The following is a 135,102-nucleotide window of genomic DNA, read 5'->3' as shown; positions in this document are numbered from 1 at the left end:
TATATATTTGACTGCATATAGTGAGAAGAACTATATTTGTAATGCTCTTATTCTTCAGATACTTTTAATGAAAGCAAATTTGGATAATTTATTTCTTTCTCCTTGTCAACTAAACCTTCCTTTTGTGTACAGGTACTGAGACGCCTGGCACAAAACCGTGAGGCTGCCCGTAAAAGTCGTTTGCGGAAAAAGGTATTATTGAGTTATATTATGCTGAATCCCTTATGAAGCTTAACTTCTGGTTGCAACTTTTTTTTCTTATTACATATTGGAGAATCAATATGATCATTGTGACATTAACGTTGTACTCTTCATCTTGTTTCTTAGGCCTATGTTCAGCAATTAGAAAATAGTAAACTGAAACTGATTCAGATGGAGCAAGAACTAGACCGAGCGAGACAACAGGTGATGAAGTTTTCCTTGGAATTTTGGTTTTATGCAGATCTGGCTCAGTACTTCATATCGTCTTTACATTTAAGAGAAAGATATCTAATAAATGAATGAATGTCGTTTCAACAGGGTCTATGTGTAAGTGGTGGATTAGATTCTAGTCTGCTAGGTTATTCTGGATCTCCAAACTCAGGTTTGTAGGTTTATATAATGTAATGTTTCATATCGATGGAAACATTTGTGCTCTTGTATCGGAGCCTATTGTAGCCAGCGTTTTTTGTTATGTTTGCTTGCTGCGGGTGCTCTTTCTAAGATTAACTATTCAGATGATTCCTTGAACTGCAAAATAGCATTAATGAAACAATAACATGTAAGCGACATTGCTAATATATAGCCATCTATGTTGATTAACATTAATTACAAGATCATGTATAAGCTGTTGGTGTGCTACAACACAAACTAACGAAATTACAGGATTAATATGTTTTCTTTTTAAAATTTAAAAGATGTGCATTATCCTGCTTTAAAAAATGATGTTTCTACAAATAAAAGAAGTACCTACCTACTTGTCCCCCGCCCCTGGCAGTGCAAATGCAGTTATTTAAACTACATTATACTGTCAGACTTTCACGTTTTATTGGGTTTTTCTTTTATGTTTTAATTAACTTCCGGAAGTATTTGCTAGACTTTTGTTCTTAATGCATTTATTTGCAGAGGCTTGTTATTATTCAGAACTTTCACCATGTTGTGTCTCATATCCTATTTGATTTATCATAGTTTTGTACTTGTTTTTTAAAAAATAATTCTTCCGAGTTTCCATTAGATCTCAGCCCCTCCCTTATTGAACCTGCAGCCATTACTGCATTTGAGATGGCATATGGACACTGGGTGGAAGAACAAACTCGACGAATAAATGACTTGAGGAATGCTTTGCATTCTCAGGTTGGTGATATTGAATTAGGCATTCATGTTGAGAGTTGCAGGAATCACTATATTGATCTTTTCCACATTAAAGCAACTGCGGCAAAGGCTGATGTCTGCTACATTATATCCGGTGTGTGGAAGACACCAGCTGAACGTCTTTTCCTTTGGATTGGAGGTTTTCGTCCTTCAGAGATTCTAAGGGTAATCCTTAATTTATCTTAACCCACCATGCTCTTAATATACATAAATTTATGTTTAGATAACAGAAGAAAAGATTCTCCTAAGAAGAATCCATAATAAAGATGCTTAAAGTTGTGCATGAATCTGAGTAAACTAAACATTTACCATGCTTGCTTTCTATCAGAAACCCATGTGCATTCGCTTATACGTCTCATCTACATTAGCTTAGAGACTGGAGTGTACTGAGTCGATTCTCCCAGTGGAATCTGAAGGAGCACCTTTTCTGTATTCTTTAATGTTGTATCTATATTTAGCAATCTCTTACACCAGTAAAACTATTTCGAAATAATAGTCCGGGGTCTCTACGTGTCTATACTAATATAAGTTTTAACAGAACCATACATCTATGAATTCAACTTAGTACCACCACTATCACTGCAATTGCTGCTAACATTCGTGTACTATTATCACATAGCAGAAGTTATTTGGGTGTAGGTTTGCTTGGATAATTCAGTTTATTCTTGTGTTAATCTGAGCTATGTGGGTAGAAGATTGATTTTCACTCATAATCTGGAGCAAGTCTGGAAATCAAATTCATACAATTTGACAGAAAATTATCAAAGCTAGTATCATTGATGTCAATTAATATCAAGTGCTCGGTGTCGTTGTGAGTTGGAATTACATCATTCCTTGAATTTATGTATACGCCGTTTGTTTCTTGTTGATTGTACAGTTCAGTCACCCCCTGATGGTGCTTCCCCGGTATCCTTTCTCCAGTCAAGTAAATTGAGAATTAGGGTGTGTTTGGTTGGTGGGTTTTGCCCATAGGAATGGGTATGAAAGTGATTGTTGTTGTTTGGTTAATAGGTTTTTAGAACACTACAATGGGTTTCGAATACCCCATCAATTGAAAAACACATACCCAAATACAATAAGGGTTTCATTCCCTTATTCATTCTTAACCACTACTATTAGTAACCATTCCCATTCCACCCTACTACCAAACATGTTAAATACTTTCACCAAAACCCATTACCATTACCAAGTATTTGATACCCATTCCGATTCCGATTCCTATGTGCGAACCAAACACACCCTTAGTTTGTTATTCCCAAAAAAAAAGAGTAGGAATTGAATTGAAAGTAGAATGTTTTTCTATTTAGTTCAGCTTCTTTTCTCTAGAGAACTTGGATGAACAGGATCTTACTATTACCAATGGTAATCTACAATCAAAACAATTGCATAATCGAGATTTACATTCACCTGCAGGTTCTCATGCCACATCTTGAGCTCTTGACAGAAGAACAACATCAGAGTGTTTCTACCCTCGCTCAATCTTGTCAGCAGGCAGAAGATGCTCTAACGCAAGGAATGCTTAAGCTTCACCATTTTCTGGCAGATACTGTTTCAGCAGGCCAACTAGGTGAAGAAAATTACCTCCAACAGATGCATTCTGCAATAGAAAAGTTGGAACATTTAATACGGTTTGTAAACCAGGTAATAAACTTATTGCGATTGATTTTTGCTTTTCTGATCAACATTCCAGCATCTAATGATAGTTCAGTACTACAAACTAAACATAAACTTCAATTTTTTGTTTCCAAAACAGGCGGATAACCTTAGGGAATTAACCCTAAACCAGATGTCTCACTTCTTAACAACCCGCCAAGCAGCAAGGGGCCTTCTCGCCTTGGGGGAGTACCTTCAACGACTGCGCACTCTGAGCTCACTTTGGGCAAACCATCCTCGTGAGGCTGCTTAACAATGTGAACCTCAAGAGTCTCCCCACCTTTCAAACTCAATCAGCTTTACCAGCCTCCCGTGCAAGTCTGGTATGGATATGGATACGGAGCGCAAATCTCAACTGCTGTCAACTTGGAGGCCACTTGCCATGATTGCCGATTTGTGAATATGTTGATCTGTTGTGTCATGGAAGTTTGCAGTTGCAGTTTCCTTTCATATACATATATTTCTTTGCCGGTAGGCGTAGTCTTGAACAATATATATGAGATATAAAAAAAAAATGCAGTGGTGAAGTTTGGTATTGATAGTGTCAACTGTATATTGCAGCATCTATACTAATGTTAGGGCTATTTTTGGATGCTTTGGGGTTGAACAGTTGCTCAGTTTAAAGAAAAGAACAAAAAAATGGTAGGCAAAAACAACACTGTATTGCAAATTTTATACTGTGTTTATAGTAACATTAGTATTCTGAATGTTTTCTATTTATATATATTTTTTGACAGGTCTATAATTTTAAATGTACTCTGGACTTCTGGGGACCGAAGGAATATGAACATATGATAACAATTGCAATCGAAAAACATTAATAGATTGGTGTTTTCATTTCATGGTTTTTCCCTGTTAATCCACTTGATATTGAATACAGAAGCTATAACTTTGAATTTGCATTTTCTGCTTCTGTTCAGACAATCTTATTGCACTTCACAACTGCATCAATGGTGTCGAAGCAAAACCTGGATTTGGATTTTCGTCATCTAAACACTCACAGCTTTGAGATGCCATAGTCCAGTGCATCGACTAGGAAATCTGTGAATGAAATACGTGTGAGTCGGAGAAAATGTAGATTGAACCATGGTAAAGCATGAGGGAGTAATACAGAAGTTGTTCCACTACTACATAAGTCGGGAGAATACCTGCATCGTCTTTGGTGAAGCACATCGGAGGCTTTATTCTGAAAACGTTTCCATGTAGACCACCTTTTCCAACTAGAACCCCGAGCTCTACACTCAAAATGAAGTCCAGTGAGCAATTTTGATAAAAAACAACACAACAAAATCTACTCATCCTGTTCCGTTTTCTAGTAGTTATGTAACAGATTACCTCTGAGCTTCTCAAACACAACTCCAGTTTCCGCCTTGGCAGGTGTCTTCAGTTTCCTGTCGCTCACTAGCTCAATTCCCACCATCAACCCCCTGCCTCTCACATCTCCAATTACTGACCGATCAACACGTCAGAAACACACAGTAGTTAACCAGTATACAATCAAATATAGATATTATGCATGCAGATAGAATGATATTCCATATCAGAAGAATGGGAAGGAGGCAATTGGAAAATTACTGTCATGTTTTTGTTGTAAATCTCGCAGGCGTCCAATCAAATGAGAGCCAACTTCAGCACAATGCTTTTGACGTTCCTCCTTGTCAATAACTTTAAGCACTGCATGTCCACCTGCAGAGCATACGGGGTTGCCACCGAAAGTATTAAACTGTATCTTTTGAGCCATCACACTGGCTATTTCTGGTGTGGTCACAACCGCCCCAAGAGGTAAGCCATTGCCGATTCCCTGAACAGTATAGCATCTAAAGTAAGACATTTCTGCAAACAATGTGCAAGACACCCTATGTGATGCACATATAGTGGCACCGGGGCTTGCTACTGGTCTCAAACATTTAAAGCATGTGCAAAAAGATTAAACATGTGATCCATCACAAACACCTTTGCCATGGTGACAATGTCAGGAACAACGCCTTGTGTCTGGAAACCCCAATAGTGGCTACCAGTACGACCAAAACCAGTTTGTACTTCATCAGCTATGCACACACCTCCAGCCTTGCGAACAATATCATAAACCAGCTTCAAGTATCCGGGTGCTAATTCAACTGCTCCCCCGACTCCCTGAAGTTGACCAAGCAGAATGATTTGCACTATTACGAGTGTTGAATGATTCAAAATAAAATACCACTTTCAAGCATTACAAGCACACAAAGAGCACACACCTGAATGGTTTCAGCAATAAAACCTGCGACTTTTCCTGAAGTGCCATGATCAATATGTTCTTGTACATCATCAGCATAACACTGAGCATCAGCTCCAAACACTCCACGATATGGATTGGGGTTCAGAACATGATGGATTTCACCCTGCAAATTATTGCAGAAATGGTAATACAAAGCTAGTTAATTCAATCAAAACTACAAGCTATTGGGTGCACCAGACAAATTTAATAATGTATCAACTCAAAGGTTATAAACATTTATGCTGAAAGGTATAAAATGACACTCTTTATAAGCCAGATTTAAAGACCAACCTGCGGAATAGGATACTTCCATGTGTTGAGAGCATTCAGTCCAATTGTGCTAGAACTTCCACCATGATATGCATTTCTTAAGGCAATCATACCCAGGTTACCACTATATAAGCGTGCCATCAACGTTGCCAATTCATTCGCTTCAGTCCCTGAATTTACAAAATATACAACCTGTAGTTTCAACAGAAACTATTATTCAGAAATTCGTTCCGAGTCATCGCGGTGCAGAAACATACTATTAGCACAATTATTCACATTCCTAAATCACATTGCACTCAATAGATAGCTGCAAAACAAAAGGAACAATAGATTATGATTCAACCTTTAGGTTTCCAGGCATTTTAGCTGCTAATGCCTCAGCATAATCAGCTATTGCATGGTGCAGATATATGGTAGTAGCATGTTGAAGAAGCTTGTTTTGTTCTGTGATGGCATCTAAGATGTCTGGATGGCAGTGACCACAGGACACAGTAACTATTCCAGCAAAAGCATCTAGATACCGCTTTCCATTCTCATCAAACAAATATTGCATCTTCCCTTCAACAATGTTGAGCTGCCCAAATACGCAAACCAAAACAATTTAAATAAATAAATAAATAAAAATTGATACTGGAGTTTGTAACATTCACATAGTATAGATCCACAGAAGCACATGGCTGAAAATAAAATCTCTCTGCATTCACCGAGAACTGCAAACAAAATGTGCGTGTATAGCGCGACCTATTGGCCTTCTTAGTTTGAAACGTTCAACAATAGACAATCTAGGTTGGTTTACCATATAAAAGTTCACAAATTACACCAGTAGAGATAAATCGCAATCGCACTAGGAAGACCACATGCTAGGAAGATCATATGCTTAAAACCGCTATTGACCATCTAGGTTGGTTTACCGTATAGAAGTTCACAAATTAAGATAAATCTCAATCGCACTAGGAAGATCATATGCTTGAAACAGCTATTGACAATCTAGGTTGGTTTACAGTATAAAAGTTCACAAATTACACCAGTAGAGATAAATGCGTGTATATACATATATAGGCATACATGAAATGAAATGAAAAGGTAAAGAGGAAAGGGATATACATACGGGCTTCTGGTAGTAGTAAAAGAGAGAGGGCCCCAAGTACTTGTTCCTCTTCTCCAGAACCTCATCGGCCAAGGGTCCGTTGTACGGCCTCGGCTGGTAGTCAAACGGCGGCAGCTCCGGCGGAGACGTCGCGAAACCGCGCGGAGCCCCAATCCAGCCGCATTTTGGCCGGAGCGATCTCAGGAGGGTTTTGCTCAACAGTTTCCTCTGTAACGCCATCGCTTACGCTTAGCCGCCGATCACGATTCACAAACACGTAGGAATTTGGTCATACATATAGTCAGAGTGTAGAGCCTATCGGCTGAGGTGGATGTGAGTTAGCTTTACACTACACAACACTGAAAGATTCCCTTTTACAATGATACGGTATCTTTTTTTTTTTTTTGAAAACAATGATACGGTATCTTTACTAACCTTTTATGAAATATCACGCCATTAAATAAACATTTTTTTTTTTAATGAAAACCAACATTTCTACAACTTGTAATCCCAATAATAAGATATTTTATCATGTGGTCTAATAAAAGTGTATACTTAAATTTTTATTTATTTTTATATATATATAATCAGATTTTTCAATTTCGATGGATTATATCTTAGATCTTATAAATTCACTTTATACTCATGATAAGGTAACTTCAAGCCCAACACTTGGGTATATTATATTCTGAAACACGGGGTATATCTACTATACTATATATATATACTAATAAGAGCCCAAGAGAGTTAGGTCTATAATTGGTAGAAAAAATGGCGGTCACAGATTTTAATCAAATGAATGGCTCAGATTGATTAAAAGATTGATCAGATTTAAATTTTACACTAAATTTCCTAAAATACCCACACACTGTTACTAATTCCGTTAAAATTTTAAGAATTGCCGTTAGTTCACCGTTAACTTACTCATTGATTTCAATAAAAAAAAAAAAAAAAAAAAGGTCTTAGGTTCGAACCTCATCCCAATCAAAGTTGGCATAATTAGTACTCTATTTTACTCTTATTAAAGTATATAAATAATAATTTAGTAGTTACAACAAAAAATAATACATATGCATTTCTTTAATTTAGAATTATGTGTCCACAATGCCTTTATTCAAAAAAAAAATTATTCATTATCAATAAATTAAATAAGAGAAATAATTTTATTAGTTATATTGTCTTTATTTTTCTTCAATATAAAAATTCTTTATATTCAAATTTATTAATTGATTATATTCGTTACATTGTTCTTACAATGTCTTTATTCAGTGAAAAAAAATTATTAATTATCAATAAATTAATTAAAAGAAATATTTTCATTAGTTAAATTGTCTTTATTTTTCTCAAATGTAAAAATTTTTACATTCAAATTCATCAATTGATTATATTCACTACATTATCTATTATGTTTTTTGTGCACTATTTTTCTAATTAAATATCAAAGTTATAATACAAAATAATGCTATATATTTATTTACCAAGTATTTTATTAATACCATGAAAAAATTAAAAAAAATATAATTAATAAAGCCAACCATATTAACTACTTTGAGAGATTTTGTGACAAAGAGAGTATTCAAATCACACAACAAATTGAAGTGAGAACTACCTCGCAATGTCCTTGTTTGACAATCAGCAGTTAGCGGATTATACTAGCGGATTTGACCAGCGAATTTATTTAATTATTAACATTGGGTAGAAAAAAATGACCGCCAAATTATTAAATCAAATGAATGGTTCATATTGTTCAGGTTATAATTTTTTTCTTTTAAGATTTTCTAATTTATCCTTAATTATATGATTATCCATTTAACTTTTTCGTTAATTCACCGTTAGTCTAATTCTAATATTAAAGTCTAATATAGAATTATAACTACACCATTAATCTAATTCTAATATTAAAGTATTAATAGAACTTAACCACAAATCTTAATGTCGAAATCTCTTCAAACAATATTAGTATATATTTAATATTTTATGCCCTAATTTTTATGTGTTCTCCCTTATGTCCCGTATTTGGTTTTAACTATACCTATACAATTATTTTATTGACAATTATAATCAATCTTGATTATATTATCTTGCATTTGTAAACTGAGAATTACCCGAACTTAACCCGCACGGACTTAGCTCAATGGTTTAGTGGGTAGTATTTGGGAGAAGAGACCAACGTTTGAACCTCGGCGGCGGCAGTGCGAGAATTATGTCCAAAGTGGGCAGATTCCTTGTGCGTATCAGCATTTGGCCCTGTCTACTGAACCATTGAGTCACCGTGATTTACAACTTCCCACGACAATGCTCTGTCGGGCCGGAGTGTGGGGGGCCCTTGGGGTTGAGGACTCAACCTTTGGGAGAAGAATTACCTATTTAAATACGCAAATTCAACCTTCAATTATCTATGCATGAACAATTTCAATATAATCCTGCCTTAATATACTTTAAAGTACTTATTTAAAAAAAAAAAACATTGGGCATTATCCCAATCGCGCAATGCGCGTAAAAAACTAGTTAGATCTAGAATGGTAAATTATATTCTGAAACACTAATAAATATTTATTTTTAATATACTGAATATTATTTTAATATATTGAATGTTCAATTTTAGATTGTATATGAATTTCTTAAACTAGCACACTAAATTCTCACCACTCACAGAAAATAATCTTTCATGTTGTTTCATGTAAACCTCATATTCTAGATCACCATTATAAAATAAAAATAAAAATAAAAATAAAACAGTTTTTATATCTATTTGTTGCAAGTCAATATTAAAATGTGCAACTAAAGTCACAATGACTAGAAGTGAATATTTCTTTGATATAGGGAAAAAAGTCTCATTGTACTCAATGTATTTTTTTTATAGTAAATCTCTTTGCAACAAATCGAGCTCTGTATCTCTCAATATTGCATAATGAGTTTCTTCTAGCCTTAAAGACCAATTTACCGTCAATGGCATTGATCTCATTAGACAACTCTATAAGATCTCAAACCCCATTGTTTTTCATGAAATTCATTTCGGCCCTGTTTGGTAAAAAATTGACCTATAGGTCAATTTTGGCTTATTTAACCACTATTAATTGTTTGATTTAGTTAAAATATCAATATAAATGTTTGGTTAATTAGCTTTTTGCAACTCCAAAAGGCTAAAATTCAAAAAGCTACTTCAAACAACTTTTTCAATTAGCTTTTTGAGAAAAGAAATTATATCAAACAACTATCAGCTAACAGCCTAACAGCTAATTTACCAAACACTTTTCTACAATCAGCTAATGTTATCAACTATTTTTATACCCTCTAATTAACACAATCAGCTAACACTTAACAGCTATCAGCTAACATCCATTTTATCAAACAGGGCCTTCATCTTTCATAACTTCAAACCATAAGTCATATTGTACACAATTCGTGAGTTGATGAAACATTTTAAGAGTATATTTTCCATCAGCCAGTAATATATGTTTTTTCTTCAAAATTGAGATAAAAATATGTAGAGAAATATTTTATTGTAAATGAAATGGAACATTAATCTCAAAATGGTATGGGATTTTTTGTTTGGAATTCCACACAAATATTTCCCTTATCCAAATTGAGCAGATTTAGTGCTTGTTTCTATAAAATTCAAAATATTATAATTCGAATAAACATTACAACAAAATCCTAAGAACAATAATGGAATTCAGCATGCGATTCCCAATAAAATAGTCATCTATCTCTATATATATAAAAGCAAAATGACATAGCTAAAAAACTTCCCACCCAAACCCAACGACACCGTTTCTAGCAAAGCCGAATATTTAATGCTTTTGCGTAAAATGCCGTGTAAAACAGGTCGGTTACCAAGGCATTTCAAAAAAAAAAATATATTGAAATAAATCTGAAAAATCCAAGCGTTGCATACTTTAATTCCAAATTTGAAGTGATTGAAACCTAATAGAAGACATCATTTATGAAAGGTCTTATTGTTTCAAAAAGTGATTGTTCCAAAGCTTGCCTCTTCATTGTTCTATAAAACTCCTGAATAAATTCAACCTCTATATAAAGAGATCGAATCAAGTAAACCTGCGAAGAAGCAGAGTTCTCTGTAGAAAGAAATTTGCCGTTTCAATATTTTCTGTGAAGCAAATCAATCCACTGCACACCAAAAGAACAATAAGGGTTTGATTAGATGTTAGAGGATGCGAAATGAGAATTAGTAAAGAATGCTTATTGCATGATGATGAGGTAAATACAATCTTTAATTTTTTTTTCTATCCACTAAAACTGTTTTATAATCTGATGACACATTCCACATTGAAGAATGAAGATCATGCCGATGCTTTAAATACAATTGTACGTACACATATAATACAAATTGCAGGATAGAGCATCAAATTGTAGATTAAAGCTTCCATTTTTCCCTTAGTAATATTATCTGCTATGGTAATACTATTAGCCTTCCATTTAAAGCTTATATGACCTATTATCTATTAGGAGTTATAAAGTAGCTAATTATCTGCTCCTATATGAAAGGCTGCTTTATAAGTAATATTCTGCATTTTTAAGTGTTTTTAAAACTCATTGATTCTGACAAAATATTTTTAAAATGATTTTCAATTATCTACACTGCAAAAGTAGGTGATTGCAGGAATATTGTTTTGGTGCATTTTATTGCTTTTTAAGTGTTTTGCATGAAAATATAGAGTTTAATTTTTAACCCAACAAAAAGAATAAACATGTCAACACATTCTAACCACATGAAGTACATTATTTTTTTCTTGCAAAATATACATATCATTATATTTTGAAGGAAATGTCCTTATCTTCCATTTTTTTGAAAAAAGAAAAGTGAAAAAGATTTTAGTATAAACAACATACACAGACAAAAGTAGGTCATATTTAGCAGGCTCAAATAGCTCAAATATCACAATTTCTACTTTTGTTCATAGGCTCAATAAAAATTTGAATAGTCAAATAGAAGCTAATACAATAGTTTTCAGTTGAAGCAAATATAGTGGTGGAAAATATTAAATGAATTACCTTAAATTCATTTGAATTTTCTCATCTGAATTCCTTCATGGTGTTGAAAATTAGATAGTTTGCCTATCAACGGGTGATATTAAGTTGTGCAGCCGCTACAATGTGACACAAATCCATATCAATCAAGATTTTTCAGAATTATATTCCATGAATTCAGAGAGTAGTATAAAAAATACAAAGCATGTAGCTAGAGTCTTATACTTTAGTGTCCTACTGATGATAGCATACACATTTCTATGTTTAGCGTTGTCTCCATGACAAGTATGAGCTATGGCAGTGCACTTGAGGATTTTAGCTCAAGGGCAAATGAATATTATGACCATTTCAGGTATATACCAAAGGAGAGAAGTAAGCTTTCTGGATTGCAGCAAAATATGACATCTTAGAGAGGAAATAACATTGTCTCCATGACAAGTATTACTTTTTTTTTTTTTTTGAAAGAAACTAGGGTATTACTTTATTAGTCTAAAACTGAAAAGTGGCTGGAACTGATTTGTAATATACGTAGTCATGATTAGTTGACTATTGGACTTGGTTCTGTTTAATTGTTCTGTTTTATTTTTGGCTTGGGTATTGCTATTTTGAAACACTGAAGGTTGTAAAACTATTTAAAACAGGTTTTCATGGTGAAAGACATTGATGTCTATTAGGCACAACCTCATTGATGCCTTACATTCTTCAATGATAATGGGCATATTGGCTTATTTCTATATAGGACTACAGATTTAACTAACTCATTACAAAATGCTTTACATCCATACCCTGTTTTGCATATACTGTTTTCTACTTTTTTGTAGGTAGTGGAGCACATTCCTAATGGCAAACACAGAAGATTAAGGTCTAAAGGGATGACTAGAAGATTGTCTACACCAATTTATAGGGATTGTGTAATAGGCAATGTCAAATACCTCCCAAAGTAAGTGTGAAAAATGTAATATGAAGACATAGTTGAGTGATACCTTTTCTACAAGAATGGTACTCTTCAGAATCTCTTAGATTTCAAGTGTTACATACTGTCTTCAACCATTGATGTAAAACTGCACACAACCTTAATACATTACATACTGAAAGATGTTCGGAATATGATTGTTTATCTTAACATTATTTGAAACAAAGTGATCTTAAATATTAAAATATGGACTTTTGCTAACTACCTAACGCAAATTGAGTAGTGATAAACAAAAAATTTGTTGACTTTGATCCATTAACTTTTATGTCTAAAAAAGATAAAAAAAAATCACTAAACTTTTATGTCTAAAAAAGATAAAAAAAAATCACTGCACCCATCCTCAATACCCATGGCATACTGAAGACAACATTAGAAAAATTACATCTTCAATCACTAAATTACATTTTCAATCAATATAGGGTTAAGAGGAAGCATCTGTACCCAAACAAAGGTAAATGTATCTACTATTCTGATTATCCCAACATGCACCTGACAAATATTAACACAATATTATACGTGATTGTTAAATAGAAAGTCCACTTCTAAAAAGAAATATGCAAACAACAAAATTAAAGAAAAAATTAAAAATATGCCTTTACAACTACGAATCCACCAAGGTAATGCAGATACATTAGAATACAAAATTTTTGGTCAAAATCCAGATGCATGTGATTTCCAATGAAGGATTTCATCAGATTTACACTTTAATGGGACTTAGTAGTTAAACAAACCCTTAATAGTTAGGGTTCACCGTATCTACTCGATTTGTTGAAGTAGTTACCGCTAGAATGTACAGATCGCCACGGCCTGGGGGTTGTAGGAATCAAAAATTGTATTCCATACGAACATCAGCGCTAAGATATGAACGTAAAGGCATAGCATCATCTCACGAATTTGCTAAAATTCGTGCTGAGAGTTTCTGGCCTTAGGGTTCAACCCACTCCAGAGTGAAGAAGAGACTGTCTTCACACTATGGAAATGGAAAGTGAGTATTCTCGATATGAAGCAGATGCTGAAACAATCTGAACCGTAGGTATTAGTATTAGGTTAGGGTATTTTAGAAATTTTGCCCAACAAGCAATACTAATTATATATTATTTGTGTGTTAAGGTTAATATTATGTTAGTAACATTAATATTATGTGGGTAAGATTAATATTAGTAAACTTATTTAATTGTTTGTATTTATTTATTTATATTGATTTTGTATTTATACAATATATTATATTCGTGTAGTTATAATTACGATAGTTAGGATTAGTATTATGTCTATTAATATGTTTAGTTTTATGATTATATTTATAATTATTATAATTTTGTTTTCTACTTTTACTATTTTAAAATACTAAGATATATCCTCAAATGTATTAGTAATTAATTTTAATATTTTCATCATTTCGTCCTGTGTTTCGCTAAGTGAATGCTCTGATAGGAATTTCTATAACAATGCAAATCAAACTTCTATAGTACAAAATTGATAAAAAAAAATTTTAAAAAAAAAACAGTGGACATTAACCACCACATGTTCAGATCATGAACACCATCAGATACCACTATGGTAATGTGTCAAATGTACACAAAAAGATGAGATTTATTGAAATGAAACTGCAAAGGAATAGTATATAACATAGGAACGAAGGTACTTGAAGAGTTCAAGGGTGTTTTCAATTGGTCTGGATTGAGGAGAATTGAGTTCAAACACTACATATTGAGGAGAAACGAGTGGTGATACTCAAGTTGAAAAGGAAAATTTGTCTAAGATTCGTGTGGTTTTATTAGCTATGTTGTTATGCTTTGGTACAAAAAAGGGTAATAATCTTAATTTGTCTATTTTGTAATGTTGTATTACAAAAAATTAATGTTGTTATGAGAAAAATGTGATGGTTGATTTTTTTTTTTTTTAAATTTAAATCATATTCAAAAAGTACTAAGATGTCACATTTTTTATTATATATATAAACTCTGTTCGTGCATTGCACAGGTAGAGTACTACATAGATTCACAGTATGGTTTGTTGATTACAAATATTGCCTATAAGAAAGTGTTTGATAAATTCTACAATAATTTGATAAATATTTGTTTCATTTGTTAGAGCCAATGTCTATATGCAATGTTTTTCCTAGAATTCTTCATTTAGTAATTTTTAATTCCTGTCTATGATATATCTTTGAACGACAATTATTCTATTTTTATTTTTATACCGCGCATCGCATGGGTGGAGTCAAGTACAACATCTATATCAACCACTAATGTTGTATATCATGAAGTTTTCAATAAGTTTCAATTTCTATTTTGTAATTTCAAAATTTTAATTTAATAATGTATCCAATTATTCACACAATTAGACAATAACTTGATAAATATCCATCCCGTGCATCACACGGGTACTTTACTAGTTTAAAATAATAAGGATATCTGTATGTATTGATAACCAATAACTAAACAGAGAATAATAGAAAAGTACAATAGAGATTTACAATACAATACTATCATTAGAGTCTTAACAAAAATAGCAAATAGCCAAATAAGAGTTCATTTTGCTATTTGCACCACTTGGTCAAACCTCATTTATGAGGTATAATTAATAATTTTATAATTCAAATTTAATTACAAAACACTAAATAAATTTAAAAAAAGAAAAGAAGATGTAGCGTCAACTTCTCCGTGAGAAGGCAAGGGACTGCCTTCTCACGGTAGAAGGCAGTCCAATGGGTCGCCTTCTCACCGGAGAAAGGCGACCCAGGTATCTTTCTTTCTCTCTCTCAGGCGTGCCATTATAGTTTTCTTCAAGCTCTGTAACAGGAATCTAAATTACCCCATAATCAATGACTCTTGTCTCCATTGTTCCCCCTCCCCATTCCACCTTCCCTACTCATCCTCTCTCTGCTCTCCTCTGTAATTTGTCTCTTGCCATCATTTCTCTGTCTTTTTTCTGCAGCTTTTGACCCCTCCAACCCCAGACACTACTCGATTATCTCTGCTTCCCACCGCCCTCTCTCTATATAGCTATGGATGCCTATGGCTTGCAGAGGAGAGACAGGGAGATTACCACTTCTAACCCTTCTTTCTCCTCCACTTTGCTCGACGCTATTTATCGCTCCATTGACGGCAGGGGCCAAGGGGAAGAAGAAGATTTGGTGGGTTTTCGAGATTCCATGAGGAAGAATAAGCAGAGTAACTGCTCTGTGATTAAGGGCAGCTGTAAAAATTGCGGCGGGGTTTCGGCGGGCGTGCATGATTGAGAAGTGGATGGAGCATAAGCTGGGCTAGCAGGCGGTGGTTCACCGGAAGTCCACGGCGGAGGTGGATAGGTAGACGAGGGCTTGGAACTCTAACTGAGTCACTTCTCACCGGAAAATGGCAAAGGATTTTAGTTTTCTTTTTTTTTTTTTTAAATTATAATTAATAATTTGATTTGTAAATAAAAATAAATAATAAATATTAAGGTTTGATTAATGAAGTGGTGCAAATAGCACTTTTCTATTTGCACCCCCTATAAAGCTATTACATTTACTAGTATTTTCACCATGCGATGCACGGAATAGAATTGTTGGAATATACTAAGAATATTTAAATCGATGTATAATTATTTAAGAGTTAATTTCACCAGAGGTCGCTTATAGGATTTCTATTACCATCATTAATTATCCCTAATTTACCATAATTAAATAATTTGACCAATTATAAAGAGAGATTATTAAAAAATGCACGGGACAATTTTTTAATTAAAAAATTTAAAAATTCATTAATAAAACATAAGGTTCTCATAGTTTTTTCTTAGAAACTATTTAATAAAGTATTTTTTTTAGAAATTGGTGGGCCAAACCGCCTACGGCTGTTTGCGGTGGATATATCTCAAAAAAATACACAAATTCAAAAAAACATTTGTCCAAAACGGACAACCGAGTCAAAAGTTATGCATTGCCGAACTTTTGACACTTCACAGCTTTTACCCATAATTATTGTACGAATGGGAAAGTAGAAATCAATATATTTTTATTGGGAAGAGAGATTTTTTAGGAATTGGGCGGGAAGTTAAAATTTCAGGATTTTGTTTTTATATATAGTATAGATTAGATGTGCAAAGAGAATTGTATTACACTATTTTATAATTTTAGAATAGAATTTTTACCCAGAATTATTGTACGAATGGGAAAGTAGAAATCAATATATTTTATTGGGAAGAGAGATTTTTTAGGAATTGGGCTGGAAGTTAAAATTTCAGAATTTTGTTTTTATATATAGTATAGATTAAATGGATAGTGTAAATAACAAATAGGGTGGTGCAAATAGAATTATCCTCTAATAATAATTGTAACTTAGAAAATTTACTTTTTTTGTTTCTTTCCTAATTTGAATTCAAACCTTGGATCTAGCGTATCATTACTGCCGCTCCAAATTAAGGTTGTCAATAGCTATGCTAATCCAGCTTTAAATGGAATTAAATTCAAAGTTCAGCGAAATACATGTATTATTATTCCAAAGTTTTTGGATTTATAGAGGAGAATTATTAGGGGGATTCTCAAGACAAGAAGAAAATTTATCCGGTCAACTGGGACGAAGTTTGTCAACCTAGAGAGAAAGGAGGTCTCGGTCTTAGAAAAGCCTCCCAATTTAATGAAGCCCTTCTTGCCAAACTCGCTTGGCAGTTATGTTCAAATTCTGACAAACTTTGAGTTAAGATAATGAAGGATAGGTACGTAAAGAATGGGAACGTTTTATCTTATCCAATGCCATCGAATGGCTCGTGGGCCTGGAGAAGTATTATCAAAGGAAGGTCCACAATAATAGACAATGCTAGTTGGAAGGTCGGCAATGGACACTCTATCAATTTTTGGGAGGATTGGTGGGTAGGGCCTAAGCCGCTAATTCATGATACTACCATCAACATTCCTGACAATCTGGGCAACTGGACTGTGGAAAAATTTATCCTGCATAATAGGAACTGGGACATCCCAAAGCTACAAGAGATCCTCCCAACTGAAGTCGTTGACTCCATAGGCGCAGTGCCTATCCCGAATAACACTCAAACCAAGGACTCCATGGGTTGGACTAAAGGAGAGAGAGGTATGTTTTCAGTTAAGTCTGCTTATTATTGCATTGCAAGTTTCAAAGAGAAAGATGAAGATTGGAGGTGGCTTTGGAAATTGAATTGTTGGGAGAAGATCAAAACTTTCCTATGGTTGATCCTGAAGGGAAGGCTTCTCACAAACAAAGAAAGGCAAAGAAGACACTTAGCAGAATCGGCGTTGTGTCCTTGCTGCGACAATGGCGAGGAAACTCTCCGCCATCTTCTATGGGACTGCAACACGGCCAAAGTCATCTGGAGGCTGACCACATCACCCTCCCACTTTGGTTTTCCCGTGTTTCAAACCATAGAGGAGTGGATCAAGGATAACTGCTCCAACACAACAAACTCGACCCGGACGGCAACCTTCACGCTCACCCTTTGGGCCAGATGGAAGGCCATAAATGATTGGGTCTTCAACAAAGTTAGAGTGTCACCGATGGATACTGTTTCGTGGGTGGCAGCACAACGCAGGGAATGGAGCGACCTCTCAAAGGTTCCGTATACTCTCAAAGCAAGTGCGTCTTGGGTCTATTGGTCGCCCCCTGGGCAAGGCTGGAAGAAACTTAACACAGACGGGGCATGCAAACAGAACTCTGGCATGGTCTCAGCTGGAGGGTTGGTTCGCGATGATGTAGGAAATTTGGTTTGGGGGTTTACGACAAAGATTGGTAAAACAAACAGCTTCATGGCAGAGTTGTGGGGCCTAAGGGAGGGTTTATGACTCTGTCACGAAAAGAAGATTACACGGGTGATCGTAGAAATGGATTCAAATGTGGTAATAGACCTCATGAATGGTGAAAAGGATGAAGAAAAAGACTATGGCACAGTGCTTACTGATTGCATGGATATGACGCCAAAGTTTGAAGGTATTGTTTTCACCCACGTCTTCAGGGAAGGAAATGCTTGCGCCGATTTTTTAGCAAACTTGGGACAACACCAAGATTGGGGCACCTGGGTGTTCAGTGATGCAATGGAACACTACAAGAAAAATGCACATAGACAACGGTTAATAACCGTTGTCGTAGGGGTATAATTTCTGTTGTTGAAGCCGGTGTTGTTGTAAGTCCCGCGCATAGACAACGGGTTTTTAACCGTTGTCTTTTCTAGAAACAACAACGGTTTTTTAACCGTTGTCTATTAAGTGTTGTTGAAGCCGGTGTTGTTGTAAGTCACGCAAATAGACAACGGTTAATAACCGTTGTCTTTTCTAGAAACAACAACGGTTTTTTAACCGTTGTCTATTAAGTGTTGTTGAAGCCGGTGTTGTTGTATGTCACGCACATAGACAACGGTTAATAACCGTTGTCTTTTCTAGAAACAACAACAGTTTTTTAACCGTTGTCTATTAACTGTTGTTGAAGCCGGTGTTGTTGTATGTCACGCACATAGACAACGGTTAATAACCGTTGTCTTTTTTAGAAACAACAACGGTTTTTTAACCGTTGTCTATTAAGTGTTGTTGAAGCCGGTGTTGTTGTATGTCACGCACATAGACAACGGTTAATAACTGTTGTCTTTTCTAGAAACAACAACGGTTTTTTAACCGTTGTCTATTAAGTGTTGTTGAAACCGGTGTTGTTAAAAGTCACGCACATAGACAACGGTTTTAAACCGTTGTCATTTCTTCCAAAGACAACGGTTTTTGACCCGTTGTCAATTCAATGTTGTTAAAACCGGTGTTGTTAAAAGTGATGCACATAGACAACAGTTTTTAACTGTTGTCTTTTCTTTAAAAGACAACAGTTATAAACTGTTGTCTATTGTGTGTTGTTGAAATCGCTGTTGCTAAAAGTCACGCCCATAAACTGTTGTCTATTGTAAAATAGACAACAGTTAAAAACCGTTATCTCAACGGTTTTTAACCGTTTTTAACCTGCTTAAATTTTACTCATACAAAAAAATCAATTTATCCATTCACCATGACAAAGTGTAGTTACATAATTTTGCACAAGCTAATAAGGTTCAAAATAACAAGTCTAAATACTTCCATGACCAATTCTAATTATCATCCAAGTCATAATACTACAAAAAACAATTCCACGAACCAATTCAAGTCTAAATAATCACAACGTTCTAATGATCAAATCATACATAAACACTAGGAAATAAGCACTCCAAATAAACGAAATAAGATAACATACTGTTTGTATCATTAGCTATTCACGAAATTCACCATCATCTTCCACCATGCGTCTAAGTAATGGAGGCTTCCCTTCATCGTCATCCCTTAGGAAAAGGTGTCTGCGTGTTCTCCTGAATATCAAATGAATCACATGGCCTTCAGTTCTGCATTGATATGTGAAAACATGAAATTTATGAACAAAATGAAACTAAAGAAGAAACACAACCATTCCTTTACTGAGTAAATACCTGCTCTCTTGTCTTTGACATCATTTCTTGCCTAGTTCTTTTTTTCTCATTATATTCTCTGAGGCATGATTCAACTCCTTAAAGTTCTTTGTCTTAGATTTTTTGGAGTTGGTTTTATTATCTGTATCTGAAGGTTCAGGCTTCCCAAGGTTTTCATCAAAAGATAGGGATAATAAAACCTGGTAATAACCACCTAAATTAGAGATGTAGCATTTGACAAGCTTTTCTTTTCAATGATGTAGTTCTTAACACATTTTTCTTTTTAATGGTGTCAAATTTGTCACATAAAACACACTAACCTCTATAGAATCAGGATGCAACTGGCAATCATGAGTTTTGACAAGGTTTGCAGTCATTTGAACAGCCTCCACGGTAACCTCGCCACCATGTTTCCCCTCATTTGTAAAAAGTGACTTAATAGTTCCACATCAAAGTTTTCTGTCAACAACCATGAGTATATACAATGAACAAGAAGATGTCAATGAAGGCCAACAGCCTAATACGAGTACTAAAATATTACAAAACCACCATAATGGAACTACATCTACATTGATGAACATGCATGACCAAGTTAAAAAGTTAAGTTGAATTAGGAATGAAGCAGTAAACAACTGTAGAAAATATTTGATAAATTTATTACGACTTTGTTTCCTTAAAATTAAGTTAAACAAGGATAAAACATAGAAACACTGTAATAACCCATGCCAAAAACAGGAAAACATGAATATTGTAGAATGCTCATTCACTAAAAAAAAAATTGACTAAAGAACTGTCTTTCTTAGACTTCTAGGGAAGCGTCATTGGTGCAGGTTTCATACTTCCAATTAAGTGATAAACAGAAGTATTTCGTTACTATTACAAGTTCTATGCTATGGGCATATTCAAGAATCAAATCTATCCTTAGAGTCTTGTCCCTTAATTCACCTTGAGGGATCAAATTAATATTTTAGAGCATTGCAGATAGCAAAAGAAGCTACACCTTTTTATCTGAAGTTCCATGATTAGGTCATTTAGACCACCTTTCTTCACCAAGTCATTGTGCACAAGAAGTGTTTCCTATAGAGGAAAACATTTACAAGGTCAGGATACCACACAACATGAGATGAGCATTGCAGATAGCAAAAGAAGCTACAAAAGCAAAACTGTTGCACCTGTATCTCTAAAAAAATAACAGAGAATGGGAAGGTGAATGCAATGTTTCCGAACAGAACTGCCCGACATAGGGAAATTAAAGCTTATATACTATGTAGTAATAACTTGAACAGAACAGAACTGCCCATAGTTTCATTTCTTACCTAAAATTGACTGGACAGCATCGAGGTAAGAGCCATGCTTGTTGGTGATCCTCCCGTGTTGATCGGTGAGTTCATAGCAGTTGCAGAGAAGAAATGCACTGGTAAGGGTCACAAAAGCAAAACACAACATAGTTATTGGGCCAGCAATCCACCCTAGTTGAGCTATACTCCATGCTAATGGCAGAACTCCTGACCCTATCACTGCTGTTATAATATGTGCCAAGGCAGTCCACTCATTTCTTGATTTTTCATGGGGAGAAAAAGCCATATTATTTCCCAGAATTAAACTTCTCCTATTAGAGACATTGTTAGGGTAAGTACATCTACATTTTAGGTAGATGTAGATTAAGTAAAAGATTCACCCCATAAGCATAAATAAATACAACAAATATAAATTAATTATTTATGCAGTGTACTTACCCTAACAATGTCTCCAACCTGAAGCTTCTTCCAAGGAACACTCAACCATTTCTGATCTCCATAGATGTCTACAAAAGTATTATTAATTGATATGTCATTCTGAAAACGATTCTTTTCATAATTACGGAAGAAAAAAGAAGAGATGGAGTGTGAGCATTTTTCTTGAAGCATCAAAACTGTGTGAAATAATGAATTGGAAAGTCTGGAGAATGGCAAAGAAAAAATAGAGAATAACAAGACATGCAGGAAAGCCTACAGAGATACCAGTCTTGGTTCATGATTCTTTATTTTACAACATGTTTGAGTGAGACTGACACTTAAACTTTAAATAAGTTCTGCTGGACTCTTAGGTTTCTAACAAAAAATAAAATGCAGGCAGCAAGTACTTTCATAACCTAGTCCCATGCCTCTTTTATAAGAGAAACAAGAAGCACCAAAAGCAGAAACACAACCAGAAGATTCCCCTCTGTTCAAACTCAAAGTCTTAAAAACACAACTAGAAACACAGAACCCTCTTTCAATTTATCTATAGTTTCTAGAACTCTAGAAGCAGGTGATCTGAATCCACATGCCAAGAGAAGCTTTATTGAAGATTACCCCAGCATGGTAATCAAACTAAGCTACTCAGCAGATATAGGAGCCTTGCATCGGATGAAAAACAACGTCCACCACACCAACTATACTTAGAATATACCACCAGTCCTAATAGTTTAGAATCTACGAGTTCAACCAAAAATATCACATACATTTGAGATAGAAAGGAATGAACGAAACTCACTTGTGACGCCTTTACAGTTTCAATATCTCCCTATATAAAGCAGATAAAGTCAATAGATCTGACCTGAGTTTCGGTAGCCCTAACGAAACTCACTTCCGGGGATTGGCAAAATACCATCCTCTTGACCCGATTGCTCAGTAGCCCTAACACCCAATTGCTCAGTAGCCCTAACACCTGCGCCAATGTTAGGAGAAAGAGAAAGAAATGGCCTTAGCTTCAGTAGCCCTAACACCTGTGCCAATGTTAGGAGAAAGAGATAGAACTTACCTGGCTTTAGCCTACGATTGCTGCTGACGGAGAGAGCTTCAGCCTGAGCCTGAGGCGCCAATCTGTGGATAGGTGAAGTATTTTGGCCAAATTAAAGGCCAATTTTGACTAAATCGGGCAATCCAAAACCATTACCGCCAAGTTCATATTTGGTATAAATTATAATCTTTTATCCAATTCTTTTTAATTTTGAGTTAAATTTAAATTTAATACATGAACACTTTTAGTATTAAAATATACTATTAATTAGAAGATAATAATTTATAAAATAATTTAGTTACGTTTATAAATTTTGTAGGAATATATATGTGTGTGTAATTTATACCAAATATAAACATTATGCAAATTACAAACTTTGACTAATTATAATAAAAATATAAATAATAATTAATTTGGCGCCAAAAAACAAATTAAAGTTTTGGTGGGAAATAATTTACAGACATCAATAGCGAGAGTAACAACATCTTTCGTACCAATAGCGAGAGTATACTTTTAAAATAAGTATAAAAGTAAAATTTCGTCACTAGATCATAAACCTTTAGCTAGAGTAATTTTTAACCCTCACAAAAACTATGCAAATAATACATTTAGTGAGGGGTTTTTCCACTCGTCACTAATTTTTTGTCACTAAAAAGTGTTTTTCTTGTAGTGATATACAGATAAATAGAATAAGGAATTTTGGGATTAGAGTTTAACATTTGAGTAGTACAACAAACCAGTAGCGAGCAGAGACGGAGAAGGTGACGAGTTGAGCATGGATGAGGCGGCAACGGCGGCGGACATTGGAGGCAGCGACGGCAGCGGACGTTGGAGGCGACGACGGCACGATTACGGCGATTGTAGTTTTGTTCGACTTCGACTTCGGGACGGACGGCGATAGAATTCACGAATGAATATTAAGTTTTTTGGCATAAGTGTTTTAATTTGTTTTGCAAGGAGGGAATTGAATTATTTTATTTGAGAGGGAGGGAGATTTTTTGCGAAGTGTGCAAGTCTTGAAAGTTAAAATTTAAAGAATAACATATATATCTAATATATATCTAAAGTCAAAATTATTTTGAGTTTTATTTTTTTTTTTTTTTTAAAATAACATATATATCTAATATAATAAGCAAAATGACAAAAGTTTTATTTTTATTTTATAATAAGTCTTTATTTTTTTCAAAATTAAATAAGTATATTCACGGTTTTATCGAAAACGGGTCCACCATAAACTGGGTATATAGGTACAGAACGGGGTAAGAAAATAGTCATTTTATTACCGGGGGTACTAGGCCCAAAATAGTACCAGGTATATAGGTACAAAACGAGAAGTAAGAAAATAGTAACTTTATTACCCGGGGTGCTAGGCCTAAAGTAGAACATATAAAGCCCAAAGTGCATGCCAAGGCTGTTGGGAGCGGGTCACAATAATATTAAGACCAAAAATGAATGTTTTGATAAAAGTAAAAAAAAAAAAAAAAAAAAAAAAAACTAAAAGTGAACTGTCACCTATAGGTACAGAACGCGAGATTCATAGATTTTTATACTGTTGATTCATAAATTTTATACTGTAGATTTATAAAATCTTTACTCTAGATTCATAATTTCTAAATCGTAGATTCATAATTTAAATACAGTAGATTCATAATTTGAACATAGAGTTCTGTAATTGTGAATATAGAGTTCAAACATACCGCCCTTAACCATTCCACACCATACCGCACCATTATGAACACCACACCGCACCGCACAGGGCCGTTCTATGACATGTAATTTAATGAATTGAAAATAAAACTTTAATGAATTGACATTGAAATTTTGGTGAATAATTTTATATTTAAATATGAACGAAAATATAACTATAAAATTAACTTTTGAATTGTATTATTTCTTTGTTAAATTTTTATGCATTATATTTGGACAAAAAAATTTTAATTACATTTTTATTTTTGTTCTAGATCTTCTAAACATCTATTTTCATCGCGTAACAAAAACAATGAAGGTCCAAATTATAGTTAAAAGATAAGGGGTAATACTTTAGTAAACAAGAGTTGGTGTAGCTTGGTGGGTTTAGTGTTGTTTGTTATGTTAGAAGTCATGGGTTCTATCTTTCTTGGTGGCATCCTTAACATATATTTTATACAATCATTGTCTTGGTTCTCATAGACAACAGTGTTAATCATTGTCTTGGTTCTCATAGACAACATAGAACCAAACTCGTTATATCTTAGATGTTGCACTTAAGTACATAAGTGTTGGTGTGGCTTGGTGGGTTTCATTTAGTTTGTTATGTTAGAAGTCTCAAGTTCTATAATTCCAAGAGGCATCCTTAACTTATTTTATAAAATCGTTGTCTTGGTTTTCACAGACAACACATAAGTAACCCAGTTATATACCAGATGTTGCACTTTGGTACAAAAGAGTTTGTATTGTTTAGTTGGTTAAACCTTAATTGTTATGTTTGAGGTTATAGGTTTGATTCTTGTTGTTAACATCCTTGTTTATATTTTATACAACTGTTGTCTTTTATAAAATAATGATACAACAACGGTTGTCGTTGTAGTGTTGTGTATTCAAGTGCTATTAAAGACAACACATAAATGACAACGGTTAAATAAAACCGTTGTCTTTTATAAAATAATAATGCGCAAAGACAACGGTTTTAAAAAATCGTTGTCTTTGTAGTGTTGTGTATTCTAGTGCGCTTAAAGACAACACATCAACAACAACGGTTAAATAAAACCGTTGTCTTTTTCAAAAAAAGAACGCACAAAGACAACGGTTTTAAAAAACCGTTGTCTTTCTAGTGTTGTGTATTCTAGTGCGCTTAAAGACAACACACCAACGACAACGGTTAAAAAAACCGTTGTCTTTAAAAAAAAAAAAACGCACATAGACAACGGTTTTAAAAACCGTTGTCGTTGTGGTGTTGTCTTTTCACAAAATGCACAAAGACAACACACTTATAACAACGGTTAAGTAAAAACTGTTGTCTTTGACAAAAGTGTTGCATCAAAGACAACGGTTTTGGACCAAACTGTTGTCTTTTATACAAAAGACAACACTTTTCTTAAAAACTGTTGTCTTTCTAGTGTTGTCTATGTGCATTTTTCTTGTAGTGGAAGGTCTAAAGGCTCTTCTCGCCCGCGATGCCGAGGGAGCTCTCACGCGTAGAATACGCTAGTTTCGAGGCTTAGCCTCTCTTTCATTACCAAAAAAAAAGAGAGGAGAATTCTTAGGTTTTGTTTCCAAATTTATTATTATTATTTAAAATCAAAGCTTGAATATGCTGCCATATGACAAGATTGAAGAAGGAAATTAAGTTCAAAATGTTGCTCCATCATATATTTGAAACGTAATGTCGTAGGCTATTGAATAAGGAAAAAAGTTACTTCTTAATTGAACTATTACACAAGAGAGGATTACACAATCGGATAATGGCTATGAGTTTTTATCATCATTCAAAAATTGTAATTTTTTTGTGTAATAATAAGTACTTGTTCTAATAATTGATATCAATCAATTTATAGTTTTTAATAAACTAAAACCCGTGCATGCTTGATCCTAATATATAACATTGGTGTGTACTCTATTTTGACAATTCCATTATAGAATAAGTGCACTCTATTTTGACAATTCCATTATATTTTTTTTAAACACCCAAATGTTGATACTACTTTAATATAAATATATTAATATATTATAATAATAAAAGTTAATTTTAGCGGATATCCTTTGTTTTATTATTTTTTTTTAAATTCAAAATAAATTTAGTCTCAAATTATTATTTTTGCTATTTAGTCTCACATGTACGATGGATTCCAACCAACACGTGGACCGATAAACCGTAGTCGCTTATGAGTGACGTTGAGATTCGAACCCATGACCTTTAGTCTGGCTCTGATACCAAATTAAAGCATGTGTTCCATCTCAACTAAAAACCTAAGCTGATAGTTGGATACACATTAATGGATATATGCTCACAAAACTACCATATTTTGAACACTTTTAATTTGATCATTCTGATGACTTTTCCGGTAAATCATATTTTAGGTAAGGGTATTTTTGTCTCTTCAATTTTGTTATTATTTTTCAAATCAATTAATTCTAGATGTTCATTGTCTTTGATAGCATTTCCAAATCTAGTCATAAACAGTCATTGTTGCCATTTACACACCAGACTATCATATTTTGAATACTTTTGATCATTTCGATGAATTTTTCCAGTGAAACCCTATTTTAGGAAAAATATATTTTATGATGGCATATATATATTTTTTTGTTTGCTCTATTGCTATAGTAGATGAGTCAAAGAATCATGGGCTACAATAATAGCGGTGAGACCGAAGCCAACTGAGTAGTGACATCCTAAGCTTTTCAACTGTGTTGCAAAATGATTCTCTCGTATTCGCCTATTCGGAGGTCCTCACATACTCGGTATCGCCATTGACGAAGGACGATCTAGGCTATGTTGAAGGAGATGAAGACAAGAGTCGAGTGAAAGAGATGATGCAATCCACGACTAAAGAGATGAAAAAACAAAAAAAACAACTGGAGCATAAAACAAAATAAACAAAAAAGACAGAAATGCTCTTGCCTAAAATAGTGTTTTCACCTGAAAAAAGTCATTAAAATGACTAAAGTGTCAAAAATATGATGTGTTGAGTTTTTAAATGGCAAAATCGAATGTTTGGACTAAATTTGAAATTGTCACCAAAGATAATGGACATCCATTGAAATTAACTCGTTGAAAGACATAAATACCATTGTCTAAAATAAAGTTTCACCAGAAAATTCATCAGAATGATCAAAATGTCCAAAATATGATAGTTTGATGTGTTAAATGACAAAAAGCTAAAAACAATAGTCTTAGACTAAATATGAAACAATCAAAAAAAAAAAAAAAAAAAAAGAACATCCGATGAAAATAACTCTTATAATAATAAAAGTCACATGAGATAATATAAACTTACGATATTACACATCATATTTTTGTGAAAATGATGAGTACGAAATACACAAACACCATTCTAACCATGATTTGCGTTGTAAAATAGACTATTGATATAAATATTTGTTTTTAGTGTATTACAATTTTTTTTAATGTAATATAAATTTATTTTTAACGTATTGTCTAAAATTAAACTTCTAATACATAAAAAATTAATATTTAGTCACCCTCATAATTTGCCTTATTCTGAAGTAGAGAAACCGACAAGAGTGTTTCCAAAAAAAAAAAAAAAAAAGAAGAAATCGACAGAGTTTAACAGAGACGTTATGCTGTGGAATCGTGCCCAGCGTGCATCATGGGCATGGTAACGGTGCCGTCAAGCACCATTATTTTCCTCTTTTTTTTTTTTTTTTTTTTTTTTTTTTTTTTTTTAAATTTATTTTCAGACCGCTTCGTTATAGAAACATATATTTACAGCTTTGTGTTCATAATTTCATAACTATACATTCATAATTCAATAACTGTACATTCATAATTCCATAACTGTACATTCATAATTCCGTAATTGTACATTCATAATTCAATAACTGTAAATTCATAATTTTCGAAGCTCTATGTTCATAATTGTAAGTTCATAATGTCAGAGTTCTATGTTCATAATTTCATAACTGTACATTCATAATTCCATAACTGTACATTCATAATTCCATAACTGTACATTCATAATTCCATACTATATATTCATAATTCCATACCGAACATTCATAATTTTCGAAGCTCTATGTTTATAATTGTAAGTTCATAATTCCATAAATGTACATTCATAATTCTATAACTGTACATTCATAATGTCATAACTGTATATTCATAATTTCATAACGAATATGGCGTTAACGCCGTTTCGAACAATTTTTTTTTTTTTTTTTTTTTTTTATAGTTAAAACGGCGTCGTTTTCTTTAGCGCAGCGCAAATTATGCTGTGCAACCGAATGCACCTTGCAAGGTGCATACGGTTGCAAAACGGCGCCGTTTTGGTTAAAAAAACGCGCGTCCCACTTAAAAAAGAAATCAGGTTCGATTCCCGGCAATAGCATTTTTATATATCCAGAAATTCATAACTATATAACCACAATTTCATAACTATATATCCACAATTTCATAACTATATATCCACAGTGAATGAATGAAGTAAAAATCCACAATGAATGAATGAATGAAGTAAAAAAATCCACAATGAATGAACTAAATATCCACAATATATGATTAAACTAAATATCCATAAATTCATAACTATATAACCACAATTTCATAACTATATATCCACAATTTCATAACTATATATCCACAGTGAATGAATGAAGTAAAAATCCACAATGAATGAATGAATGAAGTAAAAATTCACAATGAATGAATGAATGAAGTAAAAATCCACAATGAATGAACTAAATATCCACAATATATGATTGAACTAAATATCCACAATGAATGAACTAAATATCCATAAATTCATAACTATATAACCACAATTTCATAACTATATATCCACAATTTCATAACTATATATCCACAATAATGCTATTGCTGAGAGTCGAACCTAATTTTTTTTTTTTAAAGTGGGACGCGCGTTTTTAATCAAAACGACGTCGTTAACCGTATGCACCATGCGCATGGTACATTCGGTTGCACAGCATAACTATTGTTAGCGCCGTGCGCATAGCATAATTTGCCAGTTAAACAGGCTTTATGATCAGGGCTTTTGATTGGGCTTTTTGGAGGCATATTTAATTTCTAATAAGAATCCGGCCCAGATTTGTTCACTTCTTATATATTAATAATTCAGAATTCCCGCGCGTGAATCATACTACAAATCAGCGTATTTATCACGCGCTTCTAAATAACGCTAGCCCCCCAAATATATACCCTTTCCGCCTCGCTAGGTTCTTCCACTTTCCGGTTTCCGCCATCTCATTTTAGCCCTTTCCAATTCAAATTCGCAGCTCGCAGCCAACTAACCCCCTCTCTTCTACAACCCTTCAATCAAACCCTTCTCTCTCTATATCTACACTCAGATACAGACACACACACTTTCTCTCTCTATATCGACAATGAAGAGAGGTGCAAAGAGAAAGGGGAGCCAGAAGGACAAAGCTCCTGCGGAGGCGAAGGAGAAGAAGACCACGAAGAGGAAGCAGCAGAGCAAATCCGCGGAAGAGAAGGAAAACGAACCGGAGCCGGAGCCTAGCCAGTCGGCGGAGGAGCAGAGCCAATCTGCTGCTCAGGAGGACAATGACAAGGAAGAGCCTAGCAAGTCTTTGGCTGAGGGCGAGCCCAGCAAAAAACCTACCAAGCCTCGAGCTAAACGAGCTAGGACTTCCAAACAGGACACTGAAACCGAGTACTTCCCCGAGAAGCGCAATTTGGTATACATATTTCGTTTTCTCTACTCGCGTTTTCCTCCAGTTTCCATAGTGTAGGGTTGTTTTGAATTACATTGGGGTGATTGCTTTGGATTTGAAGTTGTATTTTTGATCTGGTGCTTTGGTGAGGACGCTTGGTTTTTCTGTACAAAGCGAGCTGTTGCAGATGTGTAATTATGTGCGAGTATAGCTGCATATTTAGTTTCTTGATATCTTTATTGGAACTGTATGGGAGGAGGTTGCTAGATACAAAATCAAATGTCTCACTTAGCCTCTAATTTAGTTTATGTGATTCCAATTATAGAGGAAAGAGAATGAATTACTGATTCAGTACTGTAAATGCATACATTTGCTCCTAGAAATGCCTTTGTGTATAAAACAAATTCCTTGTATTATGTTTTCTGAATTTGTTTTCTTATTGTCTTAAATTAAAAGTAGCTGAAGCTCTTTTTGTAATTTCTGTTTTATCTCATGGGTATTTTAAAAAATATTTTTGATTGACCAGTTACCAAAGTATTGCTTTAACTGGATGTTCTGAGAAAGGCTTTGGCTAACTGCAATTCAGCATTGTAGTGGTGGAAACAAATTGGTTCAGTTGTGGAAGAATCTCAAGTTTGCTTAAATTTTTTATTCTGTGTTTGCAGGAGGATCTATGGCAACAAGTTTTCCCTGTTGGTACTGAGGTTTGGTTCTGATAACTTTCTTATCTTCAACAGGTATTAGATTGCACAATGCTTCTTGTTTCACTCATTGTCTTTGATTCTTTGTGTTTCCCCCTTTTCAGTGGGATCAGTTGGACATGGTCTATCAGTATAAATGGAACTTCTCAAATCTGGAGGTTAGTAGATTAATGTGCAATAAATTTTTTGTTTGTCATGTTGTCTAGAAATTCATTGTTTGAATTTTCAATTGCATAGTTGACACTATATAGAGTGGATAAATGAATTGAATTTGTGTGTGCTTAATAACAGGAAGCCTTTGAAGAAGGCGGAAAGTTATATGGAAAAAAAGTCTACCTTTTTGGCTGTACAGAACGTAAGTGTCAGATGTTCCTTAATTTCATTTTTTAGATTGTAGATAGTGCACAGAATAGCTTTCCAGTCAATTGAATTTATGCTTTCTATCCGATGAACGAAAATATTCTGCAATGATATTCATGTTGTTTTCATTGAAATCCTGTTACACTGTATGCATTATTAACAACATTATTTCATCATTTGCAATAATGCATTCTGTGAGTACCATATATTGGTTTCTTGCTATCAATTATCTTATTCTAATTCCTCTTTGTTCATTGCAGCACAATTGGTCTCATACCAAGGTCAAGCAAAAGTTACATGCATACCAGTTGTGGTTGCTGTAAGTTCCTAAGCTTTTTATATTACACTTGTCAGGCTCTGAGTTGTCTTTTTGCTGGTTGTGTTTTGAACTGTTCTAAGTTTCCTACATGTGTTATGGCATAATGAATAATGCAATTTGATGTTTCTTTTTATCATTAACATCTTATCTGGAATTCTATATTCTTTGCAACTGCAAGTATCTGTCTTCAATAGTTATCTTGTTCTATTGATACCATTTTTCTAACATCCCAAGGTAGATGCTATAAAGATATTCAGCTTCGAAGCTCTGTTCATATGATTCTCTACTTTAAAGTGCATAAATATATGTTTGAAAATTGTAAAGCCAATGAATTATGTATTCCTCAATCTATTGGAATGCTGGACCACAAAAGAAGACCGTCATATATATCATAATTTACTGCATTTTAGTATTTGGGTTTTCCTCAATTCTCTTTCCACATTTCTTCTTGGACAGGTGGTTTCACCTTTTCCACCTTCAGACAAAATTGGAATAAACTCTGTACAAAGGGAAGCTGAAGAAATAGTGCCCATGAAACAGATGAAAATGGATTGGGTTCCATACATACCTTTGGAAAATAGGTATTGTCATCTTTTGTTCAATCCTATTAAAAGGATTCCTACCCAATATGTTCCTTTTTCAAAGCAAATGATTCATTTCAATTTTCTTATTCCTTCAGGGATTCTCAGGTTGAAAGACTCAAATCCCAAATTTTTATATTGGGTTGTACCCAAAGAAGGTATAGTTTCATCCTACATTCAAATTCTGTTTAGAAAGTTTATTCTGTTGGTTTCAACCATCACTATTTTTGGGTGAACCTACAATGCTTTTTATAAACTTGGGTCCATCTAAAGATTTTATTTCACCTTTGAGTTTCTTTCATTTTACTATTTTAGCGAACAATTTTTGGGATTGTTATGCTTCCATGTAGTTTATCATTTTGTAATTAGGGTGAACACTTCTACTGTTGCTTTTGCTAACATAGGTGTTTCTACCAAAATTAAAATTTGACTGCTGAAAACATGTGTTAGTTCATCTTCCCCCTTTCCTCTCCCTGCTGAAAACAAAACATGCGTAGCACAAATTTTGGCCGCCAAAGCACTCTACTTATATGATTAATGCCTCTTCATTGTTTTCATAGGGCTGGCCTAAAACATTTGAAGTTGGAGCGTGTGAAGAAGTTTGAATATTGCCTACCCTGTGAGTCACCATATATTCCCATGCTAAAGATATACTTTTTTTGCTTCTATAACTGAAGTCAGCTTTCTTAGGAAAGACACCCCACTACAAATCATAGTAGCTCTAAGTCTGCTTCATTTCATCATTCACCCATGAAATTCTAATGCCTGCACAACTTGTATTCTGCTATTTTTTTTATTACTATAAAATTTTTACACAGACCATGTATGTGCCTTCTACTGTATTGATCGTCATTGATAAAACCTAGCAACATTGTGTGTCACTTCCTAATTGGCCCGTGTTTTTTTACTACTGTCATGAAATCATGAATATGGTTTAGAATTTCTGCTGGCTAATTATAGAACAAATGCATTTGAGTCAAGTATGTATTTATGCCAATATGCCATTTCTTGAAATCATTATATCAGCAGCTGTCTATGGGCTGTTCTTTTTAGTGATCTGCTTCAATTAGAAGTTCACTGACAATTTTCAATTGTCTTTCACAGATTTCTACCAGCCTTTCAAGGAAGATGAGCTTGAACAGAGCACTATTGTGGAGATTATATTTCCAGGAGAACCCAAACCTGTAAGATTTCTTGTAATTCTGAAATAGAAGTGCTACAGATATTAGGTGACATTTTTACTATATATTTCCATTTTGTTTATACTTTATAATGGGGCTTTCTTCCAGGTTTTCTGCGAGTTTGATTGGGAATTTGATGAAGTTGATGTAAGTGGCTTAATCACTTTCCCATCCCTTCTCCCTCTATTTGTGATTGGTTCAGTCAACTGACTCTTAACAGAAGTTCCTATACATTTTCTTATTTTAATTAAGGAAATATGCCTGCATGAAAAGTATGTTTTAGGTATTCTCCAGTATAAGACTTTGATACTTGTTTATACTGTTATTACAAATATTTATCATTTGAAACTTTGAGAGGTCTCTTGACCAATGGCCATTATTTTCTAAAACTTAGGTGATGATGGAAATAATATAATACTCTACTAAGTTCCTTTTTGGCCTAGTTTGAGCTTATTGGAAAATAGGCTTTTCTGAAAAGGAGCTATTATTTGCCTGTGGAAGTCTTTTTCTTTGTTTAATAATTGGCGTAGCTTATGCTTTTTGGAGTATAAGTTGTGAGCTAACCAAGCACCAAAGATAAACCATGAAGTATCTATTACTTGAGCAGAAAAGTGCATGTATTTCTGTATGTACAAAGCATGTCCTTGCTACTGACTTTGATTGTCGATCATATAGGAATTTACAGACAAACTTATTGAAGAAGAGGAGTTGACGGAAGATCAAAAAGATGCCTTCAAGGTAAACTTATTATTTGCAATAAGCACGTAACACTATCTTGAACTATATGTATTGTATTTTCTCTTGGTAATTGATGATCTTAAATTAGTTTACTTATATATTTATGTTTCTTTTTATATCAGGACTTTATTAAGGAAAAGGTCCGTGAAGCCAAAAAAGCTAACCGTGAGGTATTTGGTTAAAGATTCCTGCAAACCCCACCCTTCTTCCATCTTGCCTTTTTCTATTTCCTAATACTTTCAGGAGAAATATCCTATCTTTTGTGTTTTGAGCACAATATCAAATTTCCATATAGGCAAGGGAAGCCCGGAAAAAGGCAATAGCAGAAATGAGCGCAGAAAAAAAGGCTGCATTTGATGATATGAGATTCTACAAGTTTTATCCTGTGACCTCACCTGATGCTCCTGATGTATCGAACGTGAAGGTCAGAATCATGATTCATATTTTTTTCCTTGTAGGTGTAATTATTCTAGGTGCATTTATGGCAGCATAAATTGGGGTCGTTAAAACATAGTTGCTCTGGGTGTAAATCACAGATTGGAACTGTAAACACCTGATAATAAGTTCGTAGCTTTGATAACCTTTTTTCCATAGAAAATAAAATGGATAACCCAAACAGAACTTAATTCCCTCAACCTTCCTCCTGACACCTTTTAACTATGAAAATCTTTATGCAGTGCTTCTAATCAATATAGCATAGATGTACTAGTTGTTTGGTTTGCTGTTTTCACCTTGAATGATTGGTTGTCTCTCTGCTATCACTCTGCAATTTGTGATCGTTCTTTTTAAAATGTGAAGTAATACCCTGGGAAATTATCATGAAAACTTAGAAACATGCTTCATTCTGACAAGTTGAATTTTGTTCTGTATCTTTTGTTGCAGTCTCTATTCATAAACAGATACTACGGGAAGGCTCACGAAATTTTGTGACATACACCTCCAAGTAGGAATTTAATGGAGGAGATAGAATACCCATTTTGTTCTAGAGTGTAAAACTGATGACTCATCAGTAGCCCAGAGCTGGCCAAGTGCAGTTCAATTGAGCATGTATTCTAAAGTCTAGCTTCTATTACAATTTCATAGCGTATGTACTCCGTAGAGAGAGAGAGAGTATGAAGATGAGAATTGAATTAAATTTTGTTTTCTTCTGGTCTCTAGATTTGATTACACAACATTGATGAATGATGATGTTCTTAAGCTTAGTTTTAGGCCGGATTCTGAAGGTGAGTAAGTTTTATTTCTCAGCATTCTGTAATACTTTGTCAGAGAATTTGTTATTATTCCTCAATCCTCCTAAGGCTAAAGCTGTTGGCAGCAATGTACTATTATTAACATTGTACTATTCTGGTGTTGCGCTGTTGTAATACACATTTTTCTTGTACTATCTATTCAGGAGTTCAATGTGTATTGTCGCAAGGTTACGACGGTAGCTACTCTCTAGGAATGTTATTTGTGGTAAATAATCCATATATGAATGTAGTTTCAATTAGTATGTGCGGTAGAAGGCCGGATTTGTGCTAGCAGGAAGGGTATGTTATTAAACATGATATGCCTATACTTCAATGCGTACATAAGCTTTGTTATAAATATTATGAATTTATTTCACAATAATATATATGATTATATAATTTAGTATTTATATTTATATTTATATTTATGGACATATAAAATAAATATTATAGACATTAATAAATGTTATTAAATATAATGTATTGTTGATACTATTATTAATGACTTAATTTGCAAAATAATATTGGGCCGGTTAGTGGCCTAAAACAATGTTAGCTCACTGTTGCCCAGTTGTTATATTGTAGCATCTGAGTCCATCTTGTGGTTCTATGTTCATAATTACTGAATTATATGTTCATAATTATAAAGTTATATATTCATAATTATTGAACTCTATATTCACAATTACAGTATTTTATGTTCATAATTTCTGAATTATATGTTAATAATTATAAAATTATATATTCATAATTTTTTACTTTATATTCACAATTATTGAATCCCTATATTCATAATTATAGAATTATATATTCATAATTATGAAGAGTTTTGGTGGACACGGTTCTATAGCATAATTTGCCACTGTAGCTGCCGAAACCAAGTTTGCAAGTTATTCTATAGATTTAGGATCAAATGTTTACAATTTACATATTAAATGTTTATAATTTGTATTCTATATAAACACACAATTTTTAACATATAAATAATTTTAAATATTGTACACACAATATTAATAATTTAAGATTTGATGACCTTGAATTATATTCACAAATTCTCTTCTATAATTATATTATGTATTTGCCTTAGAAACACAATCTATATTTTAAAAATTTCCAATTTTAATATTAAAAATACACCATTTATAAACTGTTTAAACCAGAATCTACATCCCATTATAACTAATTCAACCAAGCTTCCCGGTATTCTTCCAAACTCACAGTTGAAAAAGGGCGGGAAGGGTTTCGGATACTTCTCTCGTTTTCTTCACAATTTCATCAAAATGTCTTTTGTTCCCAAAATCTTGTGAGATTGGAATGCGAATTTAGCGATTTTAACTTCTTTTTTTTTTTTTTCCCCGAAGAAAATCCGAAGCGGATGCAGGGGATGGATGTAATAAGTAAACTGCCAGCAGAAGTGAAGGAAAGGATTTTGGAGTGCTTGTCTTTTCGAGACGCGACCAAAACTGTTGTGCTCTCAAAACACTGGAAGAATGTTTGGTTTCTGCATGAGCGGCTTGTGTTTGATCCGGAGTTCTTCGAATGCTTCTCCGCAAGGTACGAAAATGATGATGATGAGAAAGAAATGACTCAGATTAGCGCAATACACGATATTTTCTTCCAACGTGCTGGAAACGTTAAGAAATTTACTCTAGACATTGTCGGCCCATCGGATCCTGTGCCCCAACAGTATGATTTAGATCTGTGGTGTCGTTTTCTTTCGAGAAGAGGTATATAGGAACTTAAGTTGTTTATTTTGCGTTCCCATAAGCTGCCATATTATATATTCTTGTGCCGGACAATTAAGCAACTCACTCTAGGCGGTTTCAATTTCGATTTGCCGATCCCTCGCCCTGGATGTATATTTCCCAGCCTCACTTCATTAGTTTTCTGCAGTGTTCAATTCAGTGATAACGTTAAGGGAATTGGCTACACTATTCATAATCTTGAGGAGCTATCTTTCTTTAGTTGTGGCAACAAATCTTTTACCCTAGACTGCCATAACCCAAAATTTTCTGTACCATCAAAATTTGATACCTCGAATTTTATACTTGAACGGACCATCTCAACAGTGCTCTGATACCAATTTGTTGAGATTAACCAGAACAAGAAAACAATACTCTAATGGCAAAAAGGGTAAAAAAGGCAAGATTTACGTGGTTCGGCAAAGTGCCTACATCCACGTAAATCTTGCCTTTTTTACCCTTTTTGCCATTAGAGTATTATTTTCTTGTTCTGGTTAATCTCAACAAATTGGTATCAGAGCACTCTTATTCATAGTGATGGTGATAGCGGTGACACAACCCCTTAGGGATACAACCAATATATTTATAAGCATCTAATCCCTATACAATAGGTCTACCCGTTTCACTCCTACTCCTAGTATGAGACAAACTCCTATTCCTAATCCATATATGAGACAAACTCAACAAATTCCTTGTTAATTTCATCATCATGGTTGTTGTGTTGTAGCTATGTTGCTGTGATGTAACAACGGGTACAAGACTTATGCAGGATCCAAACAGTTGCATTATTAAACAGGATTTGAAGATTCTTAACATAATCACGATTGTCGGGTTAGGTGGATCTACACTTGAAATGCTTTTGTGAAAATGTTGCTTTCAAAATCTCCTACACTAAAGAAACTTCTCATTATTGTATATGCTGATGATAACTCTGAAGATGTCACTAGCCGCCTAAGGGAGTTGTTGGTTTTTCCTCGTGCATCTCTGAAAACAGAAGTTGTTTGCATTGAACGAAAGCACAATTTGTTTTTATTGAACAATGAACACGACGCCCGACTCCTTTTTACTAGTTGAAAACAAATGTTTTTTTTTTAACCTTGTAGGAATTTAGTATGATGAAGCTAGCCCCATGGGTTCAGTTTGGTTTGGATGTAAAGGATGATGGACCTTGTTGGAGTAGACTCCAAGAATGTTCTTTTTTTTTTTTTGCAAATGTTAGTTGTACTGGATTTTAAATATGCTGCTGGTGTTTCTTATGACTTCTTTTAGAACTACTCAAGCATGTATCGGACTCATATATATATATATATATATATATATATATATATATATATATATATATATATATATATATATATATATATATATATATATATATATATATATATATATTAGCCAATAATTGTGATGATTTAAACAGGAATAAAGAATATGTTTGTATAATTTTTTTTTGAAAGCTAGTGGTTCTATTACATTGTAGTATCTATTCTAATTATATGTTTGTATAATTAGTTGCAATAATAACTTGTACATTATACTTGCTATACTGTATCCTTACAAATTTATTTCGATTTTACTCTTCGTTTTTTAAGTTGTTAATGATGTTAAATGAAATAACATGTACATCATGCTTGATGTGTTGGGTTAGGTATTTCTATTGTCTTTTCTTTATTTGCTTAAAAAAAAGTTAGATTTAGTAAAACAAGTTTAAGGTTAAACTGGGAAACGTAATAGTTTCATTCTCCCCCAAAAGGTTGAGGTTGAATTCACAACCCCAAAGGCACCCCAGCCCGACTGCTGTGTTGTTGATCTCTAATTAGAAAAATCTCTGAATTGGGAGATTCAAACTTGGCTTGTGAATAGTAATTTTCAACACTCCTGTAGAAGTTGGATTCCAGTAACTAAATAAATGAACCTGTCTCAAAATTGGTGGTTGAGTAGGTAAAATATAACTTTTATACCTAAAGACATTAAGACACCACATCTTGGTTGAGCCTTTAGTTTATTTCTCATTTGTAGTTTGCAAACACTATTACGACAGGACTCAATCTCAATACACACCCTTAGGTATTGCGGGGTTTCTCGTATCCAATAATAATAATAATCCTTTATATAATAAAGCTATATGGTTTGGGAAATAATTAATGTTACAATTAATGCCACAACCTCCTTTATTATAAAAAAAAAAACACAACATTTAAAAAATAAAATAGCTATATATTATATAATCATATAAAAAATATACTTTTGAAAAATAAAATAGCTATATATTATATAATCATATAAAAAATGTGTTCAATTAGAGTTTAAATTTACACACACAAAATTTGAAATTTGCTTTCCAAATGTAATTATCTTAGTTATTATTTGTATTGTGAAAATTATAATATAGATGAAATACAATTAAGAATAAATCAATGTAATTATGTAAATTATCTCTATAAATTTATTTGAATATGCACATAATTAGAGATTATATTAACCGTGCAAAATTATAATTATAATTAGGGGAAATTGCATCTTTGGTCCCTGAGTTATACCCAAGTTCCGATTCAGTCCCTGAGTTATGACTGTATGCATATTTAGTCCCTCAGTTATGAACAAAGTGGCGTATTTGGTCCTCGGCCGTTAAAAGTGACGGAAAATTTTAAAAAAATTTAAAATTTGACGGGTAAAGTAGGAAATTCACATTTTATTCTCCTTCTTATATCAAAACCACTTTCACAACATTATTTTTCACTTCTTAACCTCTTATTTCATGATTGTTCAATTTTAAAAGCATTTCAATAACTTTAGTATGACTTGTTAGGAACCTAGCTCTCGTATAACAAACTTAAGACTTAGCACAAAAATAAAGAAACATTTGATCATTGTCTTCAGACGTGTGAAACACACTATTCTATCAATTTTCAATTTTCCTTACTAAGAAACAAATGTAATCAAATCAGAACTTTTGAGATACAAAATGATGTCAAATTTCTCAGGTTGCTTTTATGAGAAATTCACCAACTGAATAACTTGAGATTTTTAGTATGTAACATTTTTTCGTATAGTGTGTTTCTTTATTTGTGCTAAGTCTTAAGTTTGTTATACGAGAGCTAGGTTCCTAACAAGTCATACTAAAGTTATTGAAATGCTTTTAAAATTGAACAATCATGAAATAAGAGGCTAAGAAGTGGAAAATAATGTTGTGAAAGTGGTTTTGATATAAGAAGGAGAATAAAATGTGAATTTCCTACTTTACCCGTCAAATTTTAAAATTTTTAAAATTTTTCCGTCACTTTTAACGGCCGAGGACCAAATACGCCACTTTGTTCATAACTGAGGGACTAAATATGAATACAGTCATAACTCAGGGACTGAATCGGAACTTGGGTATAACTCAGGGACCAAAGATGCAATTTTCCCTTATAATTATAATTTTAATTGTAATTTTGTATTCTATAAAAATAATAAATACTTGACCAATGGAAGCTCAAAAATATTATTATATTAAATTATTTAAAATATTTTAGTTTTTCTATTTTTTATTTATATTTATAATAACATAATTTTTTTCCGTGCATCGCACGGGTGAATTACTAGTAATAATAATAATAATAATAAATTAACAACCCAAATTAAAAAAAATTTGGTCATAAGAGCAAGATGCTTGTTCCAAATAATTTATAACACTTTACAATTCAACTTGATTCTTGAAAAGCCTGAAAATCCATTAACTCAGAACAAGGTTGACACTACGGCAGCTAGCTAGCTAGGCTTATTACAAACACTATACTACATGCATACCACAAAGATGATAAACTTCATACTTATTTCTCATAGTTGTTCCATAACCGTGATTATGAATGAAGGCTTTTACTATTCTGAAGATGGTTTTAACTTCTAATAATTTGTTCCCCAGAAGTAGTCGACGGCCAGTGAAGAAAAGTAATCTTTCCATTCTCGGGAAAATAAAACCATATATTTTCAAATAGTCCCAAAAAGGAGTCGTGTGTCATGTTCTTTGTTCAATATAATTAAACATATGTTTTCAAATAGTCCCAAAAATAGTTCACTTATTATATCAATCCACTGAATTTGTGAATAAAACAACGTTAGAAATAAATATAATTAAATATACCAATACAAATCATACTAACTTCCCCCGTCATACTTCTACTCAGTTCTCTCGTTCGTCCCACTAGTAACCTTATATAATCATGGGAGATTGTATATCTTTAGGGGGCGTTTGGTTCAGGTTATATAAGATAACCAAGGGAATGTGACATTCCAAAACTCACATTCCGGTGTTTGGTTCATATTATCTCAGGGAATCTAACATTCCCAAGGAATGTCACATTCCCTCCACATAGGATTTTGAAGGGAATGTGATTCCCTTCAAAATCTTAGGTAATCTAAGATAACCTTGGTTATGTTAGTTATATATATATATATATATATATATATATATATATATATATATATATATATTTATTTATTTATTTTTATTATGTTATGTTAGTTTATAAAATAATTTTGTTCCTCAAGTTCAAGATTTTAGTTAATATTTTAAAATCATGTGATTATATATGATACCGTTATCTTATTTATTTATTTTAATTTTTAAATTTATTAAAATATATGAAAATATGTTAAGGATATTATAGTGTGTATAAAAGATAACCCTAAACCAAACATCATTATATTACATACCCCAATTTTAACCAAACACAGGAATCTAACATTCTCAGTAATCTAACATTCCCAGCAATCTAACATTCCCTAAGGTAATCTTACATTCCGTGAACCAAACGACCCCTTAATCTTCAAAACCTTAACCAGATTCCTAATTATAATAGTAGTCTAGTTATTGGTGTTTCACCATATATCAAATTCTTAATATTGACACTTCTCCCGTTTTCTTGGAATGAGAATAGAGCGATTTTAACTTTTTTTTTTTTTTTCCGTAGAAAATCCGAAGCGGATGCAGTAGATGGATCTAATAAGTGAACTGCCAGTAGAAGTGAAGGAATTGATTGTGCAGTGCTTGCCTTTTCCAGACGCGGCGAGAACTGCTGTGCTCTCAACTCACTGGAAGGATGTTTGGTTGCAACATGCGTGTCGTTTATGGGATGAGGTTGCTAGATACAAAATCAAATGTCTCACTTAGCCTCTAATTTAGTTTATGTGGTTCCAGTTATAGAGGAAAGAGAATGAATTACTGATTCAGTACTGTAAATGCATACATTTGCTCCTAGAAATGCCTTACTTTGTGTATAAAACAAATGACTTGTATTATGTTATCTGAAGCTGTTTTCTTATTGTCTTAAATTTAAAGTAGCTGATGCTCTTTTTGTAATTTATGTTTTATCTCATGGGTGTTTTTAAAAATAATTTTGATTGACCAGTTACCAAAGTATTGCTATAGTCAGATATTCTGAGAAAGGCTTTGGCTAACTGCAGTTCAGCATTGTAGTGGAAACAAATTGGTTCAGTTGTGGAAGAATCTCAAGTTTGCTTAATTTTTTTTTAATTCTGTGTTTGCAGGAGGATCTATGTAAGCAAGTTTTCCCAGTTGGTACTGAGGTTTGGTTCTGATAACTTTCTTATCTTCAACAGGTATGTAATTGCACAATGCTTCTTCTTTCACTCATTGTCTTTGGTTCTTTGTGTTTCCCCCTTTTCAGTGGGATCAGTTGGACATGGTCTATCAGTATAAATGGAACTTCTCAAATCTGGAGGTTAGTAGATTAATGTGCAATAAATTTTTTGTTTGTCATGTTGTCTAGAAATTCATTGTTTGAATTTTCAATTTATAGACAAGATAAATGAGTTGAATTTGTATGTGCTTATTAACAGGAAGCCTTTGAAGAAGGCGGAAAGTTATATGGAAAAAACGTCTACCTTTTTGGCTTTACAGAACGTAAGTGTCAGATGTTCCTTAGTTTCATTTTCTAGATTGTAGATAGTGCACAGAATAGCTTTCCAGTCAATTGAATTTATGCTTTCTATCTGATGAACGAAAATATTCTGCAATGATATTCATGTTGTTTTCATTGAAATCCTGTTACACTGTATGCATTACTAACAACATTATTTTATTGTTGGCCAACATTATTTCATCATTTGCAATAATGCATTCTGTGAGTACCATATATTGGTTTCTTGCTATCAATTATGTAATTCTAATTCCTCTTTGTTCATTGCAGCACAATTGGTCTCATACCAAGGTCAAGCAAAAGTTACATGCATACCAGTTGTGGTTGCTGTAAGTTCCTACGCTTTTTATATTACACTTGTCAGGCTCTGAGTTGTCTTTTTGCTGGTTGTGTTTTGAACTGTTCTAAGTTTCCTACGTGTGTTATGGCATAATGAATAATGCATTTGATGTTTCTTTTTATCATTAACATCTTATCTTATGTGGAATTCTATATTCTTTGCAACTGCAAGTATCTGTCTTCAATAGTTATCTTGTTCTATTGATACAATTTTTCTAACATCCCAAGGTAGATGCTATAAAGATATTCAGCTTCGAAGCTCTGTTCATATGATTCTCTACTTTAAAGTGCATAAATATATGTATGAAAATTGTAAAGCCAATGAATTATGTATTCCTCAATCTATTGGTGAATGCTGGACCACAAAAGAAGACCGTCATATATATCATAATTTACTGCATTTTAGTATTTGGGTTTTCCTCAATTCTCTTTCCACATTTCTTCTTGGATAGGTGGTTTCACCTTTTCCACCTTCAGACAAAATTGGAATAAACTCTGTACAAAGGGAAGCTGAAAAAATAGTGCCCATGAAACAGATGAAAATGGGTTGGATTCCATACTATAGGTATTGTCATCTTTTGTTCAATCCTATTAAAAGGATTCCTACCCAATATGTTCCTTTTTCAAAGCAAATGATTCTTTTCAATTTTCTTATTCCTTCAGGGATTCTCAGGTTGAAAGACTCAAATCCCAAATTTTTATATTGGGTTTTACCCAAGGAAGGTATAGTTTCATCCTACATTCAAATTCTGTTTAGAAAGTTTATTCTGTTTGTTTCAACCATCACTATTTTTGGGTGAACCTACAATGCTTTTATAAACATGGGTCCATCTAAAGATTTTATTTCACCTTTGAGTTTCTTTCATTTTAGCGAACAATTTTTGGGATTGTTATGCTTCCATGTAGTTTATCATTTTGTAATTAGGGTGAACACTTCTACTGTTGCTTTTGCTAACTTAGGTGTTTCTACCAAAAATAAATTTTGACTGCTGAAAACATGTGTTAGTTCATCTTCCCCCTTTCCTCTCCCTGCTGAAAACAAAACATGTGTAGCACAAATTTTGGCCGCCAAAGCACACTACTTATATGATTAATGCCTCTTCATTGTTTTCATAGGGCTGGCCTAGAACATTTGAAGTTGGAGCGTGACAAGAAGTTTGAATATTGCCTACCCTGTGAGTCACCATATATTCCCTTGCTAAAGATTTACTTTTTTTGCTTCTATATCTGCTATGTTGTCAGTGATGCTTTTCTTTCAAATACTCAGCTATGTACTTAGGTTGTAGACTTTTTCCTTGAGTTTACTAATGCTACATTGACTTTTAAATCAATTGGCTATACCTGTTGTAGGTTCAACCCAGGATTAAGTAATCGTTTTTGGAGTGTATTTTTTAACTGTCACTTAACGAATGTTTCCAATGTCAGATGTTAGCAACATTCCCTTGCTTTGGTTCTGGTGTACCTTATGAGATATAACTGAAGTCAGCTTTCTTAGGAAAGACACCCCAGTACAAATCATAGTAGCTCTAAGTCTGCTTCATTTCATCATTCACCCATGAAATTCTAATGCCTGCACAACTTGTATTCTGCTATTTTTTTTTATTATTAAAATTTTTTACACAGACCATGTATGTGCCTTCTACTGTATTGATCATCATCGATAAAACCTAGCAACATTGTGTGTCACTTCCTAATTGGCCCGTGTTTTTTTACTACTGTCATGAAATCATGAATATGGTTTAGAATTTTCTGCTGGCTAATTATAGAACAAATGCATTTCAGTCAAGTATGTATTTATGACAATATGCCATTTCTTGAAATCATTATATCAGCAGCTGTCTATGGGCTGTTCTTTTTAGTTATCTGCTTCAATTAGAAGTTCACTGACAATTTTCAATTGTCTTTCACAGATTTCTACCAGCCTTTCAAGGAAGATGAGCTTGAACAGAGCACTATTGTGGAGATTATATTTCCAGGAGAACCCAAACCTGTAAGATTTCTTGTAATTCTGAAATAGAAGTGCTACAGATATTAGGTGACATTTTTACTATATATTTCCATTTTGTTTATACTTTATAATGGGGCTTTCTTCCAGGTTTTCTGCGAGTTTGATTGGGAATTTAATGAAGTTGATGTAAGTGGCTTAATCACTTTCCCATCCCTTCTCCCTCTATCTGTGATTGGTTCAGTCAACTGACTCTTAACAGAAGTTCCTATACATTTTCTTATTTTAATTAAGGAAATATGCCTGCATGAAAAGTATGTTTTAGGTATTCTCCAGTATAAGACTTTGATACTTGTTTATACTGTTATTACAAATATTTATCATTTGAAACTTTGAGAGGTCTCTTGACCAATGGCCATTATTTTCTAAAACTTAGGTGATGATGGAAATAATATAATACTCTACTAAGTTCCTTTTTGGCCTAGTTTGAGCTTATTGGAAAATAGGCTTTTCTGAAAAGGAGCTATTATTTGCCTGTGGAAGTCTTTTTCTTTGTTTAATAATTGGCATAGCTTATGCTTTTTGGAGTATAAGTTGTGGGCTAACCAAGCACCAAAGATAAACCATGAAGTATCTATTACTTGAGCAGAAAAGTGCATGTATTTCTCTATGTACAAAGCATGTCCTTGCTACTGACTTTGATTGTCGATCATATAGGAATTTACAGACAAACTTATTGAAGAAGAGGAGTTGACGGAAGATCAAAAAGATGCCTTCAAGGTAAACTTATTATTTGCAATAAGCACGTAACACTATCTTGAACTATATGTATTGTATTTTCTCTTGGTAATTGATGATCTTAAATTAGTTTACATATATATGTATGTTTCTTTTTATATCAGGACTTTATTAAGGAAAAGGTCCGTGAAGCCAAAAAAGCTAACCGTGAGGTATTTGGTTAAAGATTCCTGCAAACCCCACCCTTCGTCCATCTTCCCCTTTTCTATTTCCTAATACTTTCAGGAGAAATATCCTATCTTTTGTGTTTTGAGCACAATATCAAATTTCCATATAGGCAAGGGAAGCCCGGAAAAAGGCAATAGCAGAAATGAGCGCGGAAAAAAAGGCTGCATTTGATGATATGAGATTCTACAAGTTTTATCCTGTGACCTCACCTGATGCTCCTGATGTATCAAACGTGAAGGTCAGAATCATGATTCATATTTTTTTCCTTGTAGGTGTAATTAGTCTAGGTGCATTTATGGCAGCATAAATTGGGGTCGTTAAAACATAGTTGCTCTGGGTGTAAATCACAGATTGGAACTGTAAACACCTGATAATAAGTTCCTAGCTTTGATAACCTTTTTTCCATAGAAAATAAAATGGATAACCCGAGCAGAACTTAATTCCCTCAACCTTCCTCCTGACACCTTTTTAACTATGAAAATCTTTATGCAGTGCTTCTAATCAATATAGCATATATGTACTAGTTGTTTGGTTTGCTGTCTTCACCTTGAATGATTGATTGTCTCTCTGCTATCAATTTGCAATTTATAATTGTTCTTTTTTAAAATGTGAAGTAATACCCTGGGAAATTATCATGAAAACTTAGAAACATGCTTCATTCTGACAAGTTGAATTTTGTTGTGAATCTTTTGTTGCAGTCTCCATTCATAAACAGATACTACGGGAAGGCTCACGAAATTTTGTGACATACACCTCCAAGTAGGAATTTAACGGAGGAGATAGAATACCCATTTTGTTCTAGAGTGTAAAACTGATGACTCATCAGTAGCCCAGAGCTGGCCAAGCTGCCGTTCAATTGAGCAAGCATGTATTCTAAAGTCTAGCTTCTATTACAATTTCATAGCGGATGTACTCCGTAGAGAGGGAGAGAGATAGAATATGAAGATGAGAATTGAATTAAATTTTGTTTTCTTCTGGTCTCTAGATTTGATTACACAACATTGATGAATGATGATGTTCTTAAGCTTAGTTTTAGGCTGGATTCTGAAGGTGAGTAAGTTTTATTTCTCAGCATACTGTAATACTTTGTCAGAGAATTTGTTATTATTCCTCAATCCTCCTAAGGCTAAAGCTGGTGGCAGCAATGTACTATTATTAACATTGTACTATTCTTGTGTTGCGCTGTTGTAATACACATTTTTCTTGTACTATCTATTCAGGAGTTCAATGTGTATTGTCGCAAGGTTACGACGGTAGCTACTCTATAGGAATGTTATTTGTGGTAAATAATCCATATATAAATGTAGTTTCAATTAGTATGTGCGGTAGAAGGCAGGATTTGTGCTAGCAGGAAGGGTATGTTATTAAACATGATATGCCTATTACTTCAATGCGTACATAAACTTTGTTATAAATATTATAAATTTATTACATAATAATATATATGATTATATAATTTAGTATTTATATTTATATTTATGGACATAAAATAAATATTATAGACATTAATAAATGTTATTAAATATAATGTATTGTTGATACTATTATTAATGACTTAATTTGCAAAATAATATTGGGCCGGTTAGTGGTCTAAAACAATGTTAGCTCACTGTTGCCCAATCGTTATATTGTGGAATCGAGTCCTGGTTCTATGTTTATAATAACTAGTATTTGCGCCTGTGCGATGCACGGAATGAATTTGTTGTAATATATTAAGAATATTTGGATCGATATATAATTATTTAAATTAGAACATCAAAGATTATATAGTGCAATTGAAAGTATGGTTTGGATCATTTATGTGTTTTTATGTTATTAATTGCTCAAATTAATAGCTAATATGTAGATGTACACATGCGGTGTTGTAACTTTGGAGATTTTATTTATCATTGTTCAGTACTTTTATAAATTAATCAAATGTGCTCGTTCTCTAGCAACTCAGTTATAAAAATGAATTGATATCCTAATTTATTTGTATGGAAAATATATTTTTTGTCTAGATATATAGAATTTTGCCATTTAAAAAAACATAATATCACAGATTGTATTTACATACTATTGAAACCTCTTTGTAGACAACATTATTAGTAACAACACAATCTTGTCTATCTTCGTCTAGAGCTAACACCTTTAGTCCCAAAGAATGAGTGACTCGGGTAAAAATATATAATGGTAGAATTTCAGTCAATTAGTAATCCTTTTATATTTTCAGTCAATTAGTAATATCAAATTCATTTTCAGCCAATTATTCTTTTTTTTTTTTAGTCAATTAGAATATTAGATGTATTGATATTTTTACCTAATTTCTGTTCCAGTTTTAATGGATGATGTAGAATATTTTTATTGAAATATTTTCTTTGTATTTTTAATTTACTTTTACTATTATTTAAAATATGCATTTACTATTGATGATGTAGAATATTATTATTGAAATATTTTCGTCCAATTTTTAATTTCTGTTTCATTTTTTAATTAAAATGCAATGATCTGTCAATTTATTTTTTTCATTTCAATTATGGATCATTTTTTATTTGTAGTCAATTATTAATATTCATTTCCTTTTATAATTTCAGTCAATTAGTAATATCATATTCATTTTCAGGCAATTATTCTTTTTATTCTCAGTCAATTGGTCAATTAGAATATCAGATGCAGTGATATTTTTACCTATCCGAACCATTTTTAATTGATGATGTAGAATATTTTTATTGAAATATTTCCGTTCCATTTTTAGTTTACCTTTACTGTTGTTTAAAATATGTCTTTACTATTGATGGTGTAGAATATTATTATTGAAATATTTCCTTTTCATTTTTTATTTACTTTTACTTGATGATGTAGAATATTATTATTGAAATATTTTCGTTCCATTTTTAATTTCTGTTCCATTGCTTAAAATTGTGAAAGATTTATGATATAATTGTGATTTGATTTATTCTACTATGTAATATTATTGTGAAAAATTAAAATGCAATAATCTGACAATTTTCTTTTCAATTTTAGTCAATTATGGATCATTTTTTATTTTCAGTTAATTATTAATATTCATTTCTTTTCCAATTAACCTAATTTCTGTTTCTTTTTTTTTTCATTTTTAATTTTCAGTCAATTATTAATATTCATTTATTTTCCGATTTACCTAATTTTTGTTCCATTTTTAATTGATGATGATGTAGAGAATTATTGTGAAATATTTCTGTTCGTTTTTTAATTTACCTTTACTATTTACTTTTTTTTTTACCTTTAATATTTACTATTGTTTGAGCGGGAAATCAAGTAAATAGAATTTTGTTTTTAATTATATTATAGATTATAGATTATAGATTTTCCAGCAATCCAAACACTATGGATAAAGAAAAGTCATTTCATTAAGAAAATCAAAACTAATTAAATTAAATCTAATCATGCTATATTTATTTGTAACTGTATATTAATTTCATTTTGAAATCATTGGTTCACATATTTGAATTATTTATTTTTTTCGTTAATTACTATAAACAAAAATGATACTATACTAATTAATTTATGATATTTATCAAATTATATTTTTTAAAAAATATAAGATTTACACATGTTATGAGGGGTTAAAACATATTTTAAAATTATTTTTTATTAGTAAGTATTTTTATTTTTAAAATATTTTCCAGCTGCCCACACACTCCCTTAGTCTACCATAAAAAATTGATAAAGAAAAGTCATTTCATTAAGAAAATTAAAACTAATTAAAGTACATCCTATATTTATTTGTAACTATATATTAATTTTATTTTGAAATCATTGGTTCACATATTTGAATTATTTATTTTTTCTTTAATTATTATAAACAGAAATGATATTGTACTAATTAATTTATGATGTTTATCAAATTGTATTTTTAAAAATATAGTGTTTTACCGGCAATTTATATCATGCACCAGGGCGCGCATTGCATCGTGCGTCCTGATGCAATACATAACTGTATAAAAAAATACACATAATTGTATAAAAAATACACATAATTGTATAAAAAATACACATAATGATATAAACAAATACACATAATAACGTCAACCCCCTTCCGCGCCTCCCAAAACAACGTCGTTTTGGGAGGCGCGGGACGCACAGTGCTGCGCGCGTCGTGGTGCAGGGTATAACGATTGTGTTTTACCCGTGCGTTGCACGGATTTTTTTTTTTTTATGAATTTAAAATTAAAAATAGAAAACAATGAAAATATATTATAATGTACAATATAATAATATAGTTGGATTTTTATATATTTGGTCAAGTATCTATTTTCATAACATACAAAATTTAAATTTAAATTTTCTATGTTTAATATGATCTCTAATCATGTACATATTTAAATAAATTTATTGAAAAATTCACATAATTAAGTTTATTTATTCCTAATTGTATTTCATATATATTATAATTCTAAAAATATGAATACTAACTAAGAGAATTGTACTTCGAAATCAATAAAAAAATGTAAATTCTAAATTTTGTATGAATAAATTTAAACTCTAATCGGACGCATTTCCTTATATGATTGTATAATACATTGTATATACACATAATATTTATTAATATGTATATAGAAAAATTCTATAATATAATTTCAATAATTATAATTTATATTGATAGATTTATAATTAAAAAAATTACATTTAGAAATTTAAAATGTAGCATTTAAATATTGTATGATTATTATAGTGTATAATTGTATGTAAAATTATAAATATTCATGTTTTGTTAATTTTATACTTTCATTTCTTTAATTATATTTCATATTTTATTAATTATAATTTAATGAAATTGTCACAAATATTTTTAGGGAAGAAATATTATATTTTTTAGTTTCAATAATTATATTAATTATAATTAATAAATATTGTGGCAATTACCATAATAATTTCATTAATTATATTAATTCTAATATTTGTTCTCTTTCAATATTTAAACACATTACCATAAAATTATCATAATAATTACACGAAAGAAGGAAAGAAAATTATTAGAATAATTACCATTAATATTAAAAATTAATTATATATTAATGTAAGTATAATTTATTTTATGCCAATAATATTATGCATTAAGTATATATATATAATTATTGAAAAGAGGATATAATTTTAAAAAGTAAATTATTAATTAGATTACATAATATAACTGTCCTACTAATTGATTTCATACTACTATGTATAATTAATATATTTGAATTTTTTTAAAGCTAAATACCTATTAATTAACTTAATAATTAAGATAATTTTTAGTCAATCAATATTCAATAGTACTAAATGTATTACTTCAAATTTTTATAAATAAGATATAATATTATTAAATCGAAATAATTAAAAATAATGTGTCCATATTACAAAAGATTTTATAATAGTAATTTTTATTGCCTAATAGAATTTGTCAATTGTTAAACATTGTTTATGATAATTATTGTATGACATTTAATACTAAGATTATCAGGTATAATTTTTATAATTAAGGTATAATATTATTAAACCAAAATTATTAAAAATAATGTGTCCACAATATAAAATAAATTATACTTGTCTTAAATAATTATTTATTAATATAAATTTATAATTATAAATTTGTATACGAAAAAACATAGCAACTGAAATTTCTGGTTAAAAAAAAATCTCTCCATTTTTTTGTCACCAATTTATAGATAGAGAATGTGAAAATTATAAATTAATAATATAAGTTTCATTTTCCATTTCCTTTTCTATTCAGTCAATTAGGGATTTTTATAATTTTCAGTCCATTAATAATATACGTTTCCTTCTTAAATTTGCATAATTTCACTTTCGTTTTCCAAATCCGTGTTTCATCTGTTATTCCCATACATAATATTCACGTTACTATAAATTGATTAGCAATTAATACATTTACAATACCATAATTATGCAATATTACCAATTAATACATTTTAATTAATTTACATTAAACATATGCTTACCAAATAAGATTTATTAATTATTTGACTAAAAATATAAAATATTTAATTAATTTAGTACACGAGTTTGGACGTGAAAATGATGTAGGATGATTTTACTTTATATATATATATATATATATATATATATTATTGTATTACGTTCATATGAAATAATATTACCATACATACTTGTTAATATTTTGATTTATTAAATTGGTTACGATTCATATTATGGTATGAATAATTCTTATGCAATATACAATTTGGCAATTCAATTAATATTAAGATTTCGCGCAATGAACATATTTCGTCTTGTGTACTCATTTGACCGGAAATATGAAGGTTGGTTCAATAAATCGTAAATATTACCAATTGTTTGGTTAGAAAATAATCTTTATCAAATAAAAAGTAATTAAATTGATAAATTATACTTAAAAGGTAAATATTATGGGTTATTTTCTTATATATAAACCTTTATTGAATTATTTTATTATAAGGAGCGAAAAATTTTATACATAAATTGTTTTATAATTTATTTTGATCTTGAGGTCTCACACACACACATATATATACACACTGTAAATATTACAAAATACTTGGTTATAGAATAAGCTTTATTAATTTATATATAAATTAAAAATGATTAAATTGTTAAATTATACAAATTGGAAAACTTTTAACAAAAAATTAGCAAAAATGTAACCACATCCGTAAATTTGATTCTATTTTGTAAATGATTTATAAAAATCTGTGTGATTTTATTTCGAAAATTTCAAAGAATAGTGCAGAGTAGTAGTAAATTAAGGTAAATATTACCCAAAATTCTCAAAACCAAAAACATATTTGATCTTATTGAGAAGTGAGAAATGCCTATTACATAACAATAACAAAATATAAAATTATAAGTGAAGTTGAATGTTGGAATAACTATACAATCTTTAGAGCTATTAACATATCCATCATTATTTGAATCACATTCTTTCGAAGAATATGCATATGTAGAAAAGTACCATGAATTTGTAGTGTAAAAAGAAAATGTTGTAAAACAACCATATGCATAAACTAAAAGTTTTGAAATACAAACTATTAAAATTACGATCATAGTACCAAAAAAAAAAAAAAAAAAAAACACCTCTTTATCATGGACTACACACTCTATAGAGTTTATTGTTTCAGAACCTCTTGCCTCTGGAAGATGAACAACACGGAGCACTCCAACATTGATTCTATTCCAAATGAGTGTAGGATGAAGTTGACTACCAACAATTTCGTTGTGACTTCCTGCTACAACAATTAGACAATTATATTATTTTTAAAATAAATATATAAAAAAATAAAAGAGAAATAATTTAAAAAAATAAATATAGTGTCAACTATTATATAATAATAATGCATATTACATGTAAATTTATAAATTCGTTGTAATTGCCAATGCTTAAAACATCATTGTAGTTTATCCAGTTATTGTGCGTACCTTCTACAACGTGGGCACACGTGGTGTTGGAAGTCATCAACTCTCCTTAATGCATGTAAATAGTTGCTCAGAACCATTTCAATTGTCTCTATATTTGTATCCTGCAATATTTGCAAAAGATGCAGAAAAGAAATAAGAACATAAATTAAGAATTATGCCATTGGAAAATGAAAGACGCAATACATAACTCACCCCAATACAAAAAGGAAGAGTTATAATTTTTCTAGTCACTAATCCATTGTATTTATAGGTAGAGATAGAGAATGTGAGAATTAATTTCTTTTTATATTTTCAATCAATTTGCCTAATTTCTGTTTCCCTTTTTCATTAGAATCCTTTTATATTTTCAATCAATTAATAATATCAGTTTCCTTTTTTCAATTTATATTGACTGGATTTCACAATGGTATATTGGTATTGCATAATATTACCAATTAATAGCTTTTATAACATTTTCATTTTACATTTGCTTACCAAATAAGTTTTATTAATTTGACCAATAAAATATTTCATTAATTTGACTATAAAAGTTTGAGCGGGAAAATTACATAGGAGGATTTTACTTTTATATATATATATATATATATATATATATATATATATATATATATATATATATATATATATATATATATATATATATATATAGATATAGATATAGATTACTGAACTATATGTTCATAATTATAAAGTTATATATATTCATAATTATTGAACTCTATATTCACAACAGTACTTTATGTTTATAATTATTGAATTATATGTTAATAATTATAAAATTATATATTCATAATTTTTTACTTTATATTCACAATTATTGAATCATTATATTCATAATTATAGAACTATATATTCATAATTATGAAGAGTTTTGGTGGACACAGTTCCATAGCATAATTTGCCACTGTTGCTGCTGAAACCAAGTTTGCAAGTTATTCTATAGATTCAGGTTCAAATGTTTACAATTTACATATTAAATGTTTATAATTTGTATTCTATATAAACACACAATTTTTAACATATAAATAATTTTAAATATTGTACACACAATATTAACAATTTAATATTTGATGACGTTGAATTATATTCATAAATTCTCTTCTATAATTATATTATGTATTTGCTTTAGAAACACAATCTATATTTTAAAAATTTCCAATTTCAATATTAAAAAGACACCATTTATAAATTGTTTAAACCAGAATCTACATCCCATTATAACTAATTCAACCAAGTTTCCCGGTATTCTTCCAAACTCACAGTTGAAAAAGGGCGGGAAGGGATTCTGATACTTCTCCCGTTTTCTTCCCAAATTCATCAACATGTCTTTTGTTCCCAAAATCTTGTGAGATTGGAATGCGAATCTAGCGATTTTTATTTTTTATTTTTCGAAGAAAATCCGAAGCGGATGCAGGGGATGGATGTAATAAATAAACTGCCAGCAGAAGTGAAAGAAAGGATTTTGGAGTGCTTGCCTTTTCGAGAAGCGGCCAGAACTGCTGTGCTCTCAAAACACTGGAAGAATGTTTGGTTTCTGCATGAGCGACTTGTGTTTGATCCGGAGTTCTTCGAATGTTTCTCCTCAAGGTACGAAGATGATGATGAGGAGAAAGAAATGGCTCAGATTAGCGCAATACATGATATTTCCTTCCAACGTGCTGGAAATGTTAAGAAATTTACTCTAAACATTGTCGGTCCATCGGATCCTGTGCCCCAACAGTCTGATTTAGATCTGTGGTGTCATTGTTTTTCGAGAAGAGGTATAGAGGAACTTAAGTTGTTTATTTTGCGTTCCCATAAGCTGTCATATTATATATTCTTGTGCCGGACAATTAAGCAACTCACTCTAGGCGGTTTCAATTTCGATTTGCCGATCCCTCGCCCTGGATGTATTTTTTCCAGCCTCACTTCATTAGTTTTCTGCAGTGTTCAATTTAGTGATAACGTTAAGGGAATTGGCTACACTATTCCTAATCTTGAGGAGCTGTCTTTCTTTAGTTGTCATGCGATCACTAATTTTGAGATCTGCAGTCCAAAACTTGAAAGATATATTGTTCTTGATTCTCTGTTTGAGAGGAGGCTTGATGAATCCGGATGTTTTACGTGTTATTTGGAAACAATTAAAACCCTTAGCTGGAGTCCCAATTTGCTGCCGGTGAGAATCTCTACTTTCGCATTCTCTTCCTTTATGCAAATGGATTGATTAGTAGGAAGGATTGACAGAGTTATTTCAATGCTCATATAATCTCTCTCTCTTTTCTTTTTCTTTTTTTTTTTTGAAGTGTGAAAATGCAGAAATAGCCAGAGTGACATTCCCAACTGCAATAAATTTGGAAGCGATTGATCTGTATGAGTTTAATGTTTCATGTCGAGAGCAGCTTGCCTTTGCTTTGCAGTTGCTTCAGAATTCCCCATCCTATGTGAGCGGATGATTTTTGAGACACAAAACCCCTTTGGAATACATATATTTGGCAATCATATATGATTGTTTTCTTTTCAATTATGTTGAGATTAACCAGAACAAGAAAACAATACTCTAATGGCAAAAAGGGTAAAGAAGGCAAGATTTACGTGGTTCGGTAAAGTGCCTACATCCACGGGAGTGAAACAATTGTTATATTCATAGTGATGGGATAGTGGTGACCACAACTCCTTAGGGATACAACCAATATATTTATAGGCATCTAATCTCTATACAATAGGCCCTGGTGTGGCAACAAATCTTTACCCTAGACTGCCATAACCCAAAATTCTCTGTACCATCAAACTTTGATACCTCGAATTTTATACTTGAACGGACCATCTCAACAGTGCTCTGATACCAATTTGTTGAGATTAACCAGAACAAGAAAACAATACTCTAATGACAAAAAAGGGTAAAGAAGGCAAGATTTACGTGGTTCGGCAAAGTGCCTACATCCACGTAAATCTTGCTTTCTTTACCCTTTTTGCCATTAGAGTATTGTTTTATTGTTCTGGTTAATCTCAACAAATTGGTATCAGAGCACTCTTATTCATAGTGATGGTGATAGTGATGACACAACTCCTTAGGGATACAACCAATATAATTATAGGCATATAATCCCTATACAATAGCTCTACCCGTTTCACTCCTACTCCTAGTATGAGACAAACTCCTATTCCTAATCCATATATGAGACAAACTCAACAAATTCCTTGTTAATTTCATCCTCATGGTTGTTGTGTTGTAGCTATGTTGCTGTGATGTAACAACGGGTACAAGACTTATGCACGATCCAAACAGTTGCATTATTAAACAGGATTTGAAGATTCTTAACACAATCACGATTGTCGGGTTAGGTGGATCTACACTTGAAATGCTTTTTGTGAAAATGTTGCTTTCAAAATCTCCTACACTAACGAGACTTCTCATTATTGTATTTGCTGATGATAACTCTGAAGATGTCACTAGCTGCCTAAGGGGGTTGTTGGTTTTTCCTCGTGCATCTCCGAAAACACAAGTTGTTTGCATTGAACGAAAGCACAATTTGTTTTTATTGAACAATGAACACAACGCCCGGCTCCTTTTTACTAGTTGAAAATGTTAGTATTATTATTATTTGTCACATTATCTTTATATTATATGATTGTAATTATGTGGCTTTAGAGTAGCTGAATTAGTATAGTCAATTACTCAGGGTTTGTTAGAGTTCTGTTTTAGATATACTTTGTATTCCTATTCTATTGGTTAATTGAATGAATCGACATCTCTAATATGGTATCAGAGCGGTTATCGATTCTCTCTCACCATCTCCTCCGCAAATCTACCCCCCTTACCGTACTATCTCCGGCCATGTCGTCTGGTTCTTCCGAGCGCATCGTGTCCGCCACCGGAACTCCACCGGCGGCCGGCGAAAACAAATGTTTTTTTTAACCTTGTAGGAATTTAGTATGATGAAGTTAGCCCCATGGGTTCAGTTTGGTTTGGATGTAAAGGATGATGGACCTTGTTGGAGTAGACTCCAAGAATGTTCTTCTTTTTGCAAATGTTAGTTGTACTGGATTTTAAATATGCTGCTGATGTTTCTTATGACTTCTTTTAGAACTACTCAAGCATGTATCAAACTCATATATATATATATATATATATATATATGCCAATAATTGTGATGATTTAAACAGGAATAAAGAATATGTTTGTATAATTACTTGCAATAATAACTTGTACATTATACTTGCTATATGTATCCTTACAAATTTATTTTGATTTTACTCTTCGTTTTTTAAGTTGTTAATGATGTTAAATGAAATAACATGTACATAATGCTTGATGTGTTGGTTAGGTATTTCTATTGTCTTTTCTTTATTTGCTTAAAAAAAAGTTAGATTTAGTAAAACAAGAGGAAATTTCAATTTTGGTCATATGACTATAGGGGACTTGTTAATTTTAGTTCTTGACTTTTAAAAGTGTCAATTTAGTACCTTAACTATGCAATTTTTGTCAATTTTGGTCACTCCGGCCAAATTTTGCCGAAAAATTTTAATTGTTAAAATAATGAGGATATTTTGATCAATTCACGTCTATTTTCTTCTTCCCAAGCGAGTCCACCCCTTCCTCTCTCATTTCCAGTGAATGCAACGAACTAAGATGATGGGGAAATGAGGCTTATGATATTAAAGATAGGGTTTAGAGGGAGAAAAAACGCCGAAAACGGGAGAGAAAGAGATGGACTCGCCGGAAAAGAAGAAAAGAGGCGTGAAACGACCAAAATATCCTCATTATTTTAACTATTAAAATTTTCTGACGAAATTTGGCCGGCAATTTAGTCGGAGTGACTAAAATTGACAAAAATTGCATAGTTAAAGTACTAAATTGGCACTTTTAAAAGTCAGGGATTGAAATTAACAAGACATCTATAGTCATATGACCAAAATTGAAATTTCCTCGTAAAACAAGTTTAAAGTTAAATTGGAAAACGTAATAGTTTCATTCTTCCCCAAAAGGTTGAGGTTGAATTCTCAACCCCAAAGGCACCCCAGCCCGACTGCTGTGTTGTTGATCTCTAATTAGGAAAATCTCTGAATTGAGAGATTCAAACTTGGCTTGTGAATAGTAATTTTCAACACTCCTGTAGAAGTTGGATTCCAGTAACTAAATAAATGAACCTGTCTCAAAATAGGTGGTTGAGTAGGTAAAATATAACTTTTATACCTAAAGACATTAAGACACCACATCTTGGTTGAGCCTTTAGTTTATCTCTCATTTGTAGTTTGCAATCAATATTACAATAGGACTCAATCTCAGTACACACCCTTAGGTATTGCGGGGTTTCTCGTATCCAATAATAATAATAATAATAATAATAATAATAAATTAACAACCCAAATTAAAAAAAAAAATGTGGTCATAAGAGCAAGATGCTTGTTCCAAATAATTTATAAAACTTTACAATTCAACTTGATTCTTGAAAAGCCTGAAAATCCATTAACTCAAGAACAAGGTTGACACTAAGGCAGCTAGCTAGCTAGACTTATTACAAACACTATACTTACATGCATACCACAAAGATGATAAACTTCATACTTATTTCTCACAGTTGTTCCATAACCATGATTATGAATGAAGGCTTTTACTATTCTGAAGATGGTTTTAACTTCTAATAATTTGTTCCCCAGAAGTAGTCGACGGCCAGTGAAGAAAAGTGATCTTTCAATTTCCGGGAAATAAAACTATATGTTTTCAAATAGTCCCAAAAAGGAGCTGGATGTCATGTTCATTGTTCAATATAATTAAACATATGTTTTCAAATAGTCCCAAAAATAGTTCACTTATTACATCAATCCACTGAATTTGTGAAGAAAACGGCGTTAGAATTAAATATAATTAAATATACCAATACAAATCATACTAACCTCTCCCGTCATACTGCTACTTAATTCTCTCGTCCGACTAGTAACCTTATATAATCATGGGAAGTTGTATATTTTTAATTTCCTAAACCTTAACCAGATTCCTAATCATAACAATAGTTTAGTTATTAGTGTTTCACCATATATCAAATACTTAATATTATATTGGTCACACCGCCGCTAGCCGCGCACAATCCAACCAAGTTTCCCGGTATTCCTCCGAACTCACAGTAGAAAAAGGCGGCAAGGGTTTCTTACACTTCTCCCGTTTTCTTCCTTGTGAGATTGGAATGAGAATCGAGCGATTTTAACTACTTTTTTTTCCCGAAGAAAATCCGAAGCGGATGCAGTAGATGGATCTAATAAGTGAACTGCCAGTAGAAGTGAAGGAATTGATTTTGCAGTGCTTGCCTTTTCGAGACGCGGCGAGAACTTCTGTGCTCTCAACTCACTGGAAGGATATTTGGTTGCAGCATGCGTGTCGTTTATGGGATGAGGTTGCTAGATACAAAATCAAATGTCTCACTTAGCCTCTAATTTAGTTTATGTGGTTCCAATTATAGAGGAAAGAGAATGAATTACTGATTCAGTACTGTAAATGCATACATTTGCTCCTAGAAATGCCTTACTTTGTGTATAAAACAAATGACTTGTATTATGTTATCTGAAGCTGTTTTCTTATTGTCTTAAACTAAAAGTAGCTGATGCTCTTTTTGTAATTTCTGTTTTATCTCATTGGTGTTTTTAAAAGTAATTTTGATTGACCAGTTACCAAAGTATTGCTTTAACTGGATGTTCTGAGAAAGGCTTTGGCTAACTGCAATTCAGCATTGTAGTGGTGGAAACAAATTGGTTCAGTTGTGGAAGAATCTCAAGTTTGCTTAAATTTTTTATTCTGTGTTTGCAGGAGGATCTATGGCAACAAGTTTTCCCTGTTGGTACTGAGGTTTGGTTCTGATAACTTTCTTATCTTCAACAGGTATTAGATTGCACAATGCTTCTTGTTTCACTCATTGTCTTTGATTCTTTGTGTTTCCCCCTTTTCAGTGGGATCAGTTGGACATGGTCTATCAGTATAAATGGAACTTCTCAAATCTGGAGGTTAGTAGATTAATGTGCAATAAATTTTTTGTTTGTCATGTTGTCTAGAAATTCATTGTTTGAATTTTCAATTGCATAGTTGACACTATATAGAGTGGATAAATGAATTGAATTTGTGTGTGCTTAATAACAGGAAGCCTTTGAAGAAGGCGGAAAGTTATATGGAAAAAAAGTCTACCTTTTTGGCTGTACAGAACGTAAGTGTCAGATGTTCCTTAATTTCATTTTCTAGATTGTAGATAGTGCACAGAATAGCTTTCCAGTCAATTGAATTTATGCTTTCTATCTGATGAACGAAAATATTCTGCAATGATATTCATGGTAATTTCATTGAAATCCTGTTACACTGTATGCATTATTAACAACATTATTTTATTGTTGGCCAACATTATTTCATGATTTTCATCATTTGCAATAATGCATTCTGTGAGTACCATATATTGGTTTCTTGCTATCAATTATCTTATTCTAATTCCTCTTTGTTCATTGCAGCACAATTGGTCTCATACCAAGGTCAAGCAAAAGTTTCATGCATACCAGTTGTGGTTGCTGTAAGTTCCTAAGCTTTTAATATTACACTTGTCAGGCTCTGAGTTGTCTTTTTGCTGGTTGTGTTTTGAACTGTTCTAAGTTTCCTACGTGTTTTATGGCATAATGAATAATGCGATTTGATGTTTCTTTTTATCATTAACATCTTATCTGGAATTCTATATTCTTTGCAACTGCAAGTATCTGTCTTCAATAGTTATCTTGTTCTATTGATACCATTTTTCTAACATCCCAAGGTAGATGCTATAAAGATATTCAGCTTCGAAGCTCTGTTCATATGATTCTCTACTTTAAAGTGCATAAATATATGTATGAAAATTGTAAAGCCAATGAATTATGTATTCCTCAATCTATTTGAATGCTGGACCACAAAAGTAGACCGTCATATATATCGTAATTTACTGCATTTTAGTATTTGGGTTTTCCTCAATTCTCTTTCCACATTTCTTCTTGGACAGGTGGTTTCACCTTTTCCACCTTCAGACAAAATTGAAATAAACACTGTACCATGGGAAGCTGAAGAAATAGTGCCCATGAAACAGATGAAAATGGATTGGATTCCATACTATAGGTATTGTCATCTTTTGTTCAATCCTATTAAAAGGATTCCTACCCAATATGTTCCTTTTTCAAAGCAAATGATTCTTTTCAATTTTCTTATTCCTTCAGGGATTCTCAGGTTGAAAGACTCAAATCCCAAATTTTTATATTGGGTTGTACCCAAAGAAGGTATAGTTTCATCGTACATTCAAATTCTGTTTAGAAAGTTTATTCTGTTGGTTTCAACCATCACTATTTTTGGGTGAACCTACAATGCTTTTTATAAACTTGGGTCTATCTAAAGATTTTATTTCACCTTTGAGTTTCTTTCATTTTAGCAAACAATTTTTGGGATTGTTATGCTTCCATGTAGTTTATCATTTTGTATGTAATTAGGGTGAACACTTCTACTGTTGCTTTTGCTAACTTAGGTGTTTCTACCAAAAATAAATTTTGACTGCTGAAAACATGTGTTAGTTCATCTTCCCCCTTTCCTCTCCCTGCTGAAAACAAAACATGTGTAGCACAAATTTTGGCCGCCAAAGCACACTAATATGATTAATGCCTCTTCATTGTTTTCATAGGGCTGGCCTAAAACACTTGAAGTTGGAGCATGTGAAGAAGTTAGAATATTCCCAACCCTGTGAGTCACCATATATTCCCTTGCTAAAGATTTACTTTTTTTGCTTCTATATCTGCTATGTTGTCAGTGATTCTTTTCTTTCAAATACTCAGCTATGTACTTAGGTTGTAGACTTTTTCCTTGAGTTTATTAATTCTACATTGACTTTTAAATCAATTGGCTATACCTGTTGTAGGTTCAACCCAGGATTAAGTATTCTGTTTTTGGAGTGTATTTTTTAACTGTCACTTAACGAATGTTTCCAATGCCAGATGTTAGCAACATTCCCTTGCTTTGGTTCTGGTGTGTACCTTATGAGATATAACTGAAGTCAGCTTTCTTAGGAAAGAGTCGAAAGACACCCCAGTACAAATCATAGTAGCTCTAAGTCTGCTTCATTTCATCATTCACCCATGAAATTCTAATGCCTGCACAACTTGTATTCTGCTATTTTTTTTTATTAATTTTTTTTTTTACACAGACCATGTATGTGCCTTCTACTGTATTGATCATCATTGATAAAACCTAGCAACATTGTGTGTCACTTCCTAATTGGCCCGTGTTTTTTTACTACTGTCATGAAATCATGAATATGGTTCAGAATTTTCTGCTGGCTAATTTTAGAACAAATGCATTTCAGTCAAGTATGTATTTATGCCAATATGCCATTTCTTGAAATCATTATATCAGCAGCTGTCTATGGGCTGTTCTTTTTAGTGATCTGCTTCAATTAGAAGTTCACTGACAATTTTCAATTGTCTTTCACAGATTTCTACCACCCTTTCCCGGAAGATGAGCTTGAACAGAGCACTTTTGTGGAGATTATGTTTACAGGAGAACCCATACCTGTAAGATTTCTTGTAATTCTGAAATAGAAGTGCTACAGATATTAGGTGACATTTTTACTATATATTTCCATTTTGTTTATACTTTATAGTGGGGCTTTCTTCCAGGTTTTCTGCGAGTTTGATTGGGAATTGGATGAAGTTGATGTAAGTGGCTTAATCACTTTCCCATCCCTTCCCCCTCTATCCGTGATTGGTTCAGTCAACTGCCTCTTAACAGAAGTTCCTATACATTTTCTTATTTTAATTAAGGAAATATGCCTGCATGAAAAGTATGTTTTAGGTATTCTCCAGTATAAGACTTTGATACTTGTTTATACTGTTATTACAAATATTTATCATTTGAAACTTTGAGAGGTCTCTTGACCAATGGCCATTGTTTTCTAAAACTTAGGTGATGATGGAAATAGTTTAATACTCTTCTAAGTTCTTTTTTGGCCTAGTTGGAGCTTATTGGAAAAATTGGCTTTTCTGAAAAGGAGCTCTTCTTTGCCTGTGGAAGCCTTTTTCTGTGTTTAATAATTGGCATAGTTTATGCTTTTTGGAGTATAAGTTGTGGGCTAACCAAGCACCAAAGATAAACCGTGAAGTATCTATTACTTGAGCAGAAAAGTGCATGTATTTCTGTATGTACAAACCATGTCCTTGCTACTGACTTTGATTGTCGATCATATAGGAAATTACAGACAAACTTATTGAAGAAGAGGAGTTGACGGAAGATCAAATAGATGCCTTCAAGGTAAACTTATTATTTGCAATAAGCACGTAACACTATCTTGAACTATATGTATTGTATTTTCTCTTGGTAATTGATGATCTTAAATTAGTTTACTTGTATATTTATGTTTCTTTTTATATCAGGTCTTTATTAAGGAAAAGGTCCGTGAAGCCAAAAAGGCTAACCGAGAGGTATTTGTTTAAAGATTCCTGCAAACCCCGCCTTTCTTCCATCTTCCCTTTTTCTATTTCCTAATACTTTCAGGAGAAATATTCTATCTTTTGTGTTTTAAGCACAATATCAAATTTCCATATAGGCAAGGGAAGCCCGGAAAAAGGCAATAGCAGAAATGAGCGCGGAAAAAAAGGCTGCATTTGATGATATAAGATTCTACAAGTTTTATCCTGTGACCTCACCTGATGCTCCTGATGTATCGAACATGAAGGTCAGAATCATGATTCATATTTTTTTCCTTGTAGGTGTAATTAGTCTAGGTGCATTTATGGCACAGCATAAATTGGGGTCGTTAAAACATAGTTGCTCTGGGTGTAAATCACAGATTAGAACTGTAAACACCTGATAATAAGTTCCTAGCTTTGATAACCTTTTTTCCATAGAAAATAAAATGGATAACCCGAGCAGAACTTAATTCCCTCAACCTTCCTCCTGACACCTTTTTAACTATGAAAATCTTTATGTAGTGTTTCTAATCATATAGCATAAATGTACTAGTTGTTTGGTTTGCTGTCTTCACTTTGAATGGTTGATTGTCTCTCTGCTATCAATCTGCAATTTATAATCCTTCTTTTTAAAATGTGAAGTAATACCCTGGCAAATTATCATGAAAACTTACAAACATGCTTCATTCTGACAAGTTGAATTTTGTTGTGAATCTTTTGTTGCAGTCTCCATTCATAAACAGATACTACCGGATGGCTCACGAAATTTTGTGACATTCTGATAAAGACCGTAATAAGTGGATAGTGTACACACACGAAAGAAGGAATAGGAAGAACCAAGGCATATTTCAAGGAAAATCTGCAATTATTGTTTAACATGATTGTTGCTTAAGTTCTACAATTAGACCTTGTAATAGGGTATAAATTGAGACCTTCTCCTATGCAGTAAGGCATTGAATAAGCTCTGAAATAATAGCTCTAGCAGCTGGGCAAGATATCATCTCGCAGGAGGGAACCTTATGGTCCCTTGTTTTTTTGTTTTCTCCCTTATTTGAATTCTGAAATTCTAGATTCTCTTTTTCTCTCCTTACCTTTTTGTTCTTGGCCCTTTACTCTAACACATACACCTCCAAGTAGGAATTTAATGGAGGAGATAGAATACCCATTTTGTTCTAGAGTGTAAAACTGATGACTCATCATTAGCCCAGAGCTAGCCAAGCTGCCGTTCAATTGAGCAAGCATGTATTCTAAAGTCTAGCTTCTATTACAATTTCATAGCGTATGTACTCCGTAGAGAGAGAGAGAGAGAATATGAAGATGAGAATTGAATTAAATTTTGTTTTCTTCTGGTCTCTGGATTTGATGACACAACATTGATGAATGATGATGTTCTTAAGCTTAGTTTTAGAAGGTGTGTGAAAGCCTTGGATATGTTATTCATATCTCTAGTGTATTACTCTCTAAACACTCTCCCCTCTCTCTACAAACACACAATTATGAATAAAAGAGGTTCTCTTTGAGCTATTATCATATTGTCTACTCTATGGTATTCATATACACGGGGATTAACCATATCAAGAGAATTAGAGAAATTTAAACCAAAAGTAGTATTTATTTAGACTATCACTTTAAACTAAATATTTAGATTAGCGTTATTACAAAGTTGCAAACATTTATTTTAATGACAATTATAATCAATCTCTCATATATTATCTTGAATTTATATACTTTAAATTGTCGATTTAAATAAACAAAATTCAACATTTATTTATCTCATAAGCATCTCCTATATAATATTGCATTGATATACTTTGAAATAGTTATTTAAAAATAATCATTGAGCATTATCCTATTCGCGCAAAGTGCATAAAAAAACTAGTATTAATATATAAGTATTTTTTTTGAAGGTAAACTGCGTATATTAATCAATCAAATCTGAAACAAACATAGGAGGATCGTCCTCCCATGCCATAGAGTCCGCCTGTGAATAGGCTGCTAAAGCTAACGAATGTGCTAAAAAGTTAGTCGTACGAGGAATAGAAATAACAGAGCACGAAATAAAAGAACTAACTAAGCAAGTCCCGACATGCTGAAACAACTACACCATCATAGGAGCGAAACTCCGTCGCTGTAGTAGTAAGGGCGTGACAAAGATTTGAGCAATCCGTCCGTAGGACAACCTCCGTTACACCACGATCTATGAGCCAGGAAAGGGTCTCCTTGCATGCGAATGCTTCCGCCATGAAAGGACTTTGGCAGGTTGGTAGAGGACCGTTCTTGGCTGCAACGAAACCACCGTCCGCACGCTGCAAAATGAGGCCAAAAACACCCATCCCAGATGCGGCCACATAACCCGCATCAAAGGAACACCGCAAGCGTTCCTCAGTCCGTGCAGCGCTCCCGGCTGCAACCTGCCCTGCGTCTCCCGCTGCTGCCACCGTACCATGCTGCCGCGCCGGAGGGACAACCGCCGCACGCCACGCATCAAGAGCTGCCGTGGCAATTGCATGCACGCGACGAGGGATCCCCAGCTTGAACTCCCAAACGGGCCGTATTGCGTTGCCTCCATAGGTGGTACATGATGGCTAGCATAGAAAGTGGTTGTCATCAACTTTCTGGAACAAGGCTTCAAGCCACACACCAAAACCATCTCCCACCATACACTGCACCATCAATCCAGAAATATTCCATACACATTTAAAATAATCACATAACACTAGATTATGCAAAATATTTTCAGAGCAAAGTCCACACAAAGGGCATGCTAGAGGGATCTCTACCCTCCTATTTATTAAGGTGTCCATAGTGGGGAGCACATCACTCACAGCTCTCCACAAAGAAAGTTTTCCACTTAGGGGGTACTTTTAGTTCCAAATTCTATTCCATGATGAGAAGCCATTGATTACCTTGTTTTGTATTTACAAATTCCTTTCAAATATTCAGTCACAAAATATTAATAAATTACGATTTAATGACCCTGTATGTATTTATAAATTCTCTTCTAGTCTTCTACAATTATTATTTATTGATTTAAAAACACAATTTATATTCTAAACATTCACAATTCACAATTATAATACAAAAAATAAACGTTTAGGACCAGAGTCTACATCGCAAGGTGGTCAATGGTATAATAACTCAACTAAGTTTCCATTCTCCCAAACTCAAACATCTGTGTATACAGTAGAAAAAGGTGGCTAAAGGGTTTCTTACACTTCTCCCGTTTTCTTCCCAAATTCATCAAAATGTCTTTTGTTCCCAAAATCTTGTGAGATTGGAATGAGAATCGAGCGATTTTAACTTCTTTTTTTTTTCGAAGAAAATCCGAAGTGGATGCAGTGGATGGATGTAATAAATGAACTGCCAGCAGAAGTGAAGGAAAGGATTTTGGAGTGCTTGCCTTTTCGAGACGCGGCCAGAACTGCTGTGCTCTCAACTCACTGGAAGGATGTTTGGTTGCGGCATGGGCGGAGGATGTTTGGTTGCGGCATGGGCGGCTTGTGTTTGATCGGGAGTTTTTTGAATGCTTCTCAAGGTACGAAGATGATGATGAGAAAGAAATGGCTCAGATTAGCGCAATAAATGATATTCTCTTGCTCCGTGCTGGATCCGTTAAGAAATTTACTCTACACCTTAGCGAAGAATCGGATCCTATGCCCCAGTAGTCTGATTTAGATCTGTGGTGTCGTTTTCTTTCGAGAAATAAAAATGCTCTAGAGGAACTTAAGTTGTTTATTGCACGTACCCATAAGCTGCCATCTTGTATATTCTCGTGCTGAACAATTAAGCAACTCACTCTGGGCGGTTTAGTTTTCGATTTGACGATCCCTCGCCCTGGATGTATATTTCCCAACCTCACTTCATTAGTTTTCTGCGGTGTTGAATTTAGTGATAACATTAAGGGAATTGGCTACACTATTCCTAATCTTGAGGAGCTGTCAAGGGATCTCTAATTTTGAGATCTGCAGTCCAAAACTTGAAATATATGCTGTTGCTGGTTCTCTGTTTGAGAGGAAGCTTGATGAATCCAGATGTTTTACGCGTTATTTGAATACAATTAAGACCCTTACCTTGAGCCCCGGTTTGTTGCCGCGGTGCCGGTGAGAATCTCTACTTTCGCATTTTCTTCCTTTATGCAAATGGATTGATTGTAGGAAGGATTGACAGAGTTAGTTCTTTCAATGCTCATATAATCTTTTTTTGAAGTGTAAAAATGCAGAAATAGCCAGAGTGACATTCCCAACAGCAATAAATTTGGAAGTGATTTATCTGTATGAGTTTAATGTTTCATGTCGAGAGCAGCTTGCCTTTGTTTTGCAGTTGCTTCAGAATTCCCCCATCCTATGTATGCTGAAGATTTTGGCACTCAATAGTGTAAGACACAAAACCCCTTTGGAGTTTGGACTAATTATATATTTGGCAATCATATATGATTGTTTTCTTTTCAATTCCTTATTAATTTCATCTCCTCATGGTTGTTGTGTTGTAGCTATGTTGTTGTGATATAGCAACGGGTACAAGACTTATGGAGGATCCAAACAGTTGCATTATTAAGCAGGATCTGAAGATTCTTAAAACAATCATGATTGGTGGGTTTGGTGGATCTACACTTGAAATGCTTTTTGTGAAAATGTTACTTTCAAAAACTCCTGCACTAAACATAGTTTTTATTATTGTATATGCTGATGATATCTCCGAGGATGTCTATAGACGCTTAATGGAGTTGACGCTTTTTCCTCGTGCATCTCAGAAAGTAAAATTTGCTTGCATTGAACGAAAGGACAAATTGTTTTCATTGAACAATGAAAACGGCACCCGGCTCCTCTTTCGGACTATTTGAAAACATATGTTTTTTTTTTTAACCTTGTAGGAATTTAGTATGATGAAAGCTAGCTCCATGGGTTCAGTTTAGTTTGGATGTAAAGGATGATGCACCTTGTTGGAGTAGACTCCAAGAATGTTCTTCTTTTTGCTAATGTTAATTGTACTAGATTTTACATATGCTGCTGGTGTTTCTTATTAACTTAAGTTGTTAATGATGTTAAATGAAATGACATGTACATCATGCTTGATGTGTTGGGTATTTCTATTATCTTTTCTTTATTTGCTTTAAAAAGTTAAATTTAGTTTCATGAAATGCTGTGTTGGTGATCTCTAATTAGGAAAATCTCTGAATTGAGAGATTCAAACTTTACACTGTGAAGCACTGAAGCTTGAGAATAGTAATTTTCAACACTCCTAGCAGAGAAGTTGGATTCCATTCTGGTAACTAAATAAAGAAGACACCACATCTTGGTCAAATTTATAGTTTATTTCTCATATGTAGTTTGCAAACTATTATACAGGACTCAATACACATCCTTGGGTATTGCGGGGTTTTCCTCGTATCCAATAATAATAATAATAATAATAATAATAATAATAAGGAAAAATAACACTTTTTCCCCCTGTTGTTTACATATAGCATATTTTCCCCCTGTGTTGTTTATGTAACCACTTTATCCCCTCATTTCACTTTTTTATTATTATTATTATTATTATTATTATTATTATTATTATTATTATTATTATTATTATTAGATAATGGATGGAAGGGTCCCGTTCACTACCAACAACCACATATTCTACCTTTCCTGAACAACCACATATTCTACCTTTCCTCCCAAATAGTCTAAATAAGGATGTACAACTAGAACACCTCCATAATATAGCTTTATAGTGTACACATACTCATCTTCCCCAACATCTAAGAAATAATAGCAAAATAGTAATACAATATTTAGAGTCATTAAATAATAATAATAAAAAAAAAGGATATATCACAAGTCCAGGAAACATAAACAAATACTTATTAAAAAAAAAAAAAAAAAAAAAAAAAAAAAAAAAAAAAAAAAAAAAGCAAACAAATATGGATAAGCAGCCATACAAATTGCACTATCCAAATCTCCCATTTCGAAAATTTTCAATCTTCAATTTCTTAGAATATAATCATATACAAGTGCAATGAAGATATAAGGTTTCAAGAAAAAAACTTACAGTTTGGAGTTTTATCCAATCCAAGCACCCTCCTGCTACTCATGGTTGCACTAGTTTCTTCCGATTGCTTCCGCGTATTCTTTGCTAGATTTTAGAGAATTTGGGTTCATCAATGGTAGAAGAGATTAGAGAGGTGTGGTTGTTGGAGTGAACGGGACCCTTCCATCCATTATCTAATAATAATAATAATAATAATAATAATAATAAGTGGAATGCTATTTTTATCCTCATATTTAACAGCCCTAACACTTATTTAACGGGGAGGGGGAAAAATAGCCACTTCAAAAACAATTGAAGGGGATAAAGTGATTACATAAACAACACAGGAAGAAAATATGCTATAGGTAAACAACACAGGGGAAAAAGTGTCATTTTCCCTAATAATAATAATAAATTAACAACCCAAAGTAAAAAAAAAAATGTGGTCATAAGAACAAGATGCTTGTTCCAAAATAATTTATAAAACTTTACAACTCAGTTAGCTTGATTCTTGAAAAGCCTGAAAATCCATTAACTCAGAACAAGGTTGACACTAAGGCTTATTACAAACACTATACTTACATGCATACCACAAAGATGATAAACTTCATACTTATTTCTCACAGTTGTTCCATAACCATGATTATGAATGAAGGCTTTTTACTCTTCTGAAGATGGTTTTAACTTTCCTCGGAAGTAGTCGACGGCCAGTGAAGAAAAGTGATCTTTCCATTCCCGGGGCCCAGCGAAAGGTACCAAACCGCACAGCAGTGGGAGAAACAGGAGCATTGTAGAGTAGAAGACAATTCTCCTCATCCAGTACGGAAATATAATACACATCCTGCTCTTTTCTAGCACAGTGCCTTTTTCTGGTGCAATGACAGGCCCGACGAGAATAATACACAAAGTTGAAATAAAGAAGTTTGAAAAGAAATGCAATAAGCATAAAGCCTCCCAATACAATAGCCAATGATATCCACTGCCTCCCAGTGTATCGACGCAAAGCTTTCCAGCAAGACCACACACTGCTCCTAATAATAACAGTATGAAAGTAACGGGCATTGCGTGATGTGAAGTAGCTGAACGCTGAAAAAGCAAATAAGCAACTACCAGGATCATTAGTGCACCAAATAGCATCCGAGATAGAACTTGAACTTGGCACCTCAGAGTCTGCAGTCCAGAATTGACAGATTGCATCGACTTTGGCATCCACCAAGACTTAGATTCCTAAGAAAAGATATACAACAAACAGAACACGATGGATTAGATGTCAAACATGATAACACTGGTAATATTATCTGCAATGAACTTTAGCTTTTGTCCATAGGTTCGTATCTTAAACATGCTGAGACAAAGGCAATACTGCTGGAGCCAGTAGCAGAAATTTAACATGATCATTTTCCCTTAAGAGTTAATACCATCTGAGGTCCTCCGAGTATAGTGGTTTTGCCACGTTTAGTCTTAAACTTTCAAATTGACCATCTGTGGTCCTTCGACTTTCAAATTTAACCATTTGTGGTCAAAGTTAACCATCCATGGTCCTTTAAGTTTTGAAATTTAACCAGTGGTGGTCCTGTTGAAAGGACCATGGTTGGTTAAATTTTAATAGTTGAAGGACTATGAGTGGTTAACTTGGATCACGAATGGTTAAATTTGAAAGTCGAAGGACCACATATGGTCAATTTAAAAGTTTAGGACTAAACGTGGCAAAACTACTCTACTCGAAGGACCTCAAATGGTATTAACTCTTTTCCCTTACTACCATGTTAACCTCATGTATAAAAAGTCATCATACAGGATCACACATTGCCAAAAATTTCTCTAAAATTTTCTACCTTAATCCACTTATAAGGTAATACAAACACCACCACCCCTCCCTAAAAAAGGGAAAAAATACACACACACACACACACAATTGCAAAAAGGATTTTTTTTTTTTTTTAATAAAAAAAAACTCTACTTCACCAATAGTAATATACAGAAGCTAAACAACCAACTTTTTTTTTTTTTTCTCAACTTTGAAGGGGGGACGAGTTAATTGAAGAGTTCAAAAATGCTAGAATCTAAAAAATGGAAATCATAAAATGAACAGAATCCAGAATGAAATATTCCTTACAGTGGAAGGTGTGCAGGCTGTAGTAGCTTCAGTAATTCTTTGGTGAGAATACACATATGTTCCATATCCAAGGCATCCCACCATAATGAAAAGGCCAGCAACAAGACAGTCAATACAGGTTTTGAGCAGCTCAATATGTTTTGCATCTTCTAATTGATTCTTAAACTTCTCAGCTTTGAAGGATGCCCTAGATATACCCAAAGATAATTTCCATCTCTCCAAAATATTAGCTTGGGAGTTAACAGCTAGCTGTCTTTCTTTAAGTTGCAACTTTTTGATCATAAGACCAATCTCAAATGTCTTAAGATCATTAGATCTAGCCTGCTCCACAACAGCCATTTCTAATGCGTTATGCTTGGTATTAGTAATTGCAGAGTAAGACGTGTTTGAAGAAACACAGGCTAACTGCTTTATTCTTTCTCTGTCATGAAGGGTAAGCTGATTCATTGATTCCACCAACATATTTGCATTTAGTTCATCTTGATTGCTTATTTGATGATTGGAAGTAATACTCTGCAAAGCTGGCTCCAAGTTGAACTCACTTAGATCAGGATAGGATGCAGAGTCTTCTAATCTGCACGGTGACTGCATATCCACCTCCAATATAGAAGATCCTCCAATTGTTGGTTGTTGGTGCTCTACTCCATTTTTTATAGAAGACTCACATGCAGGGTCTTCTAATCCATCCTTAAAATGCAAATTCACCTCTGAGATAGAAGTTCCTCTGTTTGCAGGTTTTTGGTGTTCTAGCCCATTCTTCATAGAAGACTCATTCACTAATCTCAGAGTCATCAATGTACTCCTAAATGATTTCTCAAAGTTCCTCACAAAAGACTCAAACCGATCCCCAAAAGCCTGTATGAATACAAGAAACACATTAGAGTACAAAATTCTAGACTAAAAATAGATGGGAATTGTGATAAAAGATCATACTGTGACCACAAGAATTAGCTGAAGGTGTTAATCTCTCACATTTGCCAAAGATTCCCGAACAGCCAAAGTGCAAATCTGAGAAGAAAAAGAACAATGGAAAAATATACATCATCAAACTGTGAGGATGCTTTGCAAAACTCATCCACTGAGGTATTTAATCGCATAACTAACAGTACTAACATGCATAGATGATTAGGTTTCATAACACAAGAATATATTCCTTGTAGTGCAGAAAGGAATTGAATACACACTGATGAATATTCATATAAGAATTATCCTAGAGAGGAGCACAGAATATACCGTAGAGAGATGATCCACTGACATATTATTTTCTATGGCTGCATCTTTCCTTTCCAATACCTAAAAGAGCATTGACAAAAATAAAATAAAAAACGAAACTTTAACCAGAGTGAAAGAGATAGAATCCTATCTAGGATGACTGTGGTGAATAGGTTGACAATTCATTTAAAGAATCAAATGGTATCAGAGTTGACCAGCAGGAATCTCACAGAAAGTTGAACTTTCAGGTCTTGAAATGGTAGTGCTAAAATGAAAAGAATAATCAAATACAATTTTCCCACAATCAATGGCAACAGGAAATCTTATACAGATTTCTAGGTGTACTAACTGTAATAACATCTCAAATATAATGTTATCGGCAAATCTGATGAAGGTCTCAAGTGTAATATCATCTTGATAAAAAGTTAAGAAATTTGCAAGTACAATAGTGGTCAAAGAACAAGACATTTATAGGTCTAGTGACATTGAACCTCCATATAATACCCAAAGACATTTCAATGAGCTCATAGGATAAAAATTACAGAATCGGCAGGCAAATCATTTAAGGGAAACAACCCAGATCAATCAAGAATCTACATTTGGATGCTAGCTTTCACTTTAAGATTAGTTCACTTTCAGCATTATAATTACTAGTTTCTCTTCATAATTCAATCACTAAATAATTTAAACACGATCGTCTCTAGCTATTTCAAGATTACATCTTTGGAACAATTTCTTTACACCTTAATTTTCATGTCTTCATTCATAACTTCCAACCATCTCAATACTCAAGATGAAATTTTTCAAAAACAAAATTTCAAACTTTTCCCTAAAAGCCGATATTTTCAATGTACGGAGTAACATAAACTACTAATCATAATTAACTACGTATACCTGAGCAAATACAGCTGCAATAGACATGCCAAGATGGAGAGCGACGGCATCAACATCGCCAGCCCTATGCCTGGCGGCCCCAGTTAGCGCTCTAGGGTTCCGGCGACCGTTCAAGACCCTAAACCCTCGTTGCTTCGAACCAGCAAACGACGTCGCACTCAAACAAGCCGAAGACGATGATGCCGTCGGCGAATGTGGGTCGGGGAGCTCCGGAGTCGCCGGCCTCCTCTTTTTCTTTATGTTCTTCCGCTTTGTGGCAGTGGCGGTGACGGAGGCCAATGGCGGCGGCGGAATTTCGGTTGTGGGATTGGAAGCGACGACGTCATTGACGGAGGCGGGTTCCTTCGGGGGATTGACGGGTTGGGTGGCGTCCATGGTTAGATTTGACGGCGAGGAAGTTGTATTTGATTTGAAAATGGAAAAGAGGGATTAGGGGTTGAGTTGATACACGCCAGAGTACCGTTAGTTGATACGTTTGCGGTTTGCCCACTCTATTTATATACACCTTTTAGATATATTATTATTATTATTGCTTGTCTTTCGTTGATTGTGAAAAAAAATAAAAATTATTTGTTCTATATTTTTGATGCAACTCAAAGAGAGATTTGAAATTTGAATTAAACATGTGTGTACTGAAACTGGATCCCTGATTATTCTTTCTAAATTTTATCTAATTGATTTGTCCATGCGGCATTATTTATTAGTTTTATATAATTAGAATTATAATGTTTATTAGTTTTATATAATTAGAATTAGAATGGGAGATCATGTGCTTGAGCCCCACTAAGGGTGTTATTGACTCTTTGTACTTTAGTACTTTGAGAAAGTAGATGCTTCAATACTTTGAGAAGTAACTATAAACAAATATTACTATGTACATTGTAACAGTAATACTAAAAAATATCTTAATTAACGTTAATTGATTATTTAATATAAATAGGGATGTTAACGAACCGAACATAAACGAACGGAGGTTGTTCATGTTCGTTTGTTAAGATTTTTGGAGTGTTCGTGTTCGTTTGTTAAGGTTTTTAAAAATCATGTTTGTGTTCGTTTGTTAAGCGTTCGTTAATGTTTGTTAACGTTCGCGAACGTGTTCGTTTACATTAACGAACATGTTCGTTAACATTAACGAACATGTTCATGAACGTGTTTGTTAACAAGCACGTTCATGATAATGTTCATTAATATTTGCGAACATGTTTGTTCACGTTCGTGAATGCTTAATAACCAAACAAATGAACATGTTCATGATCACAATTTGTTAGTGAACAAGAAATAATATATGTTCACGAAAAATAGCCAACAGGTAACCCAACTACAAAGAGAATACAAACAAATATTAAGCGAACACAAACAAGCTTGTTCATGATCTCTTAGCAAACGAGCTTACAACTGTTCAGACTTTTATCGTTTATAAATCGAGCTTTAAATTTTGTTTGTTAATATTCGTTTATCTTAATAAACGAACATAAACGAACACTAACCGAACACGAACACGAGTAGTTTATCGAAAACTCTATTCGCTAACACCCCTAAATATAATCTCATTCAATTCATTCTCACTTTCGATAACACGACAATTACAGTTAAATAATAATTAAAATTATTGTTAATTTTATTAAAACAAAATATGAAGGAAAAAATTAAAAATGGTAGCCTTATAAATTAGCTTCACTTTGGTTGTTATAGCAGCAAGGAGGAAAATGGTAAAATGGACGAATCTAAATTTGCCAATAACCCCTATAGTTTTTCATGGTTAATGGCAACCATGGTGCCAATATGGAGGCAATATAATCATATATTTGAATTATGAAATTATATATTAATCATATTTATTATCGATGAAAATGTGGAACGATATAATTTTAAATTATTGTGGCAAGTAAATGAGAGTTAGAAGTGTAATAAGGCATACTAATTAATAAAAGACTATAATAATGACATAATAGTTGAAAAATTAAAAGTAAAATTTGCTTTAAAAATATGTTTACAGTAATTTATAAATTAAAAGAAGAAATAAAAGATGCGAATAAGAAATTCATTTATATATATAAACATTAGTTAAATGCTACTGAAATTAAAATTCGAATTCAAGACTTCTCTGAATTAGCCTTCTCTCTTATGGTAGAATGCCATATCATATCATATCATATCAGTGTGGTATGCATAAAATATAAATAAAATAAAATAAAAGTCTACCATTCAATAATCCCATGGAGATTATCAGTGGTTGCCATGGCGGTCCTCTGAACATTTCCATCAATTCCTTTGACCGCCTTCCCCATACTTATCATCACTCCACCACCGCCTCCATTGTTGCTGCTCATCTGAAGAAGATGAGCCTCGCCGCCGCCATACCCAATAATCTTCGGGAAGCTTCCATTGATAAAATGGCCGCCGGGAGAAGCAGCGCCGCCGCCGACGATATTGTTATTATAATTATTATTGTTGGGAGAAGAAGTTGGCGAATGTTCATTATTGGCGTCGTTTCTGGCCATGGAGTTCTTCTCCCCCTCCGTTTCTCTGTACTTGTTGAGGTAAGCCTTCAAGGAGGCGACGTAGTTCTCGAAGCCCAACGTGGTCATCGCCCACAGCAGGTCGTCGCCGTTGATGGTCTTGCGCTTCTCCCGCTGGCACTTGTCGGAGGCCTCGCCGGTGATGAAGCTTATGAACTCCGACACGCATTCCTGGACGGTCTCTTTCGCTTCCTTGGATATCTTGGCGTTGGCGGGGAGGGCTTTCTTCATGATCCGGCTCACGTTCGCTATGGGGAGGAACCGGTCCAGCTCTTTTGAGGAACCCGTGTCCGGCGGCGAGTTGCCGGATAATGGGCTCCCGGGATGGGCGGCTCTCTTTCCGGTCATGATCTTCAAAAAGGTTTGGTTTGGTTTGGATCGGAGCTTTTGGGGTTGTGGAGATCGATCAGAACGAAGTCTGTGAGGGGAGAGATCAGATTTGGGGTTTTAATATTAATGAGAGAGAGAAAATAAAATAATATAATAATGGTTAATAGAAAAGAGTGGACAGGCGGTTTGATGGAGACACAAAGGGATATAAACTCATGAAGAGAGGCATTTCAAACTAATTAACTTTGGTCTTTGGACATGAAAAAATGTGGAATCTTGGGAGGAAAGTGGAGCATTCATTTTATATATATATATATATATATATATATATATATATATATATATTAACATCACTAAATCAAGTAAATTAATATTTTTAGAGTTAAAAATGAAAACTTGTTGTCACAAAGTGTGCGTGAACTAAATTGAAAGATGTCATGTTAGTAAAAATTAAAATCATAACGTTTATATATGAGAGTCATAGTTCATTTATTGGACTATTCCTTTCTGGATGAATGATATGTTGTATGACACACATATTTACTTACCCTTAAAAATTGCTAGCATAATAATAATATATAATAACAAGTTTTTATGCACACTTGTTTGTTAAATGTGGCTCTTGGGGTATAATTTAGTGGTGCAAATGTTAGAGTGAAGTAAGTCTCAAAAATGTTGGTAGCCATAAGGTAGGGGTTTGATTTTGATCTATCCGTAACACATAATATAATCTTATATATAATTGCTAGTGTCGTAGTAAGTTTTTAATTCATGATTCATCATCAAGACATATATAGTATTTTACCTCATACAACATTTTAGAGGCAAGTTGGTGGAGAGCTCTCAATTAAGTTTAGAGTTCGTTTAACTTTTTATAAAGATTAAACATACATTTTTATTTAATATTGTTTAACTTTTTATAAAGATTAAACCTACATTTTTATTTAAGATCATAAGTTAATTTAGACTCTTGATTATAGTCATTGTCGAAAAACTTTAATCTTGTTAGGATGGAAAGAGTGGAATATTTATTTAAGATCATAAGTTAATTTAGACTTTTGATTATAGTCGATGTCACACAAAGAGCCTCTACTGAGACTTGAACTCACAACATTCCAAATGAAAATCCAACCCGGGTACCAATAGACCATATAGTCTTGGTAATTACATAACAACATAAATATAATACGTACTACTCCATATATATTTTTCGAATGAAGGGGAAATTAAAATTTAATTTGTAGTTATTATTTAACAGTGTGCACTAGATAAATTTTGTTATTGTGTAATAATAACCTACAAAGACCCTATGCAATTAACTCGATCCAAAAGTGCTGATAAAAATCGAATCATGACATTCGGCTAGCACGATAATTATGCTTCACAAACTCTTTTAGGTCCGGGCAATATTAGTCTATATTAAACACCTACATATGATCTAGTTCAAGGAAAAGTGGGTGAACAGACAACATAATCAACAAAGAATCCAAATCCCTTTTGAAAATACTGCATGTTCACAATTGATTCTTGTAGATCAGAAAACCTTTTTCAACCCTTGTTTTTTACTACCAGCTGCTAGTACGTACTTTTCACATAATCATTGACTTTAATTTTGTTTTACCCTTTTAGGACCTTCTCCATCTTCTTGTTGTAATATAAAAAGGGTCTAAATTAAACTCTACTGAAATTAATACAATAGCATTAATTCTTATAGCCCCGAGCTACCAAGATCGACAACTACTTCATTCTTTCCATTGGTTTATTCAATATAACTTTTTTTTTTTAATGTTACCGACTCTATTACAATGGAGTATCTGTTTATAATTGTTTTTACATATGATATATAGCCTATAAGTCTATAACCGATGTTAGAGTATTAGTTTTCACTTAAATTTTCATACATTATCCCCACAAGAGAATTGAAGCAGCAACATATATTGCGACAGCACACACAGTATAACAGCAGTGTCTGATCTGGTGACAGTCAAATATTTGGTGGAGATTTGATTGTCGATTATATTCCAGATCAGAGGATCAAGTTCTTAATTTGTTGAATGTGTTAAAGAAGAAGGTATCATCGTACGGCCAAGAACATATTTCTAAAAGACATAACACTACTGTACTGGGGTTCCCATCCCATCCATAGTATAAATTCCTCAATTCCATCATGCATGTTTATTGGCCTGGTGTTCCTCATGGCAATCGTTATGCACTTATGCTGTGAAACTGACACGGTTCTATGTTCATAATTACTAAACTATATGTCCATAATTATAAGACTATATATTCATAATTCTTGAATTTCATATTTATAATTATTGAATTCTATATTCACAATTACAGAATTATATGTTCATAATTATAAAACTATATATTCATAATTTTTGAATTTCATATTCGCAATTATTGAATCTCTATATTCATAATTACAGAACTATATATTCATAATTATGTTCACAACTCTATATTCATAATTATAAAACTATATGTTCATAATTTTTGAACTATATATTCATAATTATGAACTGTTTTGAAACTGTGTCCACCTTACACTGTTCCACAGCATAATTTGCCTCCTCCTGGAGTATTATTCTATCCAATCACATCGCCTTATGGATCCAAACATCAACTACAGTAACCATATATATATGTTGTTCTTCTGCCTTTTTTTTCCTTATTTAGACAATCTTAATCATTAAGTCCTTTGAATTCAACTGCTATTTTGTTATTCTCTCTTATAGGATTAGATTCCGAAAACGTGTCGGTTTTTTCTCCACAGGATTAAATCTTAAATTTGTGATTTGAATTTCATCCAAAATATATAGTTTAATGTTAATGATTTTTTACTTTTTAATTATACTTTAGATATTTAGTTCATGAGTTAATAGGAATTTATAACCCAACCTGTGTTTGAAGAGAAAAAAAACCCCCAAAAATCAAACATTTTTGTATGACTTTGACAAATTAAAATATTACACATAATATTTTGCAATTTTGAATAGTAATTTTCTCATATATTTAATTTACTAGTGGATTTTTTAAATTAAAGTAACGATTACAATACAACATATAAATAGATCAACAATACAATAAGCAAATACGTAGTACTATATAATATAACGAGAACTAACTAACAGTAATGTGATAAAATAAAATCATAAATAATTATTTATATTCAAGTTTGAACTGTTAACCTAAGATTAGGGGCCAATTTGGTCATATAATTAATTTGATTGCACATAACTAATTTGATTAATCTCATTATAAGTTTATTAAACAATTAATGCAATACTTAAATACTTAACCAAAGTGTGCCAAATGGCAATATTTTTACAAGTTATTTTCTGCTTCTATAACGTAACTTGGCTGTAAATAGAACGGAGTAAATTAAAGCAATATGAAAAGTCTGTCTAAGTTGTCTTTTCTTTTTATTTATTTATTTATTATTATTACACTCTAACCTATCTATAGTATCTGCTCAACAAATTATGTCCACCCTTTATTAGGATGAAACTCAAACCTGTGACATTCCTTATGGAAAGTAAAAGTATATACTATCAAACCACAAGGTATTTGACCTTTCTTTCTTGTATTACTATTACTATTACTATTACTATTACTATTACTATTACTATTATTATTATTATTATTATTATTATTATTAGTTTGAACACAAATTTAAGTACGCTTTACAACTCTTACCCTGAAAACTGGTGAATGAGGTAAATGGATGGCAAGGTGTGTCTCAATTGGCTTACATGTTTCCATTTTTGGTCTTTGGCAGGGTTTGAATTTCACACTCTCAACTGTTAGCAAAACAAAATTTATGAACTTATTTTAGATTTGTTGATTAGTTGAGCGTAAATGGAGACAATTTTTTTTTAATGAATATAAACTTGCAATTCATCACTAATAAAATTTAGGAACAAGTTGGCTTTGACAACTACTAGGTGGTTTAAAGCAAAAATTGTCAGAGATAACTAAGCTAGGGTTTGACATATATGGAGGTTTGTGGTGGTCAAACCCTAATATAAATAATTAAATTAAGTAGATCCTTTGATCATGCTTGCATTGAAGAGCCATAGCTGATAATTAAATAATTTATTCATTAAAAAAAAAAATACAAAGCTGAAGAGAATGAGGCTGAAGGAAAGCATCCAAATGAAAGGGTCTCATCACCTAAAACAAGAAAGTACTTTTGGGATGACATATATTGATATATACTATTAATATGCAATTTTATTTTAATTAAAAAGTTTAATTTATATCAATAAGTATATGATTAGGGGTAGGTGTTATTTGAATCACTTGAAATTTATATGAATTTTACAACCCTGCATATATGACTAGGGGTGATCTGAGTTTTATTTGAATCAATTGAAATTTATATATATCAATTTTAAACTTTGAGTGAATTAAACCTAATTATATTATCTAAATGTTTATATGAGAAGTTAATTAGACCATTAAACTTTTAAAAGTAGCAATTAGACACATCAACTTGTGATTTTTTGCATCCAAGCCCAAAAACAATATTAATCCCTGATAAACGTTAGAAACTTTCTACATTGTACCAAATGCATGTCATTCTTTTTAAATAAAAAATAATAATTTTTAATTAAAAAAAAAAAACAACAACAAATAATCGTTGAAGGCAGTCACGATCAATTGTCATGGTTGCCTTCTTCCCTCCTCCTTTGACTCCAGATATGAAGAAGGGTCCTTCTTCTTCCCTAATTCATTTCTAGATGTGGAGACGAAGAAAGAAAAGCTTTATTTAAATTTAAAAAAAAAAAAAAAAAAAAAAGTTGAAGGCAGCTAACCATAGATACCTTGTTCTCCCCTCCTTCATTCTGTCTCCACTCTCCAGATTTGGAGACGAATAAGGGAAAGGAAGAGAAATAATTATTAAAAAAAAAAAAACATTTAAGGCAGTCATGACCGACAACGTTTAACCATGTTTGTCTTCTTCTTCTCTCCTTATTCGTATCTAAATCTGGAGACGAAAGAAGGAAAGCCATATTGGTTGAGGAATAGGCCGGCCATCAGTACAGTGCTTTTTCGGCGGGAAAATGGTAACAGTGGGCAAGGAGATGGTGATTGCGAGCACGACGACTACAACGGGCATGGCGTAAGCAGCGACAAAATGCTCATATTTTTGTTTTTTTTTTTTTAAAAAAAAAAACTTTATATACGTGGCAAACTTAGATAAGACTACGTAGTGATCTCTTCCATATGAGAGGTCATGAAATCAAGCCTCAGTAAAGGCGTTGTTGACTCTTTGTGCTTCAGTAGGTTGAGAAAGTATGTTTGAACAGATACTACAATGTAATAGAATTAGTAGCATTCTGAAAATATAAGACTATGTAGGAGGTTATTGACATTTACCAAGAATTAACTGATTCTTAAGCATAAATACATAAAAATTACGAATTAATGTGTTTAATTACTATTTTTAAAATCTCAAGTCTTGAATTATTGTCAAAGATCTTGTGGTCTAATAACACCAAATTGGTTTTTTATTTAGGAAGTTGTGAGTTCAAGTTTCACTGAAGTAAATATTGACTCTAAAAAAAACGTAATTCAGAGGTATATTTCTTTACCATTTCCTCTAAATTAAGTAATGCATGCATCATTGCTGATGTTATAGCTAGATTTGTTGACTAATATGTAGACAGTAGACAACCTACCACACCGGCACACCCACATATCGCATGCGAAGAGCCTTCGACCCAAAACCAGGAATAATTTAGCTACCCTAAATCTCCACTGCCCTTTTGACTTTAAATATTGAGCAATCTTAAATCCTCAGATTAGTTGTTTCACTCAATAAATATATCTATAATTCAACAAATGAATAATTAATTACTATATTCGACGGTAAAAATCCTGAACCACATTAAAATAATAATAATAATAATAATTTAGCTACCACATCATACATCGTCTTTATTTCTAATAATTTATTTTAACATTTTTAAGTATGGTACTCCAGCGCAGCCTCCAATAAATATTTCAAATAGTACTAGGTCCAATTTTATTTTAATCTGTTAACATTATAAAACTCCAGAATATTCCTTTGTCCCGATGATATACGACACAAGTTGTTTATTAGATTGAGTCAAAACTTTAATTTTAATAATAATAATATACTATTTAAATTTTGTTTATAATAATATACTGGTCATAACTAATTAATTAATGGTATGGTTCGTCCAAATCATGAAATCTATATATAATAAGTTGGCTACATCTTTATAAAAGTTAAAAGAAAAAAAAAATAAAGATCCATATTTTACGATTGGTGGGTCGTTGAGGAAAATATAATTAGCCTAACATACATAGTCTTGCTAGCTAGGTACCTTGATGACCTTGTTTGACTATACATATTTGTGATTATGGATTGACTTCATGTAAATATGTTGTAAAAATTAATGTTGTAAAATTCAGTTTAGGGAGTTGCTTATTAGGAACTGATGAGGTGTTAGGCACCTTTAGGTCGAATTAATTTTGAAGATAATTGTATTGTTGTTTTACCTGGCCGACTAATTAGTAGGTCAATTGTTTAATTTAATCGGTCGCTTTTATTTATTTATTGTTATAGTGATTTTGCTTAGCTTGATGTAATTTTGGACAAAACAATCTTAAATTTGGTTTAACACGGTGCACAATAACAAAATCTCTACATTAATAAACAAGCAAACATATAGATCGGAGCTGAAAAAGGAGAAACTTGAGAGTCAATTCAATTCGTCATTCGCCAATTACCACTTGAGATGTAGGACACCTAGGATGAGCGATTCCACCTTTTTGTCATTAAAAAAATGTTCACTACTACCACTAATTTTGATGTCTAGATACAATGTAGCTTACTTGGGATTGTTCTAGACAAATATTGAATATTTAATCTATTATATTTAAGCATATTTCCTAACTAGGTCAAAACAGAAAACAATAAAAAATCATTAGTGAAAATATTTATTTATCAGGTGAAAGCAAAATTAAAGGCTCATAACTCATAAGCATTTAATTAATATGAAATGCATAAATATTTTAATTAATTGTTGAAAAGTATATAGTACTTTTTGATTGTTGGGTGAGCTACTTTTTTCCAAGTTGTCGTGTATCCGATCCTTAGCATCATACCTTGCCGGCCATTTGAGCAGTCTTCTAAATCGTTTGAAATTTCTCTGCATTATTCTTTGACATCAATATAGCCTACTTTGACTTAATTAATTATAATTATTATTATTTTTTAACCAAAAAAGGAGGGGTAGACTCAAAGAACAAACAAGGATTAGGAATCAGTGATCATAACCTTTCAGTGAGTGATTTGGCACTAGTTACCTTCCACATGTATCTTTATTATTAAAATGTAGCGATGACTTGATATTAATTATATAATCATGTATAAAAATTTTGTAAAAAAACTAAAATACTAGACAGAGACATCCATGACTATTGTCAATAGTAGCTTTGGCTAACTAAGTCATGGCCGCCCTTATTTCAGACTACAAAACCAAACCTGGACTCATTTTAAGACAACTATGATTGTCTCCGATCCACTCAACATTTTATTTATTTATTTTTAATATTTTAGAAATTTATACAAGATAGTCTAATTTATCATTATGTTATCGCCTAATATGAATAAAATTACATGTGAAAATCTAGTCAATGTCACATCAATAATGAACTTTTGAATACGATTATAATTCAATTGCCATTGTTGAATTAAAAGATTTTGTTGAATTTTTTTAAATTATGAGCTCAATTGCATTATTTATCACACTTAAATGGCTAATTTAATTAATTATTTTTTTACTATAATTTATTGATGGCTAATGTGCAAATTGTAGTTCCATGTAAAATCCCTTGACCTCCATCGTGGTAAGCCTCAATACATAGTCCGTATTAATGAAGCTTCCATGGAAGGGCCCTAATTATGTAGATAAAATCAGTATACACCTTGGTCCACTTTGTAAATTTTACTTATATATTTTTAATATACTAAAAGTACATTTTTAATATATTAAATATTTATTTTTAAAAATATATTATTTATATATTGATTACATTTTTAATACATTAAAGCTTATTTTATATCTTAAACGTTACTATAACCTAAAACCTAAATTTACTACTAAGCTATCAGGAATTCCTCCCTTGGGAAACTACACTTGGAAGGAATTGTTCAAATCGATGTGGAAGGGGAAAGTGGGTCGCTAATTAATGTGAGAAATGAGAAAAGATGAGTATTTATAAGTTGGGGAATCAAAAGGGAATTTAAGAAATTTCATAGGGTTAAAATGAAAAAGCTAATCTCTTGTCAAACATTTGTTTAATTAATGTATAATCCGAAAGATTTGCTCACACATATTCTTTCACTTAGGCAAATCATATTTGACAGGTTGCCATAGCAGCTTACTTGATCATAAAGATAAAGTTTGGGAACAGTGAATCGAGATTGAATCTTATATCACAACTGAGTTATCATGATTTACATCCTTAACTTTTATATGCGCTATTAGATCGAATCGTCACCCTTAGAAATCTAAAATTATAAAAGAAATTAAATTGTTTTAGTGAGTTAAACAGCAATTCAAATATGTGCTTGTGCATTTTATTTGTCATATACCCTCGAATAATATGGAGAATTTTATTAAAAATTTGGGAGAATAACATTTTAGGAGGTTTTCATAGGAATAGAGCATATTAAATTATTATGAGCATTCTTAAAATATTTTCCAAAATCAAATCTCGCGCATTGTAACAAGTAAATCTTACCACTTCACTCATGATGTTGAGGCTATATATATATACATAGGAATGAATGATGCCAAATAAATGCTAAATAAAAATTTGGGAGTCAATATATAATTTGATAGTAATAAGTTAGGTTACTGTTTAGATTTGATATCACAAAGTGTTTTATGGATGACTTTTAAATAGAATAATATTTAGGCACGTTTGAGACATGAAAATAAAATTGAAATTCAATAAAAAAGAAATTACTATGAAGATTGATTCCAATGTTTGGTTTGTGGAAAACAAATTACTAGAAATATTGATTTTGTTGTTTGGTTGGGGTTTGAATGATAATTAATAATTTATAATATATATATATATATATATATATATATATATATATATATATATATTATACAATTAATATTTAATATTATATATATAATAATAATGTTATTATCTTAAATAAATAAATTATTATACTTTCTTTTTGAATGAGTATTTTTCACCTATAAATATAAATTTATAATTCTTTACTGGATGATCACTAGATTATGTTGTTGTTTATGAGATTGGGGTTTTCATAGTTTATTCTGACATTCTTGACCAATTGATAAATTTTATAATACTGATGATTATTTGGTTCAACTTCTAAATATACACTTTAATCTCATAATAAAAGTGTGCGAGGGAGTATATATATATAATTAATATTTAATATTATATATAAAAGTAATAATAATAATAATAATAATAATAATAATAATAATAATAATAATAATAATATTATTATTATTATTATTATTATTATTATTATTATTATTATTATCTTAAATAAATAAATTATTATACTTTCCTTTTGAATTAGTATTTTTCACCTATAAATATAAATTTATAATTCTTTACTGAATGATCACTAGATTATGTTTTTGTTTATGATATTGGAGTTTTTATAGTTTATTCTGATATTTTTGAGCAATTGATAAATTTTATAATACTGATGATTATTTGGTCAACTTCTAAATGTGAACTTTAATCTACATCTACAATCTACAATCTACAAATCTAATAAGAGCGAATAATGTTAGGCCCTTAACTGGAACAAAAAAAATTGTCGGTACTAATTGTTTTTTAAAATGAATGATTCATATTATTTCGATTTTAGTATCTTTTAATGATTTTCTTTATTTACACTCTATTATATTATTTTCTTCCCTTAAATAATCCTAAATTCCGTTAGTTTAAACTTTAGTAACGGAATATTTCGTTAACTATTTATTATTCTTAACATACTCTTGATTTATATAAGGTCTTAGATTCGAACCTCATCCCAAGTATAGTTGGCATAATTGTTAAACATATATTATGGATATGTTAAAATGTATTAAAAAAATATATAATATAAAATTTAACATAAACTTTGGTCAAATAATTAGCTCGACTAAATACATAGCATTCAAAATTGAGCATCAAATATTAGAAATCAGGAACTACTTTAAAATCATTTGATTTTCTTGAATTTTTTATTAAAAAAAAAAAACAAATTTAGGTTAAGTTTTTTTTTTAATTAATCTTCTTCAGATTATTTAGAACAAAACTTAATATTTTAATTATGCTTTTGCATTATTGGAATGATTTAGGCCATTATGGTATTAATATTTTTTGTATTTTTTTTTATAATGGTACAATTGTACATTACTTTACTAATATTATACTATTATTTTTTTATCGGACAAAATTGTTCTTACATCATTGTCAGACCTGCGCGGCCTAACTACACAGTTGTTGATCATAAATACAATTACACATTGACTCTAAAACGGTAGGATCATTTTTGAAATAATTGACAATGTTAACATCCTACTAGCTCCAATTGAACAAGTTTACACATCAAAATTTTATCAATGCATGAAAAATTTTAAAGAAATTTGTAAGTTAATTTTTACTATATCATTATATTAATATCTATTATAACCATATATTTTGAATTATTTATTATCATCCTCTATTGACAGCAATTGTAGCAATTGTTATGGACAAACTCTCAAAACAATTTGTCTCAACAAGGCATGGAAATTTAAAAAAAAAAATCATTGATTTCATTATTGTTGAAGAAAAGTATGTACGAAACTTTATTACTCTTATTAGTTAAATAAATTAGTAGCTACAACAAAAAATAACACATATGCATTTAATTAATTTAGAATTAGATGTCTATAATGCTTTATTTAAAAAAAAATTATTCATTATAAAAAAATTTAAAAGAAATATAATTTCATTAGTTATATTATCTTTATTTTCTACAATTCAAAGATTTCTTACCTTCAAATTTATTATATTCACTACATTGTTCATTGTCTTCTTTTTTACATTATCTTGTAATTAAATATCAAAGTTATAATACAAAACATGTTATATATATATATATATATATATATATATATATATATATATATATATATATATATATATATATATATATATATATATATATTTATTTATTTATTTATTTATTTATTTATTTATTTACCAAGTATTTTATACAAATATAATAAATATTAATATTTTGTTCAATACTTTCACATGATAACTTACGACACACATCTCACAACACATGAAACATGTAGGAAAAAAAACTACTTCTACTAAATATCAATAGGTGCATGTTTGTACGCTAAATAGTTCATATTACAACTAAAATCGCAGTCATATACACAGCAAGGCAAATCTAAAACTTCCTACACCATAATCTCATTGCATGATGAATCCCTCTATGCTGCGAACAATAACCTAATTGCACATGACACACTATCAATTAAAAAAAAAAGAAAAAAGACATGTACTAAAGATGAAAACAATAACAATGCTACGCAAAAAAGAATTAAGAAGAATTAGAAAAATTTAAACCAAAAGTAGTATTTATTTAGACTATCGCTTTAAGACTAAGTATTTAGACTAGCGTTATTACAAAGTTGCAAATATTTATTTTAGTGACAATTATAATCCATCTCTCATATATTATATTGCATTTATATACTTTAAATTACCGATTTAAATAAACAAATTCAACATTTATTTACCTATGCATGAACATCTCCTATATAATATTGCATTGATATACTTTGGAATACTTATTTAAAAATAATTATTGGGCATTATCTCATTCGCGCAAAGCGCATAAAAAAACTAGTCTCATAATAAAAGTGTGTGAGGGAAGTGTAAAGGTGTTGGCTGGCTGGCTGGCTACTGAGTAATAATTTCATATGTATTTTGGCTTTCTCCTTCTCATGCTGCTGCATTTTGTATTCCCTTTTCCTTAATGTCGTTCCAACAAATTATGTTTATTATGTTTGAATGGTTGTTGTGGACTTTGCCACATGTTTTGAAGTTTTTTTCTTAATAGAATGACGATGAGAACTGATTGTATTATATTTTCTGAACTTGATTACAATGAGATCAGATGATGTGAATATATAGAATAGAGAGTCACAGTGTGACAATGATAAGAAGTAGAGAGTCACAGTGTGACAAGGATAAGAAGTTCTAAACAGACTCATATACATAGAGTCCTAATACTCCCCCTCAAGCACAGTGTATACTAGTAACCTGTAGCTTGTCCCTTAAGGAAGAAAATCTAGGTCCAGGCAGAGCTTTGGTGAAGATATCAGCAAGTTGATCCTTTGTGGAGATGAAGTTGACTTGGATATCGCCCGAAGCTACTCGATCACGAACAAAATGATAATCAATCTCCACATGCTTGGTGCGCACATGAAAGATTGGATTGGCACTCATATATGTAGCTCCTAGATTATCACATCATAATTTTGGAATGGAAATACCCGGAATCTGTATCTCACGCAATAATGACATAATCCATAGAACCTCAGCACAAACATCTGCAAGAGCTTTGTATTCAGCCTCAGTGGATGACCTGGCAACAGTTCTCTGTTTCTTGCAAACCCATGATATAAGATTACTCCCCAAGAAAACAGCAAAACCACTCGTGGATTTTCGATCGTCAGGACAACCAGCCCAATCAGAATCAGAGAAAGCATGAATGTCTCTAGATGAGCACCGTCGTATGCGTAAACCATGATCAACTGTTCCCTTAACATACCTGAGTACCCGTTTGAGCTGCTCCCAGTGTGATATGGTGGGGGCATGCATATGCTGGCATAACTGATTAACTGCAAAGGATAGGTCAGGTCGTGTGACAGTGAGATATTGCAGTGCTCCAGCTAGACTCCTGTACTGTGTGGGATCATCATATAGATCTGAATTGAAGGGGACAGTTTTCGAGACAGAGATAGGTGTAGAAAGGGGTTTGCATTCAGACATTCCAGCCCGTTTTAAAATATCATTCATATACCGTTGTTGAGATAAAATAATCCCATTGTCACTCTTAACTGTTTCAATACCCAGAAAAAAATTTGGTTCACCAAGATCTCTGATTTTGAATGTAGCAGACAGTTTGGATAAGAGCTGAGACATAATACCTTGATCACTTCCCATTACAAGAATGTCATCCACGTACACCAATAGATAAACCAAAGCAGAGTCTTTAGAGTAATAGAACAGAGAGACATCTGTCTTGGATGCTTGAAAGCCAACCGATAGTAAGAACGTATGTAGTCGATTAAACCAAGCTCTGGGAGCTTGTTTTAACCCATACAGAGATCTTTTTAACAAACAAACATGATTCGGGAAGTTAGCATCAATATAACCAGGGGGTTGCTTCATATAAACTGTTTCAGCCAGATTACCATTCAGAAAAGCATTATGAACATCTAGCTGTTTGATAGACCACCCAGATGATAAAGCTAGAGATAGAAGGAGTCTTACAGTCGTAGGCTTTACCACTGGACTAAAAGTGTCGAAGAAGTCCTGACCTGGAACCTGATTAAAACCTTTCGCAACCAGCCTGGCTTTATGCCTTTCAATAGCACCATCAGCCTTTCTCTTCGTACGAAACACCCATTTACAGCCAATAATATTCATACCTGCAGTGGGTGGAACTAGAGACCATGTGTGGTTATGCAGGAGAACATTGAATTCTTGGTCCATGGCTTCACGCCACTCAGGATATTTGACAGCTTGAGAGTAACATGTGGGTTCCGTGGGATGCACTTGAGCTGCTAGAGCAAAAAGAGGAGCATCTGCGTTGCTGCGAGTGGCCATAGAGTGAGTACGGACATTGGGCCTGATGGACCGCCCACGTGGACGGCCTCGCCGGCGAGCAACAGGCTCCACAGGATCACCCGACGAGGCAGCCTGTCCAGGAACCACGGCTGGTTCGAATGAAGCAGGTAGCGGCGGTTCTGGCAGCTCATCATTGGACACGGCAGGAATAGGTGTGCTGTGACTGAGAACAGATTCCGCCCAAGGTCCAGAAAACGGAGTAGATAGATCCTGCAAAGAAGTTTTAGTAGCAAAGGGGAAAACTTCTTTATCAAATCTGACATGCCTGCATGTGTAAATCTTATTAGTATGTAAGTCCATGCATCTGTACCCCCTAAAGGACTCAGGGTAACCTAGGAAGACACATGGAGAAGACCTGTATGACATCTTATGACGATTATATGGTCGAAGATGAGGGTAGCATAAACACCCAAAGACACGAAGAAAAAGATAAGAAGGAGGGGATTTATGTAACAGGAGATGAGGACTGGAGTTATTTAATACAGAAGATGGCATTCTGTTAATTAAATAGACAGCAGTCTCAAAGGCAAAATCCCAAAATTTCAAAGGAACAGAGGCATGAGCTAGAAGAGCCAGACCAGTTTCAACAATGTGACGATGTTTTCGTTCAACACGACCATTCTGTTCATGTGTATAGGCACAAGATTGTCTATGTTGAATTCCTAATTGAACAAACAAAGAATGCAACTTTTTGTACTCAGCACCTAAATCAGACTGAATGGCCTTTATTTTGCAATTAAAGGACCGTTCAACAAGAGTACGAAATTTATCAAAGATGACATAAAGATCAGACTTTAATTTCATAGGAAAGAACCATGTATAACGGGAATAGTCATCCACAAAGATCACAAAATAACGGAAGCCAGAAGTAGATAAAGTGGGCGCAGGACTCCAAATGTCTGTGTAAATAAGATCTAGGACTTGAGAACTAGAGGAAGCAACACGGGGGAGGGGAAAACGGGCAGATTTGCCTAATTGACACGCATTGCATAAAGAATTATGACAACGAATATTATCACGAGACCCACTAACCAAACAAGAACGAAGTATATGGCTAAGAACACGGTTATGAGGATGACCTAGACGATTGTGCCAAGTGGAAGCCGAGGCACGAGCGGAAATAAACGCTGACGGAGACGAACTAGGTAATGAAAGTGTGTATAGTCCCCCCGAACTATTGCCCCGAAGAAGTATTTCCTTGGTATTGATATCTTTTACAACAAAAAATGAGGGGTGAAACTCAAAAAAGACTTTATTATCGGATGCAAACTTCTGAACAGATAATAAAGAATTAGACAAACGCGGAACGTAAAGTATATCAGACAATGTAAATGATCTAGAAGGGGTATTAAAAGAGGCATTGCCAACATGACTAATAGATAAACCCATACCGTCACCGACACGTAAAGTGTCATTACCAGTGTACTTCTCCGATGTAGAAAGAGCAGCGACGTTCGGAGTTGCATGATTTGTGGCTCCAATGTCCGGAACCCAAGTATGAGAATTTGACGAGGTTTTAGCAACTAAACCATTCTGAAACACCAAATTAGCCTGAGAACCCGGAACCCCTGAATATCGCCGAAAACAGTTGACTCCCGTGTGACCGAAACTTTTGCAGATTTGACACGGATCATTATAGCGCCAAAAACAATTGGCTCCCGTGTGACCAAAATGTTTACAAATTTGACACGGATCATCATAGCGCCAAAAACAATTGGCTCCCGTGTGACCAAAACGTTTACAAATTTGACACGGATCATCATAGCGCCAAAAACAATTGACTCCTGTGTGGCCGAAACCTTTACAGATTTGACACGGATCATCGAAGCCACGTTGCTGACCTCCACGGTAATTAATGTTGCCATCGCAGCGCTGCATCTTCTTAATTTTATGAATCACAAAACCCTAGCTAACTGATACCAGATGAGAACTGATTGTATTATATTTTCTGAACTTGATTACAATGAGATCAGATGATGTGAATATATAGAATAGAGAGTCACACTGTGACAATGATAAGAAGTAGAGAGTCACAGTGTGACAAGGATAAGAAGTTCTAAACAGACTCATATACATAGAGTCCTAATAATGACAATATCTCAAACCGTTATCAGTTCCTTTCTCCCCTGTCCCTTTCAACATTTTTACTTTCAGCCATTTTTTGTTATTGACTGTTTAACATATGGACTCATTGCTCTTTTGACTTTTGCTATTTCCTATCATAGGGACGCAAATTATGTTGTGCAACCGAATGCACCTTGCAAGGTGCATACAGTTGCAAAACGGCGCCGTTTTGGTTAAAAAAACGCGCGTCCCACTTAAAGAAGAAATCAGGTTCGATTCCCGGCAATAACATTTTTATATATCCAGAAATTCATAACTATATAACCACAATTTCATAACTATATATCCACAATGAATGAATGAAGTAAAAATCCACAATGAATGAATGAATGAAGTAAAAATCCACAATGAATGAACTAAATATCCACAATATATGATTGAACTAAATATCCACAATGAATGAACTAAATATCCATAAATTCATAACTATATAACCACAATTTCATAACTATATATCCACAATTTCATAACTATATATCCACAGTGAATGAATGAAGTAAAAATCCACAATAAATGAATGAATGAAGTAAAAATCCACAATGAATGAATGAAGTAAAAATCCACAATATATGATTGAACTAAATATCCACAATGAATGAACTAAATATCCATAAATTCATAACTATATAACCACAATTTCATAACTATATATCCACAATTTCATAACTATATATCCACAATAATGCTATTGCTGAGAGTCAAACCTGATTTTTTTTTTTAAAGTAGGACGCGCGTTTTTAATCAAAACGACGTCGTTTTGAACCGTATGCACCATGCGCATGGTACATTCGGTTGCACAGCATAACTATTGTCATAGGGAGCTACCCAACTCAAGTTGATATTAAAAGGGGTGATCAATTAATAATGATCAATTTTTCAAAAGCAAAACAATTTAAGTATCAAAATTATTGTTTTCCCTTTTAATAGTTGTCCTTTAAAAATAACTTCGCTAAAAGATGGTATTTCCCCTAAATTTAATTTTAATTGTAATTTCAAACGGTAGATGGAAAATGACGTTAAAATGGGAGAAACGGAGAGTTAAATACGTAGACGGCAGATTGTGCAACAGGAAACAGAGTGAGACAAATGACGATAATGAGTACATTAAAATTGCCGCTATTTACGGCGGCGCTTAGTTCAAATTCCGGCCGAGCACTCGCCGGAGACACAGTCTCCGGCTTCCAACCGTTATCCCTTCGATTACCTCAGCAACGTCGATTCGCGTCTCTCTCGATTCAATCCGAAAATGCTTCCTCATCGGAGCTGTCCGATCAGTCTCGCCTCACATCCACCGTTGGATCTTCTCCGGCCCTTCAGCTCGTCCTCACTCCTCGCCACATTCAAATCCTCAGTTTCATTGCCTGCACAGTACTACTCTCCCTGTCTCACGCGCGCACATTTTCCATTTGTATATAATGCCCTTATTTTTGTTCCTACTCATTCCATTTGAATTTGAGTTCTTCACAGCTGATTAAACTATCTCTGAAAGAAATACTTCAATTTATTGCCAGGATACTTAATTTTATCAAATTTCTTTTAGTATTGAACCGATTGTGCCCGAGACCCTTGAGTATCACTCAATTTTCTTAATGTTATTGTCTTTCACTTTGCAGGCAGCGATTTCTGCAACCTGGCTGTTTTGCTCTGCGATTCCAACTCTACTGGTTTGTTCTGACGATCATTTTCCTTTCTGTAATATTTTCTCATGTTGATCCAATTTGTTCAATAAATCTTTGCGAATGCTTATCTATGGGTTAAAATTTTTGTGCTTGCCAACTGAAATGCAGTAAAATTATGAAATACTTTCTTTTCTGAATTGGCTAATGCAGAATTTTATGTGTTACTGGGAGTGGAAAGAAATTCACAGTTGGGAAATAGCTGCATCTGGAACAAGCCTCTCTGAATAAGAAATTAGGTTCTCTCATCTAACTTTCAATGATGGAATTATGCTATAGAACATAAAATATATTACATATGCCTTCACCTATATCCAATGGTCTTTGTGGAAGACTTTAGCTGAATAAGAGATCATATAGAAGATTCGTGGCCATTATGAGTCTTGATAGGAGTGTTCATAAGCCTCACGGGTGGGTTTGAAAAGTGACTTGAACACAATAAATCAATGAATGTGTCAAATGCCCCGCTCCCTTCTCCTCTAACAGCTCACCCTCCCTATATATTTTCCGAGCTTAATGTTCAGATTTGGATGTTAGGCCTTTAGAAGAGCTGCATCATCGCTTGAGAAGCTAATGGATGTCATGAGAGAGGAGCTTCCTGAAACAATGGCTGCAGTGCGGTTATCTGGAATGGAGATTAGTGACCTGACAATGGAGCTCAGTGACCTTGGGTACTCATGCAGTTATGTCTTTAGCCTTGATTCCCTTGAATACATTGTTCTTACTTTAGTTGGTTTGTTTACAGTCAGGAAATAACACATGGCGTGAGACGCTCTACTCAAGCTGTCCGTGTAACAGAGGAAAGGCTGCAACAGCTTACAAACATTACACGATCAGGTTAACAGTATTTAGCTGTCATTTGAGACCACTAGCTTTTATCCTCGAAATTGTCCTGGGTGATGAATTTCGCTTCGTCTTCACTTTATTAGCAACCACGCAGGCCCCAATGCAGACAAAGATAGCAGGGCCAGCAGTGGCTAGAAAGGCGAGGGGCATAAGGGAGGGGATCGTTAAAGGTCGTGCAGTCTTGCAAATGCTTTTTACACTTTCTCGGTATTCTGGGATGGTCTTCAACTTCTTCAGTTCTCGAGCTAAGGTGCGAGGTTAATGGCAGGAGCAAGCTTGAATCTTTTCTTTGTATGCGGTTTTTGTTTTAGTTTTCAAATGAGATTGTTGTTACTTTTTAGTGAGGTACTGCCTTAGTCACTTTGGCTAGAGTATTGAATTGCAGAATTTTATGAATGCATTGGAGGTTGAAACTTGAACAAAGAGTAGCAAGGCATTTCATTCAATTTCTTTTCTCAGTACTATAAAATTGAGGAACTTTTTTCAAATGTGTGTGTATTATTTTCAGAATAGCATTTTGATTTTTAAAAAAAAAATTCAAAAAATACCCTTTAAAGCATCTCAACACATTGAGCTTATCTCAAAATTTGAGATGCCAAATAAGAGAGATGTGCAAAAATAAAAATAAATTAAAAAATCAAATTTTACATAGTGTTATTTTCTTTCATTTCCTCTCACATATCTCTCTTTCACCTAAGCTAAAATTTGAAGAAAAACACTTCAAAATGCACTACTGCTCTTAGCGGAGTGTGTGGGAGCATTATTATTTTTAAAATGATAACAAATGTGTCATCAAAGTATATAATAGTTGGTGTGGAAGCAGTATTTTATACTAACTAGAGTTTATATCTGATTTCGTCTTTCAACTATTAAGATTTTATCACTTTGGTCATCAACTTTTAAACTTGATCAATTTTATCTCCAATTATGTAATTTTTACTTAAAATAGTCTTTTGTTCAAATCAAAATAATGCTGATTAGGACCATTTTGGTTAACAATTGTATAATAATTAGAATAAAATTGAACAAATTTAAAAATTAAAGATCAAAATGATGAAATTCTAATAATCAATTGACCAAATCGTGTATTAACTCTACTCATTATTAGGCATTAATTACTTATTTTTCTCCCAATATAGGAGCACCATGCGGTCGCGAAATTTACTCCGGTGCGAAAGAGGCAACGTAGATGTAAAATAAAGTCACGTGCTCTCACATGTTTCATGTTCTCTTCCCGATCTCACTTACACTCCCGCAACCGGATACTGCTAGCTCAGGCTCACCGTTAACTCCTCAGAAGCAATGAACAATCAGAATTCAATTCTCTCTCACTAATCAATTCCGTTCTGTTCCTCAATAATGGCGCTTCACACTTCTCTCTCACTCCCTCTCTCTCTCCTCTCTCCCTCCAACGCCAAGCTCTCGGCCACCTCCGCCGCTCTCTTCACTCCACCACCTCGCGGTTTTAATCGCCGGGGACCGTTGCTCGCGGTGAGCTTTCAAAACGGAACCGTCACGACCGCCGTCGGCGATGACTTGCCGCTGGATTACTCGGATTGGCTCCCCAACCGCTACTCCACTACCAGTGATCGCAGACGAGCTGGAGTGCTCCTCCATCCGACGTCGTTTCCTGGCCCCTACGGCATTGGAGACCTTGGCCCCCAGGCTTTCCGGTTCCTCGATTGGCTTCACGATGCCGGTTGCTCTCTTTGGCAGGTTTGCACCGTTTTACCTGTATTACTGATCTGATCCATTAAATTTTGGTATAATTATGGAAATTGCACTAGCTCGGGTTTATATGCGATTAGATAGTGTTTCTGTGGTGTACATTGCTCTACCGGTCTCGTATTTTGACACTCCTGTTCTCGCATTATTGATTTGATGATCATACAAACATCGTGAACTTGCCGGGAAATGCTGAATTTTGCCGTTGGAGAGACGCTGATTTTTTCCCTATACATTTTCAGTGTACTGATTGTCATTCATTTAATTTAATCGCAATGATAATGAAATTGTTTAAATTTTTGTTCATTGAAAACGAAGAAAGTAGCAGGATCATGATTCATGTATGAGGGGTGCATGTGTGCAGGTACTTCCTCTTGTCCCTCCTGGAAGGAGAGCTAATGAAGAAGGATCACCCTATTCAGGCCAGGTGAGTTATTCACTCCAATTTTTTGTTTGTAAGCCTTTGTCCCTTTAACATAAATTGAAGTTCTTATACCATAGATGAATAGAATACAAGAAGCTGATGATTTTGGTTTTATTCAATAAGAAAATTATTTACTATGGATACAAACTTTGGAGATGTGCACTCTAATGACTGAAATTGAACTTGCTTCATTTTTCATGGTGCATTAATCTTCCCTTCTTTCTTGAAAGCTTGTAATCTTGCTTCAAAACATGTGTCATTTAATTAGATATTCACCTTTTATAAAATTTTGAAGCTCATAGTTGAACCTTAAGAAATTGAAATGTGGTCTACCAATGATTACTTTCAGGATGCAAATTGTGGCAATACCCTTTTGATTTCTCTTGAAGAACTTGTGGATGATGGCTTGCTAATGAAAGAGGAGCTTCCAGAACCTCTGTAGTGAATTTTATCAGCTGCAGCATTCTTGTGCTTATCTATTTGCTGTATATTATCATGACTTTATCTTAGGATTTTACTTGCTTTTGTTTCAGAGTCATGGATCGTGTGGACTACGCAACTGTTGCTGAAATAAAGGATCCTCTAATAGCCAAGGTAAAAGATCTTGAGAGCCTTTTCCTAGTACATGTGATTATCACTTATCACATATTGGAGAGAAGTGCTGCACAGCTTCTGGGGAGATTGAAAACCTTGACAGAAGTATATTCAGCTTAATTCTTAATACCAACTTATAGATTTTTTTATTTTTTATTTTTAATTTATTTTGGGAAGGAAAAGGAGTAGTGGGAACAAAATGTCTTGAAAAAACTCTGGAAATACTGAAATAAGTATTTTGTCAACTATCATTAGCTCCCTTTTTTTTTTCTTAAGGTTTTCTATATCGACCTTGAAATAGTTAATAACTCTCTTTAATACTCTATGATGTTCTTGCCACAGCAACTGCATTTTTTAATCTATTATTTCTTCTTTAGGCTGCAGAGAGGCTTATTTCCAGTCAAGGGAAACTCAAGTATGAGCTTGAACAATTTCGTAAGGATAGAAGTATTGCAAGTGAGATAAACATCTTCCTTATCTCCATTATTGCATAATTTGCGTTAAATTGTATTAAGAGAAATACTTGAAATACTTTATATTGAATATAAAGTCAATAGTTCAATAGATAAATATTACAATAGTGAGGGGTACTGATACTAATCTAAGGGGACACATGATATGGAAACTGGGTATTCTTGAGTCTCTAAATATTCTAAGCTAAAAGCAAACTAAAATTATAAAGCATATTTTTGTGATTTCTAAATATTTAGGAATGATCTAGCTATTTATTAAGTTATTCTGTTTTTCTTTTCTCAGGTAATACATGTTATTTTATATAACTAAATTTGTGTAAAAATCATGTCTCCTGTTTAGTACTTTGTTAAAAAAGTATACGTTCTTATTGACTAAATAACTTCATTAGGTACCTTAGTTACTTATGTGCTTGAGCCTGGTCTTATCAATTAGTGCTACTACTTCGTATTCTGTTGAAAGATTGAGTAAACCATCCACTACAATTCAACAAACTTTTTCTTGTGCTCAATAATCTATATAGTACTTTTCTCAATGCATTGCACTTGCTTCTATAATGAAATCTTCTTTATCTACTTTAATGCATTTCAGGTTGGCTTGAGGATGCAGCTTGTTTTGCTGCTATAGACAGTACTTTTAATACATTTAGTTGGTATATTTGGCCAGAACCATTAAAAAATCGTCATCTTGCTGCACTAGAAGAAATTTATCAAACTAAAAAGGATTTTGTAAGAACTCTAGAAGTCTGCATTATCCTCATTCTTCTATGCTTGTGATATCTGAAAAACTGTGAGCACTAATACTTGAACTGGTACAGATAGATATATTCATTGCTCAACAGTTCTTGTTCCAAAGGCAGTGGCAGAAATTGCGTAATTATGCACAGAAGAAGGGAATAAGTATAATGGGAGACATGCCAATCTATGTTGGTTACCACAGTGCAGACGTTTGGGCAAATACAAAACAATTTTTGCTGGTTAGTGTCTTCTTGATGAGGACTTTATCTGGATCCATTTTGCAACCTTCCATAGTGTTTGTGGTTGGTCCTTAAGCTTCTGTATTGTAACAGAACAGGAAAGGCTTTCCCCTTCTGGTTAGTGGAGTTCCCCCGGATGCCTTCAGCGAAACTGGTCAGCTATGGGGCAGGTTAATACCATTCAAGAAACCTGATTATCTGCATTTGTCCATACTGCATCTAAAGGCAAATTTCAGTTATCCAGGATTCTGGTTTTAGTATTAATGCTTTATTACTGAATGTGAAGTACTTTTAAAAAAATAGTAATAATAAATAAAAATCAAGAATGGGATTCTTTAATCAAGAATGCAATTATTGACTTTGCTTATTTTGGATGAAGCCCTCTATATAATTGGAAAGCTATGGAAAAAGATGGATTCTCATGGTGGGTACGGCGCATAAGACGAGCTCAGGATCTTTTTGATGAATTCAGGATTGATCATTTCAGAGGATTTGCAGGCTTCTGGGCTGTCCCCTCTGGTAAAATGATGTTTAGTCTAACTGAGTCTTTGTGATTACTGCTGATATTATTTCTCTGTATAAAGGAAACCTAACAGTTTGTTTCTGTGGATATATGCAGAAGCAAAAATTGCAATGGATGGCCGTTGGAAGGTTGTATCATCTCATTTCTGCTGTTTTTTCTTTGTTGGTTGTACTTTGTAGGAACCCTCTTATTTTTATCTTGACTGTAGGTGGGTCCTGGGAAACCTTTATTTGATTCCATCTCCAGAGCTGTAGGAAAGATAAGTATTATAGCTGAAGACCTGGTAAGTTCTGGGAAACTACTCTAAGATTATTTTCTCTTTAAATTTCATTCTGCACTCGCACACACATTGTTTTAACTCTCTGATGCTAAATGCAGGGAGTCATTACTGAGGATGTAGTTCAGCTTAGGAAGTCCATTGGGGCACCTGGAATGGCTGTCCTGCAATTTGGTAGCTACTTCCTGTTTAGTGCCCATAAATGTCTTCATTTGCATCCTTGAAATTCATGTGGGAATTTTTGTTTAAACTTAATTTGGATTGTGGTGTCCAGGCTTTGGAAGTGATGCTGAAAACCCTCACTTGCCTCATAACCATGAGTGCAACCAAGTAGTATATACTGGGACTCATGATAATGACACGGTAATTTGCCAATGCTCTTAATTGTTACCTTTTGCTGTACTTTGGACCATTAGGTCATGATGTAATGCCCAATTACCTCTCTAAAAGTAGAGCTAAAATCACATACATCTTACTATTACCCTGGATGATGCAGGAGCTTTACACATCTTACAATGACCGAAAACTAATATTCTTAACTGTAGCAACATTCTCTTTCTCACAATATGGCAGTCATTTTAAATTGTGAAGGATAGAAAGAGGATATTGTTTAGACTTTAGATTAAAAGAAAATATTCGAAGTTAATGAAACTAAACAGTTGTTCATATCTGTGTATTTTGGAAAGTAACAGAAGTTATTTTTAGAATGTAATTTATGATTTTGCACGCTTGTGTAGATCCAAGGCTGGTGGGATGGCCTGCCACAAGAAGAGAAATCCAATGTAAGTATGGTGTGATATTCAACTTCTGGTGAGTGGCTGTTGTACTCATGTTTGTCCTGTTATTCACAATGAAATTCAGGTACTAAAGTATCTTCCAAGCATTGATGAGCATGAAATTTCCTGGGGCCTAATCCAGGCTGCACTTGCTTCAGTGGCACAAACCACTATCATACCCATGCAAGATATCCTTGGCCTTGGAACTTCTGCTAGGATGAATATTCCTGCAACTCAGGTTAAATCTCTTTACTTTATATAAACTCGGGAAAGTGTATTAGTAGTTAATGCTTTTCCTCATCAGGTTCTCACCGAGACTTAGAGTTTCTATAGTTTCCTGGGTGAAAGGTTTTTCTTTTCTTTTCTCAATTTTGGATCTTTAATATTTCCCCCCGAATATTTTGCAACCGCATCATTCAACCTTCTTTCAGCCACAGTTCTATAATTTTAACAACTTCAATTTAATAAAGAGTGGATAATTTAGAATCAGTACACTTCCATTGGTGGAATAAATGCCCATAGAATTTAGACATTGTGAAATTTGTTAATCAGCCAATAGTTGATATAGTTTCCTTTTGTTCCTGTCTGTATTCTTTCCTTCCTGCAGTTTGGGAATTGGAGTTGGAGAATACCTCGTTCTATCAGCTTTGACAGCTTGGGCAACGAAGCAAAGAAGTTAAGAGATATGCTAGGCACTTATGGGCGGTTATAATGGCCAGTAATCGCTTGAGATATCAGAAGTGAATAACTAGCTTGGTCACAATTACTCTAGGCTGGCTCGAGCTAGATGCAGATGGCCATACAGTCAAATAAAAGAGGTTCAAAAGCTGTTGCTGTGAAGGGCTTTGGTCTCACATTTTATATTCAATAGTTCCTGAAATCGTCCGACAGCTGAGAAAGGTAAATAAAAGAGAAGCAAAAAGAATAAACAAACCTATTTCAACGGTACGGTAATATGGTTGTAGTTGTTGGTGTGTTGGTATTAGTTTATATGACATGAGAGTCCAAGCTTGTAAAATAACGGCAAGACTTTGGAGAATCGAAGATTCTGTTTATGTTTTCAAGTATATGTATATGTGGTGTTGTTGATCGATTTTGATGGTTAGGGAATTGTTAGTGCAGCACTACGAAGATGTTAACATGTGGAAAACAGGTTGCCTTCTTAATTCTTACACGCACTATTTTCAAAAATTATGTTATCACCATTACTAATACTATTTTAGTGACACCTTTCATCATCTAATCTTGTAATTGAATGAATCATTTGAAGGAGTGATGCGGTTTCATTAGGGTCCAGTGGCTCGTAAATCATAAACCACAGAAACAACACGATTTCGGAAATCAACTTAACCAATTCAAAGAAAAATAAATGAGAGCAGACCATAGTAGTGGGGATTTTAAAAAAAATAAAAATAAAATTATATAAATTATAATAAGTCTTTTCCAAAAGCAAAAAATATATGATCAAGTGTCACACATGTTCTGCTGCTGACTTCAGGTGTTATATCCATTTATCCGATATTTTGCATGCTTTTTAGCTCCAATTCTTCCATCTATTACATGGAATAGACCTCAATCCCGCCTAAGTCCTAATACTTTAGTTTTGAAAACTGAATGTTGGTATTACAGTTGCTTTCTTGCATCAATGGAGTGTTCAGATATGTGAAGTATGAATAACAATTTGGAGGGGGGTTGCCAGAAGTGTAAAAAAAAATTCATGTTGAGAGTGGGATTTGAACCCACGCCCTTTCGGACCAGAACCTTAATCTGGCGCCTTAGACCAACTCGGCCATCTCAACTGAACGTTAAAGTTACAGTTGCTTTCTTATATCAATGTAGTATTTAGATATGTGAAGTATTGAATACCAATTTGGAGGGGCGCTGCCAGAAGCTTTAAAAAATTCTTGTTGAGAGTGGGATTTGAACCCACGCCCTTTCGGACCAGAACCTTAATCTGGCGCCTTAGACCAACTCGGCCATCTCAACTTTACAATAAATGTTTGTAATGTTCATATATATTTCTTTAAGGAATATTTTTCCTAAACGATGAATTTGACTTAATTCTTTAGTGAAAATCTAGTGAATTCCTATATGGCTATATGTTGTATCACTCGTATTGATTAAAAAAAAACAATTTAACAAATTTTTAATTGATTAAACATTAATGATGATTATGAATACATTATACTCACATTCCATTCTCAATCAAAGCCTAGAAGTTTCCTCTTTAACTAGCAAAAATTGATTGATGAATACAAGCTTCCCTTCATAATTTATTTCATTTTAATGACATAAAGAGGTTGTTGATCAATGATCTACAACCATTGTCTTCGAGTTCTCCTACAGACCTACAAGACACCAAAATGACTCACAACTCCCTCCCAGTCAAAAATACTCTTGCAACAACACATTCTACAATCAGAAGTCCTTATGAACATTTACAATTACAATTAATAGTGAAGATCATAATATCAACACAATTTACTTCTATACAATTTTATTTTTTTTTATAAATACTTATGTTGTGCAAAAAACTCGAACACCAAGATCATCTCACAATTTTTATGAGCCTCCACATACCCTCAAAACAATTTTTTATAGTTGTTGTAAAACCTTGGGATAAATACCTCCAGAATCAATAACTACAGCTGTAATTCCCTTAGACAAGGCACTTTTAGCCAGATGCAAATGGCTCTCAACATATATTTCCTAACATTATTTAAAAAAAAAAAAAATTAAAAGTGCACTTCTATATTATGCTTCTTCTGTATTTTATCATCTTTCTACTCTCTGGAGAAGATCTCAACATTCAACTCTCTAGTATATAGCATAGCATTCACTACATCAGTTGTAAAAATCTTGAGGGCCAATAAGCATTATTAGACCTTCAACCATAACTTCAAAAAATTGAGGGGAAATGAATAGAAGGGAAACAGTCACATGCCTATAGGACCTACACGTTTAAGAGGTGCATTGCACATTCAAATAGTTCTTTCATCTTCTTCTGTCCTCTTGATATGGTGACTCGCTTTCTTGGTCCTTCAGAAGTCCCAGGAAAGCAAGAAAGCCAAAAAAGAAGAACCCACCTGACCAATTGCCTCCACCACCGCCACCGCCTCCACCATCACCATCATCATCACGGGGCGGAAATCCTGTCCCACCGTCATCAAGCTCTGGAGATTTTTCCTTCCCTGGAAAATGGAAATAACAAAAACAGTTCAACACTTTGAACACATCATTTTCAGCCAGAAACTCGCAATGTGCCTGTTTGATACAAAGCAGACTATTTCTTTCAATGGTAACTAATGAAAACAGAAAAGAATGACCTTGAACAGGTGCAACTGTAATGGTTGATGATTGACGAGTAACAGTTTGGGTTTGCCCTTCAGCAGCACATCTCGCATTCTGAAGTGTTCAAGAAAAGATACATATATATCAATGCAGAAATTATCTATGTGTGTGTGCCTGACCAAACCTAATGGCAGCGACCACAACACTTGATGATAATGAATGAATAAATAAATAAATAAATCAGCTCATATTTTAATACATGTTTCATCACTATTGAGTGGTTTCCAATTTTACTCTCAACCAAACCAGTTGAAAGTACCATAGAATTCTAAAAACACTACCAAGTACCAACATCACACTCCCATATAGGAATCAGGCAATATCCAAAACTTTCAGAGCATTGCACTCATTGTTAACAACTTGAAACATTTAATTATTAAAATTAAAAAAAAAAAAAAAAAAAAAAAAAAAGCCTCATTAGACGGACATATCAGAACTACATGGCTGCTAAGCGACAAGCAAAGCAATTTTCTAACACAACAACGGATTGGAAAAGGGATTTACCCGAGCAGCTGCACAAATTACGGAAGAACGTCTCCCTTGTGTAGCACATGTTATATGTCTTCTACATTCACTGATTTTTATTCTTGGGTGAAGAGGTTTTAGTCCAACTGGAACGAATGCAATGTGCTTGATTTGTTTACAGCCTTGATGCCCTGCAAGCAATTTTTTTAATGATGCCTAATTATATGAAGTATAATTTAGAAATAGTAAAAAATTTCAATGAATGCAACCAAGAGTTCTTGGAAGGATTTTGTGGATGTTGAAGTATGAAGCGTCATGCCAATAATCCTTCAATCCAGTGGCTAACTTAAGCTGCCAGTTTCCTAAACCCTAGGCCATTAGTTCAATTCCCCATTCCCTCTAATTTGTCAAAAGCAACAAGGATAAGAACAAGAAGGTCAAGAAAGCAGAAGCTAGTTTCCACTTGCCTACATGATAATCCAATGACATCTCATGTTGTCAACAACGAAGTTAGGAAAAGAAGTATGGAAAAGGTCACAACTGTAAGTTAAACAGCAAAGTATGATAATGTCAAAAAGATAGATTAAGACCATGATTAAGTGTTTCCAAGTGTTGATAGTGCACCCGCACCTTCCAATCTTGGGGACATAAATGCACAGTGCTACTTGATATCTGTTCAATTACATATACCAGTGTTCCGTAAAGCAAATCCTTCTTTGTTCAAGACTTCTTTATTTCTAACAGACAAGAAGATGATGTGTCTCTAGCATATTGTCATATTCATTTGTAGTTTACAACAAACAAATATTTTTCATCCCCTATGTAATATGGACAGAGATATAGAACCATAATTGCTAGAAGAGAATATCACTATTGACATACCTGTTGGAAATGTAGCAGGATGCCCAACAGCACTAGCAGCCAATGACATTTCTAATCAATGAGTGTAAACTTCCTGAAATTAAATAAAACTACGATGATGAGGATTAAGGAAGTCATGTAACTGTAGATAGTAATGATATTTATCAATTTAATAACTGCAAGAAACTACTATATCTCATTTAAATTACGCAAGTTATTATGTCGAAGATCTCCAATGAAATAAACTATTACTAATTAGATACTCAGAGGAGCTCTGTAAACACAATACTATATGGAGCATATCACATATGGGAGAATATGCATGTGAAAGTTGAGATATGTCATATGTTATGAATGAACATCATTAGACGAAAGCAAGTGGCAGGCTAACAGTATGCAGACAATTTACCTAGAAATTTAGGACATAGAATCAAACTCTAAACTGGGAAACAAGGCTTCAAAAATCAAAACAATGTCATTTTGGTTGCCTTGCTGCTCAAGTTGAGCATAATGGAGTCTGTTATTTTGTTTTAGGGCAAATACTCTAGCATCCAATCAGATATGTCAAAACCACCTAAAATCGCAGCAATTCCATTCTGGAATTGGCATTCTGAAATTGAAAACTACATTTCCTTACGTTTTCTCTGTTTTTATAAAAATTAACATTATCATGTATTTTCATTATTTCTATTGTGTGAGTTTCTTCTTCGCTATACTTCTAATTCCCCTTGCTGCAATCTATTGTTGTAATTTAAGTAACTTTCTCTCCTCACCACTATATGTTTCTGAAACTTCTTTTCTGAGTTTCGTGAGATCAGTTCATTACATGATTCCACCGAATCAGAGAAACTTCACACTCTTTTCCATTCGAATAAATTGCTTCCACTCCTTAATTTCTTCGACGAAAAGAAAAAAAGATAAAGCGAAACTGAATCACGGCCGCAGCAGGTGTGATGAAATCCAAGTTCTACACTAAGCCAATTTATGCGTGTAAAATCAATCTAATGCAAAAATAAAATAAAATAAAAAATAAAAAGGTTCTTAAACCGATTACTATAGCAATCATATCAATACATCGCATAATATCATAGCAGAGGAGGAAAAAGAGAAGAAAAGTAGTTACCGATGACGGAGGCCCCGATATGAGAGCAACCGGCGTATAGAGAGGAAGACACCCGAGAGAATGGCGGCGAACGGTCCCGTTCCGAAATGTGAATTCAATTATGGATAATTTCGTAAGGACATTGAACTTTATAAAATTTAACATTTAGACCTGCGCTGAGCCGCTGAGTTCTCAAAGGTCGGTTTTTATTTTTTTATTTTTTATTGGCGAATTTCACTTTATATTTGTGGCTAGTAGGCAGCCAATAGGGCAATACGACAATAACAGTATACAAATATGGGGTAATCGTACTTTTCATCCTTAATTATTAATGTATATATATTGTAGTTTGTGATTTTCAATTTGAACAGATTCAAATATTCAGTCCTTCAATTTTTTTAACTTTAAATGTGTCCTTATGATATTTTTTCAGTTAGAATCTGTTTAAGACATGAATAATCTTAAAATTACACACGTCATTTAATGTTTTTTCCGGGGACGAAGCCAGAAATTATGTTGAGGGGGGCAACGAAGTAGGGATGGTCAGTGGCGGATCCAGGAATTCTTTTCAGTGAGGCCAAAAAATTAAAATAAAAGAGAGAGTTTGAAAAAAAATGAAATACTTTAAAAAGTATAACAATAAATATTGTTGGATATAGCGAAAAATAAAACATATTAAAACTTTATAAAAATATTTATAACAAAATATGAAACATAATTAATTTGATAAAACAATTCGAATATAAAACACATTATAAATTACACATTCCATTATTAATATAAAGAAAGTTATATATACATCCCATTTTTTTTTTTGAAAGCTACTAGCTCTATTACAATGTAGTATCTGTTCATATACTTTCTCAACCTACTAAAACACAAAGAACTACATTGAAGCTTGAACTCACAACCTTCCAAATGAAAGTCCAACCTTGGTACCATTAGACCACATAGTCCTAGTATAAAGAAAGTTATATATACATCTCATTATTAATATAAAAAAGAAAGACATCACATTATTAATATAAAAGAAAGTTATATATATCATGCCAAAATTTAATTATGTTGAGCAAAGATTGAGACAATGTCTATGCAAGGAATCAAACCCAAGCCATTTTGAAACCCAAATGCATTTCCTACCACCTTGTCTACCAAAACTTTTGTTTACAAAATCTGTTTTATAATACTTATACTAATAATGTACTATATATATTATATACAAAGCTATATATAGGGTAGGGTAGGGTAGGGTAGGGGTGGGGTGGGGTGGGGTGAGGGGGGACAGGTGCCCCCCTTTGGCTCCGTCCCTGGTTCTTTCCCAAATTTATTTCCTCTCTTCTTCAATTCTTCCTTCCTTCTGTCATTTACGCACAATTTCTTCCTCCCTTCTAGCATGAAACATATATGTTAGAATAACAGAAAGTATGTATCAATTATAGTCAACAATAGTCGCGATTTTTCAAAATCAATCAATTCAGAATAAGAGAACTGGATTCGTTTTCTGAAGAATAAATCTTAACACTAAAAGATGCAATGTTTTCACCATACTCACATTCAAAAAATTCTCATAAATAAGTTGATTACAGGACATTATAATCACTTAATTTCTTCTTCTTTTTTTTGAAAACATAATTACTCAATTTCTATGAATACAATTACCCAATATTTGAAAAGAAAGATTATTAAGGATAAGATTATGAGGAGATGAGGGGATTTCCGATACCAGGGAGAAATCCCATGTTATTTGACTTTGAGGCCATCGGCACGGTTTGCAAATCCCAGTTGTTTTCATGGTAGAATAATAAACTTGACAACTGAAATAAGTTTCACAAGTGGTTGTGCCTATCAACCATATCCTACCATGATCGGCACTAGCATTGGCACTTTCTCTGAAAGTGGATAGTCATCACCTTCCATATCTGCGCCACAACGATGCGGCTGACATTGAAAGCCACCAGGTGTGGCTGCTAAATCCCACCGCTCAGACTGTTCCAACAACCTTTTCAAATTACCCAATTCAAGAATCATGCCTTTATCATTCCATATGCCACTCTCTATTAAGCCGCCCAATTCATTAACCTTCATGGGAATCTCATTCCTATTGGATAATATATCTTTGTGGATTGGAATAAGTTGAACATTCTTGAGATGGCCTTCACGGCAGCATCCAGTTCTCATTTCTCGATCCTGCGAAGTAGTTGCGTCACCACTGCCTCTGGCTCTCCTTCGCCAACCAAATAATTGTGCATAAATGGCAAAAGGGGAAGAAATTGAGAGAAAATATTAAGTGGCGTGTGCAATTCCAAAATTATCCTTGCCTTAAATGGATTATAAAGTAAAAACCACCGGAAGCACTAAATTGCCTTAACTCCCTTAAGTTAGAAAGATTGAGAGGTCAAATCTGATCAAATTGGAAATCAAGGACTACATTGCATATATATTAATAATTGAGAAACCAAAAGTGCGATTTCTCTTAAACATATTGAAAATTTATACAATGGGTAAACACACACTTTTTTAATTTTGAATGATACTAACGCACAAACGCCTCTACTGAGGCATACTTTCTCAACCTAATGAAGCACAAAGAGTCAACAACGCCTCCACTGAGGCTCAATCTTATGACCTCCCACATGGAAGAGATCGCTACATGCCATTTGAGCACAAGGTGCTTGGCACAATGGGTTGGCACAATGGGTAAACACTTTAAAAATAGTAAAATAGTCATTATTTTGAAAATGATACTTTTGACCCTTGAATTGTTTCACTTTTAAAAATTTGATCCATGTCAGTTAATTAAACAAATCCGATCCCTTAATTGTCTAAAATATTGCACTTTTACTCTTTATTTTTAAATAATTGTCAAACTCCATTAATGTATGTATTTATTTTTTGTCATTTAGAATAAACTTTTACGGTTAAAAATGGTGTTCGCATGGAGAAATAAAACTTTAACTATGGATGTTGATTCTAAATGACAAAAATAACTTCATAACAAAGTTTTCCAATGGAGTTTGGTAATTATATAATACTAGGAGACTAAAAGTGCAACATAATAGATAATTAAGTGACTAAATATGATTAAATTAGTTAACAGAGAACAAAATTTCAAAAGTGAAACAATTTAGGGACTAAAACTATTATTTTTCTATTATCATTAGTTATGAAGAATGATATAGTCAAAGAAGAAGGAGAAGACAAGATAATATAGAAATTATGTGACCTTGCTGTTAGGGAAAGTTGCAAGTTGTAAGTTGCAATTACAGGGAAATGACCTTATATAAAGACTAAAAAAATCTGACAAACTCACAAAAGATCCCAAGCTCACTTGAAGTTGAGAATACATTCTCTTATGTATAATATATCTTTCTCCCTTTTATATAATGGTCATGGCTACTTGACTAAATGTACAATACATTATAATCCGTATATAGTTTATTTCAACACCCATGATTTTTATCGTAATGATTTTCACGTTATATCTTTGTGTCATAGTTATTTGTTTATTCCCAGCAAACATTCTATAGAATTCATTTTTATCTATAGATATAGATAGAAAAAATCAATTTTCTCTATTAATGAGCTGTAACTCTAATTTTAAGAAGAATTTAATTCTATTCTCAAAAAAAAATAAAAATTAAATTTTAAAAAACATGTAATATTTGATTGTTGGTTTAATAAGTAGTATGGATTGATTGAGATATTTTAAAACTTATTTAGAATTTTAATTTAGACTTTATCGTTAGTAAATTAAAAGGTATAATTTTTGAGTGTATAATTTTGTTGAGAGTGGGATTTGAACCCACGCCCTTTTGAACCAAAATTTTAATTTGGCGCCTTAGACCAACTCGACCATCTCAACGTTGTCATAAATGTTTTGACAGCATAATATTATAACCAACAGGTCCATACAAAGGAACTAAAACATCTAAATGAGTCTTCAAGGAATATAATCAATATATTGATGGATTTGACTCTTAATTCGATATTTTGAGAAAATTCTCTATTGGATTCCTATATGTTACATCACTGGCATTAATTAAACACAATTTAAGAAAATTTTAGTTGATTAAACAATAATGATGCTTATGAAATATGAATACAAGCTTTCTTTCATTTTGACCCATTTGAATGACACAAAACCAGGCATTTTTTTTTTTTTTTTTTTTTTTTGGGATGACGAGGAAATCAATCGTAATTATCCGAGGATATGCATTAGGTAAATTCCGTCTTATAACTCTAGCCAACAAAGAGTACAAAAAGGTAAATCAATCTAAATTGCCTGGCCCATAACAAATTGACTTATTTAAAATTTTAAACTAAGAATTTTTGTTTAGAGTTGAATTTGTAACAAATCGAAGGGCAATTTTTTATCCTTCAACAACCATTGTCTTCTCCTACATGCCTTGGACATCAAAATGTAGTCGCAGCGTGCCTTACATCAGTTTTAAAAAAAGTTAAATGACAGAAAATATAGCCTATAGGACCAGTCAAAAAAATTATAAGTAATAAGAATAAAAAAACATTGAAATTTATAAAGATGTATATATACATTCAATTTAGAATATAATTTTAATAATTCTTGTAGACTTTAAAATAAAAAGTTTTATAAAAGATAATAAAAATTTATGAATGTTTTTTTATATAGACATTTATAAAGTTTCTATATGAAAATTACTAAACATTTATTAAAATCTATCATTTGAATATATACACTCTCATAAAATTTGACAATTGAATGGCAAATTATATTGCATGTAGTCGTCCATCAATGAAGGTTCGTTTTTAACTCACTAAATGTTCATTTTTTAGATAGCATATCAAATAATGAATCTTAAGTACACACAAAATAAACCTTAAAAATGAACCTTCAATAATATATATTAAAAATGAACTTTCAATATATTGAAAATGATGAACATTATATCAGTGGTCTATTTTTTTAAAATTGACCATGAAAAATGGTATAATAATTACAATGGAACCATTAAAAAAATATTTAGTTGTAGGGTAAAAAAAAAAACTATTAAGAATAAGAATGTTGGGAAATATCTTGCACCGTACCTTTAGAAAGTTATATATTAGTCTAAAAGTAATTAAATAAAATCCTAACAATAACTCAATTTTTTAAAAATAAATAAATTAATTAAATTAAGATTATAAATATACTAAATAATTAAAAAATAAATAAAAAATTTGTGGGATATGAAATTTTCAAACGTGGGTTTCCTAGATGAATAATAGGAGCCCCACGTTTCCCCGTTTTGTAGATGTTAGCTAGCTACTTCCCAATCTCTAACTCCCCCACAGATCGAATTCACTTCGATCAATTCTTACATCATATCCATAATTAATCCACAAAAACTCAGCATAATAATGGACAATTCTAAAAGAACATCCCTACTGTTCATCATCTTCTGGATCACCCTATTCTCTACTCATACCATCTTCACATGTGCAGATCAGGCCCAAAACGATCAGGCTAAAGAATCATCTCCATCTCCTCAGGAAATATTGTTCGATACATACTCGCTCTTCACAAAGGCTTCGTTACAGTACTGGGAAAATGTCAAATCCCTCTTCAACCAAGCTCAGCTCAGGTACGTATACATACATTCTCCAGATTTAATTCGAGTAATTAATTAAACTTCAATTTGTATCTATTTCTTTCTTTTCTGATCTATAGATGCATAAATCTATATAATTTGGAAGAATCTGTTGATATATATAATTCTATATATGCATGTATATATGGTAGCTTTACGAATAAGGATGATGTTAGTATCGTTAGCGGTGGAGGAAAGCAGGCGGAGATTGGAACTACAGAAAGGCTGAAAGATGCGGCGGAGAAGAGCTTTGAACAGACCAAAGAAGCCGTTGAGGGATCCGCCAAAACGGCGGCTGATGCGGTGCACGACGCCGCAGAGAAGGTAGGGATGAAGGATAAAGTGCCGCCGCCTGCACCAAAAGAGAATGTCGCCGATCATGGCGGGGAGCTGTGATCATCAGGATCGATGAGGATCTATCGGATCGGAATTGAAGATCGAAGCTAGCTAGCAGATCTGTTACGTTGAGCCCAGTATAATTAAGATTATTTTTTTAATCTTTAATTTTGCATTATTTTCGTCTGCATGTAGAACTATACACTCTATATGACCTCTTCAATGTTCAGTTTTTTTTTTTTTTTTTTGAATGAAACCTAGCTTCAATTCTCAGAGGAATTCAGTCAACCTAGCTTAAAAGCCAAGGAAATTAAACAATAATATCTTATTATCTGATCAAATTATTTTGAAAAAATACCAGTTCATTTGTACAAAATAAATACTAAAACAAGGGAACAGCTAGCTCCAATATAATCATTTCCAATTGCCATATAAGTAATGTGACCAAATTTTATAGAGAGAAATTGAAAAAAAAAATCCAATTGCACATATTTTGTATTTTTAATGCTTCAATTAAACACATTTTAAGTTTAGTTGTACAAAAATTATAAATTCAATTGTTCATTTGACATATTTTCTTTTTATTTTACATATTAGGCATTAGTTTAATCACATAATGAGCGTATTATATATATATATATATATATATATATATATATATATATATATATTAAAAGCCAAGGAAATTAAGCAATAATATCTTATTTATCTGATCAAATTATTTTTAAAAAATACTAGTTCATTCGTACAAAATAAATACTAAAACAAGGGAACAGCTAGCTCCAATATAATCATTTCCAATTGTTATATAAGTAGGGGTGATTGTGGTTTTGGTTCTGGTTCGAAACCGTTTTAGTTCTGCAAATGGCCAAATTGAAATTGGAACCTTAATATAAAGGTTACGGTTTTGGTTCTTGAATCGACAGTTTCAGTGAAATTTGCAATTGCACAGTGCACGATTCTTGTTCGAATTGAACTGTAGTCACTCTTATATAAAGTAATGTGACCGAATTTTATAGGGAGAAATTGAAAAAAAAAAAAAAAAATCAATTGCATATATTTTGTATTTTTAATGCTTCAATTAAACACATTTTAAGTTTAGTTGTACAAAAATTATAAGTTCAGTTCATTCGACACATTTTTTCATATTGGGCATTAGTTTAATCACATAATGAGTACGTGTATTATAGCTATTATAGGCACGTTTAATTGAGAATTGCATGCCCAAGAAGAAATTGTGAACCAATCAAAGATAAAATGGAACTAAAACAATTAGAGAAAAAATTGTGGTAATATTTTTATAAATAATTCAAACTTTAAAATGTTTTTTTTTTTTTTTTTTTTTTTTTTTTTTTTTTTTTTTTTTACATCCAACGGAGGGAATACCCCAAAGGGGTATATATACAAATTTTAGCTTCCATATAGAGTAAATATCTAAAATGGTCCCTCGACTATAGCTAAATTCACAAATTGGTCCTCGACTTTCAATTTCAACTAATTAAGTTCTTAACTTTGTAATTTTGACACGATTTGGTCCTCCATCTATTTGACCGTTTGTTGACCGTGATCGACGATCTCCAGAAGAACCTTCAGCTCTCGTCGGAGCACATGGAGGCCTCCAGGATGACGTTGCACTGGTTCAGAAACATGTCGTCTTCTTCGCTCTGGTACGAATTCAACTACATTAAATCCAAAGGGAGGACGAAGAAAGGCGATCGGATTTGGTAGATTGCTTTCGGCAGTGGATTCAAATGTAACAGTGCAGTCTGGAAATGCAACTAGAACCTTAAAAAACCGACGATGGACCATGAAATTACATATATATCCTCAAAAATCACAGTCAACAAACGGTCAAATAGACAGAGGACCAAATTGTGTTAAAATTACAAAGTTAAGGACTTAATTGGTTGAAATTAAAAGTCGAGGATCAATTTGTGAATTTAGCTATAGTCGAGGGACCATTTTGGGTATTTACTCTTCCATATATACTTTAAAATGTATTTAACAATACTATAGAGTACATTTTTCAATATAGTCATAGGCACTGGACTCTCGATCTGTTTGTTCTATTTGAATGATCGGGTTTCAACATTCTTGATCCTTCCTTTTTTTTTTTTTTTCTTCTTCTCTGACTAACTGGAATCATAAATGAGTTGTCTTCTATGATCTTTTCAGTACAACTTAACAAAACTACATAGTGTATCTATTCAAGGACGAAGCCAAAATTTTCTCCCGTAGGGGTAAAAAATAAAAACAAATGAGATATTTTATGAAAAAAAAAAAAAAAAAAAACCTTAATAATTGCACACGTCCACGCGCACACACACACAGAGGTCGTATACGTACTTAACCATATAAACTAACTCATCTTTTAGTAATTCTTTCTATATTACTTAATTGAGACTATCGTTTTTGTCATTTAACATCTTAGACTATTATTTTTGGAGACTTTTAATCATTCTAATGACTTTTCCTATTGGCATTCTATTGATAAATCTTGAAAACTAAACCAAAAGATTATTGAGCAAAAAGATAAACAATAAATACTAAAATGTGAACCTCTAACCCAAACTAAAAAGTCTAACGATAAAGACTAAAAGCAAACCTTAAGTGCATTGCACTTTCATATCAGGTGCATTTTATAGTTCATGGGTGCACTTTAGATTATTACTGCAGCATTATCACAATTAGTCATACTTTTTAAATTTTGTCTTATTACATTATTGACTTTTATTTGTTTTTCAAATTTTTAGTCCTGCATTTAGGGGGTGTATTCAATCATGACTTTCATAGAGTTTTAAAGACTTTTATGAACTTTAAAAGTTTGGAGGTATTCAATTCAAACTTTTAGAGAGTCTTTAAAAGTCAGGCGGTATTCAATCAAGATTTTTAAAGAGTCTTTAAAAGTCGTGTGGTATTCGATTAAGACTTTTAAAGAGTCTTTAAAAGTCATGTGGTATTCAAAAAGTTATGAACTTTTGTAGACTTTTTAATTTTAAGACTTTTGTAGACTTTTCCTGGTCTAATATAAATAGTTGAAATCCAACCATCAACCCCAAGATTTCAAAATTTTCTTTCTAACAACTTTGAATGTTTTCTCTCTCTATTTAAACTTTATTTTTTCCATATTTAAATTTTATAAACCTATCTAAATTCAATAAAATTATTTTTTTCTTCATTATCCTATATTTTCCTCATACCTAAACTCTACCAATTTTTCTCTCTCTCCTAAACTTTACAATCTTTATCTAAAAATTCGAAATAATATTATTTCTATTTCATTATTATTGCTTGTTTATATTGATTTTTATTTTTATATAAATTTTTTATCCCTAACTTTCTCTAATTCTCCCTAAATACATGAACAAATCAAAATTTTCATCCTCAAATTTTAGTATATGTTTCATAATATTCATATAAATATTTATATATTTTGATTTTTTTATTATGTTTATATTCGTAATATATATATTAACAACAGGTTACTACGAATAGCGAACTACTATTCGCAACAACAATTTGGCGTTGCAAACAGTAACACCTTGTTGTTCACAGTCTCAAATTACTATTGCAAATAATAGCTCTTTGCAGGAAGCCTAGCAATATATCAAGTATAATTTTTTATATATATTATTTTTTTGAAAACTTGTATATATATTATTAATATTAGATTTTTATTTTTTTATTTTTTTATTTTTTATTTATGCAACTTGTAATTATATTTTTAAATATTTTATTTGATTAATTCTTTTATTATAAATTTTATTGTTCAATATTGTTATGAATTTCTAATGAAATAGTTTTTTTTGTTGATGTTTATTAATAATATATATAAGTAATTAGCATTTTTTTTTTTGAAGAATAAGTAATTAGCATATAAGTCTCAGCATACTATGGATAAAAATAATAATGTTGAGAATGTTGATATGGATGAAGAACTATATAATAAGAGCATTCAAAAATAATATAATAAGAAGAATTTTATGATATATTATAAATGTTTTGTAAGAAAATTATAAATGATAAGAATAAAAATCATTGAATGTTTGTAAGGATGTATTCAATTTAGAATTTCAATGACTTTTGTAGACTTTTTAAAATAAAAAGTCGATAAAAGTCTATGAATGTTTTTTATAGGGCTGTGCAACGGACGGATCGGATCGGATCGGATCGGACTGGTTTTCCGTTCATCCGATCGAATTGCGGATTGAAATTTTGAAGTCCTATCCGTCCGTTTTGAAACTAAAACCCTATCGGATATGCTATGTCGGATTTCGGACTACTCGGATCGGATGTCGGACCTAATTCGGATTTGGAAAAGTTCATTGATAATTGAAAATAAAAAACTGAAAAAACATAATAATGATAATATGATTAACAAAATAAGTAATAACTAATAAATTAACAAACTAAAACATGCAAGTGATGCAACAACTTAATAATGGACAGTTTGGAGAGCAAAATAATTCAAGTTTACAAACCAAAGTGCAAAAAGTAAACGAATACATAAAGAATATAAGTTTAAGTGTTTAACTTCCAAAACATTACAAATTTGAAGTTAATCACTTAAACAGAACTTCAGCAAAACAGCAAGTCAGCAATCATTCAAGTAATCCAGTCTAGGCCTTTTCATCAAATCATCAATCACCATTCACCATTTCTACACGACTACACTTCTTCCTGTTAATATGAAAACTTAACAGAATATTAGATTATTAGACAACCTATGTAGTCAACAGCTAACTAAGTAGGGGCATTAGGCTAATAGCCTTATAGGCTCAGATTGCAATTTTCCATTTCAAGCTAGGATAGTGACAAATTGCTCAAATGTGTTATTATAGCACATGAGCAACATAGCAACACTATACCATTTGTTCAGACAGTGGTGGAAGCATCATCATTGCCAAAAAAACAAGTAAGAATAAATAATAATGCATTAAAACTGAACAGAGATCAGTTAAGAGGATGAGAGAAATACCAGAGATCCAGAATGGATGTAATGGGTGTTATGGGAGTATGGCAACTCTAAGTGGGGCAACATTTCTATAATATACTTATAGAAAGTTGCCAAGCCACTTAGACTGCAGATATTCTCACAGTTTCATCTTTTGAAGGCCATCAGCAAACAACAGTACAACACCATAACATATAAAGATAAATAATTACTGAAAACATTACAGGAATGGATGGCAGCATTGATGGTAGAGTAGTTCCAGCTCCAGTGGGTAACTCTGCAAAACAGTTAAGAATTAGTAGTTAGTTATAGACTTACAAATTACAAAAGTACAAAAGAAATGATGTAAGAAATATATATATATATATATATATATATATATATATATATATATATATATATAATTTACCTTTCTCTAATCTCTCAACCTCATCTAAATTTTCCTCAACTGTGATTGGCTGATTATGTAACCTCAACCAATCTTGGGTACACAGTAAAGCTTCCACAATTTTAGGAGTCAAGGAACTCCTAAATGCATCAAGCACCCTCCCACTTGTACTAAATGCACTCTCAGATGCAACTGTGGAAATAGGAACTGCAAGTACATCTCTAGCCATTTTGGAGAGAATAGGAAATCTCTCACTATGATTCTTCCACCACTTTAGAACATCAAAACTCACAGATTCATCATCCTCAACCAGATTTTCACTCAAGTAAATTTGTAGCTCTGTCTGCTTACTGCTTCCACCACCACTCTCCAATCTTTTTTTTTTAAGTTCACTCTTCATCCTTGAGACAGGCCTACCAACTGTACAAGTAGGAGGCTGAGACTGGACAGGTTGGTTAGATGATGAACTGTCAGAGTATGTAGCTGCATAGTCATTGTACAATGCAACCATTGAATTTTGGACCTTGGCAAAACATTCTTTGCCTTTGGCCTCTCCATACAACTGGACAAACTGGTGAGGCATGTACTCCTCTTTATCTCTAGGGTCCAGAATATTGGCAAAGAAAATGATATGGTTCATTTTTTCTGGATCTCCCCAGTACTTATCAAACTTCTCTTTCATTTTTGTCCCCATTGCCTAATAAATACAGAAACTCAGAAAGCATAAGTATTTAAAAACACAAACAAGTAAACAACTTACAAGATATACTCATATACAGAATTACACAAATAAATTGTACAAGTTTTTTACCTTTTCAGTTCTGTCAGCTTTAGTCATATCTTCCAGCATACAACTGAGATCAGAGATCTCAGAGAAGAATGTGTTAGAAGTGACATAAAGAGAACCATGTATTCTCACAGTCATTTCATAGAAAGTTTTCAAAAGCTTCATTAAGCTTTCTGTAGTCTCCCAATCAAGGAAAGAAGGTGCAGAACCCAAGTCAGCAGAAAAAGAAGGATCATTTTGATGATATGAGTCAAAGACACTTTGATATTGAATTGCAGTGTTGAGCATAAGGTAGGTGCTGTTCCACCTTGTAGGGACATCAAGCTGCAAAGCTGATTTGGCTTCCACCCCAATGAGTTCAGCAAGTTCTCTGAACTTATTCAACCTAGCAGGTGAGTTCCTAACCCATCTCACTGCATCCCTCACCCTTTTAACTGACTCATCTGCAAACCTCAAACCATCTTGAACCACTAAATTTAAAATATGGGTTATACACCTCATGTGCATATACTGCAACCTAACAGAAGAACCCCCCCAAGACAACAACTTGCTTTTAAAGAATCCCATAGCTGTATCATTAGAAGAAGCATTGTCCACTGTCACAGTGAACACATTTTTAATCCCCCACTCCAACAGACAACTCTCTAAGGCTTTAGCAATATACTCCCCCCTATGAGAAGAAACAGGGACAAAGGAAATGATTTTTTTCTGAAGCCTCCACTGGTCATCAATAAAATGTGCAGTAATGCACATATAATTAATCCTTTGGACAGAAGTCCAAGTATCAGTGGTTAAACTGACCCTTTGGGTGCCCACCCAAAACAACTTCTTAAGACTCAACCTCTCATCTAGGAAGATTTGGTAGATATCCCTAGAAATAGTCCACCTACAAGGAATCTGAAACCTTGGACAAGCTACAAGAATAAACTTCTTGAACCCCTGACCCTCAACAAACCTAAAAGGGAGTTCATCTATTATGATCATCTCACATAATGCCCTTCTAATGGCTTCTTGATTAAAGACCCAAGTCCCCAAAACCCCCACAGGAGCCTCTGTTGCAGAAGTTGCAACAGTATTGAATGTGAGAAGGGACTGCCTCATATCCTTTGAGACAGGATTTTTTAGGCATGCCATCATATGATTTTTCAGTGATGATGTGCCATGTTTCTTTGACTCACAGAAAAACACTTTCAGGCAGTAAATGCACTTGCCTTGAACCACTATATTTTCAGAGTTCTTTATCTTTTCAAAGTGATCCCAGACTGGAGACCTAGACTCTACCACCCTCCTCTTTTTTGCAGGAACAGCAGGAGCAACCTGAGGCTGCTGAGCAGGATTCTCAGTGCCTTGGGCTTGTCCTCCATGTCCCTCTTGAGTTGAGGGTTGAGGTCCAGAGTCAGGAACATTGATGCTTTCCATCTAAAATGATGGGCATCAATTACTCAGCAAAGGCAACAAGCCAACAATCACATTCACTGATTCACATAAACATACAAAGAAATCTGGATTCAGACACTTTTTTGTGTCATCATGTATCAAGATTTCACAATTTCATATTTACATATTTACATATTTACATTCAAATATTCAATTAAGGGTAATACATCCATAAACATACTCAAATAATGAAAGAAATCCAGATTCAGGAATTGTATCCAATTCATCATTATCTGGATTTCATGTTAATGGCTTCCACCAATAAATGGAAATTTCAAGTTTGAAACTTGATAATTTCACATTCAAGCCTTTAACAGATTACAATATCATAGTCCACACAAATCACAGATTCACAGGTACAAAACTAGGGTTTCTGCTTCCACCTTTAAAGAATAGAACACAACATAGCATAATCTAACAATAACTAGGGTTTCTGCTTCCACCATACTAGATCAGAGAATAGAACACAACATAGCATAATCTAAGACAAATATACTTATATACGAGCATATGAACATACAGAGAGGAAAGAATCAACAGATCAGACAAACAAAAACTAGGGTTTCTGCTTCCACCATACTAGATCAGAGAATAGAACACAACATAGCATAATCTAAGACAAATATACTTATATACGAGCATATGAACATACAGAGAGGAAAGAATCAACAGATCAGACAAACAAAAACTAGGGTTTCTGCTTCCACCATACTAGATCAGAGAATAGAACACAACATAGCAACATAGCATAATCTAACACAAATATACGAGCATATGAACATACAGAGAGGAAAGAATCAACAGATCAGACAAACAAAAACTAGGGTTTCTGCTTCCACCATACTAGATCAGAGAATAGAACACAACATAGCATAATCTAACACAAATATACAAGCATATGAACATACAAAGATGAAAGAATCAACATATCACAAAAACTAAAACTAGGGTTTCTGATTTACTTGGTTTCCCCTTATTATTCCCCGGAGAACAAGGGCCTCTAATCACCAGTCCACGTTCCACCACCAACTCAAGAAGGGCTTCCACCAGTCGACCACCGCACACCGGACAATCGGACAGTCCACAGAGACTCAGAGTCTCATACAGTCAGACTCTCAGTCTCAGAGAGGTGAGACGACTGTGAGAGACTCAAAGGAATGAGAGATTGAGAGGATGAGATTGAGAGGAGTAGAGAGCAGGGAACGAGAGAAGAGCTCTGAGCCTCTGAGAGTGAGAGAGTCTCAGAGATGAGAGATTGAGAGAACTGAGAGAAGAATCAGAAGAGTAGGGCTGCGCATATGGCTACACAAAGGCTTCAACATACATATATACTTACCTCATACGACATCGTCTAGCATACACAAAAACCTAACCCTAGGTTAGATCGGGTAGTCGGACGGGTCGGATGGGAAAAAACCAAATCCTATCCGACCTGCTTTATCCGACGTCGTTTTGCCTTCGGTTTGGATTAAGCTAATCGGACCACGGACGGGTCAGAAGGGGTGTTTTCGGGCGTCGGGTCGGTCAGGTATGTCGGGTTGGGTCGGGTTTGCACACCCCTAGTTTTTTATATAGACTTTTATAGAGTCTTATAAAGTTTTAAAAAGTTTTGAACGACTCTATGAAAGTCAATCAAAGTTTATTAAAATCTATCATTTTAAAAGTCTTTAAAACTCTACAAAAGTCATGATTGAATACACCCCCCTTAATTTCACCAATAATAAAGATAGTTTACACTTGCCAACTTGTACTAGCATCCTGATTATCATTTGGTCCATTCCAAATGAGTGATCATAGGTTCGAATATCGGTGGGGGCTTAGATTATTTGGGCTCAATTATAGAATAATAAATACTATCAATTATAATAGTTTATGGGGGAGGGAGATAAATCACATAAGACGTTTGAATGATGAAATTATTACGTGTTAGTTATTTTCATTAGATGATTAAATGACCAAAAAAAAATTAAATTGATGTGTAATTATGATAAACAAATGAAAGTCAGATGATTAATTAAATAAAATTAAAAGAAAATATAACTAAATGTGACATTATAGAATTTCTCCTTTTTAAAAATTTTGTTCATTCGTTTCTATATACGTATAACTATTTTTTAACAATAGTGCGATTAGTTTACTGCCTATTAAAATGTGGATTGCGTTAGTTAATAATTGATAAGGAATTACGTTAGTTATTTTGCTTAATCGGTAATATTAATTATTTAAAAATATATTTGATAAAGTAGTTGTTTATCAAATATTCACTTCAATCGCAACAAATCTGTTATTTATCAAATGTGTTATCTTAAATCAATTATGATCAGAGTTAATTCTTTTTTTTTTTGAAAGTTACTGGCTCTATTACATTGTAGTATCTGTTCATATACTTTCTCAACCTACTGAAACACAAAGAACCAACAACGCCTCCACTGAGGCTCGAACTTATAATCTTCCAAATGGAAGTCCAACCCGGATACCATTGGACCACATAGTCCTGGTGATCAGAGTTAATTCTAATTATTAACAATTTGACTATTTTTATAATACAATAAAACAGTTGAGAACCGTATTGACTAAAAATTGAAAACGATAGACTAAACTGCATAATAATCAACCATTGATAAACTGAATGTGTGATTATCCCAAAAAAAAAAAAAAAAATGACAAGAAAATAGTAATAAAGAACTAATGCGATCATCCCCCCCCCCCCCCCCAAAAAAAAAAAAAATTAAAAGAAATTAGTAATAAATAACTAAATTGTGCACAATCACTAAATCAGAGGAGGACTAATTTCAAAATTAACTCTTATGATTATGCATTATTTCCTATATCCTATATATAATAAATCTCATTAACAATATACTCTACCAAAAGGCTGAACCCCAACCCTAAGGGCCCGACAGAGCATTTGGGAGGATATAAATCATGGTGACTCAACTGATCATGAACCACAGAGGCTAGCCCCAGAGGTTGCTCCCACACTACCGCTGGTGAGACTCGAACCCTGGTCATTCTTCCAAAGTTTCACCTCTATGACCAGTTGAGCTACCCATGCGGGCACAAGGTTGTATACTTGTGTTGGAGTTTTGGTTAATACCAACTATGATTCTAATGTTTAGATATGGTCAGGAGTCTTATATCAGCACATTATCTGTTAGAAGAGACAATACTAGTTGAGATCAAACACTATCTCATCTCATTTATTTATTCTGTTCTTTGCTCCCATGGCATAGATCTATAGACCTATCTGAACTTAAGGAAACATTTTGAGCTCAAATGGCTACTTTAACATCTTCAAAGAGCAAGCAACCCAAGACAGCCCATACTACCTGCACTAAAGTTGCACATTCTACATGTTCAACCAAAGCAAGCAACAAGAAAGACAAGGGAACTAACATTTTCGAGCACAAAGACCGGGATTGGTCGCCGTTAATGGATGGTATTGTGCCAATTACACCCCTGATGAAATCCCATCTCAACAATGCAGATGATCCAACCAAGTGTGTACAGAGGATGATGGACGTGGTGGATGAAGAAATCAATGAGGTGCTTTATGCTCCAAGGAAATCGCGCAGATTGCCGGTGTTTAAAGAGCTTTGCAGAGAAAAATAACCTGCAGGATAGAAGAAGGGCAATCTACAAAACAATTATAATGCACCACTATATAGAGTACATGATTTCAATAAGTGTATTTTGGCTACAAATTCTTAACCCTTTTATAAGATACAACTTATATATCAATACAACTATCTCAAAGTTATCCTCACAACTGCTTAAGGTATCAAGCACTCAATAATTATAAGAGCCCTGACATGAGAGTTTCATATTTTATTATGCGATGTCACCTCAATTGTGTTTCAGGCTACACTATAATCGTCATTGTGTGATATATATTTCACACTGTGAAAAGAGAACCATTTCCATGGGTCGACGAATGAGTAGGAACATTTTGCAGAGACAGAATACTTCAAGAAGCCAAAAATATATAGTGCCTGTGTACTCTGATGTCACCAAAAGAATATAGATCATCATAGATCTGAACGTGCGGATGCGATGCTTTCTTGCGGTGGATAATGCATGGGAAGGAGTGCATTGTATTTATAAGGGTCACTGCTGAAACTGCATTCAAGGGAGGTACATTAAGATCAAGACAGAAAATGGTAAATGAATTGAATAGAATATATTGATGACCTTAACAAAAATTTTGTACATAGGTAAAATCAAATGCAGAAAAAATAATCAGAGAAAATTTCATTATTAGGACGTTAAGTTAATATCCATGTGCAGATGTGCTGCATGCCATATTTATATGTCTATGCTTATGAGTTATAGGAAGTGTTTAGACCCCTACCTTGAACTCTTGTACAGGTGATCCTCTTCACTTGAAATTTCAAGTGATTTCTGCGGTGGTTTGTGAACAGAGGTAGACCAAGTCCTACCTGGTAAGTCATCTGAGAAGTATCTCCTTCTGATCAACTGAGAAAATTCACAAGCAAGCTTAAAAGTTAAAACTGACAGCATAGAGAAATTAAGTGTGGCATCAGATGTAAAAATCCCCAAATACAGACCTTGTGGAAAAATTTCATCAAAGCTTCCTTATCGTATCTTGCTTCTTTAGCAGCCTGCATAGTTTTAAAAAAATAATGAGCCATTTTGAAGTGGCCATCGGCCCCCGACAGATTAGAGGCTGCATAAACTGAAAGACTATCTTGTGGCTTTATGTGCAATATGTATGATTTCCTTTTGCTTTTTATAAGCCAATTCTTCTTGATGTGTAATCTCAATTATGACTTGGCATCAAACTGTGAGTTCACACCAATACTATAAAGTTATTCTAGAAAAGAGCATGATTAGAAAATAAATGGTTAAAACTGAACATCAGCAACTAACACCGACTATAAAGTAGAGAATTTGTTACACGAAGTAAAAGGTCTGAAACTCCAAGAAATAATAACTCAAGAAGCTATGTGCTCCATTAAATAGAAAACCCAGGAGATTAAAGATGTTTAGAATAAGCTTTTGGTTACAGAGCTTACCGCAACCCCTTCACTGCCAGGGAAACTTTCTGTCAATGGAATTTCTTCGCTTGAAGGCAGAAAACCCTGCCTCTCAACCCATTGGCGTGCTACATCAACAAGATTGCCACTGCTCCCTCTTGCACCCTTTTTTGAAGCAATATCTGCCTTGTTACCAATTACAATATAAGGAACAGGAAGACCCCCAGGGCCTCCAGAAGCTAAAGGAGCTGAGAATGTTCCAATTGCTGCAATCTCTTCAGCCCATTTTTGCAAGCTTGCCTTTGTCCTTCTTTGAGAGAGATCATAAACAAAAATAACACCTAAACTAGAAACAAATAAAAATCATCTAATCTGTCTATTGAATTTTAGCCAATAAAGTTGGTCATAAACAAGTAATTGGTGCATGATTCTTTCCTGCACCTTGCAACAAGTCAAAGGAAAGAAAAAACGCTCGAATGAAATGAATAGCCTAATTTGGTAGCACAGAAACAGTTGCAATAAAAAATTGTGTGCCAGTGATATTTTGACCTAAAAATTCAGGTGACAATGTGGCATAGTGAATGGCATTTTAAACATATATGTAACTGAAGGAAATTTTGTGAGTAGGTAAAAGGAATTCTTGTTTTTACAGAACATAAAAATAAATAATAAAACAAAACAAAACAAAGAAAAATAGGATCCTTGCTCACCATTGATCTGTGAGTAGATTATAGATCTGGAATCTTTGTAGCGTTCATGTCCAGATATATCCCAAAGCTCAATAAAAAATTCTCTTTCACTGTCACCTTTGATATTACTTGATGAACTACCAGAATTTCCATAAGTAGTGAGCTGCAAAGAAGGCACTATATAAGACTGGATTTCCATCTGAACCCAGTAACACATTACAAAGAGGGACAAATTATATCCAAGACTCCAAGTCTTACCTTCACGCATACTGAACAGCCAATTGTTTGAGGAGGGCGAGCAACAGAAGAGCCATTAAGAATCAGATGAACAAGAGAGGTCTTCCCCACACCTACCAATATTATCATGTGAAGGTCAGCAATCAATATCAAGGTCAAAGTAGATGTTAAAGTACATAAGAGTATGCTTCAGAAGGTTATACAACTAATCACCAAAGGAGAGTCCTGCAAGGTTTAATAGTCATCTCTGGTTTTAATCACTATCTGTAATACAAACTTGACAAACAAAAAACTATGTGGAATCAAGAGAGTTATTGGGCTAGGGTGGACAAAAGGGATTGTACTCACAGAGTCACAGTCCCCCCAATATCCCCCAAGTCCACTGTTTGGTACACCCGTACAACTGTACAAGCCTGAAGCCACAGGATTGCATCTCCTGGAAGATACAATCCCACGGGGGAGATGAGAAGTGGGATAGAAGGGGAAGATTGAACAATGCACCCTCAATCCCACCTCGACTACCTCTAACTCACTTCGTCATATAGGATGGGTAAGTTATAATATTTTTTTGCTTTAGAGCCATCACTAGTTAACATGGTGTTGTTAGTCATGCCCTTCAATCCCATCACTACTCTAAACCAAAGATAGGATCAACAATTCAGTTCCATATTTTACCCAATCTGGTAATCCCCAGTTCCCCACCAATCCTGATCTCACAACAACTCCCCCCTACCCCAATAGCCCCTATTTTAAACCAAACAACCCCCAAATAGTTCAAATGCCTCTGGTTATACAACAACCTTAGTTGTGAAACACAAGAATATATATTCTGCAGCTGCACACAATTATTACAAAAGTTCATATGCCTTAACTTTATCTCCAATTATCAAGAGGAACCAACAATGTAATATTCTAAACATGTTAATAAAAATGTCTTCCCATGAACCTCAAATGTTGATTAGCAACATATTCTACCATATCGTAAGTCTATGATAGCAAATAGCAACTAAACTTGTAAAAGTTAAATACTTATAAGGGAAAAAAAATGTTCTAAAAGTTCAAACACTCTGGTCCTAACATGTACCTGAACTTTTCTAATTGAGTTGAGTAAAAACAACAACCAAATTCCATCATCCATTGATATATTCGCACATTTCATGCTCTCATTCATTTCCGAATCTAAATGACAGCACATGACATACAGCAAACACATTCCAACCGGCAAAATAATGCAATTTCAAGTAAACGCAAAAAAAAAAAAAAAAAAAAAAAAAAAAAAAAAAAAAAAAAAAAAAAAAAAAAGAATTACCTGAGTCTCCAACAACAAGCACTCTGACATATCCACAAGGCGGACCTCCATTCTGTTCTCTGTCCTCCCTCTCTGTTTCCCTCCAAAACATGTTCCCCTCCAAAACCTAAAAAAAGCTGCAAACACTCGAGCAGAGAAACCCAAATCGCCTTATCAGCTCAAGTCCCATCAAACACGCTCATTCTCCGACAAAAATAACACGCTCCTTCAAATCCGAACCCTTAGCCCATATATCATCCCACAACCGACGGATCAAGAGCGGCCGCAATGCCAATCGATTTTGAACACGAGTAACTGCACAGATGAATACCCTAGATTGGAGGTGGATCTAGAGAGCAATGATTCAGATGGGTCTTGGAGTTTCCTCACTGCGTTCCAGAAAGTAAAACAAAATACATTTTGGCCCTGCTTGGCAATGTTGTTGAGCAGCAGCTTCTTTGAACAACAATATTTGATCAGATCAAACGATTAGGGAGCTTGGTTAAGAGCATCCACATCTAAGGCGTCACGGTGCCGAGTGGAGAATTCTATTCATGCATTCCTTTTTTAGTAAACAACGGTACACCGGAAAAAATAACCGGAAGATATTTGATGCATGTTAAATTACTTAACTAACATACATACATAATTACAAAATTAGCAATTTATAATATTAATATTGTACGGAGTAACATTTATTCATATTCTTTTTTTTTTTTTTTAACTTATTCATATTCTTTTAATTGCCTCATTACATATTATTTGTCCATCATAATTAATTATTAATTCGCCATTTAAATTTTTGTCATTTTACTTTTTTGGAATAAGAGTCAAATAGGTCACTCAAGTGCACACCAAAGTGGGGTCGTTATATTGTGGACCGCGGTGCATTCAAACGGCGCCGTTTCTTTAAGTAAATAAACGGTGCACCGTTAGTTTTAACAGATCGCGCATTTTGTATATGTTAATTATCAACTGACACTACATTATATCAAACCGACACGGACTCACATATTATTTTTATATTATAAAATGAAACTACAGTTATATCAAAATGATATTGTAATTGTGGTGAAATGAAACTGTAGTGTATATAAAATGAAACTGAATAACATTTCACATATTTGAGTGTATACTGTACAATGAAGATGTAATTATATCAAAATGATCATGTAGCTGTGTTTTAATAAAACTATAGTGTATATAAAATAAAATTAAATAATATTTTCACATATTTGAGTCTATAAATATCGAATAAAACTGTATTATATCGAAATAAAACTGTAGTTGTGTTGAACCGAAACTGCAGTGTATACAAAATGAAACTGAATAATAGAGTTACTTTTTGAGAAAGAGTGCGAAACAACGGGAAACAAGTGCCGTTTCTTTTCATTAAACAAAACGACATCGTTTTGATGCCCGATGCATAATCGATTATACACCGCGGTGCACGATATAATTTGCCCACCAAAGTGCAATTAGACCATCGAACTCAAAAATAATGCAATTAGATCCCTAAACAATACAAAATCATGCAATTAGGTACAAAATGACCTTTTAAAAATAAAGCTTTAAAAATTTTTAAATAAAAAATAATTAAAATTTAAAAAAAAAAAAAACATACCGTCTTCGTCTCCATAGCCGGATATAAAGGAACCTTCGTCTCCAGCCATGGAGACATGGTCAATCGTCTCCGTGGCTGGAGACAAAGGTCCTTCATCTCCATTAAAGAGTTTGATCAAGTTCATGGATTAATTTGAAAATTTTCAAATTCGATGCCTTAATTTATTATTTTCATAAAAGTTGAAGGGCGGCATGTTTCACCTTATATTACATACATAATTAAATGTTACAAATTGTTGATTTAATTTTGATCAATTTCAAAACTAATTATATTGTTACAAAAATTAGGTGAGATTGTCTTACCGTAATATGAAAATGTAATATTAATACTAATTAGGAATAACGTATTTATTACTTATATGAATAAGTGCAATACTTTAAAGAAAAAATGTGACATTTTGATTTAAAAGTATTATATTTTTCTTTATAAATACTTTATTTGCATATTGATCCGATCTTATCCGACTCATCCACAAATAAGGATCCATGAAACGATCTCACACAAATGTGACCCTTTGTTAAAATTTTGGAACGTCTATATTTGAATGCTCCCACGCACACCTTAGAGTGAAAACATAATAGAGTTTGTAAGAGCCAGCATGGACAGTTCAACTGGTGAAAGTTGAAAAAAATGACCAGGCATCGAGTTTCACCAGCAGTAGTAGGGGGCTCCTGCGTGCGCAGTTGAATTACCAAAGTTACCATGATTTGGGGCCCTTAGGGTTGGATTCAAACTTTGAAAAGAATAATAGAGTTTGTAGGAGGTTGTTTTTGTAAATTAAATTCCTTCATTATTTCTTTTTGGGAATATTCTCAATTACATTACAAATGAATATTTTATTTAATTTACGAGAGAGCCTGCAACCCTTAATTCGGGAAAATCCCGTTCTATAAGAGCGCTAAGCAGAAGAAGAAGATCCCGGCAAAGACGGCGGTGATCCCACCGCTTCTGGTGGCAGCACTCTCCAACGCAACGGGGAACAGGCAGCCGTTGGTGGAGGCATTATGCTTCACAATCTTGGCCAGCCCTTCGAAGTTGCAAGCCTCCACGTCCTGGTTGTTGATCTGGAAATACATGTTGAACGCGTAGGACGCGCGGCTGGGCATGTCCAGATCGTTGCAGGACGCGCCGGGCACCAGCGCCGAGCAATCCGACATCGAGCAAGCGTACCCGAGGTTACTCCCGACGGCGTGTGAGTCTTTCTGTTCGTTGTCCAGCACGCACCACTGCGCCGGGAGGTACGGCACGTTCTTGGCGCCCACCGGCATCCTGTCGTTCCCGCGGCCGGTGAAGTCGATCGGGAATTTGGGCTTGCCGTCGTACCCGAATATCCCCCAGTGCCGCTCGAACTCCCCCGGCGCTATGCTCTTTGCGTTCTCGTCGGTTAAACTGAAGAGGTAGAACTCCACGACCCCCTTGTGCACCGGCGTGCCTTCCTTCTTCGCCATTTTCCTCAGAAATCCCTTGTAGAATTTCTCCGCCATTTTCATGTTGGCGTTCTTGTTCCCGTCCGTCGGCCACCCGATCTCCCCTACAATCACATTCACGTCCCCGCATTTCGCTTTCCTCAACGACCATATTAGCGTATCCAAGTTAGCATCGAACATATTCGTGTATGTCGCTCCTGAAAAAGTGAAAAAATATTACAAAGATAAAAGAACATACAATAATTCATAATGGACCGACTTATCAAGAACGTCAATAAATCACTTTATCTTGGAGTAACTTATAACCTTGTTGATAAAAGAATATTTATGACCATACTCATAGCATATACCTGGTCAGTACCAGGTCCACCCACAGGGCAAGACCAGATCTGATCATGATCGAGCTTATTACGCGCTCGACTGACCTTAATTTCAGACCAAGTGCAACTCCATTGGTCAGCATCGACGACTACTCTATCCCGACGTAATAAGGTCGGGACTGGACATCCGACCGACAATCCTTATAGCTTTCTGGCTAGGTCTTCTAGTTGAATCCATGGGTGGCGTACCCCGTACTACTCAAGAATCCTGGATCAAGAAAGGCCCCGACCTTACCCTAGTGCATGCAATCCACCTACCAAGCATGCCAAAAGACCTACAAATGTCCCCTTAACTCTCCTTAATTATAAATACGGCATTAAAAGAAGGAAGATGGACTTTTGACAATTTTTAAATTTTTACTTTAATCCGAGAATTTTTGACCCATTATCACCTAATTATAATTGACTATGACCCAAATCGAATCCAACAAGAACCCGTAGGAATCAGTAATATTCCTGTATTTACTACATCACTTGTGATTACCTAATAGAAGTTAGTCTTGTGGTTACAAAAACCTGACTTTTAATTTATTTGCTTAGATTTACCTTTGTCATGAACGGACTTGGCGCGGCCGTCGAAGAAGGCGAACTCGACGGGGAAGTTCTTGTTTTCGTAGAGACTAAGGAAAGGGTAAATGTTGACCATGAATGGAGCTCTGTGGTCCCGGAGATAACGGCAAATCTTGATCATGAGATCCCTGATGTCCGACCGGAAATTGCCTTCGGACGGACCGCCGGTGCCGGATGCGTATACGTCAGCGTTTTGGGGGATGGTCGCTTTGATCTTATTTCCAAGACCGGCTTCATCGAGAGCCTTCTGGATGTTCTTCAATGCCGGAAATACTAGATCCTTGAACGATCCATTGTACGCCTTCAAGAACGGCTCATTTCCAACGGCTACGTGCCTGTCATAATATATTAAGTGCATGCATATATGAAACTAAAAACAGTAAAATATAGGAAAATATTCATTTCTTTTTTTATTAAATCCAAAATAAAATGGTCAGACGGATCAAGAAAATCATCTGGGTGGAACCCAAGTTTAAATGACCTTAAAAATGCCAGATAAAATAATTTGTCTCCACAGTGACTCTGCCTATGATTTGATGAAAGATCATATGGATAGATCTAGTGGTCAAGTGGCATAAAGTGATATCTGTTCGAGCCTTTGTAACAGTGTCACACACAAATTTTTACGTTTTTCCAAAATATTTTGATGCACTTACTTGATCTTGACGCCTCCATCGTGTATATGGGAACTAATATTTGCCTTAACCCAATCCTTGGCATTGTCAAGATCATCGGCAAACCTCTCGAGCTGATTGTTGGGGATACCGGGAAGGACCTCGATGCCGGTGCCGGCGAAGAAGTTGACAGTCCAGTGGTCGGAGTCGAAGAGCTTGACTTTGTCAATGTGGTTGTCCTTGAGCATCTGGACGATGATGGAAGGGTTCAGAAACTGGGCGGCTTGGGTGCCCCAGTTTACGCCCAGCCCATGCACCGGCGAGGCCAGCAAAATGACGGCGAAACCGGTCCATATTGCGAGCCTGACCCCACCGACGACGGGCTGCGGCATGGTGTGGTTGCGTTGAAGAGGCTGGCCGGGCATGGAATTATTATTGAGGAAATATAATAATGATAATGCTGCTCAGCTGGGATCGAGACGGATCGCATCCGAGAGATGGTAATGGATGAGTGTATTGTACAGTGAAGGACTGTTGCATGTGAGCTTGCGCGAGGGAGATAGGAGAACCGGTAGTAGCGAGAGTTCAGAGAGAACGCGGCACAACCGCAGTCAAACGGAGAAGATTATGGGCAACCACTCCTTTTAAAAAACATAACACACCAAAACGAAAACCAAAGTATGGGTAATAGAGTTGGAATTAGAGGCAGAGTTGGTCGATTATTAGTTTGATAAACACAATATTGCAAAAATTAGGCCAAGGCACGATTAATCAGCGTCTAGGCACTAAACGTCCCTAAATCGTGGTGGTTTCTCCCGTTGGGCCTAACTTGACCGACTAGGCCGAGTTAACTCATCAATTTCTGTCGAGTTAGTCGAGTTAACTTGGCCGATCGGCCTTGCTAATTTGTTTTCATATATATATATATATATATATATATATATATATATATGTATGTATGTGTTTAATATGGCATATGTGCACCTACACATGTGCACTATTTTTCTTTATTTTAGTTAGTTGCCTAGATTGTCTAGGCACTAAGTGTTACTCTACTGCTCAACTAGCGCCTAGCGCCTATTGCAACCATGGATAAACACAAGATTTTAGATTTGATTTCTAGTGGGGTAGTTTATTAATTTATTTTAATTTAATTTTTGTTTAAATCAGTTAATTATAGATAGTCTATGCGTGTTTACCTCATTGTGCTCCTTTAATTTGCTTGCTATAATTACAATGAAGTTTATTCCATGCACACTCTTAGCTAATAGCTACAAGTTTTCTTCATCATTCAAAAAAAAAGTTGAAATTAAGTTAAAAGAAAGTAATCATGTAGATGAAACATGATTTTTGTATCAAAAGATCACAATTTTAATTATGACTAAAATAGTAGGTAGTAACATCCTCTCACCCGTCAGTGGGGGTATTGTTGATTTGATAAAACTTTCATGCCGTTCATTATATTTTGTATGTCTATTTATATGTTGCTGCACAATTTGAATTTTCATTCACCCTCCACGGCGCGTTGGATGCACCCAGAAATTTAGAATGGGAATTAATTGCAAATCCATAAAAGAGTGAATAATAGAAGAATGAAGTGTCGATTTGATAAAACTTTCATGCCGTTCATGCCACTATATTTTTAAAATTATCTTCCTTAATTTTTAATCTGCACTGGATCAATTGATGTGATTAAATCAGATTTTTTACCTAAAGAATGCTGTGATCCGTAATTTATATATAGAGCAAATTACATTTTTGGTCCTGTGACTATAAGGAGTGTGTTAATTTAAGTACATGACTTTTAAAATTAACAATTTAGTTCTTTAACTATCATTTTTTTAGCAGATTTGGTCCTCCCGGCCAAATTGTCGGTGGAATTTGGCCGGAAAGACGTTCGACTTTTTAAATCAAATATTGGTGGGGGTAATTCGGTTCAACAATTAAAAAGACCGAATTACCCCCACCAATATTTTATTTAAAAAGTCGAACGTCTTTCCGGCCAAATTCAACCGGCAATTTGGCCGGGAGGACCAAATCTGCTAAAAAAGTGATAGTTAAAGGACTAAATTGTTAGTTTTAAAAGTCACGTACCCAAATTAACACACCCTATATAGTCACAGGACCAAAAGTGTAATTTGCTCTTTATATATATTTACGAACCTTGAAACATTGATTAATTTAAAGAGGTGAAAGTAGATTAAGCTGGACTGGATGTGATTAAATCATATTTTTTACCTAAAAAATGTTGTGATCCGTAATTTATATATATTTACAAACCTTGAAATATCTGATTAATTTAAAGAGGTCAAAGTTTTTTTTTTTTTTTTTTATTTTTAAATAAAGAGTGTACATGTTAGCCTGTTAGGTACACCGTACACATCAACCTTGCTTAAGGTTTAACAAATAACAACAACAATAATTTTTTTTTTTAAACAAATAACAATAAAGAAAATAAAAATATATTTGAGTTAATACCCAATATAGTCATCGACTATAGTGACTTTACTCAATTTAGTTATAAATAATCTTTTGTACTCAATTTAGTCTCAGACTTTGATAATTTTACACGATTTAAT

The 135,102-nt window shown here is 33.4% G+C and overlaps 14 protein-coding genes, 1 long non-coding RNA gene and 3 other non-coding genes across 26 annotated transcripts in view; 8 read left to right on the top strand and 10 right to left on the bottom strand.

Annotated features, from left to right (window-relative positions):
• LOC109172565 (TGACG-sequence-specific DNA-binding protein TGA-1A-like) overlaps window positions 1-3,722 on the top strand; it is a 5,707-nt gene extending 1,985 nt beyond the window's left edge. The window contains exons 4-9 of one of the 2 annotated variants that reach the window (XM_019321741.1): window positions 133-192; window positions 328-405; window positions 520-583; window positions 1,214-1,515; window positions 2,764-2,991; window positions 3,104-3,722. In XM_019321741.1, coding sequence (XP_019177286.1) covers window positions 133-192; window positions 328-405; window positions 520-583; window positions 1,214-1,515; window positions 2,764-2,991; window positions 3,104-3,256 — 885 coding nt within the window. In that variant the 3' untranslated portion in view covers window positions 3,257-3,722. The remainder of the gene's footprint in view (window positions 1-132; window positions 193-327; window positions 406-519; window positions 584-1,213; window positions 1,516-2,763; window positions 2,992-3,103) is intronic. The other variant, XM_019321742.1, reaches the window with a different exon arrangement.
• A 73-nt stretch (window positions 3,723-3,795) lies between these two features.
• Window positions 3,796-6,980, bottom strand: LOC109172562 (alanine--glyoxylate aminotransferase 2 homolog 1, mitochondrial). The gene is made up of 9 exons (XM_019321738.1): window positions 6,636-6,980; window positions 5,871-6,101; window positions 5,549-5,719; window positions 5,238-5,381; window positions 4,957-5,136; window positions 4,579-4,804; window positions 4,339-4,452; window positions 4,152-4,238; window positions 3,796-4,044 (listed from the first exon to the last, which is right to left on the bottom strand). The coding sequence occupies exons 1-9, from the start codon at window positions 6,852-6,854 to the stop codon at window positions 4,001-4,003; spliced, it is 1,416 nt and encodes a 471-aa protein (XP_019177283.1). The 5' UTR covers window positions 6,855-6,980; the 3' UTR covers window positions 3,796-4,000.
• An 8,350-nt stretch (window positions 6,981-15,330) lies between these two features.
• LOC109172563 lies at window positions 15,331-35,400 on the top strand. 2 transcript variants are annotated; one of them, XM_019321740.1, is made up of 15 exons: window positions 15,331-15,342; window positions 29,800-30,132; window positions 30,774-30,812; window positions 30,914-30,967; window positions 31,101-31,164; window positions 31,430-31,488; window positions 31,945-32,069; window positions 32,168-32,227; window positions 32,630-32,688; window positions 33,174-33,253; window positions 33,359-33,397; window positions 33,926-33,988; window positions 34,111-34,158; window positions 34,284-34,412; window positions 34,871-34,918. In XM_019321740.1, the coding sequence occupies exons 2-15, from the start codon at window positions 29,818-29,820 to the stop codon at window positions 34,916-34,918; spliced, it is 1,182 nt and encodes a 393-aa protein (XP_019177285.1). In that variant the 5' UTR covers window positions 15,331-15,342; window positions 29,800-29,817. The 2 variants fall into 2 exon arrangements, with proteins under 2 accessions (XP_019177285.1, XP_019177284.1); XM_019321739.1 differs by lacking the exon at window positions 15,331-15,342 and having other exon boundaries at window positions 29,671-30,132; window positions 34,871-35,400.
• Window positions 35,401-41,872: 6,472 nt separating this feature from the next.
• LOC109172567 lies at window positions 41,873-65,296 on the top strand. 2 transcript variants are annotated; one of them, XM_019321748.1, is made up of 15 exons: window positions 41,873-42,078; window positions 42,489-42,527; window positions 42,629-42,682; window positions 42,801-42,864; window positions 43,151-43,209; window positions 43,672-43,784; window positions 43,883-43,942; window positions 44,336-44,394; window positions 45,130-45,209; window positions 45,315-45,353; window positions 45,882-45,944; window positions 46,067-46,114; window positions 46,240-46,368; window positions 46,829-46,886; window positions 65,093-65,296. In XM_019321748.1, the coding sequence occupies exons 1-14, from the start codon at window positions 41,935-41,937 to the stop codon at window positions 46,874-46,876; spliced, it is 999 nt and encodes a 332-aa protein (XP_019177293.1). In that variant the 5' UTR covers window positions 41,873-41,934; the 3' UTR covers window positions 46,877-46,886; window positions 65,093-65,296. The 2 variants fall into 2 exon arrangements, with proteins under 2 accessions (XP_019177293.1, XP_019177292.1); XM_019321747.1 differs by lacking the exon at window positions 65,093-65,296 and having other exon boundaries at window positions 41,884-42,078; window positions 46,829-47,369.
• Window positions 59,607-65,296, top strand: LOC109172566. Of its 4 annotated transcripts, XM_019321745.1 has the most exons (15): window positions 59,607-59,908; window positions 60,319-60,357; window positions 60,459-60,512; window positions 60,646-60,709; window positions 61,005-61,063; window positions 61,520-61,632; window positions 61,731-61,790; window positions 62,186-62,244; window positions 62,992-63,071; window positions 63,177-63,215; window positions 63,745-63,807; window positions 63,930-63,977; window positions 64,103-64,231; window positions 64,692-64,740; window positions 65,087-65,296. In XM_019321745.1, the coding sequence occupies exons 1-14, from the start codon at window positions 59,765-59,767 to the stop codon at window positions 64,737-64,739; spliced, it is 999 nt and encodes a 332-aa protein (XP_019177290.1). In that variant the 5' UTR covers window positions 59,607-59,764; the 3' UTR covers window position 64,740; window positions 65,087-65,296. The 4 variants fall into 4 exon arrangements, with proteins under 4 accessions (XP_019177290.1, XP_019177289.1, XP_019177288.1 ...); XM_019321744.1 differs by lacking the exon at window positions 65,087-65,296 and having other exon boundaries at window positions 64,692-65,051; XM_019321743.1 differs by lacking the exon at window positions 65,087-65,296 and having other exon boundaries at window positions 64,103-65,051.
• A 735-nt stretch (window positions 65,297-66,031) lies between these two features.
• On the bottom strand, window positions 66,032-66,615 carry LOC109172474. Its single transcript, XM_019321633.1, has 2 exons — window positions 66,607-66,615; window positions 66,032-66,550 (listed from the first exon to the last, which is right to left on the bottom strand). The coding sequence occupies exons 1-2, from the start codon at window positions 66,613-66,615 to the stop codon at window positions 66,032-66,034; spliced, it is 528 nt and encodes a 175-aa protein (XP_019177178.1).
• Window positions 66,616-67,117: 502 nt separating this feature from the next.
• Window positions 67,118-68,966, top strand: LOC109172569. 2 transcript variants are annotated; one of them, XR_002052762.1, is made up of 4 exons: window positions 67,118-68,065; window positions 68,172-68,339; window positions 68,455-68,554; window positions 68,676-68,966. It is a non-coding gene; the product is annotated as an uncharacterized LOC109172569 (long non-coding RNA). The 2 variants fall into 2 exon arrangements; XR_002052761.1 differs by lacking the exon at window positions 68,676-68,966 and having other exon boundaries at window positions 68,455-68,669.
• Window positions 68,967-70,429: 1,463 nt separating this feature from the next.
• On the bottom strand, window positions 70,430-74,658 carry LOC109172561 (protein CPR-5). The gene is made up of 5 exons (XM_019321737.1): window positions 74,203-74,658; window positions 73,330-73,389; window positions 73,069-73,104; window positions 72,097-72,951; window positions 70,430-71,207 (listed from the first exon to the last, which is right to left on the bottom strand). Exons 1-5 carry the CDS (start codon window positions 74,575-74,577, stop codon window positions 70,641-70,643), a joined length of 1,893 nt encoding a protein of 630 aa, XP_019177282.1. The 5' UTR covers window positions 74,578-74,658; the 3' UTR covers window positions 70,430-70,640.
• A 1,604-nt stretch (window positions 74,659-76,262) lies between these two features.
• Window positions 76,263-77,230, bottom strand: LOC109172568 (nuclear transcription factor Y subunit B-1-like). Its single transcript, XM_019321749.1, has one exon. It carries the CDS (start codon window positions 77,067-77,069, stop codon window positions 76,401-76,403), a length of 669 nt encoding a protein of 222 aa, XP_019177294.1. The 5' UTR covers window positions 77,070-77,230; the 3' UTR covers window positions 76,263-76,400.
• A 16,944-nt stretch (window positions 77,231-94,174) lies between these two features.
• On the top strand, window positions 94,175-96,072 carry LOC109172450. Of its 2 annotated transcripts, none has more exons than XM_019321603.1 (5): window positions 94,175-94,490; window positions 94,736-94,786; window positions 95,336-95,469; window positions 95,544-95,635; window positions 95,728-96,072. In XM_019321603.1, exons 1-5 carry the CDS (start codon window positions 94,209-94,211, stop codon window positions 95,904-95,906), a joined length of 738 nt encoding a protein of 245 aa, XP_019177148.1. In that variant the 5' UTR covers window positions 94,175-94,208; the 3' UTR covers window positions 95,907-96,072. The 2 variants fall into 2 exon arrangements, with proteins under 2 accessions (XP_019177148.1, XP_019177149.1); XM_019321604.1 differs by having other exon boundaries at window positions 95,739-95,869.
• A 795-nt stretch (window positions 96,073-96,867) lies between these two features.
• LOC109172425 (4-alpha-glucanotransferase, chloroplastic/amyloplastic) lies at window positions 96,868-102,503 on the top strand. The gene is made up of 16 exons (XM_019321577.1): window positions 96,868-97,360; window positions 97,734-97,796; window positions 98,143-98,231; window positions 98,327-98,387; window positions 98,765-98,843; window positions 99,450-99,586; window positions 99,676-99,834; window positions 99,928-100,004; window positions 100,214-100,353; window positions 100,454-100,485; window positions 100,566-100,640; window positions 100,736-100,808; window positions 100,909-100,997; window positions 101,372-101,416; window positions 101,496-101,648; window positions 102,018-102,503. The coding sequence occupies exons 1-16, from the start codon at window positions 97,004-97,006 to the stop codon at window positions 102,120-102,122; spliced, it is 1,734 nt and encodes a 577-aa protein (XP_019177122.1). The 5' UTR covers window positions 96,868-97,003; the 3' UTR covers window positions 102,123-102,503.
• Window positions 102,504-103,128: 625 nt separating this feature from the next.
• On the bottom strand, window positions 103,129-103,209 carry TRNAL-AAG. The gene has a single exon. It is a non-coding gene; the product is annotated as a tRNA-Leu (tRNA).
• A 106-nt stretch (window positions 103,210-103,315) lies between these two features.
• Window positions 103,316-103,396, bottom strand: TRNAL-AAG. Its single transcript has one exon. It is a non-coding gene; the product is annotated as a tRNA-Leu (tRNA).
• Window positions 103,397-104,139: 743 nt separating this feature from the next.
• On the bottom strand, window positions 104,140-107,404 carry LOC109172433. The gene is made up of 5 exons (XM_019321585.1): window positions 107,211-107,404; window positions 106,109-106,181; window positions 105,266-105,417; window positions 104,737-104,815; window positions 104,140-104,601 (listed from the first exon to the last, which is right to left on the bottom strand). The coding sequence occupies exons 2-5, from the start codon at window positions 106,155-106,157 to the stop codon at window positions 104,405-104,407; spliced, it is 477 nt and encodes a 158-aa protein (XP_019177130.1). The 5' UTR covers window positions 106,158-106,181; window positions 107,211-107,404; the 3' UTR covers window positions 104,140-104,404.
• Window positions 107,405-110,970: 3,566 nt separating this feature from the next.
• On the bottom strand, window positions 110,971-111,051 carry TRNAF-AAA. Its single transcript has one exon. It is a non-coding gene; the product is annotated as a tRNA-Phe (tRNA).
• Window positions 111,052-112,447: 1,396 nt separating this feature from the next.
• On the top strand, window positions 112,448-113,368 carry LOC109172514. The gene is made up of 2 exons (XM_019321671.1): window positions 112,448-112,789; window positions 112,948-113,368. The coding sequence occupies exons 1-2, from the start codon at window positions 112,566-112,568 to the stop codon at window positions 113,189-113,191; spliced, it is 468 nt and encodes a 155-aa protein (XP_019177216.1). The 5' UTR covers window positions 112,448-112,565; the 3' UTR covers window positions 113,192-113,368.
• A 10,966-nt stretch (window positions 113,369-124,334) lies between these two features.
• LOC109172457 (uncharacterized GTP-binding protein At5g64813-like) lies at window positions 124,335-128,513 on the bottom strand. Its single transcript, XM_019321616.1, has 7 exons — window positions 127,930-128,513; window positions 126,642-126,733; window positions 126,405-126,546; window positions 125,734-126,035; window positions 125,266-125,319; window positions 125,049-125,173; window positions 124,335-124,816 (listed from the first exon to the last, which is right to left on the bottom strand). Exons 1-7 carry the CDS (start codon window positions 128,018-128,020, stop codon window positions 124,726-124,728), a joined length of 897 nt encoding a protein of 298 aa, XP_019177161.1. The 5' UTR covers window positions 128,021-128,513; the 3' UTR covers window positions 124,335-124,725.
• Window positions 128,514-130,327: 1,814 nt separating this feature from the next.
• Window positions 130,328-133,027, bottom strand: LOC109172508 (glucan endo-1,3-beta-glucosidase 8-like). The gene is made up of 3 exons (XM_019321661.1): window positions 132,566-133,027; window positions 131,886-132,244; window positions 130,328-131,156 (listed from the first exon to the last, which is right to left on the bottom strand). The coding sequence occupies exons 1-3, from the start codon at window positions 132,946-132,948 to the stop codon at window positions 130,420-130,422; spliced, it is 1,479 nt and encodes a 492-aa protein (XP_019177206.1). The 5' UTR covers window positions 132,949-133,027; the 3' UTR covers window positions 130,328-130,419.
• Between the last annotated feature and the right edge of the window lie 2,075 nt (window positions 133,028-135,102).

Source organism: Ipomoea nil, unplaced genomic scaffold, assembly GCF_001879475.1.
Source record: "Ipomoea nil cultivar Tokyo-kokei standard unplaced genomic scaffold, Asagao_1.1 scaffold0418, whole genome shotgun sequence".
In the NCBI taxonomy this organism is placed as follows: Eukaryota; Viridiplantae; Streptophyta; class Magnoliopsida; order Solanales; family Convolvulaceae; genus Ipomoea; species Ipomoea nil.
Note: the sequence above shows the minus strand (reverse complement) of the source record. Positions and strands in the feature narration are given on the sequence as shown.

Coding starts and splice junctions, on each gene's coding strand:
- LOC109172508 (XM_019321661.1), bottom strand. CDS start 132,948: ATGCCCGGCCAGCCTCTTCAACGCAACCACACCATGCCGCAGCCCGTC. Junction 132,245..132,565: donor GATGGAGGCGTCAAGATCAA/GTAAGTGCATCA, acceptor ATATTATGACAG/GCACGTAGCCGTTGGAAATG. Junction 131,157..131,885: donor CAAGTCCGTTCATGACAAAG/GTAAATCTAAGC, acceptor TCACTTTTTCAG/GAGCGACATACACGAATATG.
- LOC109172563 (XM_019321739.1), top strand. CDS start 29,818: ATGAAGAGAGGTGCAAAGAGAAAGGGGAGCCAGAAGGACAAAGCTCCT. Junction 30,133..30,773: donor TCCCCGAGAAGCGCAATTTG/GTATACATATTT, acceptor CTGTGTTTGCAG/GAGGATCTATGGCAACAAGT. Junction 30,813..30,913: donor TTTTCCCTGTTGGTACTGAG/GTTTGGTTCTGA, acceptor CCCCCTTTTCAG/TGGGATCAGTTGGACATGGT.
- LOC109172425 (XM_019321577.1), top strand. CDS start 97,004: ATGGCGCTTCACACTTCTCTCTCACTCCCTCTCTCTCTCCTCTCTCCC. Junction 100,005..100,213: donor ACTGGTCAGCTATGGGGCAG/GTTAATACCATT, acceptor TTTTGGATGAAG/CCCTCTATATAATTGGAAAG. Junction 100,354..100,453: donor CTTCTGGGCTGTCCCCTCTG/GTAAAATGATGT, acceptor GGATATATGCAG/AAGCAAAAATTGCAATGGAT.
- LOC109172450 (XM_019321603.1), top strand. CDS start 94,209: ATGACGATAATGAGTACATTAAAATTGCCGCTATTTACGGCGGCGCTT. Junction 94,491..94,735: donor TCAGTTTCATTGCCTGCACA/GTACTACTCTCC, acceptor TTCACTTTGCAG/GCAGCGATTTCTGCAACCTG. Junction 95,636..95,727: donor TACAAACATTACACGATCAG/GTTAACAGTATT, acceptor TCACTTTATTAG/CAACCACGCAGGCCCCAATG.
- LOC109172514 (XM_019321671.1), top strand. CDS start 112,566: ATGGACAATTCTAAAAGAACATCCCTACTGTTCATCATCTTCTGGATC. Junction 112,790..112,947: donor TTCAACCAAGCTCAGCTCAG/GTACGTATACAT, acceptor TATATATGGTAG/CTTTACGAATAAGGATGATG.
- LOC109172568 (XM_019321749.1), bottom strand. CDS start 77,069: ATGACCGGAAAGAGAGCCGCCCATCCCGGGAGCCCATTATCCGGCAAC.
- LOC109172567 (XM_019321748.1), top strand. CDS start 41,935: ATGGATCTAATAAGTGAACTGCCAGTAGAAGTGAAGGAATTGATTGTG. Junction 43,943..44,335: donor TTGGGTTTTACCCAAGGAAG/GTATAGTTTCAT, acceptor TTGTTTTCATAG/GGCTGGCCTAGAACATTTGA. Junction 45,354..45,881: donor GGGAATTTAATGAAGTTGAT/GTAAGTGGCTTA, acceptor TCGATCATATAG/GAATTTACAGACAAACTTAT.
- LOC109172566 (XM_019321743.1), top strand. CDS start 59,765: ATGGATCTAATAAGTGAACTGCCAGTAGAAGTGAAGGAATTGATTTTG. Junction 60,513..60,645: donor GGAACTTCTCAAATCTGGAG/GTTAGTAGATTA, acceptor GCTTAATAACAG/GAAGCCTTTGAAGAAGGCGG. Junction 63,808..63,929: donor ATCAAATAGATGCCTTCAAG/GTAAACTTATTA, acceptor TTTTTATATCAG/GTCTTTATTAAGGAAAAGGT.
- LOC109172561 (XM_019321737.1), bottom strand. CDS start 74,577: ATGGACGCCACCCAACCCGTCAATCCCCCGAAGGAACCCGCCTCCGTC. Junction 73,390..74,202: donor TTGCAGCTGTATTTGCTCAG/GTATACGTAGTT, acceptor ATGCTCTTTTAG/GTATTGGAAAGGAAAGATGC. Junction 71,208..72,096: donor CAGCCTGCACACCTTCCACT/GTAAGGAATATT, acceptor ATCTTTTCTTAG/GAATCTAAGTCTTGGTGGAT.
- LOC109172433 (XM_019321585.1), bottom strand. CDS start 106,157: ATGTCATTGGCTGCTAGTGCTGTTGGGCATCCTGCTACATTTCCAACA. Junction 105,418..106,108: donor TCCTGCTACATTTCCAACAG/GTATGTCAATAG, acceptor AATTGCTTGCAG/GGCATCAAGGCTGTAAACAA. Junction 104,816..105,265: donor TAATTTGTGCAGCTGCTCGG/GTAAATCCCTTT, acceptor TGAACACTTCAG/AATGCGAGATGTGCTGCTGA.
- LOC109172562 (XM_019321738.1), bottom strand. CDS start 6,854: ATGGCGTTACAGAGGAAACTGTTGAGCAAAACCCTCCTGAGATCGCTC. Junction 5,382..5,548: donor GGAAGTATCCTATTCCGCAG/GTTGGTCTTTAA, acceptor AATAATTTGCAG/GGTGAAATCCATCATGTTCT. Junction 4,805..4,956: donor ACATTGTCACCATGGCAAAG/GTGTTTGTGATG, acceptor TATACTGTTCAG/GGAATCGGCAATGGCTTACC.
- LOC109172457 (XM_019321616.1), bottom strand. CDS start 128,020: ATGTTTTGGAGGGAAACAGAGAGGGAGGACAGAGAACAGAATGGAGGT. Junction 126,036..126,404: donor AATCTACTCACAGATCAATG/GTGAGCAAGGAT, acceptor TTTCTAGTTTAG/GTGTTATTTTTGTTTATGAT. Junction 125,320..125,733: donor CTGGCAGTGAAGGGGTTGCG/GTAAGCTCTGTA, acceptor AAAACTATGCAG/GCTGCTAAAGAAGCAAGATA.